The following is a 121,896-nucleotide window of genomic DNA, read 5'->3' on the forward strand; positions in this document are numbered from 1 at the left end:
CCAGGTTACAGTTATCTCTCAAAACCCCGACTGAAAGGGAGAGGTGGTGGTCTGGCTGTGGTTCAATACTACATTCAATACTACAACCATTGAATATATTGCTTTGAAGGTTGTTTCTTCCTCACCTTTACTGTTCCTGTTAGTTTCTCGCCCTCCCAAACCTGCTGCAAGTTTCTTGTCTGAACTTAATGAACTCCTCACAATCATCTCATCTCTTGGCTCTGCCATAATTGTGCTTGGTGACTTCAATATTCACGTTGATACTAAATGTTCTTTCACATCTGATTTCATTTCAGTTTTAGAGTGTTTTAACTCGATGCATCTCTTCAGTCTTCAGCCCTGTCTGACCTACATAAACCATCATCCCCTGAGAGCATGGTTTCCCTTTATAATGACAGTATCTCTTGTCCTTGGTTAACCCCTGAACTAAGGGTACTGAAGGCCATTGGTCGGTGTCTTGAGCACCTTTATAAAAAACTGGCCTTACTTACTTAAAAACACAAAGAAGTTACGAGGCCAGGAACTGAATCAGGACCATACTGGTAGATCAGAATTCTACACCTACCCTTTTTGGTTGAGGCAGGAAAAAAGAACAAAGGACACCAGGGGAAAACTGGTTTTCTCAGAAGTAGAGAGAAGTGTTAGTAACAAAGGCTACAAATAACTTTCCCAGCATAAACAAAACCAAAACTGAAGAGAAGGGCTCTTTGTTTTTTTCTCTTAGAGACAGAGCACAGAGAAGAGAACCTCAAGAGGAGACTGGAGCAACTTGAGATATGAGGGGGAGAGCAAAACATCCAGCCCTTTTACCCAAATTACCGTCTGCTTCTGCTGACTCAAAATGAGACAAAGACAAAGGCTTGATTGGCCCGGGGCGATACATGTCATCTCCCTCTGGCGGCTGGGAGCGCTGCAGCCGTGGAGCCAACACTTACAGGATTTAAAAGACTGAACAATACAATAAATGAACGATAGTATGTGAGACAAGCTTGGTGAGCCTAGTTTGCTGTTTTGGCACATCAAACGGTGTTACTCTTTTCATGTTAAGCATTTTAGAATATCATTTTTACCTTTCACAAAGAATTCTGTTAAGGATTAACTGGGACCCGGCAATATTTGGGAAAAATGTGGTTAATTTAGCCTGAATTTTCAGGTTAGCATAGTGGTTTATATAGATTAGTGAGTAACACCATCAATTGCACAGGGTTCGATTCCCTGCTTAGATATGCTCATCATGCTATACCAGTAAGAGTTCCTGGGCAGAAATCCTAATGTTAAATTTGTAAGATGAATAAATTATAAGCTGTTATAAGTTTCTTTGCATAAGACAGTCTGTCAAATGTCATGACATTTAGCTGAAGATGTCAGTCAAGTTGATTAAGTGGATTATTTTGTTTTCTAACTTTGCCGTAAATGGGATTTGCTGACCATTTCTATTTTCTAAGCACATACTAAGACAGAATATTTGGAGAAAAATTCTAGGTAACACTTTATTTGGATGGTCCACTGTAGATTCTTTGTAAATGTTCAGTATATCTTTATGTAACATTCAACTAAATATATATTTAATGCAACTGATTGTGAAGTTACAGGTTACTTGGATGGTCCACTATAGGTGCTCTGTAAATGCTTGGTTGGCCTTTAGATACTATTCAACTAAATACCCATTCAATTCAACTGAACTTCAAGTTTAGTGTTAAAGAATGTATTAAATCTAACCCTAACCCTAACCTCAACCTCAAAGTAAAACCTATACCTACTCCTAACCCTAACCATAGCCATAAAGTTATTGAAAATCAACTGAACATCACAAGAGAGTTTGTTAATGATTTAACTGTCTGTAGAGCATCTATAGGGGACCATCTAAATAAAGTGTGACCAAATTCTATATCACTGTGGCGTTAGTCAGATCTTGGTTGATACATAGCAGCTTCTAAGTTCTTGCTTAGATTTGGAAGGAGAACCACAGCAAACACTTGAAGATAACCATTTTAAATAGTCCTATACTAGAATTGGCCTGAAGTGTCCTGTACTAAAACTTTGCAACACAATCACTTATAGTTATCTGTTAATTGTTTCTCATGGCATCCAATTTCTTTTTAGTGACTCCACCCACTCCAAGCATCTCTCTCAGTCCTACCAACATCACATGGGGAGAGAAGGTTAACATCACCTGCTCTGTAGAAACCCAGTTCACAGGTGGATCCTTCACTCTGATACAGAGCTTTGGGTCATTTAGAGAGACCAAGAGTGGAACCTCTGTCACCTTCAGTTTACCAAAAGTGGACTTTGTTCATGAGGGGTCTTACTACTGCCAGTACCAGACCAGAGTGTCCAGTCGTTATTTCAGCTCTCCTCAGAGCAGCTCTGTTCACTTCTCTGTTATCTGTAAGACGCGTCTTATTTGGAGTTTCTGTATCTAAAAATCTTTGCTGGTATTTTGCACCTTTTTACACAGGATCTACTTGTCCAACAGTGAACTAACTGCTGCCCCAGATCTCTTTCAGAGCTTCATGGAGCTTTTACTGGTGGCTTCAAGGGTCAGAGGTGATCAGGGGCTACAGCTTCTCCATCACCTGCTTCACTCAAACATAGTCACCAGGAGGCTCTTTCCACCTAAAGTTCAGTGGATTCAATATCACCAAAACTCAGTCAGCTGTTAACCACTCAACCACCTTCTTCTTTCCAGAGGCAGATTTTGTCCACCAGGAAAACTCCAGCTGTGTTTATGAAGTAAATGTGTTTTCATGCACCTTTAACTCTCCTAACACTGAACTCTTAGTTGTCACTGTGAAAGGTACAGAATGACCACTGGTTATAGTCTGTACATTCATTCACATTATGTTTTCCCCTGTAGGATTTAGGAGTGTGCAATTCCTGACAGTGATTTCTCCCACATCACTGGGTCTCTTCACTGGTTCTGGAGTTGCAGCAGGACTGTTACTCATATTAGTGCAAATTATCATTTTCTTCATTAAGAGATGTAAAAAAAAAAAAAAAACAGCAGTTGATTACAAAGACAGATTGGACATATTATGAGGGCTTTTTTTTGTTTGTTTGTTTCAATGTTTCCATGCTCAGCTAGTGAAGGTGTATAGTAAGCATGAAAAAAATTATTCTAATTATTATGAAAAGTATGACATGAAATCTGATACTCCTGTTTGCTTTATCATGAGTATAAATAAAAATGGTTAATTTTTGAAGCAGAAATTTGCAGTTCCGGTATTTAATTTTGATTTGAAAAAATCTTACTGAAATTCAGAGCTCAAAATGCAAAAAGAATGCATTTTAAAAGAACTGCATGTGTCACTTTACGAGAAGAAACCCACACCAGCAGGATATGTGTTATTATATTTATCATTATTATTGTTATTATTATACGATGTACTTCATTAAGCATGTTCTGATTCTAAATTTGTCTGTCAATTAATTTTGACGTGATGATTTTTTCCTTCTCTCTTACTCAGTCACTTACTGACTTACTTCTTTGCTTATTTTCTGGTGTACTTTGAGCTGAATTTGGGTTTTAAAATTGTCATAATAATAATAATATTGCATAGTTTGAAAAATTCACTTGCTGTTTGAATTGTGTGAACATTTCAGAAAAACCAGACCAAAAGAAATTCTTGGATAAAATATTATTACATTGACCGCCATTAAAAGTCAAGAATCTTTTTTTCCTTCTCCTGTAAACTTACTATTTTGGAGAAAGAAAGTTTTCTGATTCTATTCTAATCACTAGAATAGAATACCATACATTAACCACATTTTATCTCTCCAAATATCAATGTGGCACTTCTGTAGATGTAGAATATATAGGCATAAGTACAAAGGAAATAACCCATCATGTGATCAGGTTTCACAGCTTCACAATGTTGTGTGGTGTCTTTGTTCCATGCAGTTCTGGGTGTGATGTTCTGAACCACATACAAGTTTGTACTATGGAGCCTGAGCAGGACTGAGGTGTCCATACAGGCATGAACACTATTGACTTTGACAATTCATAGATAAAAGTGTCTAACAGACTCATGATCCAAAGTCTGTTCACAAAAAGATTCAGTGTTGGTTTCCTAAACAATGAGTAAACAAATCCTGGACTAGATGGCATTCTAAACAGACGTTCTTCATTGAAAGGAATATGTAGTTCAGGACTAGGCTTAATCCCTCTCTGGGACCTATGGGGCACAAGCTTAATAAACTCTTCAGATCAAACACTAAGGCCGGCTTTACACGGTGAAGCTTTCAAATCATTTTAGTTGCTTGAAATCTACATAAGAAATTGCACTCAAGCTGCATAATGTGAAGCTCCATCCAAATCACTTGAAGCTCCATCACAGCAACTTCAACCATGTTCAGGAAACAAATTTCACAAAAATACCCTATCAAACGGGATCATGTTGAAAGTCATATTTTCAAATCATTGATGTCTCTGGATTAATGAACAGAAGATGGCTTAGTGGGGAGTTGAAAAGGAGAACCAATATCAAAAAGCCTATAAAAGGTACTTAAAAAGTCGTTTTCAAAGGCCCACACAACATATAACAAACATATAAATATTTGTGGCATGAGTGAGGACGATGATGACAGGCACGAGAGGCACAAAGGCAGGGAGCAAGTCCCAAACTTTGAGTTCGGGACTTGTTCCTTGCCTTCGTGCCTCTCATGGCTGGCATCTGCATTTTCCTCCTCCCACCTTCACTTGTGTCCCTCAGTGGAGCTCAGGCTAAATGCTCTGTCCCCCACTCACTCGCAGTTCTCCCCTGCCGTCCTTGCTCAGAGTTCCTGCTGGTGTTTGGCTGCAGGAAGGAACCCTGAGGACTTTTTTTTGGCCTTCAGCACTTCCTGGACTGGCTGACTGTGTGACACTACACTATAGTTGTTGGGGTCCCCCAGGCAAAGTAAGACCTTCCCATGCAGCTAAAGACTCTTTCCAGCCTAGCTAAGTGACTCTGTACTGTGGGTAGTCTCCCTGCCAGCTGTGGGAACTGAGCGTGTGTATTGTTTGTGATGATAAAGATAACGCTGTGGTTTGATGGATGCAGGCCGGTTTCCTCATATTGATGTGTACGCTGTCACTTTAAGTCTGGTAAATGACACAATTTTATGGCAAACACAGGTTTAATTTATCAAACTAGTAAATGAATATACTTGACTTTTTTAGTTTGATCTTTGGCCTTCTTTCCATCTTGAAAGGACAAGGACAAAGGAAACTGAAACCCACGCCTCTAACGCCTCAGCTAAACACAGTCATCAGTGCTTTAGAGTGAAGCTGGTGGAGGACGGTGGTCGTGCACACTTCAAATCAAATGGAGCTAAAGACCAGGATGCTGAGACCACCTCTCACTGTAATGCTTGGTAAATTTCAGTTTTAACTTTATTTCATATTTTTGTTTTATATTTATAATGTTAAATGATGACTTTGCTGGATAATGTATAGTTTTTTTTTTGGTTTGTTTGTTTGCTTGTTTGTTTGCAGGATTCCCATTTAAACAAATGTGCATTCGATACAAATTTTAAAGGTTTTGACTGCTGTGCAAAAGTCTTTGGCACCTAAACATGATGTTTGAACCCATTTATCTCAGAAATACATTTATTTTTGCTTTTTGCTTGTAAAAATCATACAAACCTTAATGCTGTAAAATGAACAAGAATTTCAGATTTTTAGAAAAGTAGTTGATATGTTATGAGCTAGTGCAAAGAACAAATTATGGTCACCTGGATGCCTATAGTCACATAGATTTATCAAATTCTATCAGGTGCTGATTTAAAATAATGAAGTATTGATTAGATAAAACAGGTATTAGATGATTATTACAAATAATCAGGAGAGGGCAGGGAAAAATGTAATTACCTAATTAATTACATTACATTACATTACATTACATTACATTACATTACATTTACATTTAGCAGACGCTTTTATCCAAAGTGACTTACAAATAATGAGATACATAGAACAAGCATAGTCAGGCCTTAAAGGAGGCCAAAGGGTAATAGCGGGGTAGAGAAGGGAAGGAGGGCAAGAAGGAGGTGAGGTTGGTAGTTACATAATTTGGTTGGTTAATACATAAAATCACTACTTACTTTACTGAATTAATATTTTCTGGATTTATTCTTGTATCCGTATGCATTTTCTGAGCAAATACATGATTACTGGACTAAACAGCTTTTTAAATAATTTCCTTGAATAATTTTGCATAGTACTGTAGACATGCTGTATTTTGAAAAATTGAGACAGTGAATATGAGTGAATAAGTGAGGTGGTAGCTCAGAATCTTGCATTGCATTAATAATCATATCTAATAGTGTTTTTCTGATATAATGACACTTCACCCTTTAATTAAAGTGAACACAAGGTTTGAATTTAGGGGGGCTTAGTTTAATTTTAGGCTGTATGATAACATGCACTGGGTAACACTAACCTATTTCATCATGTGATAACATATATATTTGCACAGGAAGCAACATATGACTATAATTTTACCTGTTTGTTTGGCAAAGTTAATAATAATTTGGATTTACTTCTTATGGGACCCACCAGCCTTGCCTGCTGATGACTACATTACTTTTACTACATAAAATATCTGTTTCAATTACTTGATAGAGAAAAGGTAGCTTTGTGTTCTTGTCTTAAAAGACTTAAAGTGTGTTTTTCTTTTCTTCTCTAATTTGAATTACACAGAGAACCACATTCAATCGTATGCAATAGTTTGAACACGCCAGTCAAATTCCAGGTTGTTGTTGATTCTCTAAGTGCAAAATAAATGAACACACTTCAACATGACATTTTGTGCACATTTAGTGCACAATTTCTGTTTATTTACTGAGTTTAATACATTAGAAAAAAAATTACATAAATGATGTCATAACTTTTACACAGGCCACATTTTGTTTTTTTTTTCATTCAGTGAATAAAAGTTTATTTTGTATGAAACTGTGCAGAAACTGTGTGTTTTCTGTAGAGGATGTGATTATTAACTTATTTAATTACTTATTTAATTATTTAAAATTATTTAATTAATTATTAACTTATTCAACACAACCTAAAATTTGGCCAGGAGTGTTCAAACATTTGCGTAACTGTAGTTACAAAATAACAAAATCTGAATTTGACAGCTCCAGCTGCTCTTTAAATTCTGTGCAAAATTCAGAGTGAACAGACAAAAACGGTACAGAATTTCTTGGAAAAACCTTGTTATATTGAACTTTATTAAAAGTTACAAATGTTTTTTCCTTTTCCTGTAAAGTTAGTATTTTGGAGGTTTTCTGATTTAATCCTGATATTTTTGATTCTATGACTACTCTAATCCTAACACTGACCTCATTTTATCCCTCAATCTAACAGTGGGGCACTCCTGTAGATGTAGAACATATAGTTAAATGGAAACAGGAAATAACTTGCTGTGGTCAGGGTTTACAGCTTCACAGTGTGGTTTGGTGCCTTTGTTCCATACAGCTCTGGGTGTGATGTTCTGAGCTGCCTACAAGTTCATGTTATTGAGCGTGAGCAGAACCCTTGAGGTGTCCATACGAGCATAAGAAATAATTCGAAAGATCTTCTATTAGCTCTTACATCTTAAAATTTGACATCTTTATACATTAAAACATTTGACAGACTCATGACTCGACATCTGTTTACAACAGGACTCACAGGGTTGGTGTCCTGAACAGCGATTAAACATTGTCCTAGACTGCACAGCATTCTGAATGGACGCTGAAAGGATTATGTAATCCAGGACTAGACTTAATCCCTATTTGGCAAATGGAACTATGGGGCACAAGCTTAAGATTCTCTCCAAACCAAACACTAAGGCTAGCTTTTCACTCTGAAACTTTAACTTTAGTTGCTTGAAATCTATTACACAAACTTGAGTTGCACTTGAGCTGCATAATGTAAAGCTTCATTCAATTCACTTGAAACTCACTTGAAAACAACACCCTTTCAAAATATTGTTAGTGCATTATGATATCACATCGAACAACATATTTCAAATCACTTATTAGTTTGGATGTGTAAGGGTCCAGCCTGCACCACCTGTTGTCAGCAGAGGGTGACGGCGCTGAGGAGCCACAGACTAATCAGGCTAACCTGACACGCCTGTGGCCTCCCCTACTTAAGACTGTGGCAAACGGCAGTGTTTGTCACACCTTTATAGAGGGATGACCGGTACAGTACTTAGTCCAAGAAAAGAAAAGAAAAGAAAAGAAAAGAAAAGAAAAGAAAAGAAAACTACCCCAAAACCAAAAAGAGAGAAAAAAGGGCTGAGAAGAGAGTAATTGCCCCCAAATTACTCACAAATGGAAATAAAAGAGAAAAGAATCCAAGCCATACAAAAGGTGTTTGCTCTAAGAGCAAACAAGTGAAGGGAAGCATAAAGCCTTTCCATCATAATCAATGTGGCAGTGTCTTTTGTGTTCTTAATATCTTTTCTTTCTCGGTTCTAACATGGCCTGTTTGAGCACACTGCTTTCCTTTGTTCTTTATTTTTTGCTACCTTTCCAACTAAAATATCAAATCTATGGTCCACAGATAACCATGACAGGCATACTATAACACAAAGAGTAGGGCAACTATACATTTAAACAAACAAAACCTTAGTATTTGATGATCATTTTTGATGATTTTTGGGTACAAGGACAGGATTGAATTAAAAACTAGGTCTGCCAACTTAAACAGCCACTAGTTTAAATTGAATTTAGAGGGCAACAGAAACCAAAATGACCAAGCTGAACAGTTTGGTGAATATATGAAGCTGAAGTTGTTTGTTCACCAGCAGCTTCTTATTCGAATTTTCTGTTCCACCTTAAATGGTGCAGCCGGCATCTAACTACTGCTTGCTTCACCTGCAGAAGCTGTTAAAATTGGTCAAACAGAGTACTCTGTGGTTTATTTTGTTTGTTTTGCTACCAAGAGGAAAATGGTCATTTCATCTGGTAGATTCCTCCACTAAGATGGAGTTTGAGTACTGAGGGCGCATTGATGCTATAGACATTTGCAGCTTATGGAGGTGAACTTGAACTCTAATGCCTCACTTGTTTTTCAATGAATTATTTATTTTTTTATTTTAAATAGAGAATTAGAAATTTTACAGCAAGGTACAGCTGTGAGTAATGACCAGAAGCATTTGTGTCAAGAGGACTGAAATTTCAGCGTGAAAAATTTACAAAAGAACAACTCTTATTTGTTTCCATGCTTTTTATTTTTGTTATAAAAATAATACAAAATAATACAAGGAATAAAACAATTCCACACATATTTACAATAGTCTGCAGTGGGGGGCTGCGTGTGTGTGAGTGGTATTTCTTTGTGTGGCTAGCATTTCAGCACTCACTCAGCAGTCTGTCCGCACTGTCAGAACATACCTGGCACTGCCAGGGTATGTCCCTGGTACATTTGCCACACGTGTACTTGTAGCAGTCGACACATATCACAGTCGCACAATTGTTCGTGCATCGATGGTTGACCTGACACTTCGCCCTTTTGCCAGGGCTGGGTGTAGAAGGTTGTTGCTGAAGCAGTTTCTCCTTGCGTGCCTTCTTCTCACTCACATGAGAGTCACCCAACTCTTTTAATGGCCATCTGCCATTACCACTGGCCATCTCCGTGTTCCTGCACGCACGCTGTACCCCCGCACCATTTGGTCCATTACATCCACCCCGCACTTTATGTTGTTGTATTGTGTGACTGTTTGGCTTCCTTTTGGTGGTATCCTCAGTCTCAACCACACTGTGCATGCTGCTGAGAATGTAGACGGCCTTCTTCCGTTTTGGTGCATACACTGTCAGTGTTGCACCAGTGGTTGAAAACACCTGAGTGGTGAATTCAGTGCAGTCCATCTGTTTAGCGGATGGAGGAATTTCCCGGCAACTCTTGTTGACTGTGCCGAGGATAGTGATTTTCCGGCTAAGCAGTCGTTGTGCAAGTGAGAGTGATGTAAAGAAATTGTCTGTGGTTACAGTTCTGCCCTTGTCCATGAATGGTTCCAACAGCCGGGCAGTCTCTCCCCGTTGGGACGACTGGGGTCCTTGCCAAGATATGGTAGGACATTACAGATGTACTTTGATTTCAAGTCGCAAGCCTCCCAAAACTTAATACTAAACTTGTCTGGTTTTGTTGCACTGTATTGCAGAAAACAGCAGTGAGTCTTTGACGGGAAAAGCTGTTCATCAATAGTGATGTGTCGACCAGGGTTGTAGGATGCGATGCAGTTGGTGACAAATGATCTCCACACATCAGAGATTGCAGCAAACTTATCGGTCTCTGCTCGCTCACTGCGTGTGAGCATGTCATCAAAGCGTAGGTGTTGCATGATGTCTTGGAAGCGGTTTCGGGCCATAGTGGCAATGATCCTTGGGTTTGCAAGGTTTGCTGACCAGCTGTCACGTAGTGATGCAACCTTGGTCACCCCCCTCAAGATAATGACTGAAATAAATGCCATTAGTTCTGGGAGATCCATGAACCAATCCACCTGCTCCGTGTGACGTGCATGTTGTGTCGTCCATTCTTGAATGCTACGAAGCATGTCAAGAGTGATAAAACAGAGGAAGCTCTGAAGGCGACTCTGGACACTAGCTCTTGGCTCTCCATCTGTAGGGTACGGTTCTACTGGGGTGAAATGGAGATGTTTCCCCACTTGTTCTTCACGCCACACTGTACCATCTTTTGCAGTCTCTGTCGGCTCACTCGCCAACCGAGCTCTCTTTTTTGGTAGAGGAGGAGTCTCCTCATCTGCAAGATAAATAATTAAAAATTAACATTTTGTTTTGGTTCTAAATAAAAAAGATAGTCAGAAAATGGAAATAGGTCATTTGAGAAATCTAACCTGAAGACAGCTCAGACTATGTCTTCTCCATCTCAGTCACAAGGGTTGGTGTTACTCAGGATCCGTTCCAATGACTGTTGAGTGGTGAACCTTCTCTGCATTTTGTTTCTTGTGAACAAAATATGTGAAGCAGTCACCTATTTATCCCCCACAGCACAAAAGGCTGCATGCAAATTTGCTAAGGTGTAATCTTATGCATGTCCCCTGCACAACAATGCAGCTGGGGGGTGGGCAGACACCCAGGAGCAACTTACATTCTTTTGCTTACACCCTTTTGCAAGAGGTTGAGGTGGATCAACACAATTAATTTGTTTTCTTTTTCTAAACTGTCATTTTGAACCCACTTCTTCCAAATCTTTTTTAAAAACTTTTGCATATTTCTTGAAACAGATTGTATGTTTTGCAAACTATATGTACATTTGGCAAAATGACCAGTGTAATGCAGCACGACATCACAGATCAGCAGCGAAAGGTCACATCTCTCCCATACACTTTATGTATGCTTCAAAACAAAATGTGTTTTATACAAATTGTCAGTTCCCTCAAAATGCCCAAAATGCCCAAAATGCCCAAAAAAAGTCTCTTGAGCTGTGTTTCACATGGTGTTTTGAGAATGTCACCTCGGTTTCAAGAAATGAGCCAAACCAATTGAAAAAAAAAGATCAACTTTAATTTAAATCAACCTAATGCACAGCTCCTTGTCGGGACTAAGAGCAATCTGGCCTCTGCCCCAAGTCCAGATGTATGTTATGTTACAACTAATTAGTTCTAAGTTAAGTTTTTGTTCTAAATTTATTCTGCTCTCTTATGTAAAGTCATAAAATTGAAAAGCATTCCGCAAAAGTAAAAGAAAAAACAAACTTCAGTCAATGAGTTTATCACGATTGGCTCCTCCCACTCCATGTGCATTTGTTTTCATTTTGTAACTCCACCCTTGATTGTGTTCACCTGTCCCTCATTGTCCCGTGTATTTAAGCCCTGCGTTTGCCCCTTGTGTTTGCTGGTCTTTGTTGGTTGTATCGGTCTTTGTCCTTGCCTTGTATGAGGTATTGGTCTATGTTTGTGTGCTTGAGTCTGTTTATAGTTTGTTTGTCATGTCTGAACCCCGATCTGTCCGTATCGGCTCTTTGACCCTGGACCGTTATGACCCTGATTTTGGATTTGCCCTCAATAAAAGTCGCTTACCTTACCTTATTTCCCACCTCTCCTAAGATATATTTTTTCATAATTTTCTTATACTTTCTGTATCAAGTCAATCTGACCTCCTCAAGGCCTTTAGTTGTGCACTTTCCTCATTAATTTGGCTCATGGACCAGGTTTTGCAAGTCCTTATTTAGTCTTCTCATTAACAGGTAGCTTGTTTTCCTATTTTGGCAGTGCAGGCAGTGTTTTTCAGGCCTCCTAAACTTTAATTAACCATGAACTTCCACACTTATCAGCTCATTTTTCATATATTACATGTCATGGTTACATGTGAAATATTATAAAACTACTTGTAAGGTAAGTCAGACTATCATCAAACTTGGTTAGCAGGTAAGATTAAGTATATCAAACTGATTAGTAAATAAGATTAATGTAATTACTCAATATTAAAAATGATGTAAATCATTAAAAATGAAATCAGATAAAGCTTAATTCAAAAGTCTTACTCAACTGATTACTACTGATTACTTAATCCAAAAAAGGTTCAAAGAATTAAGCTAAATTGGAAGGTAAAACGTATAAATCAATTACATTAGTACATTAGAGGGCATGAAGGCTCTGCAGTGGAAGCAACTGGAGGGTTCAGTGGCAGAAGCAAGAGATTCATTGGCAGTATAGGGTCTGGAGGCTCAGTGGCAGCTGTGTTAGGGTCTGAGAGGGTGACAGGTCCAGTGCTGCTGGAATGGCCACACCTCGAGGACCATAGCATTTGTCCTTCAGCTGCACAGGAGGTTAGCCTAGCAGGAAACTCTGATCAAAGGAAGGCTCATTTGTCTGCCATGAGGACCGTCATATCCTTCTCTTCAGACACCACTCATTTTTGGATAATTGCCTGAGCCTCGTGCACCCCCAACCCCCCCGGCAACAATTTTTTTCACCCTGGGGGGGTGTCCTTCTCAATCCAAGATGGTGGAGGGAGATGGAGGCTGAGAGTAAGAAGGCCTTCTTATCCCCACCAGAAAGCAAAGGATGAAGCTGGCAAAGCAGACAGAATCTTTCCTAAGCCTCATCTCATTATCCTTAGCAACCAGAACAAAAACATAAGTATATGGCTGCTACAACACAGGGGAAGAAATAGGCACAACAACCAAAAGTGTATTGGGGAAACTGTGACAGAGAGGCATAGAGCTAGACACAGTTGTAAAAATCATGCCTCAAATGCTCTTCAGAAAACCCTGGATCATTAATCCTTCTTTTGGAAAATCAAGTAAAGCACCAATTTAGCACAAATTTGAATATAGACAATTGTCCCTGCATAAGAACTGCTAAAACATAACCCTGAACAGCTGTGTGAGCTTTTGCCCACAGCATTTCTTTACTACACAGTAAATTGTGAATTTTAACTGCAAGTTAAACATAAAGCATCAGTAGATCATCTGTGGAACATTTAAGTAACTCATTTGTCTTTTCTAATCATAGGTGGAAATTTATGTTCTCTGTGCACAAAAACAGTCTATACTGTTTGCTCTGTTTGGTGTTTAGGCTGAGCGATTTGTACTAGTTTTAACAAAAAGGGAATGGTGTCAAAAATCCTTTTTAGCAAAATTTTATCCAAATAATAATCAAGATTTATTGACAAATTATTTTATAGTCCCAGTCTCTGTGGAGGACAGTTTCTGAAGGCATTGTTAAACATGTAAAATGTGAATATTTGAGACTTTTCTTACATCACTTATGTAACTGAAAAATGCACTGGATAAAATGGTGTTAAATGCCTCAGAAATGATCCTATGACAGCTTAATGTCATGTTACTATTCTCTATGACTTATTATCTCATCTGTTTGTTTATTTCAGTTGCCAGTTTTTTTGCTTCATTGTTGGCTGGTAAGTGTTCTTTTCACTCAATCAAAACAGTGGATGTTTTGATATACCAGTGTAGCATAACACTCTTAAAAATAAAGGTTCCTTAGTCATTCTTGGCTTAGATTTGCAGTTTTAGGCAAACCTCTTAATTGGTATAGGACCTTTTATACAATGTGAAGGGTCTTTAGTCCATTAAATGGGTCTTTAAAGGTGGTTCTTCAATGGCATCTATCCAAGCAACCTTTATGTTCAGGAGAGGTTATAGAATTGATGTTTCAGATATCTTTTGTAGAAATATGGGCTTTGTTAAATTAGGAAACATATCTATAAAACAGGTCAGAGGTATAATTCTTATGTTTGATAAAGCCTGTGTGCCTCTCTCTCAGGAACAGATTCTGTAAACATAAGACTTGTCAATGGTCATGACTTCTGCTCTGGTAGAGTGGAGGTCTATGTTGATGACCAGTGGGGAACAGTATGTGATGATGGCTGGGACTTGAATGATGCAGAGGTGGTGTGTAGACAGCTTGGATGTGGCAAAGCATTAAGAGCCCATAGCAGTGCCAGCTTCGGTAAGGGAAGTGGGCCCATACATTTGAATAATGTTGGTTGCTCTGGGAAAGAAAGCATCATCACAGAATGCCATCATGATGGATTTAAAAAACATAACTGTGGTCATGGTGAAGATGCTGGTGTTACTTGCACAGGTATGCTCATTTTAATATTATTTAATATCATGCTGTAACATTAACACTGCTGCTAAGGTGATCTCTATAAGCTCATGTAATTTAGTATTCCAAACAAATGAATATTTTGCACAATATCATTTATCTTTATGGCTTTACATTGAAAAAAAAAAGACACAGGATTTACAGGCCAAAACTGACATGAGAGATAATTGCTTATCTATGCTGAATAACTGAAAATGCCAAGAAATATAAGATAGAAGTTAACATGCACATGTTGACTACGTAATGATGTAAGGAAATTGGGTCTAGCAGAGCATTTTGTTGTTCTGATGAGGAACCTCTACATTGATCAGCAAGCAACAGTTACAACAGAAAGTAGGCAAACCATCTCATGTTGGCAATGGAGTAAAACAAGACTGCCCACTATCACCATATTTCTTTGACCTGTATGCTGAACAAACAACAACCTGTGATCAGTGATAAAGGACCAGAGGATGACCAACACAAACTGTGCAGCAACAGATGAGCTGTTGTCCACCTTCTTGTATTACACTCTGTCCATTGTATCAGCTACATGTACCACATAGGAGCACTTTTTGGTTCTACAATTACATACTATAGTCCATCTGTTTCTCTGTATACTTTGTTACCCTGTCCTTCAGTTGTAAGGACCCCCACAGAGCAGGTACTACTTGGGTGGTGGATAATTTTCAGCACTGCTGTGACACTGACATGGTGGTGGTGTGTTAGTGTGCGTTGCACTGGTGTGATTGGATCATACACAGCAGTGCATCTGGGGCTCTCACTGTCCACTCTATTAGGCATTCCGACCTTGTTGGTCCACCTTGTAGATGTAAATTTAGAGACGATAGCTCGTATGTTGCTGCACAGTATGATTCCTACAGGATGATTCACACAGAAACAGAATAAAAAATGTAAAAAAGGAATTGCAAGGTTTAGTGATTACATGCATATATTAGAAATGGCAACAAATGTTTATTATGTCTAGGCCATAAGGTTTTTTGCCAATTAATATCAATTATGGGGGGTTTCCTAATAATAAATAAATAATAAAAGCTAATAAACACTGTGGAATCTTTAAGTGTGATTATCTATTTTAAAAAGCTTAAAGGTTTTTCTATATCTCAATATTGTAAAGTAAAGGGAATCAGGCTGCTGAATGGCAAGAATCCCTGTTGTGGTAAAGTGGAGATCAATCGTAAAGACCAATGGGGAACAGTATGTGATGATGACTGGAACATGAATGATGCAGCAGTGGTGTGCAGAGAACTGGGTTGTGGCAAAGCAGTCAGTGCTCTTCACACCAGCCTTGAACAGGGACGTGGCTTGATACTTCTGAGGGATTTTAACTGTTTTGGAGGAGAAAGCGCCATTTCAGAATGCTTTTATAAGGAATCTGAATCCCATAATTGCAGTCATGGCAAATATGCTGGTGTTGTTTGCTCTGGTAAGGTTGCACTTTATAAAAGAATATTCTTATATGTTACAGAGTAATGGAAATTGCAAGTTATTTTTTTTAATTAATTTCTTTTCTAGGTGACCTGCAGAGCCCCATGTTGTTTCTTAACTCATCACAATTTGTTGGAGAGGCTGTTCAGTTCAGATGTATTGCACCCTTCCCAACTTGCATCCCTGTGGACTTCAAATTATACAGAAATGGAGAATCAATAAAAACCCAAACTGCTGAATTTTCAACAACATTTAATTTGACTGTGGATTCCTCGCATCAGGGCCAGTACAGCTGTGACTATTCATTCCAGGGAAACAGCTCTATCACGTCCTCCAAGAGTAACTCCGTTGACATTACTGTGGGTAAGTGCGCAGATAATGAATTCATTTTGAGTACTTTTTTCATTCTGCATAAACAAATAGGTGACAAATTAAAGGAAAAATTACAAGGTGTGATGTTTAACCACAACAAGCCATCAATGAAACTTGACAGATTCTACAAGTCTTTGGAACTGGTGTTTTGATGGTGGTGTAAAGTGCTGTCTAACACACCACTCCAGAGTGTTCCCTAGCTGTTCAATAGACCACAAAAGCCATAGCATATGGATCACATGATTTTCATTCTCATCAATCCTTTCAGTGACCCCTCATTACTTGTGGATGGGGACCTGATTGTCCTGGAAGAGACAACTCCCAACAAGATATGTTTCATCACAGGATAAAGGTGATCAGTCAGAATAATGTTTTATTGATTTGCAGCAGCGACCTGTCCAAGATGTGTGCACATGCTGCAGCAGAAATCCTTCTCTAAGCTGGACCCAACAGAGGACGGAATGTACAACTGTCCAGAAGTTCACCCCCAGGGTCGGGCACGGTTTTATGTGCCTCTTGTTTTGCATGTCCCAGTGCAACAGAGCAACAATTTGATTTTAAGGTATTATGGTTATGGGCGACTGCTTAAGGGGAGGTGCATCCCATTGCCTGGAGTGGGTGTCAGGCTTGGTGTTCATTGAGCCAGCTCAATAACAAAGGGCAAAATCAAAACCGCTGAAAAACAACACCCACCTAGCCTGGTGTGGATTAAGTCTTTTGGCCTGCAGAATATAGGCCAAATTCTTATGGCCTGCCTAGACCAAGAACAGGTGCCTGGCCCCCTCCAGCCAGTGCCTCCTTTCCTCCAGGGCTAACTTCACTGCCAGCAACTCACAATCCCAGACATCATAGTTGTGTTCAGTGGGAATGAGGCAGTGGGTATAGAATGCACAGGGATATAATTTGTGGTGGTCCTCCATATGCTCAGACACTACTGACCCTGCATCTATATCAGAGGCAGCAACTTTCACTACATTCTGTGATGGCCAGGGTCTTAACTGGGTCCATGCTTAGACAGTTCTTGAAGACTACAAACCTGAGGAAGTTAACTGACTAAGCATAGAAGATGGATTTGTCCAGCTTGAGCAAGAGCTGGAGTACCTGACATGAAGTATGCATTGACCTTCAGAGCAATGATAGATCAGAATTTCATCCAGGTAGAAAACCATGTAGTGATTCAATGAGGACCTCATTAATTTAACACTGGAAGACCATGGGTGTATTCATGAGCCCAAACAGCATCCTAATGATCAGATGGTTTAGTAAACATGGTCTTCCACCCATCTCTCTGGCATATCTAAATGAGGTTATAGGCACTGCGCAGGTCCAGTTTTGTGAAAACTGAGGCCCGCTACAGTGCCTCAAAAGCTGAGGTCATTAAAGGCAAGAGATAGCAGTCTTTGAGGACAATCTTGTTGAGATTCCTGTAGTACCCCATCCTTTTTCCCTTCAAAGAAAAACCCCATCCCAACTGGTGAACCCCAGTGCTAGGGCTTCACAGATGTACTCTTTTTAGATCTGTGCCTATTCCTTACTGAATGCTTCTGCTAGGATGTGATGTGCAGTGGGGACTTTAAAGAAATCAAAATTGAGTGAAGGTGTTCCCCACTGACTGTTGGGTGCTGTTGGATTTACAATGCATGAGTCTCCTACCTGCCATTTCCAAAAAAGTTGGGATGCTGTGCAAAATGTGAATAAAAACAAAATACAATGATTTGAAAACAATTTAAATCCTATATTTCTTTGAAAATAGCACAAAGACCATGCAAATGAGAGAATGATTTTTTGTTTTTCCAAAAATATGTGTATGTGGTCATGAATTTAATGACAAAACATTCCAAAATAGTTGGGATGTGGCAACATAAGTCTGGCAAATTTTTATTTTTTTTTGCATTACACAAAAGTAAGATGACTGGGTATAAAAAGAGCATTGCAGAGAGGCTGAGTCTTTCAGAAATAAAGATGGGGAGAAATTCAAGACTAGGTGAAAGACTGTGCATGCAAATAGTATAACAATTCAAGAATAACATTTCTCAGCATAAAATAGTAAAGAGCGTTTGCTTTCCATCATCTATGGTACATAATATCATTAAAAGATTCAGAGAAATCTCTGTATGCAAGGGACAGGGCATAAAACTAGTATTTGCTAGTATTTGATCTTTGGGCCCTGAGGCAGCACTGCAACAAAAACAGTTATGATTCTTTGGTCAAAATCACTGGATGGGCTCGGGAACATTTTTGAAAACCACTGTCTGTTAAAACAGTTCATCACTGTATCCACAAATATAAGTTAAAACTCTAAAATGCAAAGAAGAAATTATATATAAACAGGATCCAGCAACACTGTTGCTTTCTCTGGGCCCAAGCTTTAAAATGGACTGTTGTGAAGTGGAAAAGTGTCCTGTCACCCAACAAATCAATATTTGAATCCATCCTCCAGGCTAAAAAAAAAATTGTGATGTAGTACATCTATCTGGAAGCATCTGCACTCATTATGTTCAGGCTTTCCTTTCATTTGTCACCCATTTATATTTTGTTACTGTCAAGCAAAAACCTCTGTTTTGTTGTTTTTTACTGTTTTGTATAATTTGAAAACTTCAATTACCTTTTTCATGGTGTGAAAATTTGATACAGATTTTAAAAAAATGGGCTAACAGAAAAGGCCCAAAATTACTTGTTACAGTAACGTGTATATTTGTGCATATTTGTCACTTGTCAGTCCATTACTTGTGCTGATTTTTGTTGCTGTTGTAACTCAAGTGGATGCTCTCGATTTTTTTCTCTTGTCAAATCTCACATGCATCCTGCTGCCTCCACATATCTCAGGTAACAGAATGCTATGCTGCCAAAAGAAAAAGGAGGTTTCTGGATTAATTAAAGGAAGATACTGCCAGGCTACATAATACCAGTACATATCCGTGTTTCAACTCATCCTTTCTGCCTCACATTTGAAAATTGAAAAGCTTCATCCAAAGATGATGAATCCTTAGCAGGCAACATCCCTACTTTTAGGGGCAGAAGTCCTCACATGTCTTGCGATTAAACTGTGCTGTGGAAATGGATGCTAGCTTACCTTTGTTGAAGAGACAGTGCATCACCTTCCTATGTGCCTTCACTTGTCTACAACTTGCAGCAGAAGATGCTGCCACTCCAGTCTCTCTACACATAGATAAAGCCCCTCTGCTTGATTTTGAACATGGTGTCACTCCAGTGTTCCTGAACCCGAATGAAGCCCTGCTTGTGCCAGAGAACTTTGTTCTGCCCAGCTTGCCACTCAGTCATATGTCTGTGTTGTTGTTCTGTCTTTCTTTCCCTGTGATTGACCCACCTCTGGCTCTGGTTCTTGAAGTGGCACCAAGAGACCAAGATTGGAAGCTTTCTCACATTCAGCTTCCTTAAAGTAGAATTTGTTTTGAGAGGTCTTATTAGTGCCAGTACAGACTAGAGTTACCAGTCATTTCTTTTCAGTTCTCCAGAGGATTTCAGTTGTTTACTTGGTTTTAGATGAGACATTTCTGATTGACATTTATGTAGTTGAATCACAGCTGTAGTTAGCAAGTTTTATATAGGGTCCTCTTCTTCTCCAGTAAACCTGATGCAGCTCAGTATCTCCTTCAGAAGGTTCAACTCTTAGGATCAAGAGGTGACCAGGGGCTCCAGTTTCTCCAACATCTGCTCCACTCAACCACAGTATCCACTTAGTGTTCAGTGGTTCCAATATCACCAGAACTCAGTCAGGTGTTAAGCATTCAACCACCTAATTCTTTCGTGAGGCAGATTTTGTCCACCAGGTAAACTAAAGCTGTGTTTATGAAGTAATCATGCCTTCATGCACCTTTAACTCTCCAAACACTGAACTTTTGGTTGTTACTGTGAACAATACAGAAAAGATGTACTGGTTTTATTTGTTGATTTGTGGCCAAATGTTTGAAGTGTAAACATTCTGACAGTGATTTCTTTCACAGCATCACTGGCTCCCTTCATCAGTTCTGGAGTGGCAGCAGGACTGTTTCTCATACTGGTGGCAATCATCATTTTCTTTGTAAAAAGATGCAAAAGTAAAAAAACACAGATGATAGACTATGCAAACATGGATAGTGAAGGTGAGTACTTTATTTTTAAAATCCATTTGTGAGACCTTTGAAAATTAGGTTCTTCACTGTTGGCTGTTCATGTATCAACAATGTTTGATGTTGAAAAATGTGCTGCTGTAAAATCAGCTCAACCAATTACACACTTTATATTCTAGTGAGTGAATTTTAACACTGTTCTTTTTCAGGTGTTAAGACCACACACAATATTATTGGAGGGGAGAATGAGATGGATAACATTTATGAAAATGCAGACTTTCTTCAGAAAGAAGATTCACATGTCTCTGATGAGGACAACGACATTGTAGATATGGACACAGAAAAATTGGCAGTGAGCATTAATAATAAAGGTGAAAAGTTTTATGGAAATTCTCTAGAACAGTATTGAGAATTACACAATAATTTTGAATTAATAACAGATAAAATGCTTAATTTTACATTTTGAAGTACTCTTAAATTAAACTGAAGCTTTTTATTATTTTTACATTTTGGATAAAGTTACATTTTTAATATTTTATTAAAGGTATTTTGACACAAATATTCTGTAGGTGCCAAATACACCAACCCAAGGACCTCTGTGAGGAATGAGATGGATGATGAAGATGACTATGAAAAACCACAAACAATTTTTTCAGACAGAAAACATTCAGATGTGAACGATGACGACTACATCACTGTAGAAGCTGATGTGGAGAACATTTCAGTGCGCAGTAACTGTAAGTGTGAAAGTTTAAATAAATTTTGAGAGAAGAGTAAAGCAAAATAAACAATTTTAAAAATCCAGTTTGAGTCAATAGTAGGAAATTTAAACATTCTCTATATACACACACGCATATATTTAACAGAAAATTACACAAGAAAACTAGATACAATTTAAATTAATATTAATGTCATATGTTTCACAATTTAGTGTGTCACACTAAGTTTATTACAGTTTCCATTCTATTCAAGAGACTTATTTTGAGTTTCTCAAAGAAATCTGCAGACACACCTCCAAAGTTCAGTCTTAGAAGTTTGTTGTGTGATCCAGGTAGTCCCAAACACTTTCAGTGATTCTGAGGTGGTCCACTGTCCATTTTTCAGAGAATGCCAGCAGCTTCTTTGTTTGATATGTGTAGGTCTTGATTGTCTCAGCCATGAGTGTTAGGTTGTTATCTTGCAATAACATTATTTTTTTGTTTACTTCCAAGTTTTCCAGAGAGTAGTGAATAATGTATTCAAATTTGTTTGCACTTATCAGTAATCATGATGCCTTCAGTGAAAAACAATTAACCAGCTTGCACTGATCATGCTTTGCTGGTGGTTGTAGACATAGTGCAAAGACTATTACAACGCTTGTCCGTCATACACACTGCCTTCTGTTACGAATCTCCAGATCTCAAATTTAGACTTGTGAGTCTAAATTTGTAATTCCAAATTTAGACTCAGTTGAGATTAGAAGCAAAAAATAAAACCAAATTCAACCAACTTTTAAGACTGAACTTTGAAGGTGTGTCTGCAGATTCTGAGAAACTGAAAGTGAGTCTCCGGAAAACAATAGAAACTATAATAACGGTAAAGTGTGACACACTACATACTGAATGTAACATGTCAAACAGATTTAGACGATTGCAGATGTAAAAGACAAAGTAGGCTTTACTTATAGAATCACATTCTAAGGTCGTCATCAAAAAAGAGGCATGGGTCAGTTTGAGAAAGCATAAGAAAAACAAAATCACAGCCATAACACCAGGCTACCAGTCCAAAAAGAGAAAGGCAAAAATATAGTCAAAAATACAGCCAGAAGGTCAAAGTCCAAAACCAATAAACAGGCAAACAATCCAAAGGGCAGGGCAAAAAGGGAAAAGTCAAAGAACATTTCAAGCAAAGTTCATACACAAGAAACATCAACCAGAATAAACACTCAGTAGATCCATGTATCAGGTACAATACCTCACAACTTCCCTATTCTAAAGCCCGGGCTTATATACCGAACTAGGTTTGTCATATGATCAACAACACAGGTGACATATATTAGTATTCAGGAGAGCGAGAGCACTGATAGGAGCACAAAGTCATGTGAGGATACTCACCTGGACTCAACCTCCCAGAACTCTCCGGGAGGTTGAGTCCAGGTGAGTATCATTGTTGGCTGGAAGTCATGTGATCTTAACAAATGTAACACAACCAGACGGATCAGACATGTGCGGTTAAAATGGACTTTACTGGGGTCCAAGGAAGGCATAGTCAAAAAAACAGGCCAAGGTCAAAACCAGAGATCCAAGCAAACAGTCCAAAAGGACAAAGACAAACAGCAGAGTTCAAAAATACTGGAAGCAAGTTTGGTACCTAAACAGAATAAAACAAGAAATAACACTCAGTAGCTCTAAAAAAAAACTGCAATACCTCGTAAAGATCTAAGCTAAAAGCCCCCGCTTAAATATTAATTAAACAGGTCATTATAAAAATAAACAGGTGATACACTTCAATACTCAGGTGAGGAAGAACAGTGATTGGTCGGTGCTGGTCATGTGACTGTCAGGTGATCTTCCATAGGATTTTGAGAAATCGAGTCCTTAGCTAGAGCAGGCTCAGAGGGATGCATGACAACAAAAAATTTGGGATGCTGTGTGACACGTAAATAAAACCAGAATGCAATGATGGGTAAAACTTTAAACCTCTATTTTTAATTGAAAGTAGTACAGATAACATATCAAATGTTGAAACTGTTGAAATAAATCATTTTATTTTCTTTGAAAAGTATTTGCCCATTTTGCATTTGATGCCAGCAACACGTTCCAAAACATCTGCGACAGGTGCATGTTTACCACTGTGTTGCATCACCTTCTCTTTTAACACCCTATAAGCAATTCGAAACTGAGAAGACCAATTGCTGTAGTTTTGAAAGTGAAAAGTTTTTTGATTCTTGCTTGATACAGAATTTCAGATGCTCGACAGTTTGTCACATTTTTTGTTTCATAATGTGTCAAATATTTTCCGTAGGTTGAAACAGGCCAGTTTAGCACACAGTCTCTTTTACTAGCCATGCTGTTGTAAAAAATGCAGAATGTGGTTTGGCATTGTCTTGCTTAAATAAACAAGGCCTTCTCTGGAAAAGACGTCTGGATGGCAGCATATGTTGCTCTAAAACATGTATATATCGTTCAGCATTAATGCCTTCACAAATGTGCAAGTCACCCATGCCATGTGCACTAATGCACCCCTATACCATCATGGATGCTGGCTTATAAAATGTGTGCTGATAACAAGCCAGATAGTCCCTCTCCTCTTCTCTCTGGAGGACAGTGTCCATAATTGTCTGTAATTTCCAAAAAGAATTTCAAACGTCGATTCATCGGACCACAGAACACTTTTCCACTTTGTCTTAGTCCATCTCAAATTAGTTCAGGCCCAGAGAAGCTGGCAGTGTTTCTGGATCTTATTTATATATAGTTTCTTCTAGGAAACTATATATAGGAGAGTTGTCACTTAGATTTGTGGATGCAGAGATGAACTGTTTTCAGAGACAGTTGCTTTTGGAAGTGTTCTTGCGCCCATCCAGTGATTTCCACTTTTAATGCAGTGCCTCCTGAGGGCCCACAGATCAATGAGGAGTCAATATTGGGTTTTAATCTTGTATACAGTTTTTTTGTATATATTTGCCCTTGCATACACAGATTTCAGAGGATTCTCTGATTCTTTTGATATTATGTACCTTAAATTAAGAAATTAAGAAAACCCCTCCTCATCTTTACTTCCGAAAGAGTCAGCCTCTCTGAGATGCTGTTTTTATACCCAATCATGTTATTGACCTGTTGCCAATTAATCTATTTAGTAGTGAGATGTTCCAACAGGTGTTTTTTCGGCATTACACAACTTTACCAGTTTTTGCTGTCCATTCCAAGCTTTTTTGAAATGGGTTGCTGGCATCAAATTCAAAATGGGCTTATGAATGATTTGCACATCATTACATTCTTTTACAATTTACATTTTGAAAAGTGTTAACTTTTTTGGCAACAGGTTTGTATATTTATTAAGGCTTCTTTGTAATTTTCTTTGAAATTCCTTCTACTTTTTGTTCCCTAGGCTGAAAAATGGCTAATTTGACTGAAAATTAATTAGTTAAGTGTGGTCACTGACTTTTAGAAATGTTTCAAGTTTAAAAATTTACAGCAATCATATCTCATTAACAGATTACATTTTTCATATATCAGTAAATGTATACTGAAGCATTCATTCTCTAGGTCCTGAAAACACACATGAGACTGCCCACATGGAGATGGAGCTAGACGGTGAAGATGATTATAAAAATGTAAAAGCCACTGTTCACCAGAGAGGGGATTCAGATGAGTCAGATGAGGACTATGTCAACGTAGATCGTGGTGATGGCTGGGGGAACGTTGTCCCACTGTGATTTAGAATGTGAATTATTTCATGTTTTTATCTTGAAGCACCTTGACAGTAAAATGATTTGAAGACCATGAATCTGACTGGAGTACATTTATTCATTAAAACATTTTAAGCTAATGTTAAATGCATCAGAATACAAATAAATTGTCAAGAATTCCAATGCCAATCAAAATGATTTATCATGATAACTACACATAACTTGTTAAAATATAAAAATAATATGTAAGAAAAACAGCGATATTTTTTAATTAATATAAGTACAGATTAAACCATTTTTGCGGTGTTCCACTTTTTGCAGTATAGTTCACTGTTATATATGTATGCAATGCCAGTTCATGAGATAGTTATTTAATTTCTTTCAGATATTTTCTTTTTTTTGACCATCTCTTTCAAACACTGTGCACTGAAAAGGCTCACTGACTGACTCAGTGAAAATCAACAGTATCAACAATCATCTCATCCACATACTACATCATATATATGACATTCTGTATCCAATATAATATTGCTAATATCTATCACACAAACAGTGTTGGGGTAGTAGCTGCTGCTCCTGTCCTCCACTTCCCACTGCACCTTTCCTACATTGCAAAAAGGACTGAGCAAAGGGAAGATAAGAAATTGGGGAAGCTTTCAACATCATTAACATTAAATTTGATGTTTACTGTTGATGAACTGAGCCCATCACAACATTTCTCTTAAAAGCCCGTCCACGCTATTAGACACTCCCACCTTGAAATGCACAATCCAATAAGTTTTTCAGGTCTGGCAGCCATGTTTGCAATATTTTGAGAATGAATTAAAGCCCAAAATCCCAAAGTGACCACAGAATAATGCCCCCCCCCACCAACACCACCAACACCACCACCACCACCACTCCCCTGACCATTTGTTCTGTGTTAATGAGCACTGGTTATGTTTTTTTCTGTTCTTTTATACTGTGTGGAAAACCAATAAAAATATTGTGTAAAAATAGGTGGAAGCCCCTCCTGCTACGCAGGCACACAAGGTGAGCTTGACTGGCCTAAAACACTAGAACACAGTGTTTTACATTTTAGCCCATACTGTCTATATCATAATGCATACAGATATAATATTGTGCTGCTGATTTCTTGGTTCATACTGAACAAAATTTTATCAAAAACTCTAAACCGCCCCACCAGAAAAAAATTAGATATTTTGCTAAATTTTTCCATAACCTACTTTTTCAAACTTGGGATTTTCATTGAAACCTCACAAAACTGGGGTCACATTATCTGTAATAGGCTGAACCTGAATTAGGATCAAAAAATATTTTTGTGAACAACATGGTGGCCACATGCCAATCAATCCCTCTGGATTAGAGCATTGCTCATTGAAACAGAAGCGTAACTCATTAAGGCTTTGTCTGATTTTAATAATACTTAATAGGCTTGTGCATCAATAGTGGTGCTATAAAAGCTAAGTAGCTCTTTCTCAGCATCTTTTCATCTGATTAAGCTGAGATTTTGCACGCTACAGCTTTGTGCTTATTCTAAGTGAGTTTTAAAGTCCTGATAACTGGAAAACTGCAGCAGCCATAAGCAATCAGTTTACAGCAGGCAGTTCACAGGCTTAACACTAAACAATCATCATTGGTTTATACATAAATGGTATATGTATGTAGGGACTTTCAATTAACTGATAAAATTTCACAGTATTGGCCACTGGGGGCACTACTCACTTTTCCAACAATCAAATCGGGTATACCTCATACATCATTTCACTTGAGGACATGAAATCGGACTCAAATAATTCACTTTAATGAGCATAAAAAATCTGCATTCATGAATGTTTTCATAAAACGTATTGTGTTGTTATTTTTTTTTGTTGTAATGTTACATTACATTACATTTAGCAGACACTTTTATCCAAAGCGACTTACAAATAATGTGGTACATAGAACAAACATAGTCAGGCCTTAAAGGAGGCCAAAAGGTAATAGCTGGGTAGAGAAGGGAAGGAGGGCAAGAAGGAGATGAGGTTGGTAGTGGTTAGATTGCAAGAGGCGATTAGAGTAAGTGCTCCCTGAAGAGCTCTGTCTTCAGGAGTTTCTTAAAAATAGCGAGGGACGCCCCTGCTCTGACAGTGGAAGGTAGCTTGTTCCACCAATGGGGAATCAAGTATGAGAACACTCTCGATTGCTTTGTGTGACTGTTTGGCAAAGCTAAGCGACGTTCATTGGAGGATCGCAGCGGCCGGGTGGTGCTGTAAGCCTTTAGGAGCGAGTGCAGGTAGGAAGGAGTCTGCTCTGTTAACACCTTGTAGGCAATCGTAAGAGTTTTAAATTTGATACGAGCAGTAACCGGTAACCAGTGGAGCTCAATGAGCAGTGGGGTGACATGCGCCCGTTTTGGTTGGTTAATGTGTCTGATAGTACAGTAGGAAACTACTTATTAAGTCTTTAAAACAGGGTGTAAACAATTACTACTCTCTCAAAAATAAAGGTAGTAAACTGTCTCTGGGTCAGTGCCCCTCTTGTCACTGGGGTGGTTCCCTCAAGGGTCCATCTCAGGACCTTCAGTCAGGGATCATAACTGAACCATAATCCACTGAAATTATTTTTTCTAAGCTGTACTGACTCCACACACCCCATCTCGTGAGGTGATGTGTTAGTGTATGTTGCGCTGGTACGAGTGGATCAGACACAGCGGAGAGCACTCGGGGAGCAGTTGGGGGTTAGATGCCTTGCCCCAGGACACTCAAGTCATATACTTTCGGCTCAAGGGCTCAAATCACCAACCTTCCAGTCACAGGGCTGGTTCCCTAACCTCTGGCCCACGACTGTCCCAAACATGGATCACCCCGGAATGGACTATATACTACTACTAGTGTCTGATTTGTGTATATTTGTCTGGGTCAGGGGGCTGGAGTTTGTTTTGTCCCAGGAGGGGAAGGGGGGCCCATTGTTGTACATTTTATGAAAGCTGTATATGCAGCACACACAGTACAGCACCATAAATAAGTAGTGCTTATCCATCAAAGTGAGTGGCTCTGCTTGCTGAGACAAGCCAAAGCCAGTGACCAGAGGAAAAGACCAGGAATGAACACCTGAGATTAAAAGAGTTTTCTTGCACCTTTAACAGCTGAAAAGCTGAGCTCTGTATTGACTCACCTGTGTGTCTTTACTACATACATCATGGTCCAACATTTCTGCACACAGTACAGCTGTGAGCAAATGAGCTATTGCTGTGGAGAATTTCACACCAATGCTTAGAAAAAAGTTGTTTTCACTTGAGGATTGTGCAACTGAGGAAAAGTGTCACTTGATACTTGCCTTTTACAAAAACGGTATTAAAAAAAAAGGAACAGAAACTGCACATTTTGTCTCTCATTTCGGTAATACACGGTGGTCAGCATCTCCATAATAAAGCTATTTAAAGACTGCAGCATCACAGCATTTATAATAAAAATGAACCAACACCCAAAGACTAGGATGATGGGACAGTAACCCCATATACACCTGCTCACTTTATGTGACTAGTATCTATATTGTATCCTGATCAAATTTTAGCCTCATAATTTTACACTTGGTAGTCAGATGTGACTGTTTAGTCTGACTTAATCTGATTGCTGTGTGGAATGGAATATGCAAATTCGCTCATTATGCCGCAACCGATTACAAAGAGTTTATTTATTTAGCCTCTTTATCTGCAGTTTGTTTTGCACAGCAGTGTCTGTCCATATCGCTATTAAACATTTCATTTCATCTCGTCCCCAACCATCAGTATCATCCTGATACTCAAGAGACATGAAATGACCAGGTGTAAACGGGATGTATGTCACATCACAATGCTTGGTAAATCTTCATTAATTAAGTGATATTGATAGCTTTAACCTAGGCCTTGCTCAGACTGCCAGCCCAAATCCGATTTTTTGTATATCCAGATTGATTTTTGATAGGCTAGACTGGGCGTGTTGGCTTGACCTGTACAGATATAAGATTATTTTGGGATATTACCCTCAACATTTTTTAAATTAACATGTAAAATGTGAAGTTAATACTGTTTTTTACATGTCAACTGCTGTTTTTATTCTCAAGCCATGTGCTCTGGCTTTCTTTCTCTATCATGCTTGTGCAGTCTATCTCTCTCGCTCTCTCTCTCCACTTTCTCTCTCAACCAGTCAGCACTCAATAACAGTAATACTAATCAATCAGTGCTCAGTAGCAGTAATGCTAACCAATCAGCACTCAGTAGCAGTAATGCCATTCAATTAGCACTCAGTAGCAGTAATGCTAACCAATCAGCACTCAGTAGCAGTAATGCTAACCAATCAGCGCTCAGTAGCAGTACTGCCTACCAATCAGCACATAGTTGCAGTAATGCTAACTTTTCAGCAAAAAGTAGCAATACTAACTATTCAGCACTCAGTACCAGTAATAGTCACTAATCAGCAGTCTGTAGCAGTAATGCTAAACAATCAGTACTCAGAGCCCAGTTAACATGGTGGACTCTTGTTGGAGGCCAGTTGTTTTTGATTTTGAGGGCCAAATGTGCCTAAAGATGTTTGCAGAGAAAAAGGAACTTGAAAGACGTGAGTTTGGTGTATGTTTTTGTTCGTTAATGCATAAATGAAAAGTTTAATGTTGCACCCATGTGGCTTGTCTGTGTGTGTTTCTGGCCTCTATAGACTCTCAGCCAGAGTGGCTTGGCTCCTTCCCAGGCCACCACCACAGAATATAACCAGTAAACTAAAAGTACACATATATACTTACTTTTAGTTCACAGTGTAAACAAAATACAACTTCAAAAAAAAAAAAGGCATGAAACTCTCACTGGGGCAGTAGCCCTTTTCTCTTTGGGGTGGTACCCTCAAAGGTACATCTCAGTATCTTTAGTCAGGGAACATAACTGTACCGTAATCCACTAAATGATATTTTCTACGTTGTACTGACTCCACACACCCCGTCTCCTCTATAGGCTTTTTATTTTATTGTTCTGTTTTAAAACATTAGTTTATGAAAAGATGCGTAAATGTACTATTCCAGTGGGAGAAACTTACATAAGGTACACAATTGTACCTGTAAGTACCTTTATTTCTAACAGTGTTGTGAACTAGTTGTGTGCTGAAGAATTACTCTTCCTACACATAAAATATACCTAAAAGTTTACTTTTATAAACTAAAAAATTGGCCAATTTAGTGAAATAGCACACTTACAAGTATACTACTAGTAAATTGATGTTAATACTTTTTATATAAATTATGCTTAGGAAATGTACATGAATTTTACTTAAGTTTACTTAATAAAAGGAATTTTAAGTACATTTTTCTTGTAAGGTCAAAAAGTGAGACAGCTCCTGGGGCTGGTATGGTATTACTGTAGGTTTGTGCCAAACTTTTCAGATGTCCCCAGCCCACTGATAAAAGGGAGCACCAGATGTAGTCCAGTGAAGGGAGCAGTGCCATTAGGCTTTTAATCACATTAGGCAGTTCCCTGTGGGCACTCGCAGCTGCATCCACCTAATTTTCCTCTCCCTTTTGCCATGCGGACCCAGAGGAAAAAACCAGGACTGAATACCGCATTTAACAGCTGAGAAGCTGAGCTCTGCATTTGCTCACCTGCCCTGTTGTGTCTTTACCATACACAATCAGGGTTCTAGAGGGTTCTACACTTAGAGCTGTGAGCAAATGAGCTATTGATGTGGAGTATTTCACCCACATGCGTGAGGATTGTGCAACTAAGGCAAACTTTCACTTTTACGCATTTGGCTTTTACTGAAATAGTTTTAGAAAAGGAACAAAAACTGCCTCTCGTTTCAGTAAAACACGATTGTCAGCACCTTGGTAATAAAACTATTTAAAAACTGCAGCAGCGCAGCATTTATAATAAAAATAAACAAGGAGCCAAAGACCAGGATGATGAGATTTTGTCTCACTATAATGCTCAGTAAACCTTCATTAATGAACTTATTTATTTAGTGTCAATATTTCACTTTATTCTTGCTCAGACAATCAGCCTAAATCCAATATTTGGCATATCCAGATTGATTTTTGACAGCAAAAAGGCAACCAATACAACCAATTATCATTCAGTAGCAGTAATGCTAACCAGTCAATGCTCAGTAACAGTAATGCCAACCAGTGAACACTCAGTAGCAGTAATGCCAACCAATCAGTGCTTAGTAGGAGTAATGCCAACCAATCAGCACTCAGTAGCAGTAATGCCAATTAATCAGCACTCAGTAGCAGTAATGCCATTCAATTAGCACTCAGTAGCAGTAATGCCAACCAGTCAGCACTCAGTTGCAGTAATGCCATTCAATTAGCACTCAGTAGCAGTAATGCCAACCAATCAGCACTTAGTAGCAGTAATGCCATTCAATTAGCACTCAGTAGCAGTAATGCCAACCAATCAGCACTTAGGAGCAGTAATGCCATTCAGTTAGCACAGTAGCAGTAATGCCATTCAATTAGCACTCAATAGCAGTAGGGCTAAACAATCAGCACTCAGTAGCAGTAATGCTGACCAATCAGCGCTCAGTAGCAGTGGTGCTAAACAATCAGCACTTATTAACAATAATGCCAACCAATCAATATTCAATAACAGTAATGCTAACCAATCAGCGCTAAACAATTAATTAACACAGTAATCCAACAAACATGCACACATGGGCAAGCCATGGGCAGTGTGGACAGGGGCTAGCCCGCACAAAACCAAAACTGAGCCACTGTGGATTTGCCCAAATTGAGCCAGCACCACTTCATACTCTGAGGATTCAGTATGGCTTTATGTGGGCAGCCTGTACATTGGAATTTCCACTCAAATCCTATGCTGGGCCATGTTGGCCCAGCGCCTTTCTTCTTTTGTAGGCCCAGTGTTTTGGTCTTCTGTGGGCAGCCAGCACTTTGACATGCCCACACAAATCACTCTATTTTCCACTTACAGTCCTATTTACTTATTTTTCCTTCTTTCCTTTTTCATTATACTTTGTAAATTAGTTTACTAAATCATTTTAATCTAGCACAGTGTCAACAACATTTTCTAAAAAATATTTTATATTAGGCCTAGTCGTACCTAGTGGTACATTTTCCAAAATAAATGTCTGTCTGCATTTAAATGCTGTTTGGGGATATTTGTAAAACTTTTATGCATGAGAATAATCTGGGTGGTCCAATGGTGGACCATTTTTTAGGGCTATTTTGCCTTAGATAACTCCCCATGACTGGATTCAAATTCATTAAAATACATTTTGGACCAAAACATGCCTTAGACATGAACTCATAACCATTTCATGTAGTAACTTTCTGTGAGGGAGCTCTTAGAGGTGGATGTCTGGTTCCTATCACCACCAATGTGAACAATTTTGACTCTGTAAGTTTGTCTAGAACAGTTTATCTCTCACCCTGATTGCAGAATGTTTTATAAGGTGTTAAACGCAGCATAGCCTGCATGCAGTCAAACTAAATATCATAGACATATAAAATGCAAGAAATGCTTCAGAAATGCAGCACCTTTCTTATCAATCTACATTGAGTACCACACAAAGAAACCATGCTTTTTCTATCAACTCTAACAATCTTCATGGACACAGCTCAGTGTGGTACGAGCTCGCTTTGCTCTTAAAATCAGAAATTAAGATTCATCTAAATGTAGTACTTCCTATTTACTCAAGTTTATACAGTTTTATTTTGTTATTAATTATATTTATACTGAGTCACAAATCCCCGCAACCCTGAGGGAGAAGCGGCTTAGAAAACGGATGGATGGATGGATGAGTCACAGATGTTTGTTTCTTGTGCAGAGTTTGGTAAAGGAGAGACCATTTCCAGTGAAGCTGTGGAAGAGAAACACTACAGGAGGAAAAGAAACACTTCAGAGGGGAAAAGATGTCCCAATATAAAAGACCAGCCCTTGATACCAGAGGTGTTCACAGCTTTGAGAGGTACAGAGGTTATTATAACATATAGCTGAGATATTCAACTAAAATTTGTGAAGGTTCAATTACATCAGATTTCTTGGCTTCAAAGGTCCTGATAAACAAACAAAATGTAAAAATAGTAAAGACTATTCTTAATCTGCATTTCATGCGCTTGTGCTGTCAGAATAGACGAGCACACTTGTGGATCCTGTTAAGTTTTCGGTTTATTTGACTCAGAACTGAATTTAGGCTTGAGGCTGTTGCAGGGATTTCATCCTGCTTTACACCATTTAAAATCAGAGTAACGCAGGGAGTCTTGTGGTTTATTGCTCTAATGTGCCAAGACAAAAGTCCTGTGGACATTATCAGTTATTATAAAGTGCATCATAACGTCTGCCCAATCAGTTGTGACCTTTTACTCGTATTACTTTTGGTTACATCTTTTGATTCGATCTTAAATATGTCAGTGAAACTATTGGTTTTCTGACCTGCTGTGTGCCCTGTACCTTGTTTTTGGAGGCAGATACAGAAAATAACTTTTACCACAGTGATATGCCCAGTGGTTCTATGGCCACAGTGAACAAGGATGATAGAGGGCACCCTTGTCTCGTGTCTCACTGTTGGTGGATGTACAGAGGCTACTGGGATGGCATATAACAATTTAATCAAAGAAACAAAATTAGAAGGGAAACCAGACTTTTCAAGAGTGAGGAAGAAATAAGGCCATTCTTTGCTACTTTGCTAGGAGCTGACTTGACACGGTCTACCTTGCACTGCTACTGAATGTTTTAAAGCCATACAGCGTATCTGGGTTGATTCAGGACAGTAAACATTAAAAGAACTTCACAAGAAAAATGTAATAATGTTGAGGTCTTTGTGACTCGAGTCCCGACTCGTCATATGGCTCACCTTTGTCACAACTCTCTAACAGTAGAATGATTGCTGCACATTTATAACAGTTATTTTTTAATACACCTCACAGTTCACAACAAGTTGACAGGTCCAGAAATCAAGGGCAGCTGATGTATCTCAAGATTAAATGCTAAAGGTGGATTTTTCTAGGATTCCGTATCCTGTAAATCCAGCAGCTTGCAAGCTAACTCACTTTAACAGTTCTTAGTATGATTTAGTAATATTGTTTTACAGCCTATGAATAATTTTGTGTTGAAATAATGAAATAGCCAGATCTATTTAAAGCTATTTCATGTCGTGTTAGGTTAGTCTACAGGCTGCTGTAATTTTAGCCCATCACTGTTAATAGGCTTTTAGGCTGGACTGCAGTAAATGATCCTTTTTCTATATACAACTTTGAAGTAACACAATCACTGTTTTGCAGGAGAAGACGTTCCATGAATGAAAAGTTAAAGTATGCCATTAGAAGTTGGATTTGCTGTAAAACTATAAGTTTTAAATCTAAAAAATAAGTGAACTTTGTGTTGACCTTTAGCTTCTATTATCTTAATGAATTGTCTATATTAAATGACCTATCACTATAGATTTTATAGCCCTAATAAAAACACATGATGAATTAAGACACTCTTATCAACAATCACCGGTAGTCACCAGTCACAGTTACCAGTCAGTGTTTTTTGCCATGTTTTATTTTTATGTTGCTCATGTGACCAAGAAACAACCACTTGGAAAGGAGATGACCAACCACAGACTGTAGCTAATGTGTCTGTGTGAAATGAATAGTTATTGCATTAAGTCTCATAAACTGCATAATTAGCACTGGTGAAAACCTTGTATCTCCATTTTTGACGTTTTTCAGTTTTTGACATAATTTGAAAATCCCTGTTATCCTTTGTACTGTGTGTAAATTTCACGATTGAATGGACCAAAAGAAACAGCCCAAAAAGACTGAAAAAAGATTTTTTTCCTTCTGTTGTAAAATGATCATTTTGGAGATACGAGGTTTTCTTCAGACAACAGCGATACGCGATTCAGCTGAAGTACTGTTCTAATCTACTGTGTCCATTAAAAATTAAAAGTACATTGTGGGAAACTTCATTCACCCCAGAATCACTCTGCATTTTTGTATTCTGCCACAGAGAGAAGTTGCTAGCGGTAGAGCTTTAAAAACATAAAATGCATTTTGGTCACATCAACTCACAAAAGTACACACACTATTACAGGAAACACTTTCTGGAGTTGAATTTAAAGGACTAATTAATGAAAGTTTGCAGTTCTAGTTGAGGTAATAACTGAGTTTTGGCTTGTACAAAATATGGAAAAACTGCAAAAGGGGAACAGAAACTCAGACTCTATAACCTCATAAAATGCGGTCATCAGCTCTTCAGAGTGAAACGAGTTAAGAGTGAGGACAGCAGCAGTGCACACTATGGTTCAAATCAAACAGAACAAGTGGATCAGGGTCAAGATGCTGAGACCTCATCTCATTTTAACACTCGGTAAATTATACATTTTATCATTTTATGTTTGCAGTAGCAATATTGACAGCATTAAATATTTTCCATGCTGTGTCAGTAGTTTTATTGTAAAGAAGAGTTTTATTTCATTTTTATAACAAATTCCTTTTTAAGAGAATGACTGTACCGTTAATACACTTTAAGATACTGAAACTGAAAATATACATTATAATTTCCAAACTACAGAATTTGTATTGAGACATTCAAAATCCGTGTTTTCGGTAATATAAAACCAATTTGCTTGCAGAAAAATTGTGAAATTGGAATTCTAAGATTCTACCTGCATTCACTGCAATTTTGAAATATTGATAGAGTCACGTTGCCTTAACTATAATAATATCTTTGAGTAGACTGCATATTCAAACAAATGTGATTGAGATTGAGATCAGTTATATTTGAAAAATGAATAGAAAAAGATAAAGGTACAATTTAAAACGTTAAATGTTTTTAATGTCTGAATGAACTACATATCCCACAAAGCACTAGGAATGGTTTCAACCAATCACTTTCATCCTTTTTCAGCCATCTTTTGCATGTTTTTTTGTAGTGTTTTTGTTTTTGTGTGGATATGACTGGTTTTAATTATTATATATATAGTAGAACGTAAGAACACATAGTGTTTGCGTTTTATCATTGTGGTTGAAATAATTTGTTTATTTTACCTTTGCTATAAGATTCCTTAGAAGTCTTGGTAAATCTCACTAGGAAAAAACAATTTTTGTTTAATTTTGAGAATTATATTAATCCTTACACGTTTCTTATTATTTTACCTAACAAAGTGGCCCAAAACAGATATAATTACTGACAGAGAACTTGAAGGGTAGAGAAAGTTTGCCCCGGGTGGAGGGGTTTAAGTATTTTGGCGTCTTGTTCACAAGTGATGGGAGGAGGAATGGTGAGATCGGCCACAGGCTGGGACAGTCGGCAGTAGTAATTGGGTCACTGTACTGCACTGCAGTAGTGAAGAGGGAGCTGAGCCACAAGGCAAAGCTCTCTGTTTACTGGTTGGTCTACATCCTAAGCCTCACCTACGGTCATGAGCTGTGGATAATGACAGAAAGAATGAGTTTGTGGATACAAGCATCAGAAATGAGCTCTCTTCGCACAGTGATGGCTACACTCTACTGACAGGGTGAGGACCTCGGTCACCCGGGAGGAGCTCAGAGTAGAGCTGCTATGCACTCACATTGAGAGGAGCCAGTTGAGTTGGTTCAGGCATGTGATTAAGATGCTTCCTGGCTGCCAGGTTTACCAGGCATGGCCTACTGAGACAAGACCCCGAGGTCGTCCTAGGACCCGCTGGAGGAACTCTCCAAGTTGGCTTGGGAGCAGCTTGGGGCCCCCCAGCATGAGCTGGAAAAAGATGCGGGATCAGGGTTATCAGGGATTCTCTGCTTTCCCTGCAGCTTCCGTGAACCTAGCTGGGCCAAGTGGTTAAAGATGATGATGATGGTGATGATTATGATGATGATTTAATACTGAGAAGTTTTTAAAGGTTTTAGATTTCTGTGCAGCTCATTGACAGATTGAAGTTTCCCATTACTCCTTTTTATTATTTTTCTTTCTTCATCTTAGTCACTCTTCAGACTTCATGCAGAGATCTGCTGAGTGGTTTGAGCACCACTCAAATGTGGTGTAGTGTATTTTAGCAGTTTAATTTGTCGCAGTACTTTTGCTTAAACAATAACAATTTATGTACTAAACAATATACGACACACAGCTTTTCCTCAACAGTTAAGCCTGTGATCAGCATGCCAGTGAATTTTATGGAATGTGAAGCTCCAGTTGGGGTTAAAAGATGTAACTCGGATGCTTAAATGTGAGATTCCCTCCCATAAAGTATGGAGGTTTGGAAGCCCAAAATAAATGAGAAAAGTTTCATCAGTTTTCTGTGAATTTGGTACCTAAAATGCTTTTTTACTTCAAAAACCGACTTTGAATTAGTAAAAACTGTCAAAGCAAATTTGTTTTTCATCATCTTGTTTTTCAATGTCTGCGCATTTCAACTATCTGATTTTAACCCAGTCATGTCTTCTTTTGGGTGCGAATGGCTATGCCACTATACTTTATTCTTGAACGAGCAGGTTTAGGTTTTTAGGGTTTCTGTGTTTTTCTCCTTGTCTTTGTAATTTACATGCCAGCTGTGTGGTTTTAACGCGGTTATGCCATTTTCATTGAGTGGAAGTTGTGGTTGTAGTGAGTAGACACATGCTTTATAGTGAATGGTGCTGCAGTTTTGGTTTCTGTTTATATGAATCCAGCTTTCTGACTGTTTGCTATTGTTTATCACCATAGAGCTGAAGCGCTGGCTTAGGTAGAGTTTAGATTGCTGAGATAAAATTATGGTGCACACATCTGGCAATTGCATCTACATGTGAAAATGTGGTTGGCCCAGCCACTTTTTCACATGCCTACCCAAAATGTATTTCTGCCTATGCCACTGATTTAGACTCCATAGGCTTGAATCACAGAAAGGTTTTCTGCAAACTGTAATATTATTTTGAAGTTGTTTTACTGAAATATGGTGTTTAATGAAGGGTAATGTGATTAAATAGGTCAAATTCAAGCATGAGGATAAGTTAAAAACAGCGAGAGTGCCCCCTTGTGTGTGTTTCGAGACATAAACAATCAACTTTTTATAACATTCTTCAAACTCCAAACAAAATCCAAAGCAGATTTATTTCTACTTTTTATAAACTTCACAGTCTAAACAGTATTTCATGTTGGTTGCAAAAACTAATAAAACTATTCATGTATATTGCTGTAAAACCACATTGTAATTATCTCACTGACTATATCACATAAATGCATTTTTTAAAAATGAATGAATGAATTTTTTTTTTACTTTTTTAGTTTACTTCTTTATTATTTATCCATCATTTTTATCCTTCCAAGTTTTTTATTAGTATTATTTTTTATTGTCAATATTTCTTTTATTTCATTAATGTATATTTTCATTTATTTTATTCGTATCTGATGTGCTACTTGGGCTACTGTAATGTAATTTTAATGGTTTATTGATTTGATGGTTTCTTGGCACTTTCTTATTATAACATTGTACTATTATGATTATTATTTTATTATAATATTTCATTTATTTATACTATCAAAGTTCTCAATCTTGGATTTCTGTATTGTTCGGCTGCACTGTAAATGAGAATCTCCCTCAATGAATTCCACGTTTAAATAAAGGTTGATTGATCAATTAATCGTTCCCACGAATCTCAGAAATACCCAAAAGCTGACACATGCGCTCACATGAGAAGTTTGAAATGGTTAGAGCAGGTCATATTTTTTCTACCTTACATTATTTTTTTCATGCTTTAATGAATTTCATCATTAAACAAAAACACTCATATTTCCTTTATTTTCACTGTCACTCAAGATGGGAGAAATCACTGAATCATCATTTAATATTTCAGCCCTTCCACACAATTTAAATTTGAGGTATATGAAAAATGCACTGAAAATGTTTTATTGAAATATTGAACCTGTCATGGAAATGTATGACAACTGAATGAGCAGTTTCTGTCTCATTGAACAGCTCTAACTGTTAATTTAACAAAAAATCTCTTCTTTTTTCCAGTAACCAGTATTTTCAGTGCTTCAATGTTGTCTGGTAAGTTTCCTGTTCACTGAATAAGGGGGTTCAGTATGAATTACATGCTGTAGAGGACTCTTTACTGAAAGCACTGTGCCTGAAGAAATGTGTTTCGTGTCAAAATAGAGCATGCAGATGTTTTACATCTATAAAAACTTGTGACAATCCCTTTTAAAAAGCCCTGGTTTTATAAATCTGGTCATTATTCTTTTTTCTTATTCTATTTGTGACAGATGGCTTGAATATAAAACTCGTCAATGGATTTGACAGGTGTTCTGGTAGAGTGGAGGTCTATTTTTATTCTTATCATTTATTCGGCCGGTGGGGAACAGTGTGTGATGATAACTGGGACATCAACGATGCAGCGGTGGTGTGCAGAGAGATGGGATGTGGCAGAGCAACCAGCGCACCTCACAGTGCCCACTTTGGTCGGGGAAGTGGCCAAATACTTCTGGATAATGTTGGTTGTTCTGGAAGTGAAAGCTCCATCACAAGTTGCTCTCATAATGGATATTACAAACATGACTGTAATCATGGTGAAGATGCTAGTGTTATCTGCTCAGGTAAGGAAAAATACATTTTTGGATAATATTTTTGGTAATATTGATGTTGATGCTGCACTGACACCCTCCTCTGGTTTAAAACACTTAGGACATACAATCTACGGACAGAAAGTATTGAGACACCCCTCCTAATTTTTGTGCTCAGGTGTTTCAGCCTATTGCTAACATGGATAAAATTAAGCAAGGTACTGTCATATGCTTTAAACATGGTACTGTCATAGGATGCTACCCCTGCCTCAAGTCAGTTTGTGAGATTTCTGTCCTGCTAGATCTGCCCCTGTCAACTGTAAGTGTGATTATTGTTAAATGGAAGGGTCCACGAGCAACAATACCTCAGCCAGAAAGCGATAGATGACGCAAACTCACAGAGTGGGGCTGTCGAGTGCTGAAGCACACAGTGTCTATCCTCGGTTGAATTATCACTAGAGTTCCTAATTGCCTATGGAAGCAACATCAGTAAAAGAACTGCAGGTAAGGAGATTTATGCAATGGACTTCCATGGCCAAGCAGCTGCACACAAGCCTAAGATCAAAATGCCCAATACTAAGCGTCATATGCAGTGGTATAAAGCGCCACTACTGGAGTCTGGAGCTGTGGAAATGTGTTCTTTGGAGTGATGAATCACACTTCTCTATCTGTCTGTCTGATGGACGAATGCCAGGAGAATGTTACCTGCCTGACTGCATCGTGCCAGCTGTAAAGTTTGGTGGAGAAGGGATAATGATATGGGGTTGTTTTTCAGCGGTTGGCCTAGAACTGAAGCGGTTGGTTCCAGTGAAGGGAAATGTTTCAGAAGAACAAGACATTTTGAACAATTGTATCCTTTCAACTTTGTGGGAACAGTTTGGGGAAGAACCTTTTCTGTTCCAGCATGACTGAGCCCCAGTGCACAAAGCAGGTCCATAAAGGCCTGGCTGGGTGAGTTTGGCGTGGAAGAACTTGACTGGCCCTCACAGAGCCCTGACCTCAAACCCATCAACACCTTTGTGATGAACTAGAACGGAGATTGTGAGCCAGACCCTCTCATCCAACATCATGTCTGACTTTGTGTAGTGTAACCCTGGATTTACTTAAAATGGATTTGCAAACATACATTTACTCCTCGATCTCACTTTACAGACAGTACTACAGCATCAGAGACTTTTTTCAGCCAGTTCTGTGAAAGTGAAAATTAATTTCTGATTGTACATTAGATAAATGGAAGGGCTACCAGACGAATATATCACAGTAATGAAAATCAAAACTGGATAAGTTGCTGTTGTTACACATGACTTTAGTAGCAGAAATGTACTATAGTGGTATTAGTTAATTAACACTAATTATTAATAACTTCAATTTACTATTAGTTAATTGAAGACTATAAATGTAATGTTTTATGTCTATGGAGGTTGACATCTATAATAGTAATAGAGTAATCCATTAATTTGACTCTTAATCGTGCTTGTAGTTTAATGTAAACTTCTTCCTATCACAGATCACAGAAAGACGTGAGCGTACTGTGGTTAGAGTCAGCACTGATTTTTTTTTTTGTATCATATAAGAGCATGTTTGGCTTTAGTCTGTACAGATCATTTCCAATAATATTACTAAATCAACTAAAACATTTTTAAACTGTGATTGCGGTTACAAAAAAGTAACTTATCTGCTCAGATAGTTTTCCAATTAATTTACTCTTTTACTATTCTTTGAGTCATTTAATTATTTCCTTTATTAATACTTTTACTCAAATCAGTTGTCACTACAGTATCAGTACTGTTACTTAAGTAGGAATTTTTTAGTTCTCTTTAAACCACTGGTAAAAATAAGACCAATAATAATGCTAATAAATAATAAAATGAATAATAATTAAAGAAATATGAAAGAGGCTTTGATGCAAGCTAAATACAAGTTTGTATCATACTTCTCAGCTTGAAGCAAAGTCTTGTGTCTGCAGAAATACGTTGCATGTCAAGTTAGGATCTGCTAAAAGTAATACTTTTTTATGTTTGTAAAAATCGTATTGCAGTCCCTTTTAAAAAGTTAATGTCTGATAAAACTGTTTGTTATTCTTTAATTGTGACAGGCTTAAGACTCGTTAATGGATTTGACCCGTGTTCTGGTAGAGTGGAGGTCTCTTATAACGGCCAGTGGGGAACAGTGTGTGACGATTACTGGGACATCAATGATGCGGAGGTGGTGTGCAGAGAGATGGGATGTCTCAGAGCGGTCAGCGCCACTCACAGTGCCCACTTTGGTCAAGGAAGTGGCCCAATACTTCTGGATCATGTTGGTTGTTCTGGAAGTGAAAGTATCCTCACAAGTTGCTATCACAGGGGATTTGGCACACACAGCTGCAGTCATGGTGAAGATGCTGGTGTTATCTGCTCAGGTAAGAAAAAAACTTTTTCAATCCATAACCATGTAATATTGATATTGCTGCTGCACTGACCACTCTAATCAAATAACATTAAGTGGTCAGTAAACATACAAATCATGTAGTGCGATAATGCCTCACAGTTTCCTTAGTTTACCTTTGTTTCAATCAGGGCCGTAATTTGCATGGACCCCCTTTTTCTTTCACTTTCGTTGCTTGTGAATGCACTAACACTTAAATATGACTGTACGAGGACTGTAACAGCACTTGAGTTGGGAGGAGTAGATGTGATTTAATGCTGCTGAAGCTTGTTAGGATATACAGTAAGAGGTGAGTTCACTGTAGGTCAGTGCAGTTACGCCACTTATCTCGCCACTCACACTTGGTTACAGGAGAACAGATCGCCGGTCACTCCACTCAAACAGGGAATGTATAACTCCGTGTTTCAGATGTTGCTAAAGTATATTTGGTGACTCATTTTACTCGTCGCCCCTTTCTCTCTAATCATGTCGAAAAACTCAGAAGTGCACCCTCTTATGACGACAGCAGAGTAGTGTCACTTTCCTTGCAGTAGAAAACGCCACCAGGGTTGTCGCTACAATGTGGAAGTGTGAGAATGGTGTATTATATAAAACATTTATCAAACATTTCTCATTGTTCTATGAAGGAAAATTATATTGTGATAATTATTGCTCTCACTTTATCGCCCAGCCCTGCGTGTAAATAGTTGTACTTATTAGTTAAAGGTGTGGAGGTCCAGGTGAGTGCTGTTCTATGCTGGGCTGTGGGGTAGTTGGTGTATTGTTGGTGTCTACTCTACAGTGGGTTCTGTGTTCAATAATAGAGCATTTGCTTAAAGCGCTATTTTTCCTGTGTCTCCGTCTTGCCAATAATAATAATATATGGCTTTCATGAAAGATAAATCCAGGGGCTTATCATACGTCTCAGTTTACATTAAAGTCTGTCATGTGTCTGCAGAAATCAGGACTTTTTTTTTTTTACATTGAGGCAATTTGTTTTTAAAAAGCTCATGTCTGATAAAACTGTCCATTATTCTTTCATTGTGACAGGCTTAAGACTCGTTAATGGATTTGACCCGTGTTCTGGTAGAGTGGAGGTCTTTTATAATGGCCAGTGGGGAACGGTGTGTGATGATAACTGGGACATCAATGATGCGGAGGTGGTGTGCAGAGAGATGAGATGTGGCAGAGCGGTCAGCGCCCCTCACAGTGCCCACTTTGGTCAGGGAAGTGATCCAATACTTCTGGATAATGTTGGATGTTCTGGAAGTGAAAGTATCCTCATAGGTTGCTCTCACAGGGGATTTGGCATACACGGCTGCAGTCATGGTGAAGATGCTGGTGTTATCTGCTCAGGTAAGAAAAAAAACTCTTTTTCATTTCATAACCATGTAATATTGATATTGCAGCTGCACTGACCACTCTAATCAATTAACATTAAGTGGTCAGTACACATACAAAGCATGTACTGCTGACATCAGAAGAACAAGAAAAACTGACAGTCCAGTTTGTGCTAAAACTGAGCTACTCTGTGTTAAAACACTAGAGAAGTACACTGGAATGGCATTTCATACACAAGCACTAATGAGTACTTTACATTAATCTTTCCAGATTAGGACATTTTCTTAAATAATTTGTTTTCCCCTTTTACTTTTAAGATAATTCAGTGATTTGAAATCTAATAAATGTGTCACAATTATATATGATAGTAAGATTAATATGTAATATGAGGAGCTAGATTATCCAAATGAAACCATATGCAAGCAATTTATGGTTAAGATAAATAACAGAAAAGACTTAACAGCACAGCATTTTCTTTATAGTTCTTCACATGTGGGACTCTGTTATGATGACCAAAACTGTTTTTGCACATTTACTCAGGTGTGTTTAAAATGGCCACTTCCCTCAACCTCATCCATCCAGCTGCTGAAATAAGAAAATAGTCAATAGAAACAGAAGATTTTGAGCTCTGCTTGTTGTGTCACTTTTCAGGAGACAATCAATTAAAAATATGTGGGTAAAACTGAACTGGAAATTGCACACAGGAATGCACAACATGAAAGACCCAAGCTCTTTTTTTGTGGTTTGGTTGCATTTTGGTGTTAGGTACTTAATTTGCACTGTGTTGGTTGTTTGATTTGTTACTTTTATGATGTATAACTAGTAACATTACCAACATAGGAGAAACTGACTGAAGACTTAATGAACCAGTCTTTCTGGGAACTCTCACCAAAGCTCAGCAGAAATAATGAAGAGTAATAATAATAATAATAATAATAATAATAATAGTAATAATCATCATGTAAGTAGAGCTGGGCAATATGGCCAAAAATGTTATCACGATAAAATCCATGTCGTTTGATATCGATACATATCATAATAAATGTCAAATCATTGTTTCTTTTAAGTTTGAAGGCTGATTTTTGCTCTTCAGTCATCGATTGCTGTTTTAAACTATGCTTTATGGTCAATACATGACAAACACTCACCAAACAGTGGAACATTTCACAAATCTGTCTTGGGAGAAAGTTTCTGATTAGCAGTTTTGATCAGCTGAAAAAGCATGGCTGCAATTTTTGCAAGCAATTTTTGCAATAGTCATTAAGAAAGAAAACAGATTATTTTTAGCTTTCTGGTGACGAATGCTTGGCTGCCCCGTTACAAATCATACGTCTCAGTTTACATTAAAGTCTGTCATGTGTTTTGTTTTTTTTTTACATTGAGGCAATTCGTTTTTAAAAAGCTCATGTTTGATAAAACTGTCCATTATTCTTTCATTGTGACAGGCGTAAGACTCGTTAATGGGTTTGACGCATGTTCTGGTAGGGTGGAGGTCTATTATAATGGCCAGTGGGGAACGGTGTGTGATAACAACTGGGACATCAATGACGCAGCGGTGGTGTGCAGAGAGATGAGATGTGGCAGAGCGGTCAGCGCCCCTCACAGTGCCCACTTCGGTCAGGGAAGTGATCCAATACTTCTGGATAATGTTGGATGTTCTGGGAGTGAAAGCACCCTGAAAAGTTGCTCTCACAGGGGATTTGGCACACACAGCTGTAATCATGGTAAAGATGCTGGTGTTATCTGCTCAGGTAAGAAAAAACTCTTTTTCTATTGATACCATGTAATATTGATATTGCAGCTGCACTGACCACTCTAATCAAATAACATTAAGTGTTCTGTAAACATGCAAAACATATACTGCTGAAATTAGAAGGGCACCAAAGCTTTCAGACCTGTATCTTCTAACACTGAACTGTGCTGTGTTAAAACACTAGAGAAGTGAACTGGAATATCATTTCAGTGCTTCAAACATTAGTTCTTTCAGAAAGAAAGAGTGAAGGGAAACATTTTTTTAATCCTTGATAGGATTTGACTAGTTGAAAGATAACAATTCAGTAGAAATTAAAAGGTCCTTGGCATAAGCCCTGTTGCATGGTCCAGGTCTTGGAGCATTGATCCTGATCTTGGAGCACTGATCGCTGATCCTTCCAGATAAAGCCTACCCTCAAAGAATAAGCAAAAATGAACCAAGATGCCCACCAGAGAAGGCTTTAACTGGAACTGGAAGTAGTCTGGAAATAAACATAAGGGATCTTATTAATTAGACTGATTCAAAACATCAGCACAGCACCTGTCATAGAGTGGTTGGTTGAAGGATGATAACAGAGGCTGGAACTGAGACCAAGTGTATAAATTGATGCTGTACAGAGTGTCTGGTACTACCGTAATCTTGGGGCCTGAGACTTATTTTTGTTCCGTTAATGCGAAGCTCGTGGAGTTTGTGCCCATCGAGCACCCTTCAGTGTGAAGAGTGATTGGCATTCGAATTAGATTGAGCCTCGGCTCGTTACATTCACTCAGCAGACATGGCCATGGACCCACTGCATTCACTTCATTGTCTAGGGACCTGAACTCTTATGAAAATGTATGTGTGGTCATTTTCTCGAAAAGAGAAAGTCGATTATCCAGTGAATGTCCAATATAAAATCAACTTTACTGCAGCTGTTTAGTTTCAACAGTCCTACAGTTTGACCAGACACATAATCAAAATAGCTAAGCGCTAATCACAACAGCTACTGATTAATATCTCACCAGCTACATCCACAAACTAAACCACATCAGTAAAAGTAAAACTTTCTCACAAACAACTAACAAAAAAGTATACAGGCTCTAACAACAGTTAAGTATAAGATACTTCATTCACACCAACAGCAGCAGACCTCAACTGTTTCTCACAGTTTCTACAGAACGCACGTCATGCAGAAGGAGCTGGAGTTGAAATGCATTCGTCTCCGATGCCGTCTTTTATACAACTAACAATAAATAAAGACTAATATATATATATATATATATATATATATATATATATATATATATATATATATATATATATATAATCATAATGGAGCCATGGGGAGACTAACAGCAGGCAGGGCAGAAACGGTGGAGGCAGAGGGGACTGGAGTGGCCAGAGCCGAGGGTCAGGGAAACAGAGGCATGAACTGGCAGAGCAGAAAGTTGAAACATGAACTTTTTAAAGACAGCTGTAGGCCTGCGATTAATCAGGAGTAATGAATGAGTGACATACAGTAGCATTAGAGTATTCCTGGCAGAACTTTTGCTAAAGCTTCCATTTCTCTTCACCCAGCCAAGTCTTACTTACTGGGTCATGAAGGAGGTTGATGTATTTGAAATTGAAACTGAAATTGAACATCTCCTTGCAAGAACCTTTGTAAACATGCAGGTAAACATTAAAAAGTATTCATGTGGAAGGTCAGCCCTTTTCACCAAACTGAAATCTTTCAACAGAAGCATAAGAACTAATGGAGACTTATTACAGTAAACTCTGCAGCCTAGGACACATTCTTATATAATCTGTTTTTCCCATTTTTTTCCTATGTTTTAGTGATTTGAAATATAACAAAGGGATATGATAATTACTTCTAAAGATAATTATTTATAAAGTCAAAATTGCACAAAAAGCAGAGAGACCTGTGACCAGCCACCCAGTTTAATTAGCATTAAAAAACCATAGCTTCAGGTTCACCTCTATTATCATACACATCATAGAGCAAACTGTAGCAACGCAAGTGCTACTATAAAAGCTAACATGTTTCTTTCAGGTTCACACACTGTCTTGAGTTTGAGCTAAATGGAAGGGAATGGAGAACGATGTCCACCTAATCATGATGCGCATGTAGGCCCAGCGTGTCTGTGACATGTGTTATGACAAAAAGTTAAACCACTCTTTACAAATGAAACTGATGGATATGTTTGCATGTGAGAATATGGGATGACTGAGGAGTCAAAACAAAATCTGTAGGCTCTAAAATTTGTTTTTGTAAGGGGGAGCGAGGAGGCGGACGCATACGCGGAGATAAGCGAGATTTATTACGGGCAAATCCAGGGTCGTAGTCAGAACAGTCCAGGGTCAATGAGCCGACACGGACAGATCGAGGGTAAGACATGACGAAAACAACCAGAACCAACACAAACAAAGACCAGGTACAACGATACAACGATACAACGATACAATGATACAAAGATACAAAGACTGGCAAACGGAAGGGGCAAACACAGGGCTTAAATACACGGAACAATGAGGGGCAGGTGATAACAATCAGGGGCGGAGGTACAAGACCAAAACATGAGCACATGGACAGGACTGGGAGGAGCCAACCGTGACAGAACCCCCCCCCAAAGGCACGCACACCGGGCGTGCCACACAGAACAAAACAACCCAACAAAAAAGCGAAACCCAGAGAAAGACAAAACTAAACTAAACAGGCACAGACACCGAAGCTAGAGCAGAGGCAGAAACGGGCACAGAGGCAGAAACGGGCACAGAGGCAGGAACAGAACCACAAGAGGCAGGAACAGAACCACAAGAGGCAGGAACAGAACCACAAGGCACAGGAACAGACACAGACGGAGACACACCAGGCACAGGAACAGACACAGACGGAGACACACCAGACACAGGAACAGACGGAGACACACCAGACACAGGAACAGACGGAGACACACCAGACACAGGAACAGACGGAGACACACCAGACACAGGAACAGACGAAACAGAACGAGGACAAAAAACGGAGGGAGGACGAGGAGGCACAACACAAAACGACGCCGAACGAGAGACGACCGGAGACACAGGACGAGGAAAACAAGAACGAACAACAGACCACGCAAAAGACAGGGGAACAGGCACCAGGACAGACACAGGAACGAAAACGGGCACGGAAACAGAAACAGGAACAGAAACAAAAGGAGACACAGGAACGGGAACCACAACGGGAAAGGGAACTGAGACAGACACAACAGTAGGGAAAAGGACAAAACCAGGTACAGAACAAGGCAGAAACAAAGGAACGGAAACAGACACAGAAGGCACAGAAGGACCACGGGGAACAGGGACAGAAACGGGATTCCCAGGGGGAACAGACACAGACGAGGGCGGGATGGGTGGGAACAAAGGGGATGTAACGTCCACGGAGGCAGGCGGGCCTGCTACGACGTCCACGGAGGCAGGCGGGCCTGCTACGACGTCCACGGAGGCAGGCGGGCCTGCTACGACGTCCACGGAGGCAGGCGCGGGGCCTGCTGCGACGTCCACGGAGGCAGGCGCGGGGCCTGCTGCGACGTCCACGGCGACTGGCGGCGGGTCCGGAGGCGCGGCGACTGGCGGCGGGTCCGGAGGCGCGGCGACTGGCGGCGGGTCCGGAGGCGCGGCGACTGGCGGCGGGTCCGGAGGCGCAGGCGTGCCGCGGGGTGCGGCCACGGGATCAGAAGTGCCGCGGGGTGCGGCCACGGGATCAGAAGTGCCGCGGGGTGCGGCCACGGGATCAGGCGTGCCGCGGGGTGCGGCCACGGGATCAGGCGTGCCGCGGGGTGCGGCCACGGGATCAGAAGTGCCGCGGGGTGCGGCCACGGGATCAGAAGTGCCGCGGGGTGCGGCCACGGGATCAGAAGTGCCGCGGGGTGCGGCCACGGGATCAGAAGCGCCGCGGGGTGCGGCCACGGGATCAGAAGCGCCGCGGGGTGCGGCCACGGGATCAGAAGCGCCGCGGGGTGCGGCCACGGGATCAGAAGCGCCGCGGGGTGCGGCCACGGGATCAGAAGTGCCGCGGGGTGCGGCCACGGGATCAAGCCTTCGGGCTGGGGACCTCTGCTCCAACCTGGAGGAACACACAGATACTGGACCCACTCGGCCGTTCCCAAAGCTCACTCGAGCGATTGGCAGCTCGCAGTGACGCTTGCGAACGAGCCGAGTACCAAAAAACGGGTCATCTGAATGCTCCTTCTGTCTGACACCGTCTTGCACAGCAGGTCGCTCCTCCCTGCAGTGGCGCTCAAGACGGGCAGACCCAAGGTGCTTACCTGAGCTCTCGCCTCCCGGACACAAGGCGGGAAGGTCCTCCGCTTTCTTGCGGGACCGACGAGACGCTCGTGTTCCCTCAGCGCCAGGGGATTTGCTGTCTCCGGCTTGGTGGCGTTGGGACACGGCGAACTCGGGCTGCTTTGAAACAGCCGGAGTTTCGTCCCAACGGAACAACCACATGCCGGAGTCTCGCTTACCTGCTGCGTCCTGTGGTGGCCAGTCTTTCTGTAAGGGGGAGCGAGGAGGCGGACGCATACGCGGAGATAAGCGAGATTTATTACGGGCAAATCCAGGGTCGTAGTCAGAACAGTCCAGGGTCAATGAGCCGACACGGACAGATCGAGGGTAAGACATGACGAAAACAACCAGAACCAACACAAACAAAGACCAGGTACAACGATACAACGATACAACGATACAACGATACAATGATACAAAGATACAAAGACTGGCAAACGGAAGGGGCAAACACAGGGCTTAAATACACGGAACAATGAGGGGCAGGTGATAACAATCAGGGGCGGAGGTACAAGACCAAAACATGAGCACATGGACAGGACTGGGAGGAGCCAACCGTGACAGTTTTACTTATTATTGATTTACTTATTCCATTTAAGTTTCACTTTGGCTTGCTAATAATATTTAAATATAAAGTTAATATTTAGATAATTTCTGTATTTTCTTTGTTTTGGAACAGCAGTCTTATGTTAAAATAGTGCTCAGTGGCTACTGTTAAAATTCAGTATCATGGTATTTTCAAATATATCACAGTATCATGGTATCAGATGATATTAAAGTTTAATATTAACAAAGCTAACCCCTTAAAATTCAAGGCTTATTAATACTAAAGCTTATTATGCAGAGACTTCAATGTAAACTGATTGAGCTATTCTTAGGTTGTAGCGGTATGTAAAAACTGTAGCCCTGATGGTGAGCCCTGGTCATTTAAAGCGTAGATGGACTCGTGGTTCCTGATTTTCTTTATTTTTATGAGTTATACAGAAATGAATTAAATGTAAACCATAAATCATCACTAAAATAGGAATTCGTATGTCAGTATTGAATAGTATGCCGGTATAGGTGATTGGCATGGAAATTTAATCTTATGTCACAGAATAGTAATTTAATTGCACTGTCTAAAAAGTGTTCAAATATTAAGTAAATAAATTTAAAGCTCTGCTCATCATGTCACTTTTCAGGAGACAACCAATCAAAAAAGTGTGGGTAAAACTGCACTGGCTGGCACATAACAGGACTGTACTACACAACAGACTCAGGCTTCTTTTTTGTAGTTTGGTTGTAAACTGGCATCAATTATTTAAATAATACTATATTGATTGATTTATACATATAGCTTTATAATGTATATCTAGTAAGATTACTGGCACAGGGAAAATCACTGAAGACTTAATGAACCAGCCTTTCTGGTAATGATCACAAACCCTCTGCAGAAATTATGAGTAGTTATGATAGTAATAATAAAATACAACCAACCCCATTTCCAAAAAAGTTGGGATGCTGTGCAAAATGTAAATAAAATGCAATGTGAAAATCACTTCAACCCTACATTTCATTGTAAACAGTATAAAGACAACATATCAAATGTTTAGACTGAGAAACTTTATTGTTTTCGGAAAAATATTTGCAACAACACATTTCAAAAAAGTTGGGACGATGACAACAAAAGGCTGGTAAAGTTGTGGAATGCAAAACAAAACACCTGGTGGTTCATTGTCAACAGCTCAGTAACATGTAGAGAGGTGGAGTCTTTATAACTTTTGCTTTTCATGATCTACTATACATAATATCATTAGAAGTCTCTGTATGCAAGGGACAAGGCAAAAAACAGTATTTACTGGCTGCGATCTTTGGGCCGTCAGGCAGCACTACATTATTAACAGCCATGATTCTGTAGTGGAAATCACTGCATGGGCTCAGAAACACATCTGAAGACCACTGTCTGTGAAAACTCTAACTCTACCACTTTCTCTGGGCCCAAGCTCATTTAAAATGGACTGAGGGAAGTGGAAAAGTGTCCTGTGGTCCGACGAATCAACATTTGAAATTGTTTTGGGGAATTATGGACAACTTGTGATCAGTGCACACTTCAAAAGCCAGTATTCATGATGATACAGGGGACATTATTGCACATGGCATAGGTGACATGCACATCTGTGAAGGAACCATTAATGCTGAATGATATATATGCTTTGGCAACATATGCTGCCATCCAGATGACATCTTTTTCAGGGAGGGTCTTGCTTATTTCAGCAAGAAAATAAAAAAAACATTCTGCATGTATTACAGCAGCATTGCTGTGCATTAAGAGTCTGGGTGCTAAACTGACCTGCCTGCAGTTCAGACTTATCACCACTGAACACATTTGGTTAATTAAGAAATGAAAAGTACAACAAAGGAGACCCTGAACTGATGAGTAGCTGAAATCCTATATCAAACAAAAATGAGAAATTTTTTCACTTTCAAAACTACAACAGTGCCTCCTCCGTTCTTAAATGCTTACAGAGTGTTGTTAAAAGAGGAGCTGATGAAACATAGTTTTTTGGAACTTATTGTTGGCTTCCATTTCATTATGGGAATATTTTTTTTCAAAATGCAATAAAAAATTCAACATTTCAACATTTGATATGTTGTGTTTGTAGTATTTTCCTTTAAAAATATCGTTTACATGATTTGCATATATTTGTATCCTATTTTAATTTACATTCTGCACAACATCTCCACTTTCTTGGAACTTCTTATTGTACTTCTCAGATTGGATCAAAGCCTGCCTCTTGTCTGCAGAAGTGCATTGAATGTTAAATTAGGATTTGCAGGAGCTAAGACTTTTTTGTGTGTGTGTGTGTGTGTGTGTGTGTGTGTGTGTATTAAAGTGCGTACCAGTCCCTTTTGAAAGTCCATGTCTGATAAAACATGTCTATTCTTTCATTGTGACAGGCTTAAGACTCGTTAATGGAAATGACCCATGTTCTGGTAGAGTGGAGGTCTATAATAATGGCCAGTGGGGAACAGTGTGTGATAATAACTGGGACATCAATGACGCAGAGGTGGTGTGCAGAGAGATGAAATGTGGCAGCGCGGTCAGCGCCACTCACAGTGCCCACTTTGGTCAGGGAAGTGATCCAATACTTCTGGATAATGTTGGTTGTTCTCGGAGTGAAAGCACCCTGAAAAGTTGCTCTCACAGGGGATTTGGCACACACAGCTGTAATCATGGTAAAGATGCTGGTGTTATCTGCTCAGGTAAGAAAAAACTTTTTAAATTCATAACCATGTAATATTGATATTTCTGTTGCACTGACCACTCTAATCAAATAACATTGTGTTCAGTAAACATGCAAAACATATACTGCTGAAATTAGAAGGGCACCAAAGCTTTCAGACCTGTATCTTCTAAGACTGAACTTTGCTGTGTTAAAACACTAGAGAAGTGCACTGGAATGGCATTTTAAACACAAGCATAAAATTAAGACTTTGCATTAATCTCTCAAGACCTAGAAATATTTTTTATGATCTATTTTCTCCTTTTACTTTTAAGATATTTGAATAATTTAAAATATAACAAAGAGATAACATAAGTACATATAATGACATATAGATTAAACACACTGTAACATGTGGAGCTACATTATCCAAATAAAATTTTAAACAGGAAATTCAAGTTCATGAATAGATTCAAGTTAAAGAATTATTTCAGTTTAAAGGGCCTGTAATGCAGTAAAATAAATAACAGGAAGACTTTTTGAACAGCACAGCATTTTCTTTATAGTCTTTTACTTATAGGGCTATATTAATATGACCAAAATGAAATAAAAAATAGTAATAGTCAATAGAAAAAGAAAATTTTGAGCTCAGCTCATCGTCACTTTTTAGGAGAAAATCAAAAAGTGTGGGTAAACCTGAACTGGTGGTACATATAGGACTGTATTACATGACAGACCCTCTCCATGGATCACCACTTTATCGTGGTGGAGGGGTTTGCGTGCTTGATTGACCCTAGGAGCTATGTTGTCTGGAGCATAAACTCCTGGTAGGGTCTCCCAAGGCAAATTGGTCCTAGGTGACAGGTCAGACAAAGTGTGATCTAAAAATACTCTTATGAAAATAAAAAAAAACAGCCCGAAGGAGTTACATGAGTCCATTCCATCAACCCACCACCAACAGGAGAGGCAGTGGTAGGGGTTCGGTGCTTTGTGGATCGGACAGTGGCCGAAGGCGTAGGCCTTGGTGTTCTGATCCTCGGTTGCTGAAACTGGCTTTTGGAACTTGGAATGTTACCTCACTGGCGGGGAAGGAGCCTGAGTTGGTGCATGAGGTTGAGAGATACCAGCTAGATATAGTCGGGCTCACCTCAACACACAGCTTGGGCTCTGGGTCCAATCTCCTTGAGAGGGGCTGGACTTTATTTCTTTCTGGAGTTGCCCATGGTGAGAGGTGGTGGGCAGGTGTAGGCTTTCTCATAGCCCCTCAACTTGGTGCCTGTATGTTAGGGTTTTCTCCGGTGGATGAGAGAGTAGCTTCCCTACATCTTCGGGTTGGGGAACGGGTCCTGACTGTTGTCTATGCTTACGCACCGGACAGCAGTTCAGAGTACCCAGCCTTCTTAGAGTCCTTGGGAAGGGTGCTTGAAAGTGCTCCTCCTGGAGACTCTATTGTCCTACTGGGGGACTTCAATGCTCATGTGGGCAATGACAATGAGACCTGGAGGTGTGTGATTGGGAGGAATGGCCTTTCTGATCTGAACCTGAGTCATGTTCAGTTTTTGGACTTCTGTGCAAACCACAGTTTTTCCATCACAAACACCATGTTCGAACACAAGGATGTCCATAAGTGCACATGGTACCAGGACAGCCTAGGCCGCAGTTCAATGATTGACTTTGTAGTGGTATCATCGGACTTGTGGCCATGTGTTTTGGACACTCGGGTAAAGAGAGGAGCTGAGCTGTCAACTGATCACCACCTGGTGGTGAGTTGGATCAGATGGTGGGGGAAGATACCGGTCGGACCAGGCAAGCCCAAACGTATAGTGAGGGTTCACTGGGAACGTCTGGCAGAAGAACCTGTCAGATTGATCTTTAACTCACACGTCCGTCAGAACTTTGACCAGATATCGGGGGAGGTAAGGGACATTGACTCAGAATGGGCCATGTTCCGCTCCTCCATTGTTGAAGTGGCTGACTATAGCTGTGGTCGCAAGGTAGTTGGTACCTGTCGGGGCGGTAATCCTCGAACTCGGTGGTGGACATCCCAGGTGAGAGACGCCATCAAGCTGAAGAACGAGTCCTACCAGGCATGGTTGGTCTGTGGGAGACCAGAGGCAGCTGGCAGGTATCAACAGGCCAAGCAATCTGCGGCTCCAGTTGTCGCCAAGGCAAAAACCTGGATGTGGGAGGAGTTTGGTGAGACCTTGAAAAGTGACTTGAAGTCTGCTCCAAAAAGATTCTGGCAAACCGTCAGGCGACTCAGAAGGGGTAAGCAGTGTGCCACTAGCACTGTAAATAGTGGAGATGGTGAGCTGTTGACTTCGACTGGAGATGTCATTGGGTGGTGGAAGGAATACTTTGAGGACCTTCTCAATCCCACCGACACATTCTCCAGTGAGGAGGCAGAGTCTGGGGACATGGGAATAGGCTTGTCCATTACTGAGGCCAAAGTCGCTAAGGTAGTTAAAAAGCTCCTTGGTGGCAAGGCGCCAGGGGTGGATACGATCTGTCCAGAGTTCCTCAAAGCTCTGGATGTTGTGGGGCTGGCTTAGGTGACATGCCTTTTCAACATTGCTTGGACATCGGGGGCAGTGCCACTGGATTGGCAGACTGGGGTGGTGGTGCCTCTTTTTAAAAAGGGGGACCAGAGGGTGTGTTCCAACTACAGGGGAATTACACTCCTCAGCCTCCCTGATAAGGTCTATGCAAGGGTACTGGAGAAGAGAGACTGGCTTATAGTCGAACCTCGGATTCAGGAGGAGCAGTGCAGGTTCGTCCGGGTCGTGGAACACTGGACTAACTCTCTGCCCTCTCCAGGATTCTGGAGGGTTCATGGGAGTTTGCCCAACCAGTCCACATGTACTTTGTGGATTTGGAGAAGGCATTCGACTGTGTTCCCCGGGGTATTCTGTGGGAGGTGCTTCGGGAGTACAGGGTACATGGCTCTTTGCTACGAGCCATTCAGGCCCTGTACAAACAAAGCAGGTGTTTGGTTTGCATGGCCGGCAGTAAGTCAGACTCGTTCCTAGTGAGAGTTCGACTCCATCAGGGCTGCCCTTTGTCACCGATTCTATTTTTAATTTTCATGGATAGAATTTCTAGGCACAGTCAGGGGATGGAAGGTGTCCGGTTTGGTGATCTCAAGGTCACATCGCTGCTGTTTGCAGATGATGTGGTCCTATTAGGGACATCAGGTCGTGAACTTCAGCTTTCGCTGGATCGGTTTGCAGCCGAGTGTGAAGCGGCCGGGATGAGAATCAGTACCTCTAAATCTGAGGCCATGATAGAAAAGGGTGGAGAGCCCTCTCTGGGTCGGGGATAAGCTCTTGCCTCAAGTGGAGGGGTTTAAGTATCTCAGGGTCTTGTTCACGAGTGATGGTAAAAGGGAGCGGTAGATTGACAGGTGGATTGGTGCTGGGTCAGCAGTGATGCGGGCTCTTTACCGGTCTGTTATGTTAAAGAAAGAGCTGAGCCATAAGGCAAGGCTCTCGATTTACTGTTCGATCTATGTTCCCACCTTCACCTGTGGTTATGAGCTTTGGGTAATGACCGAAAGAATGAGATCACAAATACAATCGGCCAAAATGAGTTTCCTCCACAGGGTGTCTGGACTCTCCCTTAGAGATAGGGTGAGAAGTTCGCTCATCCAGGAGGGACTCAGAGTAGAGCCGCTGCTTCTCCACGTCGAGAGGAGCCAGCTGAGGTGGTTCGGGTATCTGATTAAGATGCCTCCTGGATGCCTCCTTTGGGAGGTGTCACAGGCAAGTCCAACCGTGAGGAGACCCCTCAGGCTTCTTTTTTTGTAGTTTGGTTGTATTCTGGCATGAGTTATTTAAATAATACTATATTGATTGATTTATACATTAGCTTTATAATGTATACCTAGTAAGATTACTGGCACAGGGAAAATGACGGAAGGCTTAATGAACCAGCCTTTCTGGTAATGATCACAAACTCTCTGCAGAAATTATGAGTAGTTATGATAGTAATAATAAAGTACAACCAACCCCATTTCCAAAAAAAGTTCGGATACTGTGCAGAATGTAGATAAAAACAAAATGCAATGATGTGAAAATCACTTCAACCCTACATTTCATTGTAAATAGAATAAAGACAACATATCAAATGTTTAGACTGAGAAACTTTATTGTTTTCGGAAAAATATTTGCCCATTTTGAAATTGATGGCAACAACACATTCCAAAAAGTTGGGTCAATGACAACAAAAGGCTGATAAAGTTGTATAATGCAAAACAAAACATCTGGTGGTTGATTGTAAACAGGTCAGTAACATGTTATAAAAAAGAGCATCTCAGAGAGGTGGAGTCTTTCAGAAGTTAAGATGAGGACGGGTTCACCACTCTATGATTAACTGCACAGGCAATAATTCAAGAATGCTTCTCAACATAAAAGTTTTTTATACTTTTTTTTATAACTTAACAGCTTGTAGCTGCATCCACAAATGTAAGTTAAAACTCTAAAACACTACCACTTTCTCTGGGCCCAAGCTTATTTAAAATGGACCAAGGGAAGTGGAAAAGTGTCCTGTGGTCTGAAAAATCAACATTTGAAACTGTTTTGGGGAATTATGGACAATGTGTCCTCCGAGCTAAAGACAACTCAACTTGTGATCAGTGCACACTTCAAACGCCAGTATTCATGATGATACAGGGGACATTATTGCACATGGCATGGGTGACATGTACATCTGTGAAGGCACCATTAATGCTGAATGATATATATGCTTTGGCAACATATGCTGCCACCCAGCTGACATCTTTTTCAGGGAAGGTCTTGCTTATTTCAGCAAGAAAATAAAAAAAACATTCTGCATGTATTACAGCAGCATTGCTGAGTATTAAGAGTCTCGGTGCTAAACTGACCTGCCTGCAGTTCAAACTTGTCACCACTACACATTTGGCGCATTAAGAAATGAAAAGTACAACAAAGGAGACCCTGAAGTGATGAGTAGCTGAAATCCTATATCAAACAAAAACGAGAACTTATTTCACTTTCAAAACTACAACAGTGCCTCCTCCGTTCTTAAATGCTTACAGAGTGTTGTTAAAAGAGGAGCTGATGAAATACAGTTTTTTGGAACTTATTGTTGGCTTCCATTTCATTACGGGAATATATTTTTCAAAATACAATAAACAATTCAACATTTCAACATTTGATATGTTGTGTTTGTAGTATTTTCCTTTAAAAATATCGTTTACATGATTTGCATATATTTGTATCCTATTCTTATTTACATTCTGTACAACATCTCCACTTTCTTGGAACTTCTTATTGTACTTCTCAGATTGGATCAAAGCCTGCCTCTTGTCTGCAGAAGTGCATTGAATGTTAAATTAGGATTTGCAGGAGCTAAGACTTTTGTGTGTGTGTGTGTGTGTGTGTGTGTGTGTATTAAAGTGCGTACCAGTCCCTTTTGAAAGTCCATGTCTGATAAAACATGTCTATTCTTTCATTGTGACAGGCTTAAGACTCGTTAATGGAAATGACCCATGTTCTGGTAGAGTGGAGGTCTATAATAACGGCCAGTGGGGAACAGTGTGTGATAATAACTGGGACATCAATGACGCAGAGGTGGTGTGCAGAGAGATGAAATGTGGCAGAGCGGTCAGCGCCACTCACAGTGCCCACTTTGGTCAGGGAAGTGATCCAATACTTCTGGATAATGTTGATTGTTCTGGGAGTGAAAGCACCCTGAAAAGTTGCTCTCACAGGGGATTTGGCACACACAGCTGTAATCATGGTAAAGATGCTGGTGTTATCTGCTCAGGTAAGAAAAAACTTTTTAAATTCATAACCATGCAGTACTCATATTGCTGCTGCACTGACCACTCTAATAAATTAACATTAAGTGGTCAATAAACATAAAAAGCATATAGTGCTAAAATCAGAACACCAAAGCCTACAGTCCTGTTTCTGTTAATACTAAGCTACCCTGTGTTAAAACACTAGAGAAGTGCATTGGAATCACATTTTAAACACAAGCACAAATTAAGACTTTGCATTAATCTCTCAAGACCTAGAAATCTTTTTTTTTATGATCTGTTTTCTCCTTTTACTTTTAAGATATTTGATTAATTTAAAATATAACAAAGAGATAACATAAGTACATATAATGACATATAGTTTAAACACACTGTAACATGTGGAGCTACATTATCCAAATAAAATTTTAAACAGGAAATTCAAGTTCATGAATAGATTCAAGTTAAAGAATTATTTCAGTTTAAAGGGCCTGTAATGCAGTAAAATATATAACAGGAAGACTTTTTGAACAGCACAGTATTTTCTTTATAGTCTATATTAATATGACCAAAATGAAATAAAAAATAGTCAATAGAAAAAGAAAATTTTGAGCTCAGCTCATCGTCACTTTTTAGGAGACAATTAAAAAGTGTGGGTAAACCTGAACTGGTGGTACATATAGGACTGTATTACATGACAGACTCCAGTTTTTTTGGGGTTTGGTTGCATTTTGGTGCTTAAATTGTTACTTAATTTGCACTATGTTGGTTGTTTTATTTGTTACTTTTATGACGTATAGCTAATAACATTACCAAGAAAATGACTAAAGACTTAATGAACTGGTCTGTCTGGTAACTCTCACCAAAGCTCTGCAGACATAAAGAAGAGTAATAATAATAATAATAATAATGTTCATTGTATAAACAGTTGTGCTTATTAGTTAAAGACATGGATATACATTTATGTGATGTGCTGTGGGTGCAGTGTTGGTGTCTACTGTCATGTAGTTATGTAGTTAGAAGTGACCTGCCTGCTCCCCCCACCATTCAGTTAGTGCTGGCTGGTGGTTTCTCCACTGCTGTCGTATTCAATAAAAGAGCATTTGCTTAAAGCTCTGTTTCCCTTGTCTCCGTCTTGCCAATAATGACAATGAAAGAAATTAATTAGGCTTTCATGCTTGTTGTACATCTCAGCTTGAAACAAACCCTGCCTAACGTGTCTGATAAAACTGTTTATTATGCTTTAATTATAACAGGCTTAAGACTCGTTAATGGAAATGACACATGTTCTGGTAGAGTGGAGGTCTATTATAACGGTCAGTGGGGAACAGTGTGTGATCATAACTGGGACATCAATAATGCGGAGGTGGTGTGCAGAGAGATGAGATGTGGCAGAGCAACCAATGCCACTCACAGTGCCCACTTTGGTCAGGGAAGTGGCCAGATAGTTCTGGATAATGTTGGATGTTCTGGAAATGAAAACTCTCTCTTTAATTGCTCTCATAATGGACTTTACAAACACAATTGCAGTCATGGTGAAGATGCTGGTGTTATCTGCTCAGGTAAGGAAAACCTACTTTTCAATTCATAACCATGTATTATTCATATTGCTGCTGCACTTACCCCTCTAATCAATTAACATTAAGCGGCAAACATATAAAGCATATAATACTGAAATCAAAAGGGCAACAAAGCTTTCAGTCCTGTTTGTGCTACAAATGAGCTGCTCTGAGAAATATGCTGGAATGCCATTTTAGTGCTTTAAACATTAGTTCTCTTAACTCAGCCAAATCTTACTCACTGTATTCTGCCTTCACTATGTGTTTGCGTACACAGTTACGCAGACATGCTAAACACTCTTCAGACACATTTTAGCATTTTTAATTGAAGCGGTGTAAAACTGGGAAAACAGAAAAAAGCAATTGTGGCTTTCAAATCCAGTAATCAGTAGCAGTGCATAAATAAATGCATAAATCAGATATATAACAAGGATTATTACAACTGAAGTGGGTATGAGGTTGCTACAACCTACTACATTCCAGTTGAGACCCATATAAACACCAGAACAGGGAAGCTAGCTTTGACCAACTAGCATGACTTCACCAACTAAATACTGTTCTAAAATGAAACATCCACGAAAGACAGAACATAAACAGTGTGCAAATATGTTCACTAAATATGTTACTTATAGATAATGCCTGAAAAAAGACAAGAAAGAGTGGATGTTAACTGATGCTTACATGATTCCCCATGTGCTGCTCTAAACAGTGACTCAGAGCTCTAAAGGAAGTGCACCACTAGAGGACGCTAAAGCCCAAGCTAAGCATGAGTCAGAATACTCCCTCACATCTTTTACGATGCCACACTGTCATAACAAATGTGGCATGCATGTCATTTATTCATATCTTCAGACAGCAGAAGGACGACTTCAGAGACAGGCTTCAAGAAAAGTTTGTTTGTTGTGCCACCCCTGCTGATCTTGACTTCAACTTTCCTCACCTTCTTATCATCACTGGGAAAAAATTTCATGACCAAATCAACTGGCCAGTTATGTCTCTTAGCTTGATTGTCCTTCAGCAGGACATCATAGACAAACTCTGCACTTGCCGCCTCTGACGTCTGAAGAGATCACTGTTGTCAAAGTGGCCTGGTGGTACAGGGAGTGTGCCATCCTTTTGGGTAAGGAGCATGGCTGGAGTGAGAATGAATGGCTGATCAGGATCTGTAGACACTGAGGAGAGTGGTCTAGATTTAACTATAGCAGTGATCTCAGCAATGAAAGTCACCAGAAAAGAATGTGACGTGCTCTACCGATCATTCATTCCCAGCTGCCACCCATATGTGAAGAATGTGGAGGGTTAAAGATCCACAAGCATCCCTGATCTGTCAGATAGCTCTCAACTTCCTTGTTATTCCAACCCTTAGCTGTGATTTGGAGTTCCGTGCAGGCTCCAACAAAACTGGTTCCACAGTCAGATCTTAATTGCATTGCTGCTCCTTGGATGGCAAAGTAACGTCTGAGAGCATTAATGAAACTGGATGCATCCATTGTTTCAACAACCTCGATGTGGATGGCTTGTGTATTCATACATATGAAAATGATGGCCCAGCATTTTCTGTTCACATAGCATCCGCGTGTTCTCCTGGAAACAATAGACCAAGGGCCAAATATATCCAGCCCTACATTTGTGAAAGGAGTTTCTGTGCTTTGCATTGCCTTGCCTTACATTACTGATGACTTGTTTTCCACCACCAATCCAAAATCCAGCTGTTCTTATGGCTCCCTCAGTGAAATGCTGGCCTTGATGGTGTGCTTGTTGGTGGTAACGTTTGATCAGCAATTTGGTCACATGGTGTCTGCCTGGAATTATCACTGGGGGCATTTCGTCTTGTGTGAACTGTGATCTGCACAGTCTTCCTCCAACTCTTAATCCTTGTGAATTAACAAAGGGGCAGAGTTTAGCAATTGGACTGTTTCCGAATAAGGTTTCCCTTTCTGATGCATTCAATCTCATCTGCAAAACCTTTTTGAACTGTGCATTTAGTATTTGCTTTTGCTTGGTCAAATTGCTCTTTGAGGAGGGACTTGCTGCACACACGTCAGCCATGGCAGGAGCTGATCTTGGCTGCTTTCTGTGAAGGACTGTGAAGCTGACTGTCTGACATTCGTGTAGCCTTTACTGTGACTGCCAGACATATCTCTGTGTCTGATGTGGGATCAACAAGAGGGAAAGTAGCCTGGTCTAATGTACTCTGTCGTACTTCACTAAGAAAAGCAGGACCAGTGAACCATGAAGAAAGTGCAAGCTGGCTTGGAGAAAGTGCTCTTATGGCGTGGGCACCTGGATGATTTCCGCAATCTCCACTGCAAGCACAGCCACACAAATTTCAAGTCTTGGTATAGTTAGTTCAGGTTTGGGAGCTAGCTTGGCTTTGCCAAAGATGAATCCCACATGGTTTTTTCCCTCAGTATCAGTGACTTTAAGATACACAGCAGCTCCAATAGCTTTGTTTGATGCATCACAGAAGATGCACTTTCTTCCTTCTGAGTTGCAGAGACTGGTAGTGTTGTGTAGAGCCTAGGAATTTTCAACCCTCTTTGAGAGATTTGGTACACTGTTGCCATTCTGCATACTTCTCTGTAGGTACTGGTGCATCCCATTCATGGCTTTGCTGCACCTGTCAATGTCCAAGGTCGCTTCATCCTAAGAGAGCTCACAGCACATTACAGCCATCCTGCCCGTCTTCTTTAGTGATTTTATAACTTCAGATTTGGTCTCATTAAGAAGTGATTTCAGCCTCATTAATTAATCAAACATTGAGAGGCATTTTACAAGAAACTGTTCCAGTTGTGAGTAAAAGTTTTCTGGAAGAGAAGGGAGGAAAGCGGCTGTAGCTAAAGCTTAAAGCAGAGCAAAGTAAATCTGCGCTCTCGTTTATATTTTTTAGCCTATACTAGGACATTAACACACACTGAGACATATTGGGCATTACATGTTGTGGCTCTCAAGATGGTTTGACTTTGTTGAAAGGACAAAATGTCTCTTCTAAACATTTGGGTTGTGACTCCTGATCTAACCTGGCTTTAATGCAGAGGGAGCTAGTCGGATTTCTCACTCATCCATCTGTGTTTTTGTTATCTGCCACCACAGACTGCCTGGGTGGTGCACTTCCACACTTCCATGTTCCGCCTTTTACCTTCCATCAACATTACTTCATAAATTAAATATTTATAGAATAGATTTTTTGACATATGAATCGATTCAGAATCGCTCACGCCCGCATTGCGATGCATCTAAGAATGTTTTTTTTTCTGCACCCCTAATTACTATAATAATAATAATGTAGCGTCCATGGGAGCCATGGGAGGCATGGTGATGTGGAACCACAAGGCTTGTGTTACAGTGCAATAAGTGAAAGACTCAATTGTGTAAGTAGTTGTGCTTATTAGTTAAAGACATACAGAGATGCGTTTGTGTTATTCTGTGCTGGGCTGTGGGGTAGTCGGTGCAGTGTTGGTGTCTACTGTCATGCAGAGTTATGTGGCAGTTATGTGGCAAGTGACCTGCCTGCTATCCTCACCGTTCAGGTTTCACTGTTTCTCTACTGGTACCTTGTTCAATAAAAGAGCATTTGCTTAAAGCTCTGTTTCCCACGTATCTGTTTTGCTAATAATAAAAATGAAGGAAATGGAAGGAAAAATAGGTTTCGGTCTATTTTTTCATTAATAGAAATGTGGCAATTCCTTTGTTTAATGATACTGTTCATCATTTTTTTCATTGTGACAGGCTTAAGACTTGTTAATGGAAGCGACCAGTGTTCTGGTAGAGTGGAGATCTCTTATAACAGCCAATGGGGAACAGTGTGTGATAATAACTGGGACATCAATGATGCGGAGGTGGTGTGCAGAGAGATGAAATGTGGCAGAGCAGTCAGCGCCACTCACAGTGCCCACTTTGGTCACGGAAGTGATCCAATACTTCTGGATAATATTGCTTGTTCTGGAAATGAAAGCTCTCTCTCTAATTGCTCTCATGATGGATTTTACATGCATAACTGCAGTCATGGTGAAGATGCTGGTGTTGTCTGCTCAGGTAAGGAAAAACTCATTTTCAGTTCATAAACATGCAATACTGCTGCTGCACTGACTACTTTAATCAATTCAGTGAACAGTAAACAATTTGCAGTTTAAGTTTTTTAATGCATCAGTTGTTTGTATGAGTCGAGATGGGGTTTGCCGCTTTCTAAGTAGCTGTTCTCCCACTGGCTAGTGGACATCATTAAGGTATTATATGAGGCTGCCAGCCATTCACTGCCTTGTAATAAGTCTTACTGCCTGTAAATCTAATTACTCTTACTGGGCATGCCAGCTAGCCCTGCTGGAATATTTCTCTTATTTGTAATTTATAAGTTATATTTTACTTATATACTTTTTTATATAAGTTTTATTTGTTATGCATATATTAATGTATTTATAATTAGAATTATAGTAGTTATAACTATCATTTGTAATGATTTATAAATGTCATTGAAATCCCTATGCATTTTTGTAAGCTGTTATCTACCTAACACAGCTGTGTTCGTAGGGAAGACAGTGGTCACATTGCTCAGGTTTTCTAAAACATATTTTAGGTAATAACAGGGAAGAACACCGGAATGATGACAAAAAGCTCTTCTGAAACTTCACTCGCTTTGTCTAAGAAAATGTGTTTCTGTAAGGAAGATTCTCCAGACTGATTGGAATCCATGATACCCGTTTACTCAAACCACACAAAAACCAACATCAGAGCCAGAAACTGTCCAAAAGTAAAAAAAAACAGAAATGATCACAACACAGAAGAAGTACCAAGGGAAGATCAAAAAGCAGGGTCCAAGAGTTCAGAAAAGGTTATAGGTAATCCAGTATCAGCAGTCAAGATGAAACAAGGTTTGGTATGCAGACAAAACTGGCAATACTTCACAGTGAGCCAGTATACAGAAGATCCTTATATAGGAAGGTAAACGAGGTGCAGGTGAGAAGGGACAGATTTTAATTTGGAAATAAGTTAAAGAACGATATTCTCTTGAATAATATAGAAGCTCCTCTTTGTTTTGAGTTATATGTCGATGAAAATATTTGATTTGGATTGAGGCCATTTTAATTTGTCATGGTCTGTTGGAGTAAGGTGAGTCTTGCAAGAGGCATACATCAGCTTGCAGTTTAATTAGGTGATTATTGGATTTTGTTCTCTTAGCCTGTGAACCAGCTCCTCGTACATTCCAGGTTACAAATTTGATTACTGACATTGATTAACATCGATACAGAGTTCAATGTAACTATATATGTTTACATGCATTATCCATTACATGTGAGAGTTTATTCTCAATTGATCTGTAGTGAGTGGTTAATTTTAAGCTTATGTGGTTTGGAGCAATTGTTAGACCTGATTTAGTTAGAATTTGGTCGAGAGCATGAAGGGAAGGAATGCGAGAGAGGTGGAAAAGGGATATCTAAAGTGCATTTGTGCTCATTTGGTGCTTGAATGTAAAGACACTCAATGATTTCTCTTTTTCAACAGCCTGAGTCTCATTATTTTAGAATAACCACAGTGTTATTATTGCTATTATTGCGAATGTTAACAGGAACATTGACTTTGTCAGCCGGACATGTTAGGAGTGCTGGATCATTGTTTTAAACTTTCATTTCTTCCATACAATCCCAAGCGAGCAGAGCAACAACACACAAGAGAGATATTATGAGGTCTGCACAGCTGGGTTTTTCTTCAGAATCATGTTGGCGGGAGAGAGCGTCTGCCTTGCCATTCCTAGATCCAGACCTATATGTTAAAGTAAAATTGAAGCGTGTAAAAAAACAGTGCCCAGAAATGATACCACAGGCTTATGAAACTCACACTTTTCCAATTTCACATACAGACGGTTCCCTAAGGAGACACTGTCGCACCATCTTGACATGATTGACGTGTTCAATGAGCAAGGAGAGTAAACAAGAATGTCGTCAATATAGACCATTACCCACTTGTTGAGCATGTCTCCAAACACATAATTTATGAAAGATTGGAACACAGCTGGGGCATTTGGCAGGCAGTACAGGACCACTTGATACTCATAATGGCCAGTTGTAGTACTAAAAGCCATTTTCCATTCATCACCTGGCTTTATGTGTATCAAATTGTATGCACTACAGAGGTCCAACTTAGCGAATACAGTGGCTTTTCTGAGCTGTTCAATGGCAGACGGGACTAAAGGTAAGGGATAGTGGTATTTCACTATTATTGCATTGAGTACTAGATAGTCTATACATGGTGTCAATACTCCATCCTTTTTTCTACAAAGAAGAAACCTGAGGGGTAGAAGGGCGAATGTAGCCTAATTTCAGAGTTTCCTCTACATATTATTCCATGGCTAGAGTCTCTGGAACAGACAGGAGGTAAATACAACTCTTAGGGGCTATGGGATCAGGAAGATGGTCAATGGCACAGACAGTGTCTCTGTGGGGTTGAAGGGAAGCAGTCTTGGGTTTACTGAAAAGTGAGGAGAACTCTGTGTATTCAACAGGAAGTGGCACTTTAATTGCTGTATTGGGACTTTCAACAGAAGTCATTAAACATGGAAAGGTCATGCAGTGGGAAAAGCAGAAGGGACTCCATTTCTCTAATCCTCTGTTGGACCAGGGTATTGTGGGGTTGTGAGTAGATAGCCAGGGGAACCCAAATGAATTTGCGACTTTCATTGGGAGAATACATAGTCTCACTCACCAGTTTGGGATTCTTGAGAGTGGGACAGTCACCTTTGTGATCAAACATGCAATTATATGCAAAGGTTTTGGCACTCCTGGCCAAATTACCTATGTTGTTGCTTTTTGAAGTCATTCCACTGTTACTATATTAGCTTTTTTGTACACTTGTATGTTAATCAAGTTTAAGGTAACTGCATTTACATTTGCAGAAAAAATATTTTGAAATATTTTCCTGCAGGGGTTGTGTTTTTCCTTCTTATATGATCAATTGCATAATATTAGGCCTCTAAATGGAAGCGTACCTCTCTGACTGTTCACTAGTAATGACATAATACAGCTATAGATGTACTGGCTCAGTACATCAATGGCTTTTTGGGATATCATCAGTGTCTTCCACTAAAAGTAGTTGTTTCTTATCTGACATTGCATAGCATACTGGTTAGCAAAAAGCACACTGGCTAATGAGGTTGGCTATAAATAATTGTTATGGTATTACAGTTGCATGCTGGCCTTCATGTACCTATGTTTTCAGATAGCAATGTAATGTTGTAGCTATTATTTATTTTCTTCTGCAATGTTTTAACATCATTAACAGAGAGAGACTGATTAAGATTTTTTGTTTTTATAAAATGAATCAGGCCCTAATGAGATCAGGCTGGTAAATGGTAAGAGTCATTGTTGTGGTAGAGTGGAGATCCAGCACAATGGCCAGTGGGGAACAATATGTGATGATGACTGGGACATGGATGATGCAGAGGTGGTGTGCAGACAGATGGGATGTGGCAGAGCGGTCAGCGCACTGAACGGAGCCCACTTTGGTCGGGGAGGTGAACCAACGTGGTTGGATGATGTTGGGTGTAGAGGAACTGAGAGATACTTAAGTCAGTGTTCACACAGAGGATTTGGAAAGGAGAACTGTGGACATAATGAAGACGCTGGAGTTGTGTGCTCAGGTAAGTTTTGTATAGTTTTTATAGCAGTTTATTGTTTAAATGCATTTACAACACCATTAATAATATTTCTTTAACAGATGACATGCAGAGTCCTGTGCCTACCCTGATCTCATCTCGCTCTGCTGTAACTGCTGGGGAGGCTGTTCAGTTCAGATGTATCAAACCAATCCCAACCTGTAGCTCTGCTGATTTCCATTTGTACAGAAATGGAACATTAGTTAAAACTCAGTCTTCAACATCTGAATCTTCAACATTTAATTTGACTGTGGATTTCTCAAATCAGGGCCAGTACAGCTGTGACTATTCATACCAGGGAAACAGCTCAGTCACATCACCTAGAAGCAACTCTACTGACCTTACTCTGGGTAAGTCCGCAAATTATTATTTTTTTATACAACAGTTAATTCCAGCCACACAAGCTGATTGGTTTCGCCATCACTTTTTTTTTTTATTAACACTGTATCGTTCCACTGTGACGCCATTGCTAAGCGATGTCTTTGACAGCTTTTGGAGTGTCTGAAGCCATTTGAACATTTTACTTCTTACTTTGCTACAAACAGAAAATGTATACTTTAAAGATTACATTTAACCCACAGCTGATTTGGTCAGACTCTGAAGATGAGACTACAATAAATTCCCAAACTGTCATCACCCCTGAGCAGCTTCTCAGTTGGCAGCTGTGCCAGAAGAACATCTAAACAACCTGGAATTAGCCAGAAATGAACCCAATACCACTTACCAAACAAAATGTAAGATGCTTTACAGACTGGCTGGAACAACATTAATATTGGTCTAGCAAAAAGTGACAAAACTGAGCTAAACTTGATATTGCTCAGTCAGATTTGGTCAGATCTTGAAGATGCCTTCAGCTCGTGCCTGCGCCCAAATCACAGCCATGATGTTATTTAAGTTGTCTGTTTTTCATCTGATACTCACTAAAATACTATAGATTTTTCCCTTACCATTCATAGCTTGTTTTGACAAGTTCTACAAGCTTTCCTGCTCTAACACTAATTCAGTACAAACTCAGCTTAATATTATTACTTCCATGCATCAAAATATACAAATTAATGTGGCATCAGAGTAAAAGAAGAAGGCATGGGAAACACAGCGCTTTAAACAAGTGCACTTTTATTAAACCAACAGTAGGAGAAAGCCACTACTCAGGACTGACGAAAGGCTGAGAAGCAGGGAGACACACAAACCCCTCAGCAACAGTGATGCTTCCTTGGCCATTCTCCACTTTCTCCACTTTCATTTTTGCTCACTTTCTGAGCAAAAGTGTTCCCTTGAAAGCGCTCCCTCTGCTTTCTCTGCCACACACTGCACTGCAGACGCCAGGATGGCTGCTACTTGTGTATGTTGGAGCTCTGACACTCACACTTGATCCACTAAAACATCTTGCAAAGCCACCTCTGGTATCCAGCTGCGCTTTGTCACACTGGCCTGTTGTCAGACCCCACCCCACCAGACTGCAGGGGAATAGCAAACTCAGTGGGAAATGGCTGAAAAGACGGATGAAGGACAACAACATACTAGCCACACTAGCTCTGGCCTTACTGCCAGGCCTACTCCTCGTCAAGAAATACTTGCACCCGTTGTTGTCCTTCATCCGGGCTCTGTTGATGAGCCTTGTCGCACCACCTTGACTGCTGTCACCTGCTGCCTGTCTTCACTCCTTTCTCAGTCCTCAAACTTACTCAGTCTTTTCAGCCATTTCCCACTGAGTTTGCTATTCCGCTGCAGTCTGGTGGGGTGATCCCACTTCTGGCAACACTGTGGCAGTGGCATAGAAAACAACGCAGGAAACATAACACTTCAAACAAGTGCTCTTTTATTAACACAGAAGCAGGAAAAAAATCACTGCTCAGCGCTGCTGAATGGCCGAGAACCAGAGTAGGTCACCAAGCACTACATACCTCTACATGATGGTAGACACACAAACTCCCCAGTCAACCCCACAGTTCAGCATAGAATAACACATCCAAAACTGCAACCCTGTCATGTTCAAACAGCAGCAACTATGTACATGTTAAAAGTCTCACTGGTGCACAGCCTGTGCATACCTGTGATGCTCCACACTTGCTGCTCTGCTTGGCCTTACCTCTGACATGTCCATGGCTGTTCAAGCTAGTAGTGAAAAGCTACATTATTTTTTTTAATGCTGGAAACATTTTCTGAACTTGGAACGTTACCTCACTGGCGGGGAAGGAGCCTGAGTTGGTGCGCAAGGTTGAGAGATACCGGCTAGATATAGTCAGGCTCACCTCAACACACAGCTTGGGCTCTGGGTCCAATCTCCTTGAGAGGGGCTGGACTTTATTCTTTTCTGGAGTTGCCCATGGTGAGAGGCGGCGGGCAGGTGTGGGCTTTCTCATAGCCCCTCGACTCGGTGCCTGTATGTTGGGGTTTTCTCTGGTGGACGAGAGGGTAGCTTCCCTATGCCTTCGGGTTGGGGAACGGGTCCTGACTGCTGTCTGTGCTTATGCACCGAATAGCAGTTCAGAGTACCTAGCCTTCTTAGAGTCCTTGGAAAGGGTGCTTGAAAGTGCTCCTCCTGGAGACTCTATTGTCCTACTGGGGGACTTTACCGCTCACGTGGGCAATGACAGTGAGACATGGAGGGGTGTGATTGGGAGGAATGGCCTCTCTGATCTGAACCCGAGTGGTGTTCAGTTTTTGGACTTCTGTGCAAACCACAGTTTGTCCATCACGAACACCATGTTTGAACACAAGGATGTCCATAAGTGCACATGGCACCAGGACACCCTAGGCCGCAATTCAATGATTCACTTTGTAGTCGTGTCATCGGACTTGCGGCCATGTGTTTTGGACACTCGGGTAAAGAGAGGAGCTGAGCTGTCAACTGATCACCACCTGGTGGTGAGTTGGTTCAGGTGGTGGGGGAAGATGCCGGTCAGACCAGGCAAGCCCAAACGTATAGTGAGGGTTTGCTGGGAACGTCTGGCAGAAGAACCTGTCAGATTGATCTTCAACTCACACCTCCGTCAGAACTTTGACCAGATATCGGGGGAGGCAGGGGACATAGACTCAGAATGGGCCATGTTCCGTTCCTCCATTGTTGAAGCGGCTGACTGTAGCTGTGGCTGTAAGGTAGTTGGTGCCTGTCGGGGCGGTAATCCTCGAACCCGGTGGTGGACACCCCAGGTGAGAGATGCCGTCAAGCTGAAGAAGGAGTCCTACCGGGCATGGTTGGCCTGTGGGACACCAGAGGCAGCTGGCAGGTATCGACAGGCCAAGCGATCTGCGGCTTCAGTCGTCGCCAAGGCAAAAACCCGTGTATGGGAGGAGTTTGGTGAGGCCTTGGAAAGTGACTTTAAGTCGGCCCCGAAAAGATTCTGGCAAACTGTCACGCGACTCAGAAGGGGAAAGCAGTGTGCCACTAGCACTGTATATAGTGGAGATGGTGTGCTGCTGACTTTGACTGAAGACGTCATTGGGCGGTGGAAGGAATACTTTGAGGACCTTCTCAGTCCCACCGACACGTTCTCCAGTGAGGAGGCAGAGTCTGGGGACATGGGAATAGGCTTGTCCATTACTGAGGCCGAAGTCGCTAAGGTAGTTAAGAAGCTCCTTGGTGGCAAGGCTCCAGGGGTGGATGAGATCTGCCCTGAGTTCCTCAAGGCTCTGGAGGGGACCGGAGGGTGTGTTCCAACTACAGGGGAATCACACTCCTCAGCCTCCCTGGTAAGGTCTATGCAGGGGTACTGGAGAAGAGAGTCCAGCTTGTAGTCGAACCTCGGATTCAGGAGGAGCAGTGCGGGTTCCGTCCTGGTCGTGGAACACTGGACCAACTCTTCACCCTCTCCAGGATTCTGGAGGGTTCATGGGAGTTTGCCCAACCAGTCCACATGTGCTTTGTGGATCTGGAGAAGGCATTCGACTCTGTTCCCTGGTGTTACAACCCCATAGTAAAGCCTAGGGGAAAAGGGGCCAGTAACATATGGTTTCGATGTGATGTGACACGAACCGGGAAGGACCAAGACACAACACGTTCAGCGTCTTGCGTGCTGTTTATTTCACACTGCACCGGGGACAAGTGAGTGAAATCCTCCCCTCAAACCAACAGCCACCAATATTTACAATATGTACAATATTTATATTTCAAAATAAACACTAAATGGACTTCTGGACCCGGACGGCGCCAAATGAAAGAAATAATCAAAACCAACGAAAAATAAAGCTACCCTAGTTCGTTGCCTATTGAAAAACAAAACACTGACTGCACTAGTCCCTCCAACACAAAACCGAAATACACGGGTTGGCGCCCGCCCCTTACCTAGGGTGTCTATACATAGGGCCGCTACGTGACGTAATATGTATGAGCGCGCCCCTCTACCCTGTCCAGAACCCCAAGAAAACACAGCAGCAGCAGCGAGAGAGAGAGAGAGAGAGTTATAATACAAAAAAAACAGACTATCAGTGCCAGGAACTTAAGCTTGCACTAGGCCACATCAATAACCCGACACACAACACAGTCCCGTGAACACGGAACAGCTTAGACTCCAGGGGTAACGCCAAAAAAACCTCGAGCTTCGCCGGACATCTTATAAATTCCAAGTCCCTCCTCCAGGTCCTGAATTCTGGATGATGATTGGCCGCAGTGGGGGACGGGTCCTCTGACGATGATTGACACTGCAGCCAACCTGTAGAGATAAGGAACAAACGAGGGAGGGGACATACCAGCGAGCAAGCATGAAAAGGGAGAGGGACTAGTAAAGAGAAAGAAAATAACACCAGCCAGAAAAGCCCCCCCCTTTTCAGGCCCAACACGTAACACGCCCACCCCAAAGAGCCAACCTGTTGGCGACAAAAACAAACAAAACAAAAAAACAATAAACCCGGAAACAGTTACACCCTAGACAGAGCATCAGCAATTACATTGTCAGCTCCTTTCTTATATCTAACATCCAGGTTATAGTCCTGTATAATCAGAAACCATCTCATCAGCCGACGGTTTTGGTTGTACATCCGAGACAAAAACACAAGGGGATTATGATCAGTGAATGTTACCACAGGCAAAGAACTTGAACCTACATAGACCTCAAAATATTGTAATGCTAACACTAATGCTAGTGCTTCTTTCACAATGGTGGAGTACCCAAGTTGATGTTTGTTGAATTTTCGAGAAAAATAACAGACAGGGTGATCCACCCCCTTTTCATCCTCCTGGAGTAGCACAGCTCCAGCCCCAACCCCACTCGCATCCACCTCCAATTTAAAAGGCTTGGCAAAATCAGGGGCTCCAAGCACAGGAGCAGAACACAACAAGGCTTTAATATTGTTGAAAGCCCCTTGGCATACAGGTGACCAACTGAAAGAGGATGAGGGACTCAACAAAGCAGTCAGGGGTTCAGCCACAGTAGAAAAATTTCTACAAAAACTGCGGTAATAGCCAACCATCCCTAAAAAGCGTCGTAACTCACGTCTCGTTTCAGGAGGGGGGAACAGAATAATGGCTGTAATTTTCTCCTCTAGAGGTCGGACTTGTCCATGACCAATCTGTTTACCCAGGTAGGTTATAGTAGCCTGAGCAAATTCACATTTAGCTAGATTCAGTGTTAGAGTGGCCTCTGCCAACCGCTTAAAGACTGTTTCCAGTGAATCCAAGTGGCTTCTCCAGTCCATGGACCATACGACTACGTCATCTAAGTAAGCAGTACAGTTGGGAACATCAGCAAAAACAGTATTTACCAACCTCTGAAAAGTAGCAGGTGCATTTTTGAGGCCAAATGGCATAACAGAGTATTGTAGAAACATGTCAGGAGTAACAAAAGCTGATAACTCAGAAGCTCTAGCAGTTAACGGAACTTGCCAATATCCTTTTAGCAGGTCCAATTTAGTCACAAAATGAGCAGAACCAACATTATCAACACAGTCGTCAATCCGCGGCAAAGGAAATGAGTCTGAGACTGTTACGGCATTTAGTTTCCTGTAATCTGTACATAACCTAAACGTGCCATCAGGTTTTGGCACTAGCAAACAAGGTGAGCTCCAGGGACTACAACTGGGTACAGCTAATTTATGCTCCAACAAATATTCCACTTCTTTATGCATTATTTCCCGCTTTGTAGCGTTAACCCGATAAGCATGTTGCTTTATTGGATGATCAGTTTTCACTTGAATATCATGGTGAAGAACACTGGTTTGTTTAGGTACATCACAAAACAGAGATGGATACTGGGTAATCAAGGCTATAAGGTCTTCTTGTTGGGGACGTGGCAAGTGTCCTACCAAAGTTGAGTCAGGGGAATCTAGCTTGGACAGTAGTTCTGAATTTGGCAGCCTAGCTTCTAATCGGGCAGTAGAACGGAACTCTAACCCGTCATTCTCATCAAGTAATCTGTTATAGGCTGATACAGACACTAAAGCTGTAGCCACAGGGCTGTGTGCTACCTCGGGATCAATGCCTTTCCCTGGAGAGGTCTCCCGCTCATAGTACGGTTTTAACATGTTTATATGACAGACTCGGGACTTACGTCTACGATCAGGAGTGCTGACAACATAATCAACCTCGCTCAGTTTTTCTTTGATAACATATGGGCCAGTAAACCTGGAAGACATAGTGGAGCCAGGGACAGGTAGAAGTACCAAGACTTTGTCTCCGACAGTGAACTCACGGACTACAGTTTTTTTATCATATGAACGCTTCATTTTTGTCTGTGATTTGCAAAGCATATCTTTGGCCAGGATACAAGCCCGGTGCCAGCGCTCACGAAAGGAACTGACATAATCTAAAACATTCATGTGTACGTTGGGTAGGTCAACTTCAAAAGACTCCTTAAGTACCTTCATTGGCTCACGTACTGAATGTCCAAAAACCAATTCGGCTGGACTAAACTGCAAAGACTCCTGCTTAGCTTCTCGGGCAGCAAATAAAACTAACGGCACCCCCTCATCCCAGTCCTTCTCGCTGTCGAAACAATACTTCCGCAACATTGACTTTAAGGACTGATGAAATCGCTCTAGCGCTCCCTGTGACTCAGGATGGTAAGGGCTGGACATTTCATGTTTAACTTTCAATAACTGCATAACCTGAGCAAAAAGTTTAGAAGTGAAGTTGGATCCTTGATCTGTTTTTTATTACTCTTGGAAGGCCAAAGGTAGTGAAGAATTTAATTAGAGCCTTTACAACGGTCTGAGCTGTGATTCTGCGCAATGGTACTGCCTCTGGAAACCGTGTGGCAGCACACATGATAGTCAACAGGAACTGGTTACCATTTTTTGTTTTAGGTAGTGGGCCAACACAATCAATTAAAACTCTTTCAAATGGTTCACTCATCACAGGGATAGGGTGCAAGGGAGCAGGAGGGATGATTTGGTTTGGTTTGCCCACCATCTGACAGGTTTTGCATGACCGACAGTAACTAACTACATCCTTGCGCAAAGCAGGCCAAAAGAAATGTTTTAAGACACGTGAGTACGTCTTGGTGATTCCTAAATGTCCTGACCAAGGATGGTCGTGAGCTACACTCAATACTAAAGTCCGAAACACAGAAGGAACGACAATCTGGTGAACTGCGTCTTGTACGGCTGCTTGAGGGGCCCATTTGCGCATTAATATGTCATTGTCTAAAAAGAAAGCTACCTGCTTTTTCTCAATATCCTCACGGTCACACACAGAAAGAAAGCATTTAGCCAAACTGCCATCAAGTTTTTGAGCTGAAATGAGTTCTTTTCGAGTAACACCGGTTGGGGATGAAGGTGACATCTCTACTACATCCTTTGTAGTAGTGGCTGGTGGGGGAGAAACGAACGGTTCATTGCGAGCTAAGAAAGAGTCAGAAAGGTCGACTACATCCGCCGTGCGTTTAGCCTGGGCCCTTGTAACTGCACAGGCGGGGAAGACATCTGAAAACCTTTCCCTCAGCTCATCTGTGAAAGTATGAGTGCTGGGCGTGCTGGAAACCACTAAAGGTGGAACAACCCTTTCGCCAGCTAGATCATTACCGAGAATAAAGTCCACACCCTTAACAGGTAACTCCTGCCTAACCCCAACTCGTACAGTACCGGTTACTAGGTCAGAACGTAAGTGAACATCATGTAGGGGCACTTGAACGTAACTCATTTCTAAACCCTGGCAAAGAGCATATGAACCAGTAAAGGATTCAGCGGACAACGGCAAAACATCTTCACGAATGAACAACTGCGCAGCCCCAGTGTCACGTTGTATGACAATGGGTTGGCCACATTCATCCGTGTGAGACTCGGACACGGTACCAGTAAAGATAAAAGGCCGGTAACATTCATCAGGGGATACGGCCGCTTCTGGAGAAACTGCCTTCACAAACCCCACCCCTTTTGGCTGTGATCTTTTCTCCTGGCGCTCCTGTTTACGTTTTAGGGCATAACACTCGCTAGCTATGTGTCCTGGTTTGTGGCAGTAATAACACTCCACCGAGGCCAAGTTACGGTTTGGTGATCGGGTTTTGCGAGGCTGGCTGGTCTTAAGACTTGTGTCATTTGTATTCCATGAGCTCGGCTTCAAAACGAAACTACTTTTGTGCGTTAAAACAAATTCATCAGCGAGTACTGCAGCCTGAGACAGAGTGGTTACTTTGCATTCATTTAAATACACAGCAAGGCGATCGGGCAGGCAGTTTTTAAAATCCTCGAGCAGCATAAGTTCTCTTAACGACTCCTGGTCTGTCACTTTGCTAGCCATAACCCATTTATCAAACAAAACACACTTCTCCCGTGCAAATTCGACATAGGACTGAACAGCTGCTTTTCGAAAACCTCTAAATTTCTGACGGTAAGCTTCAGGTACAAGTTCATAAGCACGTAGGATGGCTGCTTTTACTACGTCATAATCCATGCTGTCAGTTAGTGAGAGAGAAGAACATACCTCTTGTGCCTTTCCCATGAGCATGCATTGGAGAAGCAGTGTCCAATACTCTTTAGGCCACTTCAGTGATATAGCGATACGCTCAAAGATACTGAAATAAGTATCGACTTCAGCTTCTCTGAAAGGAGGCACGAGAGCTATGTGCCCCCCCCTTTTCAGGCCCAACACGTAACACCTGGGGTATTCTGTGGGAGGTGCTTCGGGAGTACAGGGTACATGGCTCTTTGCTACGAGCCATTCAGGCCCTGTACAAACAAAGCAGGAGTTTGGTTCGCATGGCCGGCAGTAAGTCAGACTCGTTCCCAGTGAGAGTTGGACTCCGTCAGGGCTGCCCTTTGTCACCGATTTTATTCATCATTTTTATGGATAGAATTTCTAGGCGCAGTCAGGGGATGGAGGGTGTCCAGTTTGGTGACCTCAGGGTCACATCACTGCTGTTTGCAGATGATGTGGTCCTATTGGGGACATCAGGCCGCGAACTTCAGCTTTCGCTGGATCGGTTTGCAGCTGAGTGTGAAGCGGCCGGGATGAGAATCAGTACCTCCAAATCCGAGACCATGGTTCTCAGGCGGAAAAGGGTGGAGAGCCCTCTCTGGGTCGGGGATAGGCTCTTGCCTCAAGTGGAGGAGTTCAAATATCTCGGGGTCTTGTTCACGAGTGATGGTACAAGGGAGCGGGAGATTGACAGGCGGATTGGTGCTGGGTCAGCAGTGATGCGGGCTCTATACCAGTCTGTTGTGGTAAAGAAAGAGCTGAGCCATAAGGCAAGGCTCTCGATTTACCGGTCGATCTACGTTCCCACCATCACCTATGGTCATGAGCTTTGGGTAATGACCGAAAGAATAAGATTGCGAATACAAGCGGCTGAAATGAGTTTCCTCCGTAGGGTGTCTGGACTCTCCCTTAGAGATAGGGTGAGAAGTTCGATCATCCGGGAGGGACTCGGAGTAGAGCCGCTGCTTCTTCACATCGAGAGGAGTCAGCTGAGGTGGTTCGGGCATCTGGTTAGGATGCCTCCTGGACGCTTCCCTCGGGAGGTGTCACAGGCAAGTCCACCTGGGAGGAGACCCCGGGGAAGACCCAGGACACGCTGGCGTGACTATATCGCCCAGCTGGCCTGGGAGCGCCTCGGAATCCCCCTTGGAGAGCTAGTGGAAGTGGCTGGGGAAAGGGAGGTCTGGGCCTCATTGCTTAGGATGCTGCCCCCGCGACCCGAACCCCGGAGAAGTGGAAAATGATGATTGGATGGATGGATGGAAACATTTTCTGATAAGGACATTTCACAGCTTCTCATTTAAATGTTCTTGTTCCACCTTAAATAATGCAGCAGTTACGTTCTGGCACCTGAGGCATTATAATAACTACAGCCAATTAATGTGGAGTAAGAAAATTTGAACAATAGGATGATGAAAAACGAAGACGACTTCAGCTTCGTCTAGAGTTGAAAGGCATGAAAATCGATGAGGAAGTTCTGTTTCTGTTTGACATTGATGTTTCACAGAAACATTGTGTGGAATTGGGAAAACTGAACAAAAAGCTGGTGAATAAGAAGCTGACCTAAGTCTCATTAAGCAATCAAAATATCCTACCTAGAGTTTGATTTATGGATCTGTCTATGAATACATGTTATGGTAGGACATTTCAGTAAGGTAGCACAGCTTGTCAGAACTTTACTTACGTGTAGCTTAGTGACATCAAATTGATGCATAGTAGCATTAGTTGCATGTAACAGTATTAGTCTCATGACTAAGGATCCAGTAGTATTTCCTACTAGGAATGGCAGCATATTCAGGTTGCACAGGTGTGTCTTTCTAGTCCGACACAGAAGAAAATGCTTGAGTCTATGGGCAAATGCCCTTTATTGAACAGGGCAACCTCTCCCTACATGGTAAAGAATTTGTTTAAGCCAGTAACTATGTTTTACAGTTTTATACAACTATTTACATCACAGAATTTTACAGTTTTATACATCGTATTCAATTCTGGGAGCATATTTACAGTACAAGCACATTATATTGTACCAAACACCTTATTAATATTATTATTGTGACAGTATTGTAGTAATACCTCAAATATACTGCACCATCGGCCTTAACATAATTCTAGGTGCCAAAAGTTCTGTCTGAAGCAGCAAAGAGCCATAATCTTCACTGCAAATTATTTTAATTTTTCAATATTGAATGTTACAGATCTGCTGATCTGGACTGCTGGGGGTGCTTTGGTAGCTGTCAGCGCAGTCGCTGGTGTGACAGGCTTGCTAGTGCATACAGGACTTGAGGGTTTTGCTGATTTCTCCCATTCAGGGCTCCTCAGTAAGGTGTTTGCTCCTGTTTGTGGCTGACTAGGATGTTCTGCTTCTCTCTGGTCCTCTGGCTCTGTCATTGCAAGGTCTCCTGCTGGGTAGTTGTCTCCTCCTTGTTAGTCAGGTGCTTCTGCTGCCCCTCTTACATGTAGCAGGTGATCTATGTGGACAACACATTGTCTCACTCCATCGAACATTAGGCATGTGAGAGGTCCAAAACGCTGCAATACTTTTGCTTTTGCCCACTTCTCTTCCCCTCATGAAAACGTTGGACCAGGATGTAGTTTCTCTCAGCTAGATGTCTCACTGTGATTCCAGAATGGTCATACTAAAATGTTGCTGCTTGTTCTCCACAACTCTGGAAAGATCTGGTTCCAGAAGACTGAATTTAGTTTTCAGTTGAAAATATGCAGCTGGTGCACAGCCAATAACACTGCGTGGGGTACTCCTGTATATTTGTAGGAAGTTTGCCAGCCTGTATTGCAGTCTTATGGCAGTCTTTTGCCCATCCTCACTCAGGACTTGCCTCCACATGTCTGATTTCACTGCTTGCACTGACCTTTTGGCAGTTAATTGGATGCAGGGTGGTAAGTGGGCACTAAAATCTGTTTGACCATTACTCCGCAGGAAATTTTTGAACTCCAGTTGTTCAAATTATGGGACATTATCAACAAAATCTCTTCTGGAAGTCCATAAGCAGCAAAGATATTCTGCAACACTGCAGGACCTAGGATGGCCAGGAGCAGTTTGTGATTCATGATGGGAGTGAATTTACATCTGTATCTATCTATCTATCTAGCTCTATATATACACTGCTCAAAGAAATAAAGGGAACACTCAAATAAAACATCTTAGATCTGAATGAATGACATATTCTCATTGAATACTTTGTTCTGTACAAAGTTGAATGTGCTGACAACAAAATCACACAAAAATCATCAATGGAAATCAAATTTATTAACCAATGGAGGCCTGGATTTGGAGTCACACACAAAAGTAAAGTGGAAAAATACATTACAGGCTGATCCAACTTTGATGTAATGTCCTTAAAACAAGTCAAAATGAGGCTCAGTATTGTGTATGGCCTCCATGTGCCTGGATGACCTCCCTACAATGCCTGGGCATGCTCCTGATGAGGTGGTGGATGGTCTCCTGAGGGATCTCCTCCCAGACCTGGACTAAAGCATCCGCAAACTCCTGGACAGTCTGTGGTGCAACGTGGTGTTGGTGGATGGAGCGAGACATGATGTCCCAGGTGTGCTCAATCAGATTCAGGTCAGGAACGGCCACATGAGGTCTAGCATTGTCCTGCATTAGGAGGAACCCAGGGCCAACCGCACCAGCAAATGGTCTCACAAGGGGTCTGAGGATCTCATCTCGGTACCTAATGGCAGTCAGGCTACCTCTGGCGAGCGCATGGAGGGCTGTGCAGCCCTCCAAAGAAATGCAACCCCACACCATTACTGACCCACTGCCAAACCGGTCATGCTGAAGGATGTTGCAGGCAGCAGATCACTCTCCACGGCGTCATCAGACTCTGTCACGTGTCACATGTGCTCAGTGTGAACCTGCTTTCATCTGTGAAGAGCACAGGGCACCAGTGGCGAATTTGCCAATCCTGGTGTTCTCTGGCAAATGCCAAACGTCCTGCACGGTGTTGGGCTGTGAGTACAACCCCCATCTGTGGACGTCGGGCCCTCAGACCATCCTCATGGAGTCGGTTTCTAACCGTTTGTGCAGACACATGCACATTTGTGGCTTGCTGGACGTCATTTTGCAGGGCTCTGACAGTGCTCCTCCTGTTCCTCCTTGCACAAAGGCAGAAGTAGCAGTCCTGCTGCTGGGTTGTTGCCCTCCTACGGCCTCCTGGTCTACTGGCCTGTCTCCTGGTAGCACTTCCAGCCTCTGGACACTACGCTGACATACACAGCAAACTTTCTTGCCACAGCTCGCATTGATGTGCCATCCTGGATGAGCTGCACCACCTGAGCCACTTGTGTGGGTTGAAGAGTCCATCTCATGCTACCACGAGTGTGAAAGCACCACCAACATTCCAAAGTAACCAAAACATCAGCCAGAAAGCATAGGTACTGAGAAGTGGTCTGTGGTCCCCACCTGCAGAACCACTACTTTATTGAGTGTGTCTTGCTAATTGCCAATAATTTCCACCTGTTTTCTATTCCATTTGCACAACAGCTGTGAAATTGATTGCCAATCAGTGTTGCTTCCTAAGTGGACAGTTTGATTTCACAGAAGTTTGATTTACTTGGAGTTATATTGTGTTGTTTAAGTGTTGCCTTTATTTTTTTGAGCAGTGCATAGATATATATATATACATCCATTATCTTCCGCTTTTCCGGGGTTCGGGTCACTGGGGCAGCATCCTAAGCAATGAGGCCCAGACCTCCCTTTCCCCAGCCACTTCCACTAGCTCTCCAAGGGGGATTCCGAGGTGCTCCCAGGCCAGCTGGGCAATATAGTCATGCCAGCGTGTCTTGGGTCTTCCCCAGGGTCTCCTCCCAGGTGGACTTGCCTGTGACACCTCCCGACGGAGGCGTCCAGGAGACATCCTAACCAGATGCCCAAACCACCTCAGCTGGCTCCTCTCGATGTGAAGAAGCAGCGGCTCTACTCCGAGTCCCTCCCGGATGACCGAACTTCTCACCCTATCTCTAAGGGAGAGTCCACACAACATGCAGAGGAAACTTTCAGCCGCTTGTATTCGCGATCTTGTTCTTTCGGTCATTACCCAAAGCTCATGACCATAGGTGAGGGTGGGAACGTACATCGACCGGTAAATCGAGAGCGTTGCTTTATGGCTCAGCTCTTTCTTTACCACAACAGACCGGTAAAGAGCCCGCATCACTGCTGAACCAGCACTAATCCGCCTGTCAGTCTCCCACTCCCTTGTACCTTCACTTGTGAACAAGACCCCGAGATACTTAAACTCCTCCACTTTAGGCAAGAGCTTATGCCCGATTCTCATCCCGGCTGCTTCACACTCGGCTGTAAACTGATCCAGCAAAAGCTGAAGTTTGCGGCCTGATGTCCCCAATAGGACCACATCATCTGCAAACAGGAGCGATGTGACCCTGAGGTCACCAAACCGCACACCCTCCATCCCCTGACTGCGCGTAGAAATTCTATCCATAAAAATTATGAATAGAATTGGTGACAATTCCAACTCTCACTGAGAACGAGTCTGACTTACTGCCGGCTATGCGAACCAAACTCCAGCTTTGTTTGTACAGGGCCTGAATGGCTTGTAGCAAAGAGCCATGTACCCCATACTCCCAAAGCACCTCCCACAGAATACCCCAGGGAACACAGTCAAATGCCTTCTCCAGATCCACAAAGCACATGTGGACTGGTTGGCCAAACTCCCTTGAACCCTCCAGAATCCTGTTCCATGACCAGGGTGGAAGCCGCACTGCTCCTCCTGGATCCGAGGTTCCGAAGTCAGCAGCACACCATCTCCACTATATACAGTGCTAGTGGCACACTGCTTTCCCCTTCTGAGTCAGGGTTTGCCAGAATCTTTTCGGAGCCGACTTAGTCACTTTTCAAGGTCTCACCAAACTCCTCCAACACCCAGGTTTTTGCCTTGGCGACGACTGAAGCCGCAGATCGCTTGGCCTGTCGATACCTGCCAGCTGCCTCTGGTGTCCCACAGGCCAACCATGCCCGGTAGGACTCCTTCTTCAGCTTGACGGCATCTCTCACCTGGGGTGTCCACCACCGGGTTCGAGGATTACCGCCCCGACAGGCACCAACTACCTTACAGCCACAGCTACAGTCAGCCGCTTCAACAATTGAGCAGCGGAACATGGCCCATTATGAGTCAATGTCCCCCACCTCCCCCGATATCTGGTCAAAGTTCTGACGGAGGTGTGAGTTGAAGATCAATCTGACAGGTTCTTCTGCCAGACGTTCCCAGCAAACCCTCACTATACGTTTGGGCTTGCCTGGTCTGACCGGCAGCTTCCCCCGCCACCTGATCCAACTCACCACCAGGTGGTGATCAGTTGACAGCTCAGCTCCTCTCTTTACCCGAGTGTCCAAAACACATGGCCGCAAGTCCGATGACACGACTACAAAGTGAATCATTGAACTGCGGTCTAGGGTGTCCTGGTGCCATGTGCACTTATGGACATCCTTGTGTTCAAACATGGTGTTCGTGATGGACAAACTGTGGTTTGCACAGAAGTCCAAAAACTGAACACCACTCGGGTTCAGATCAGAGAGGCCATTCTTCCCAATCACACCCCTCTAGATCTCACTGTCATTGCCCACGTGAGCGTTAAAATCCCCCAGTAGGACAATAGAGTCTCCAGGAGGAGCACTTTCAAGCACCCTTCCCAAGCACTCTAAGAAGGCTGGGTATTCTGAACTGCTGTTCAGTGCATAAGCACAGACAGCAGTCAGGACCCGTTCCCCAACCCGAAGGCGTAGGGAAGCTACCCTCTCGTCCACCGGAGAAAACCCCAACATACAGGCACCGAGTCGAGGGGCTATGAGAAAGCCCACACCTGCCTGCCGCCTTTCAGCATGTGCAACTCCACAAAAGAATAAAGTCCAGCCCCTCTCAAAGAGATTGGACCCAGAGCCCAAGCTGTATGTTGAGGTGAGCCCAACTATTTCTAGCCGGTATCTCTCACACGCCCAACTCAGGCTCCTTCCCCGCCAGTGAGGTAACATTCCAAGTTCCAAAAGCCAGTTTCAGCAACCGAGGGTCAGAACGCCAAGGCCCACGCCTTCGGACACAGCCCGATCCACAAAGCACCGAACCCCTACTACTGCCCCTCCCATTGGTGGTGGGTCGATGGGAGGGGGGACTCATGTAACTCCTTCGGGCTGGGCCCGGCCGGGCACCATGATTAAATGCCCGGCCACCAGATGCTCGCTGGCGAGCCCCTCTCCCAGGCCTGGCTCCAGGGTGGGGCCCCGGTAACCCTGTTCCGGGCAGGGTACACAAGTCCCGTTTTCGTCTTTTCATAGGGTTTATTATGGATCACACTTTGTATGGATCACACTTTGGTCCTGTCACCTAGGACCAGTTTGCCATGGGAGACCCTACCAGGAGTTTTTGCTCCAGACAACATAAATCCTAGGATTATACAAGCATGCAAACCCCTCCACCACGATAAGGTGGTGATCCATGGAGAGGTGTGTGTATATATATAAATATATATATATATATATATATAGCCAAAGAATCACTATAGAGACAAATACCAACATACAACATGTCTTTCTTACAAAATGATAATGAAGAAGGTGCTGAGCTTCTCTCTAGTACGTTTTTATTTATTTGGTACATTTATTAGTTACACCAGGAATGAGCTTAACATAGGACAGTTCACTCTCGATAGTTAGAAAGTTTTCATGAACCCAGTGTTTTTTGGAGATCCTTGTTGGAGGAACAACATCTCTCTGGGGGAAACAATGGCGACACAGACAGGAGAACCATGGATGTAAAGCTCCAACAGTAAGGTTTTTGAAATGTGCTCCTGTTGATTCATCCAGCAATCTCTGCTACGTGCCCAATAAAAAGGACGGATTTCTCCCCAACCAGACGAACAAGAACCATGAATCCATTCCCGACAGCAGATTATGCTGGGCTTTTATCTACACTGACCAGATGGTGTAACAGAGCTATTGAGTTGGAGTAGAGATGTCTGTGCTGAATAAAACCTGCAGCCCAAACTTAGAGACATTTTTCATGTACTGCAAACCATTTTATTTACCACGTGAGTTTTCCTAGTCAATCATTCTAGTCAATGTTTACATCCCACCCAATGTGTGAAAGACATGCTGCAAACCCTGGGCAACCAGATAAGTGACAGGGAACAAAAGTTGACAGACCCACTTTGTAATCATTTGGGATTTAAGAGCAAAATTAATCTACAAACTACCAAAGCCAGGGTTCCTACACATTCTTACAACTCTTTTGCTTAAAGTCCTTAAAAAAGGAAACTTAGGATACATAAGTTCATTAATTTTATTAATGTTAAACTTTGAATTGATAAGAGCATGATACTGTGCTATGTTTGAAAACTACCTTGATGACTTTCATCAGTGTTCCTCTGTCTGCGTTTGGTTTTTCTGTTTTTGTGTGTTTTTTTGTAAAGTAATGTACCATGTTCTTTTGTGTTGTTGTCAGTGCTTGTTGTAATTCATTTTTGTTAAATAAAATACATTTGCATCTACATCAAGCCTCTTCATTGCCCCAGCATTACGGTATTTCATTTTGCATTAAATAATTTCATATAATTTGGATGAAGTGACCAAATTTTTTCTTATTCAATTTTTTTCCAGTGTCTCTACCCACTCCAAGCATCTCTCTGAGTCCCAACAAAGAGGTCACATGGGGAGAAAATGTTAACATCACCTGCTCTGTAGAAACACAGTTCACAGGTGGAACCCTCTCTCTGATAAAGCGCTCTGGGTCATTTCGAGACACCAAGAATGGAACCTCCATCACGTTCAGTTTACCAAAAGTGGACTTGGTTCATGAGGGGTCTTACTACTGCCAGTACCAGACCAGAGTGTCCAGTCATGATTTCAGTTCTCCACAGAGCAGTTCAGTTAATATCTCTCTAATAGGTAAGACTAATTCTGTTTGCGGTTTTGGTCCTCAAATCTTGGCTGACATTTTGAGGATATTGTTTTTGTCCTGTGCTTGATAATGGCTGTTAAGTGTTTCTCAATTATTGAACACTGTCCTTGAGATCAGATTTAAATCACTTGATCTTGCTAGGGTTATAATAGCAGTAGGGAAGGCTGAGAATCCTAGATGACCCTGTCCCCCACACCTTACTCCAACTCATTCTGAGGGAGCCCGACCCACTCCCATGCCAACTTGGAGATATAATCTCTTCAGCGGGACTTAGGAATACGTCCAGGTCTCATTCCAGTTGGCAATGCCTGGTAAATCTCCAACAGGAGGTGGCCAGGGGGCATCCTCTTACAGCCCGGTACAGCGACTGCATTACTGCTTCCCATCATTCGTGAACAATACCCAGAGATACTTAAACTCCTCCACCTGGGGCAGGACTTCTTAGTGAAGTAGGCAAGCCATCCTTTACCATCCCCCAAAAAAATACATTTTAGCATAAAATTAATAATGATTAAAAAATATATACAGTATACAATTATATCCATATAGCTACATCTGTCATTCAGTTTCCACTGAGAGACTACACATGAAATTTACCACCTGTCCATCCCCTAAACCTTTGGCTTATAAGAATGACACACTATCATAGAAAACATGAAAGTATTTATATTTGTGCTTTCCCAAGTCTTGCTGATTTTCTGATAATTTTTATTGATAAGTGGGAGTTGGTAGTTCTTTTCCAAGCTCTAATGCCAGTGGGCACTTTTTCGTTCTTTTGTTACAGAGAGTTGCCAGTTTATTTGGTAGTTTGTTGGGACATTTTTTTGCTTTCAGAACAGCATAAATTAATCTGGATGCATTGGGGTACATTGTACAACATTGTCATTTACCATTTAGATGTTCCCAAATTGTACAATAAGAAAACATTCTCCATGCCATCACAATGCCGACACTAACCTATACCAGTGACACATACAAGATTGCTCCATGATGCCTGCTGAAAAGTTGGTCTGTCAAAAAAGCCTATTCTATGTTTTTGCTTTGGACTTGCCAGTATTGTTCGATTTTTTTGCCCTCTAACAATGATTGTAACCTGGCACAGGTAATGGCTAAGTGGTGTGGGGAAGATTCCCAGCTCCTTAGCACATTACCATTTTTGAGACAGATATAAATACTAAGCGAGTGTAAACACAAATATAATAAAAGTACATTTCTCTTCATGACAGCCAATTGTGAAGATGAGCTCTTTTCAGGCCAGTCGGCACACCAGTATTCATAAATCCCTCATAATATTTCCCATCTGCAAAAAGATTCAGAAATTGGCTCTTTATGTGAGCAGACACAAGAGAGGGAGTTTTCAGTACCTACGAGTGCAATCCAAATCAGTGGAATCCAAATCAGTTAAACCACAATGGCTTGAATCTCTAAGACTGCTCTTATCTTAACTTAGGACAAAATTAAACAGCATTATGAAATAAAAGGAAGCAGCTGCATGTTTCTGCCAGGAGACAAAATTATTTTCTTAAAAACACATACAGGACTTTATTTAAAGAGCTTGTGTTGAGACATTGCATTGTAACTCCTGCCATACTTTATAATATATATGGCATATGAATATTCTAGACTAGAATAGGGTACCTCCTTACTGTGTTTTGGGGCTTTTACATAGAGCACATTATATTTGTGACACTATTATATTCCCGTTGGAATGAATAAACTGGTGTCACTCTTAATGTTAGTGAAGATCAAATACATTTCCTGCTGCTCCAGGCAACTAGCTAACTACCACACTCTATGAAATATAAATAAAAGCAAACTATAAAATGTCAGCAGCTGATGGAAACTAGCTATCTATATATTGTTTTAAGTTATTTTCATCACTCCATACGTACATGCCTGTGCAAATACTAAGCCCAAAATGGCCTTTTTCATAGTCTTAACAATAAATCATTAGTCAGTAAATAAAACAAATAGACAAATGTGTTTTGGAAAGCTTTTCTCCCTGATGTTGAATGTTGAATACTTGTGGGTGCACTTGCAGACAACCTTTTACAGAAAGAAGAATCAATATTTTTCTGCTCAGCGTTATTGACTTCAAACAGTTGAAAAAATTGCCAAGCTAGTTTTTCATGTGATACGAAATATTCTTTATAGGATTTACATCTGGACTTAGAATAGGCCAAAACTAACAGTAAAAACTATTACTATTTTGGGCTCAGCCCATTTTGTATAAATAAAGAAATTAAGCCCCACTGTTGCTAAAAATCTGAAATGGAAAAGAACCACTGGTACTTAATAACCATTTCGAATGGAAATTAAATAAATGAAAGGGTTGGCTCTGATTTTGCAGTGTTGTAGGTCTAGACACGTGACTTTAAACTTTACATTATCGTAAATTAACCACTAGAAAGCTGCGGGTTGTGTTTCTCCAGCTCTAAGGGTTAGTAGGCATTTTATAATTTCTTGTTTCCAGGTATTTTCTGATTAGTTTTTGACATCATGAGCTACTGCACTAGAATTCATCATACCTGTAGTATATTTAGTCTGTTATGTGATATGGAGTAAGTGTACATTTTTTTTCCAGTAATTCTACCCACTCCAAGGATATCTCTCCATCCTGCCAAAGAGGTGACATGGGGAGAGAAGGTTAACATCACCTGCTCTGTAGAAACCCAGTTCACAGGTGGATCCTTCACTCTGATACAGAACTCTGCGTCATTTAGAGAGACCAAGAGTGGAACCTCTGTCACCTTCAGTTTACCAAAAGTGGACTTTGTTCATGAGGGCTCTTACTACTGCCAGTACCAGACCAGAGTGTCCAGTCGTGATTTTGGTTCTCCACAGAGCAGTTCAGTTAATATCTCTGTTGTAGGTAAGAAACATTCTCTTCAGAGATTTTGCTCTCAGTTCTTGCCTGTTTTGCAGTTGTTTTAATGTTTTCATTCTGCGCATGATAATGACCGTTGAGCATGCTGCTCTTATTTGCACTAATGCAACAATATACATGACATGTATATACAAAAAAGTTGTAAGTAAAATGAGGTGAGAGAAATTTATAACAAAAAAATTTTCCCAGCTCCATCTTTTTAAGGTAAAATGGCATATCATGTGTGTATTTCATGTACCTTACAATCTAAAATACTTTTTCAGAGCTTCCAAAGAACAGCAGTGAAAGAATATGGACAAAATTTGGTTAAAAGTAGGTGAAGATATTTGGTTAAAGGTGCATTTGTTTGATTTGTTTTGATTTGTTTTTGTTTTGTTTTTTTTCAAAAAAGTAGTTTTAAGTACTGTTTAACCATTGTTGAAGTTGCATATCATCATTTCTTGGTAGTATATATATTGAAACTAAGTAACATGTTGTTTTGAAAAAAATGGCCATTTTGATATTTTGTGATGTCACATTTACATATATTTGATTCCTGCTGAAGTGATATCGAGTACTTGATTAATTAACTTGATTAAGTACGAGTAATCTTGATTAATGCTTTCAGTGTTGGCTAAGCTCTCACTATTCTCAATTTAGCTCTAAAACTTCCTGGAATTATGTGCTACTTTTTTTTAGTTTAGTCCATAATACTTGAATATAGGAAAAACAGAGATCTTTACTTTGTGTGTTCCATGTGATTATTAACTAGTTAGCAATTCAATCTGCCAAATGCTGAAATTTAAATAAACAGGTCAGACTATGTATTCTATTCTAAATTGAAATGCTGTAACATTTTTCCTCCAGCATATTTTTCAATGGCCTTTCTTTTTCAGTCACTCACACTTGTTAGATGTTATCTTGTGAGTGAAGTTGGACGCTAGTTAGCGTGCTCATGGCAATGTGGCATGAAATATTGGAGTTTGAATGAGGTGTGATAGTGGGTGTCAGACAAATCAGAAATTCCATTTCTGTTATGCGCCATATTCAAGATGGCGCCGTGTGAGGGGCAGCCTGCTGCAGCAGCTCCAGCTCACTTTTGAGCTTGTGTCTAACTTTCTGTAGTTTCTCCTTTTTCTTTTGAAGTGTTTATACTTTTGGGGTGTTGGCCAAGGTTTTTTGCACTATGGACATCAAACTTGTACAGTTTGCCCTGGTCCTCGCTTTACTTGTTTTCTGTTTATGACCACATCTGGAGATTCCAAATGAAGCCCTATTGTTTGCAGTAGGAATCAACTATTAACACTAGGCAAAACAGCGGTGCTGCCAGATGAGAGATGCGATATCCCCCTGCGAGCTGAAGAAGAAGAAGATACAGGAGGGTCATAATGAAGCTTTGCATCGTGCCAGGAGGAGATGTTATAGACATGTTCTTCCCTCAATCATCATGAGAAATTTAAGATCTCTTCCCAATAAGATGGACGAGCTGACAGCACTGAGCCAATATCAGAGGGAGTACTGTGAGTGAAGTGTAATGCTGTTCACAGAGTCATGGCTAACTATACTAACTACAGACACAGTCATCACTCTGGACAGCTTCCAGCTAATATGGGCAGACAGGACATCAGAGAGCAGTAAGAGGAAAGGAGGAGGGCTGGTAGTATTTGTGAATAATAGATTGTGTAACTCTAGGCACATCACTATTAAGGAGCATGCCTGCTGTAAGGACATTGAACTGTTAGCCATTACCATAAGGCCATTCTACCTACCTAGTGAATTCTCGTATGTTATCATGATAGCTGCGTATGTTCCCCCATCTGCTAATGCTGATGTTGCCTCTGCACACAGCTGTGAGCAAGCTGTAGACACAGTATCCACAGGCCCTTATTCTGACCTCTAGGGTCTTTAACCAGGTTTTTCCATCCTCCAACTTGATGAACTTGCACAGTATGTAACGTCACACCAGAGAATAAAATACTGCATCTGTTTTATGGCAACACGAAGGGGGCTTATAATTAATCACCCCTCCCTCCCCTTAGAAGGTCGGATCATAATTTGGTTCATCTTCTTTCTATGTACAAAAGACTTGTACATAGGGAACCAGCTGTCACCTGCACAGTGAAGAAATGGGCTGGGGAGACTGAATAGGTTTTGAAAGACTGGTTTAATAAAACGATATGGGAAGAACAGTGTGAAACTTCTGCATGGAGAGCACTGTACCCACCAAGACTGTTCTGTGTTTCTCCAACAACAAATTGTGGATGAACCCTGAAATAAAGGTTCTCCTGAAAGAGAAAAAGAGGGTCTTTAGATAAGGTGACAAGGAGGAGCTGAGAGCTGTGCAGAGGGAACTGAGAAGAAAAATCCATCTTCTTCCTGTAGCTGGGTTTTCAGATGAAGGAACACATGGAGGAAAACAACATCAGTGGGGTCTGGAAAAGCCTTAAAACAGTCTTCGGCCACAAGAAACCTGACCCTCTGGCTGTAGGATACCAAAAGTGGATAAACAATATCAATCTGTTTTTCAATAGATTTGATCACTCACCTACCCTTACACAGTTACCCCTTAGAACAGCCCAAGTGAGAAAGGAGCTCAGAAAGATCAAAGTGAGGTAAGTTGCAGGCCCGGGTGGCATCAGCACCAGTCTCCTTAAGCCATGTGCAGATCAGCTGTGTGGAATAGTTGAGCACATGTTCAGCATGAGCCAGAGGCTTAGGAGGGTACCACTACTGTGGAAAACATTTTGTGTACTACCAGTGCCAAAGACACAGCAACCAAAGGATCTCAGCATATACAGGCCAGTGGCACTGATGTCACATCTGATGAAGATGCTAGAGAGTTTGATCCTTGCCCATCTCCGCCCTCTGGTGAGCTCATCTATGGACTCACTTCAGCGCACCTATCAACCTCGTGCTTGAGTGGATGACGCAATCATCTATCTCCTACACAGTTCTTCCTCACCTGGAGAAGCCTGGGAGCACTGTGAGAATCTTGTGCTTTGATTTCTCCCATGATTTTCACACTACACCACCTAGTCTTCTGAGGAGCAAGCTGCAGAATACAGGGGTGGTTCACCACCTTTCAAATTGGATTCTGGACTACCTCATCAACTAACAACAGTATGTAAGGGCACAGGACTGTGTGTCTGATATGGTGGTCAGTACCTCAGGGGTCCTGCGAAAAACAGTCCTGGCAACATTCCTCTTCACCCTGTACACTGCAGACTTCATGTGCAGAGCACTATCGCAGGTCCATCCTTCCTGCTGCTGCTGTACAACCAGTACTGCTCCAAGTAGAACCCTCCTCCACCTCCACAATAATCCGTGTACAATAAATAAAAAACATATTTAAATACTTGTAAAATATTTCTATATTGCAAAGATTTTTTGCTTCTTGTTTTTAATGGTGTTTTCTCATTTGTCTTTTTATATCATAAGGAATTCAGCGGGTCTGACCATGCATTCCATTGTACCTTTAATCTGTTTACATTAACTGAACAAATTTTTCTCTTACCCCTTTTTTCAGTAACTCTGCCCACTCCAAGCATCTCTCTCAGTCCCACCAAAGAAGTCACATGGGGAGGGAAGGTTAACATCGTCTGCTCTGTAAAAACCCAGTTCACAGGTGGATCCTTCTCTCTGATAAAGAATTCTGGGTCATTTAGAGAGACCAAGAGTGGAACCTCTGTCACCTTCACCTTACCAAAAGTGGACTTTGTTCATGCGGGGTCTTACTACTGCCAGTACCAGACCAGAGTGTCCAGTCATGGTTTCAGTTCTCCAAAGAGCAGTTCTGTTCAGTTCTCTGTTGTAGGTAAGAAACATTTTCTTTACAGTTTCTGCTCTCAGGTCTTGCCTATTTTGCAGTTGTTTTAATGTTTTCATCCTGAGTTTGATAATGACTGTTGGGAATGTTACTCCTGATGCCACTAATGCAACAACATTCATGAGATTTATAAAAAAAAAAAAAAGTTCAGTTCAAAGTAAAGGAAGTTTATAAAAAATAATATATTTTTCCAGCTCCCTCCTTTCAAGATAAAATGGCATATTGTGTGTTTATTACATCTACCTTATCTTAATTTTCAGTACTTCCAAAGAACAGCAAAAAATAAGTGTGAAAAAAATATGGTTAAAACTAGTTCTAGATATTTGGTTTAAAGAGCAAACATCATAGAAAAACAAAGTTCCGTGATTTTTTAAACAAACATTTTAAGTACTATATAAGCATTAAGTTACATAATGTCATTTCTCTGTAGTCCATATATTGAAACTGAGTTAAACGCCATTTCAAAAGAAATGTTTTTGTGATGTCGCATTTACATATATATCCACCCATTGTTGAAGTGATCTGGAGTAATTAGGCCTTGATAAATACTTATGGAGTTAGCTAAGCTATCTCCATTCTTCATTTAGCTCTAGAGCTCATCTGAAAAAACATGAAACTAAATATAAGAGAAAAGACATTTAAGCTTTTTGTGTGATCCTTGTTCCTGAAATTTAAATCAACAGGTCAGACTTCTGTTCTAAATTGAAATGCTGTTACATAATTCAAATTTTCCCTTAGCATGTCTCTCAATGATCTTTCTTTTTTAGTAACTCTACCTGCTCCAAGCATCTCTCTCAGTCCCACTAAAGAGGTCACATGGGGAGAGAAGGTTCACATTACCTGCTCTGTAGAAACCCAGTTCACAGGTGGATCCTTCACTCTGATACAGAACTCTGGGTCATTTAGAGAGACCAAGAGTGGAACCTCTGTCACCTTCAGTTTACCAAAAGTGGACTTTGTTCATGAGGGGTCTTACTACTGCCAGTACCAGACCAGAGTGTCCAGCCGTGATTTCAGCTCTCCACATAGTAAATCTGTTCAGTTCTCTGTTGTAGGTAAGACTGATTATGATTGCAGTTTTGTTCCACAGATGTTGGCAGTCATTTTAAAGAGGATTTGATGTTTTTATCCTGTGCTTTATAAAGGCTGTCAAAAGTGTTTCTCACTAATTAAACACTACCATTGATCTTCACAACAACCAGGTTTTAATATGAAATAAATAAAACACTTTAGTATAAGATGAATAATGACTTCTTTAAACATCTACTGCATACAAATACATCCATACAACTGTATCTGTCACTCACTTTCCATATAAATGTGTGTGTGTGTGTGTGTGTGTGTGTGTGTGTGTGTGTGTGTGTGTGTGTTTGTGTGCCTTAAACTGGTGCCAGTCTTAATACCAGTGCAGATCAAATATGTTTCCTGCTGCTACAGAAAACCAGTCAGCCAACTATCACACTCCCGTTTATGAAATATACATAAAAGCAACCAAGAAAATGCCAGCAATCCATGTAACCTAGCTACCTATGTATTGTATTGATTTGTTATGTTCACTACATATGTAAACACCTGTGCAGAAACATGGTCTAAACCCAAAATGGCCTCTTTATAGTCTTAACAACAAACCATAAATCAAATGGGTTTGGCATAGCTTATCTTTTTGATTTCATGAAATGTGTGTAAACATGCAAAAAGCTTTTTCAGAAAGAAGAATCAGTAGTCTTTCTCTCAGTATTGATAGCTTCAAAAAAGTTGAAAAACATTGACAAGCTAGCTTTTGTGCAATATATTACCAAATATTCTGTATAGGGTTTAAATCTGGACTCTGATCAGGCAAAAACCATCAGTATTTTGGGATTGGCAGACTTTTGTATTGCAGTGTACATACTTGTAGGCAAATTATCAAAATTAAGAAATTAAATTCCACTGTTGCTTCAGATGTGACACCATAGAATAGTCATTTGTAATGGCCGTTTGGACTAGTGTGTGCAAGATACATCTTCTAGATGCACTGGGATGCATCATCAGTAATGTATGCCCTCTTGATCCCTCACAGATCGAATGGCCCTCCTCTTTGACACTCCCGTAATGCCCAGTTAGTTGAGGACTTTACAGAGTGAGCGTCCTGCAAAGCCACTGTAACCCACCTCTATAGGCTTGTAGTAGGTCTTCCAGCCTCTGTCCTTGCACTTTTCCACCAGCTCCTTGTACTTGGCGCATTTCCTCTTGTTGGCTTCCTCAATACGCTTTTCCCAGAGCATTCTGAGCTCCAGCATGATTTGTTGTTTTTGTCTAGTTGTTTTGTCACTTGAGAGGTGATGTTCATGTCTGGCCGAAATGCTTGCACAGGTTGACTTGCAGCTGCCAGTCAGAGGCTGTGTAGAGGAGGCCTGTCCTTGTTTTTGGCTGTGGCAAGGTTTCTCTCCAGCTCTGATGAAGCAGATCGACTTCCTTGGGGTGTGGTGGTGTCTGCTAGAACTAATGGCAGTGGCTATACTCTCAGCAACCACCTTAAGCACCTGGTCATAGTGCCAACGATACCGGCCTTCTCTCAGGTCCTTTGGGCAGCTGCTGAGGAAATGTTCTAGGGTTCCTCTACCAGAGCACAGGGTGGAGGAAGGTGTCTCACTCTTACCCAAAACTTGAAGGTTTGCTGGGCTTGGTAGGGTATCGTAGACAGCTTGCACAAGGAACCAGATGAGATGGCAGTCTCCCTGCATGATGTTTGACCAGGTAACCTTACACTGCAGTGTACTCTCCCATTCGTCCATGCTCCCTGCTGCCTGAGCCTCACTATTCTACTCATGCACTCTTCCTCCATGCTTGCTTGGACCTTGTCCTGGAAAAGGTGGTGCCTGTCCTTACCCTGGGCCATGCTCACTTGTGTCTTTTGGAAGTAACCCAAGCTCGCTCTGAGAGTAGCCATGGTTCCCATCAGTACCTTTTGTCTTGGCGTGACTCTGCCACATCCACTGCTTTCGCTGTCCTGCATTTCCTCCCTGTTCTCAACTCAGTGCCAGCTGATGACATCTTCTGGTCCCTGGGGTCCCTGTATTGTAGGGCTTCTCTCTTTCGTGCCACCATGAACTCTTCAGTGAGGCTGCTGAATGGGAGCTGCAAGGTGTTAGAGGACCCATACAGAAATTTAATGAATAAAAGGCTTTGCTTTGGATTTTGCACAGTAGTGTAGATCTAGATATGTCTTATAAACTTTTCATCATCCTGAATGAAACACTAGAAAGCTACAGGTGATGTTTCTCCAGCTCTGATAGTTTATGGGCATTTTACATTTTTTATTTCCAAGAGTATTTTCTCATTTGTCTTTTTACATCACAAGTAGCTCCACTGGAATTCAGCAGGTCAGCCATTTGTTCTGTTGTACCTTTAATCTGTTGTATAATTTACATTAACTGAACAAATTTTCTCATGTCCATTTTTTCAGTGACTCTACCTGCTCCAAGCATCTCTCTCAGTCGCACCAAAGAAGTCACATGGGGAGAGAAGGTTAACATCACCTGCTCTGTAGAAACCCAGTTCACAGGTGGATCCTTCACTCTGATACAGAACTCTGGGTCATTTAGAGAGACCAAGAGTGGAACCTCCGTCACCTTTACTTTACCAAAAGTGGACTTTGTTCATGAGGGGTCTTACTACTGCCAGTACCAGACCAGAGTGTCCAGTCGTGATTTCAGTTCTCCACACAGCAATTCAGTTAATATCTCTGTTAAATGTAAGACTGATTATGATTGTAGTTTTCATTCTCAGATGGTGGCAGTCATTTTAAAGAGGTTTTTATGTCTTTATCCTGTGCTCCATAATGTCTGTCAGAAGTGTTTTTCACTAATAAAACACTGTCCTTGTGATCTCCACAACAACCAGATTTCTATATAAAATGAATAAAACACTTTAAGATGAAATAAATAATAATTTCTACAATATGCAACATCTGCAATATACAACTATAATCAATACAAATGGATCTGTCACTTACTTTCCGCCAGGAGACTATATGTGGAATTCACCACCATCATCATCCACACCTTTGGCTTTGAAGAACAAACTGACTATTTATTGCAGTGTTTTGGGATTTTATATGGAGTAGATGACATTTGTGACACTGTTGTGTTCCTGTGTGCCTTAAACTGATGCCAGTCTTAATGCCAGTGCAGATCATTTCCTACTGCTCCAGAAAACCAGCTAGCCAACTATCACACTCCCGTTTATGAAATATAAATAAAAGCAACCAAGAAAATGCCAGCAATCCATGCAACCTAGCTATCTATGTATTGTATTGATTTATTTTGTTCACTACATATGTAAACACCTGTGCAGAAACATGGTCTAAACCCAAAATGGCCTCTTTATAGTCTTAACAACAAACCATAAATCAAATGGGTTTGGCATAGCTTATCTTTTTGATTTCATGAAATGTGTGTAAACGTGCAAAAAGCTTTTTCAGAAAGAAGAATCAGTAGTCTTTCTCTCAGTATTGATGGCTTCAAAAAAGTTGAAAAACATTGCCAAGCTAGCTTTTGTGCAATATATTACCAAATATTCTGTATAGGGTTTAAATCTGGACTCTGATCAGGCAAAAACCATCAGTATTTTGGGATTGGCAGATTTTTGTATTGCAGTGTACATACTTGTAGGCAAATTATCAAAATTAAGAAATTAAATTCCACTGTTGTTTCAGATGTGACACCGTAAAATAGTCACTTGTACTGGTCATTTGGACTAGACATTAAATTAATTAAAGGCTTTGATCTGGATTTTGCACAGTATTGTCAATCTAGGTATGTCTTTCAATCTTTGCATCATCCTAAATGAAACATTACCAAGTTACAGGTTATGTTTCCCCAGCTCTGATGGTTAGAGATAGTTTCTTATTATAATTATATTTTCTGATTTGTCATCACAAGTTGCTATGCTGGAATTGAACAGGTCAGAAGTGCTGTACAAATTAATCTGTTATGTAATTTGGATTAAATTAACTAATTTTGTCATATCCATTTTTCAGTGACTCTACCTGCTCCACGCATCTCTCTCAGTCCCACCAGAGAAGTCACATGGGGAGAGAAGGTTGACATCACCTGCTCTGTAGAAACCCAGTTCACAGGTGGATCATTAACTCTGATACAGAACTCTGGGTCATTTAGAGAGACCAAGAGTGGAACCTCTGTCACCTTCAGTTTACCAAAAGTGGACTTTGTTCATAAGGGGTCTTACTACTGCCAGTACCAGACCAGAGTGTCCAGTCATGATTTCAGTTCTCCACGCAGCAGTTCAGTTAATATCTCTGTTAAAGGTAAGACTGATTATGATTGTAGTTTTTGTCCTCAGATGTTTACTGTCATTTTAAAGAGGTTTTGATGTCTTTATCCTGTGCTCCAGGATGTCTGTCAGAAGTGTTTCTCACTAATAAAACACTATCCTTGAGAACCCCACAGCAACCAGGTTTCAATAAAAAATTACTAAAACACTTTAGGATGAGATAATCACTTCTTAAACATCTATGGCATACATATGTACAATACAGCTGTATCTGTCACTCATTTTATGCCAGGAGACTATACAGTATATATATATATATCATCTTTAAATGGAGTTCATTATATTTGTGGCACTGTTGTGTTCTTATTGGAGTACACCTTAAACTGGTGTTAGTCTTAATGCCAGTGCAGATCGAATATGTTTCCTGTTGCTCCAGACAACCAACCACCACACTCTAGCAACCAAGAAACCTAGCTTTCTATGTATTGTTTTAATTAATTTTTTTGATCATGCCGTATGTGTACAGTCCTGTGCAAAAACATAAGCTAAGCTCAAAATGGGCATTTAATAGTCTTCAGAATAGATCATTAGTCAGTAAATTAAATAAATTAAATAAGTTAGTTTGGACTAACTTTTCTCTTTGATTTTAAATGTTTAAGTCTTCTGGGTAAATTTCCAGACAGAATTTTACAGAAAGATGAGTCAATATTGTTCCACTTAGTGGTGATGGCTTCAAAGATTTGAAAAACATTGAAAAGCTACTTTGTGTTTCATGTGATACCAAATACTCTCTGTAGGGTTTAAATCTGGACTCTAATCACGCCAGAACCAGCAATAAAAATCATCAGTATTTTGGGCTCAGCTCATTTTTACATGTGCGTGTATATACTTGTAGGCAAATTGTCAAAATGAAAAGTTCCGCCGTTGCTTCAGATATGACACTGAAAATGAATCACTTGTAATCAAATAAAAGGCTTTACTCTGGATTTTGCACAATATTATACATCTAAATATGTGTTTTCAATTTTGCATCTTCCTAATTGAAGTACTAGAAAGCTGCATGTGATGCTCTGGTGGTTAGTGGGCATTTTAAACTTTCTTATTTTAATTATATTTTCTCATTTGTCTTTTTACATCACAAGTTGCTACACTGGAATTCAGCAGGTCAGACATGTGTTCCATTGGACAATTAATCTGTTACGTAATCTTAATTAATAGAATACATTTTCTCATACCCCTTTTTTCAGTGGCTCTACCCACTCCAAGCATCTCTCTTAGTCCCACCAAAGAGGTCACATGGGGAGAGAAGGTTAACATCACCTGCTTTGTAGAAACCCAGTTCACAGGTGGATCCTTCACTCTGATACAGAACTCTGGGTCATTTAGAGAGACCAAGAGTGGAACCTCTGTCACCTTCACCTTACCAAAAGTGAACTTTGTTCATGAGGGGTCTTACTACTGCCAGTACCAGACCAGAGTGTCCAGTCGTGACTTCAGTTCTCCACACAGCAGTTCAGTTAATATCTCTGTTGTGGGTAAGAGACATTCTCTATAGAGTTTTTGCTCTCAGTTCTGGCCTATTTTGCAGTTGTTTTAATGTTTGTGTTCTGTTCCTGATAATGACTGTTGAGCATTTTTCTTTTGATGCCACTAAAGCAACAACATCTATGAGATCTATGTAAAAAAAGTTCAGTTCAAAGTTAAACAAAATGTAACACAAAAGAAATTCTTCCAGCTCCCTCTTTTTAAAGCAAAATGGCATATCATGTGTTTATTACATTAGAGCTTCCGAAGAACAACAGAGAATTATTGTGGAAAAAATATGGTTTAAAGTAGTTCTACATATTTGGTTTAAAAGGCAAATATTATGAGGAAAAAAGTTCCTTGTTTTTTTTTAAATAAAGTAGTTTTAAATACTGTGTAAGCATTAAGCTGCATAACTTCATTTTTCCATAGTCCATATATCGAAACTGAGTTAAATGACCTTTTGAAATTCTGCTTTTGTGATGTCATATTTACATCTATCCACTCAAGGTTGAAATGATATGGAATGCCTGGGCCTTGATAAATACTTCCAGAGTTTGGAAGCTCAGTGGAAGCTCGCTGGAATTTTGTGCTCATATTTTGAGTTTAGTTCATGGCACTCAATACAAGAAAGAATAGATCTTTACTTTTTTTGTGTTTCTTGAGATTTTTCACTAGTTAGTAAAGCAATCTGTACAAATGCTGAAATTTAAATGAACAGTGAGACTATGTACTCTGTTCTACGTTGAAATGCTGTTGTATCATTTGTATTTACTTGTTTTCCCCCAGCATATTTCTCAATCATCTTTCTTTTTCAGTGACTCTACCTGCTCCAAGCATCTCTTTCAGTCCCACCAAAGAGGTCACATGGGGAGAGAAGGTTAACATCACCTGCTCTGTAGAAACCCAGTTCACAGGTGGATCCTTCACTCTGATACAGAACTCTGGGTCATTTAGAGAGACCAAGAATGGAACCTCTGTCACCTTCATCTTACCAAAAGTGGACTTTGTTCATGAGGGGTCTTACTACTGCCAGTACCAGACCAGAGTGTCCAGTAGTGACTTCAGTTCTCCACACAGCAGTTCAGTTAATATCTCTGTTGTAGGTAAGACAGATTCTGATTGCAGTCTTTGTCCTCAATTCTTGGCTGACATTTTAAAGAGGTTTGATGTTTTTTTTTTCCCCAGTTGAGTGTTTCTCGGTAATTGAACACTGCCCTTGTGATCTCCACATGAACCAGGTTTAAATCTAAAGTAAAAATGTTAGTATGAGATGAATAATGAATTCTTTAAACATCTATGGTGTACAGATATTATCAATACAACTGTAGCTGTCACTCAGTTTCCGCTAGGGGACTATATATGAAATCCACCACCCGTCCGTCATCACCTACACCTTGTACAGCTCATAAAAATGGCAAACTGTCATACAAATATATGTATTTTCTTTGTGCTTTGCCCAGTGTTGCTGATTTTCAGAACATTTTTGAGGGTTGTTAGTTCCTTTCCAGGCTCTAATGCCTATTGGGCACTTTTTCATTCTTATCTTACAGCGAATGCCAGTTTATTTGGTAGTTTGTAACAGCCTTAATTAATCTGGACATGGATTCACATTTAAATACTCAGCTAGTGTAACGAGACATCAAAAGTAAAGAGAAATTGCTTTTTGTGGCAGTCAATTCTGAGGATGAGCTCTCTTTAGGCCAGTCAGGGGTGAACCAGTATTTATAAGTCCCTCATAATATTTCCGATATGCAAAAATATTCTGAAATTGGCTCTTTATGTGAGCAGCCACAAGAGAGTTTTCAGTAAATACAAGTGCAGCAAAGCCAAGGAAATATGTTTTTCAGGCAGAAAGGACAAGTGTGGTCTTGAGGCACTCTTTCAAAGGAGGCACAAAGCTCTATCATGAATTAGCTGAATTTTTAGCCCAATTTTTTCTGGCTAAACTTGACAAGAGAAGTGACTGATGATCCTGCTTATTGTGTCAACAAGGAACCAGCAGGGGTCCCCCTAATGTTCTCTTAGAGGCATTCTCCATTGAGGGTGTGTCATGTGATCAGCTTAGCATGTCCCCTCTTGAAAAGAGCAATGCAGAGAAGCGCTTTTAATGCATCATGGAATCCAAATTGATCAGGATACAGACAATGGCTTGATTAAGACTGCTTTTATCTTTTCAAGGTAAAATTAAATGGCCTTGTAAAATGGAAGGAAGCAGCTGCGTTTTTGGCTAGGAGACAGTCATTTTCTTAATAACCAGTACAGGGTTTTATTTATAGAGCTTGTGTTGAAAGATTGCATTTTAACTCCTTCCATACTTTATTATATGGCATGTGAATATTCCAGACTGGAACACTGTACCTCCTTACAGTGTTTTGGGGCTTTTATATAGAGCACATTATATTTATGAGACTAGTGTGTTCCTATTGGAGTGTGCCTTAAAGTGGCATCAGTTCTAATGCCAGTGCAACTAGCTAGCTAACTACAACACTCCCATTCATAGAATATATCTAAAACAAAATGCCTGCAATTCATGCAACCTGGCTATCTATATACTGTAGTAATTTATTTTTTATCACTCCTGTGCAAGAAATGTCTAAGCCCAAAATGGCCTTTCATAGTCTTAAAAACAATTAGTCAATAAATGAAACAAATAGATAAGACTAAGTTAGTTTGGGATAGATGTGCTGTTTGATTTAAAACGTTGAATTCTTGTGGGTAAAGTTGCAAATACGCATCGATGGCTTCAGCAACTTGAATAACATTTCTGAGCTAGTTTGTTTCATGTGATACCACATGAGAGTCCAGATTCAAACCTCAGATTTTTTTTATTATTGTGGGCTTGGACCATTTTTTCAGAAATATAAAAATAAAGAAATTAGGCGCCACTGTTGCTACACATCTAATATTGTAAAAGAGTAACTTATACTTGAAGGTCATTTTGACTACATATTAAATAAATAGGCTTTGTTCTGGATTTCGCACAGTGGTGTAGATCTAAATATGTCTTTTAAACTCCTAAATGAAACACTAGAAAGTTGCAGGTGATTTTTTTTTTATCTCTAATGGTTCATAGACATTTTGCAGTCACTTGTTTTTAATGCCATTTTTTATTTGTGTTTTTACATCATGAGCAACTTCACTGGAATTCAGCAGGCCAGACCATGTGTTCCATTGTACCTTTAATATGTTATATAATTTGAATAAACTGAACAAATTTTCTCATACCCCCTTTTTTTAGTGACTCTACCTGCTCCAAGCATCTCTCTCAGTCCCAGGAATGAAGTCACATGGGGAGAGAAGGTTAACATCACCTGCTCTGTAGAAACCCAGTTCACAGGTGGATCCTTCACTCTGATACAGAACTCTGGGTCATTTAGAGAGACCAAGAGTGGAAGCTCTGTCACCTTCAGTTTACCAAAAGTGGACTTTGTTCATGAGGGGTCTTACTACTGCCAGTACCAGACCAGAGTGTCCAGTCGTGACTTCAGTTCTCCACACAGCAGTTCAGTTAATATCTCTGTTGTGGGTAAGAGACATTCTCTAGTTTTTGCTCTCAGTTCTTGCCTATTTTGCAGTTGTTTTAATGTTTGTGTTCTGTTCCTGATAATGACTGTTGAGCATTTTTCTTTTGATGCCACTAAAGCAACAACATCCATGACATATACATAAAAAAAAGTTCAGTTCAAAGTTAAACAAAATGTAACACAAAAGAAATTCTTCCAGCTCCCTCTTTTTAAAGCAAAATGGCATATCATGTGTTTATTACATCTACCTTACAATCTTTATTTTCAGAGCTTCCAAAGAACAACGGAGAATTACTGTGGAAAAAAATATGGTTTAAAATATCCATCCATCCATCCATCAATTTTCTAAGCCGCTACTCCATCAGGGTCGCGGTAGTTTAAAAGGCAATTATTATGAAGAAAAAAAGTTCCTTGATATTTTAAAAAATAAAGTAGTTTTAAATACTGTGTAAGCGTTAAGCTGCATAACATCATTTCTCCATAGTCCATATATCGAAACTGAGTTAAATGACCATTTGAAATTCTGCTTTTGTGATGTCATATTAACATCTATCCACTCATTGTTGAACTGATATGGAATACCTGGGCCTTGATAAATACTTCCAGATTTTGGAAGCACGCTGGAATTTTGTGCTCATATTTTGAGTTTAATTCATGGCACTCAATACAAGAAAGAATAGATCTTTACTTTTTTGTGTTTCTTGAGATTTTTCACTAGTTATTACAGCAATCTGTACAAATGCTGAAATTTAAATGAACAGTGAGACTATGTACTCTGTTCTAAGTTGAAATGCTGTTGTATCATTTGTATTTACTTGTTTTTCCCCCAGCATATTTCTCAATCATCTTTCTTTTTCAGTGGCTCTACCTGCTCCAAGTATCTCTCTCAGTCCCACCAAAGAGGTCACATGGGGAGAGAAGGTTAACATCACCTGCTCTGTAGAAACCCAGTTCATAGGTGGATCCTTCACTCTGATACAGAACTCTGGGTCATTTAGAGAGACCAAGAGTGGAACCTCTGTCACCTTCAGTTTACCAAAAGTGGACTTTGTTCATGAGGGGTCTTACTACTGCCAGTACCAGACCAGTGTGTCCAGTCGTGACTTCAGTTCTCCACACAGCAGTTCAGTTAATATCTCTGTTGTAGGTAAGAGACATTCTCTAGTTTTTGCTCTCAGTTCTTGCCTATTTTGCAGTTGTTTTAATATTTTTGTTCTGTTCCTCATAATGAATGTTGAGCATTTTTCATTTGATGCCAAAAAGATTGCTAAAGGCTCTATCGCCAGGTTGAAAAGCAAGGGGGATAGCGGGCATCCCTGGTGTGTCCCACGGTATAAAGGAAAAGGTGGTGAGTTCATACTGTTAGTATGGATGGAAGCAGTTGGGGCAGTGTATAACAGACGGATCCAACGCATAAAGTTAGAGTCAAAACCAAATTTATTTAAAATGAAGAACAGGTAACCCCTTTTCACCCAATCAAAAGCTTTTTCAGCGTCAAGGGACACTACAATTTCAGCAGAGTTGGAGTTCTCCTTTTTGGAGTGCTCCTTTTGTGTCTTGTATCATGGCCTAGCCATGTCCACGGCCAGAGTCTCGTTAACTTTGGGGTAATTTAGTGCATCAAGACAGCGGTGTAACTTTAAGGGGTTGAAGGGCTGTTCTGACTTGTAGAGGTTGGAATAATAATCAAAAAAGACTCTGTTAATTTCAGATGGCTCTGAGGTTATTTTGCCCAAAGGTAACTTAATCTTAGAAATCAACCTGGGGGCATAGGCCTCACGGACCTGGTGTGCAAGCAACTTCCCCGCTTTATCTCCCTATTCAAAGAATAATTGTTTATGGAATGCCTGCAATTCATGCAACCTGGCTATCTATATACTGTAGTAATTTATTTTTTATCACTCCTGTGCAAGAAATGTCTAAGCCCAAAATGGCCTTTCATAGTCTTAAAAACAATTAGTCAATAAATGAAACAAATAGATAAGAGTAAGTTAGTTTGGGATAGATGTGCTGTTTGATTTAAAACGTTGAATTCTTGTGGGTAAAGTTGCAAATACGCATCGATGGCTTCAGCAACTTGAATAACATTTCTGAGCTAGTTTGTTTCATGTGATACCACATGAGAGTCCAGATTCAAACCTCAGATTTTTTTTATTATTGTGGGCTTGGACCATTTTTTCAGAAATATAAAAATAAAGAAATTAGGCGCCACTGTTGCTACACATCTAATATTGTAAAAGAGTAACTTATACTTGAAGGTCATTTTGACTACATATTAAATAAATAGGCTTTGTTCTGGATTTCGCACAGTGGTGTAGATCTAAATATGTCTTTTAAACTCCTAAATGAAACACTAGAAAGTTGCAGGTGATTTTTTTTTTTATCTCTAATGGTTCATAGACATTTTGCAGTCACTTGTTTTTAATGCCATTTTTTATTTGTGTTTTTACATCATGAGCAACTTCACTGGAATTCAGCAGGCCAGACCATGTGTTCCATTGTACCTTTAATATGTTATATAATTTGAATAAACTGAACAAATTTTCTCATACCCCTTTTTTTAGTGACTCTACCTGCTCCAAGCATCTCTCTCAGTCCCAGGAATGAAGTCACATGGGGAGAGAAGGTTAACATCACCTGCTCTGTAGAAACCCAGTTCACAGGTGGATCCTTCACTCTGATACAGAACTCTGGGTCATTTAGAGAGACCAAGAGTGGAATCTCCGTCACCTTCAGTTTACCAAAAGTGGACTTTGTTCATGAGGGGTCTTACTACTGCCAGTACCAGACCAGAGTGTCCAGTCGTGATTTCAGTTCTCCACACAGCAGCTCTGTTCACCTCTTTATCATAGGTAAGACTAATCTTTTGTGCAGCACACCCTGTGCTTGTTAATTGCTGCTCATGTTTTTCCTGCTTCCAGCAATGAAACACTGTAAATAAATACTAAATAGCTTTTATGTAAGAAAAGAGACAATGCTGTCCTGTACAAGAGTCTAACTGGACAGTGAGCATAAAACACTAATAGTAGAATAAATACTAATAAGATTAATACAGTAAATAGTGATTTATATGTGTTAGCTGAACTATTTCCAAACCTCCGCACAATGAAGGCCAGTGTTTGTGTGGATGTCTGTGTGTACATTATTTGCCACATCTGAATCCAGCAGGTCAGATCATGTTTTCCATTGTGCATTTTCATGTTATAATACAGTTTAAATTAACGGAACAAATATTCTAATAACCAAATAATGCCTTTTACAGTAAATCTACCTGCTCCAAGCATCTCTTTCAGTCCCAGGAACGAGGTCACATGGGGACAGAAGGTTAACATCACCTGTTCTGTAGAAACCCAGTTCTCAGGTGGATCCTTCACTCTGATACAGAACTCTGGGTCATTTAGAGAGACCAAGAGTGGAACCTCTGTCACCTTCAGTTTACCAGAAGTGGACTTTGTTCATGAGGGCTCTTACTACTGCCAGTACCAGGCCAGAAATTCCAGTCATGGTCTCAATTCTCCACAGAGCAGCTTTGCTAACATCTCTGTAAAAGGTAAGACTGATTCTGTATGCATTTTTTGCCCTCAGTTCTTGGCTGGTATTTTAAAGAGGTTCTGATGTATTTATCCTATGCTTGATACTGACTGTTAAGTGTTTCTCATTATTTGTTCTCATGAATTGAACACTGTTTGATCAGGCATTATCAGCACTGCAGTAACACTGATGTGCTGGTGTGAGTGGATCAGACACAGCAGTGCTGCTGGAGGTTTTAAAAACTGTGTCCATTCACTGTCCACTCTATTAGACACTCCTACCTTGTCGGTCCACCTTCTAGTTGTAAAGTCAGAGACTGTAGCTCATCTGCTGCTGCACAGTTTGTGTTGGTCATCCTCTAGTCCTTCATCAGTGGTTACAGGACGCTGCCCACAGGACGCTGTTTACTGGATATTTTTGGTTGGTGGACTATTATCAGTCCAGCAGTGACACAGAGGTGATCCACTTGCTCTTGCACAACACCCATTAACACACCACCACCATGTTAGTGTTACTGCAGTGCTGAGAATGATCCACCCACCAAATAGTACCTGCTCTGTGAGGGTCCATGGGGGTCCTGACCACTGAAGAACAGGGTAAAAGGGGGCTAACAAAGTATCAGAGAAACAGATGGACTACAGTCTGTAACTGTAGAGCTACACAAAACAGGCATAAGCTCCAGTTTGTGTGTGTGTGTGTGCGTGCATGTGTGTGTGTAATATATATATATATATATATATATATATATATATATATATATAAAATATCGCTGTTGTTGGAAGAAAACCTCATATCTCCATTTTTGAACGTTTTTCGGTTTTTGACATAATCTGAAAACACCTGTTGCCCTTTATATTGTACATAAATTTCATGATGTATGGACCAAAATAAATTACCTACAATGACATGGAAAAAAAATCTGGTTCCATTCACGTACATTAAAAGTAAAGTATGTTTTTTCCTTCTCCTGTAAAGTCAGTGGAACCAGATCTTTTTCCGGGCAGTTTCGGGTTCATTTGGGTCCATTCATCGTTAAGTTTAGACACAATGTGAAGGACAACAGGCATTTTCAAATTATGTTAAAAGCTGAAAAACAACAATGTAGATATGATGTTTTGTTCCGACAACAGCAACATAACACTAGGATGACACTGGCAGTAGAGGGTCACACTGATGAGCTCAGTGACTTTAAACATGGCACTGTCATAGGATGCCACTGTTCAGCATAAGTGCAGTTCATGTGAAATGGAAGTGTCCAAGAGCCACAACAGATTAACCACGAACCTGTAGACCACACAAACTCACAGAGTGGGGCTGCTTTCTGCACTGTTCCATAAATAGTGCAGCCGTTATATGCTAACACACAACCAGACATCTGAATGTATGACATTTACGCCCAATCCCATTTCACCCCTCGCCCATACCACTTAGCCCTTAGCCCTCTATTTTGTGCGTTCACATGTAGGGGTAGCCACAAATGTAAGAATTTTCTCCGTTAAAAGTTACCATAATCATTGTATTATCCTAGTTTAATGTCATTACAATGTATTATTGGTCATTTTCTTTGTAACAAGCATAAAAAAATCGCTAATAGCATGCTAATGTCTTGGTAGCTAGCTAGCTAACCTCCCCTTACCACCTGAAATAGTCTAGCAGTTCTGACGCCTAAAGTCCCAGAATGTAACTGCTGCACTATTTAAGATTGAATGGGAAAATCAGAACAAGAAGCTGGAGAATATCTGACCTTAGCTTCATATCACCAAAGAAATGTCTTATACACCCTCTTTGAAGACATGATTACCTAAATGTAGCTAATGTAATTCCTCTGCTATCACTGAAGGCAGGGTCACCTACAGAGCACCGCTAGTAGCATTTAATGAAGTAATGTTTTGGGTTTTTTTGTTTTTTTTATATATATATAATTTAAGGGTCCCATTTCGTAGGGCAAGATTTCACCTATTACCTCTTGTGCCTCAGTTCCAAGGGGTTAGGCTGACGCTCAAAAACAAGGGGTAGGGGTAAAAAGAAGAAATGGGATTGGGCCTTAAAGTGGAATGAACTTTAAGAATAAGAAGCTAACTTCAGCTTCATCTAATCTCTATGCACTATATGAGTTACAGTCAGTAAACTGGGACTGTACGACTTGAGGAGGGGGCTACTGGTTTAACCCTTGAATTACTGCATATACACACTTCGTAACATCTGAAATTTGTGTTCTTGTGCTTGTTTGAGTTTGAAAGTAAAATTTGATTAATTGCTCAGCCCTACAAAGAGTTCACATGGAGAGAGAAGATTGACATCACTTCCTCTACAGAAAGCCAGTTTGTAGGTGGATTCTACTTTCTGATAAAGAAGATTTTTTTAGAGATATTTATAGAGACCAAGAACAGTCACTGTCAGTACTGCTGAAGTGGATTTAGTGCATGAAGGTTATTGTTGTCAAATTTTCACTGTATGACTGTGCTATGAAATCTGTATTAAAAGTGTCTTTTTCATTTCCAGTGAACTTGTTTGAGCCCCAAATCTCCCTCGGATCACTTGATGGATGGTTCTTCTGGTGGCCTCAAGGACTAGAGGTGACCAGGGGCCACAGCTTCTCCATCATCTGCTCCACCAAACCACAATATCCAGGAGGCTCCTTCCACTTGGAGTTCAATGGATCCAACATCACCAGAACTCAGTCAGCTGTTAACCACTCAACCTCCTTCTTCTTTCCCGAGGCAGATTTTATCCACCAGGGAAACTACAGCTGTGTTTATGAAGTCACTGTGTCTTCACACACATTTAGCTCTCCTACCACTGAACTTTTGGCTGTCACTGTGAAAGGTACAGTAACACACAGCAGTCTTTGTTTGCTCATATGTTCCATTTAAAGACAGAAAATCTTAATGGTGATTTCTCTCACAGCATCACTGGCTCCCTTCATCGGTTCTGGAGTGGCAGCAGGACTGTTACTCATATTATTGCTAACTGGCATTTTCTTCATGAAGAGATGTAAAAAACAAAAAGAACAGCTGGCTGTGAAGACTGATTATGGACGCTGTGAGTAATTTCTCGTCAGTCTGTATCTATACCTGCAATTATTAAAATATAAAAGGCCTGTTTATTGCTTCTTTTTTTATTCTTCATTTCTAGTCTGAGCATAATGGCAGTATGTCCCAATTAAAATGTAGCATGCTCATCAAATGCTTTTTGTACCTTTAACACCAAAGTTGTATATACAGTGGTGCATGAAAATAAAGAACTCTCAGGCATTATTTGGATTTCTGAGAGGTGATACAGTGATGTGGTTCAGCTCAGTTCAGACAGCAGGAGATCAGTAGCATCTCTGCAGTGAGGAGACTCGTTGTAGAGCCGTATGTCAGTGGGTAAGAAAGATCTCACACAGAGCTCTTTAACACAGCACAGCTGTAACCATCTGACACTAAACGAGCTTCTCTGTTTATCCAGTGTAGCATGCAGAGAGTGTGAAGTGGTGTCCAATATGGCTAACAGCTTGTTAAGCATCCTTTGTTCTGCCACAACTACTGGAGAATTCAGCTTGACTCCTACAACAGAGCCAGCCGTCCTAATAAGCTTGTTTATTTTGTTCAGAGCACTTTTGTTAATGCTGCTTCCCCAGCACACAACGGCATACAATAAATCACTCACTACAACAGACTGGTGGAATGACCATAGGAACTTTGCGCACATACCAAAACACCTTAAGCTCCATCTTCTTATTTTTCTTACTCTTATCAATTATTTGTACACTACACTGGGATAACAATGTGGCTAGATAGTGAAAACTGGCAAGTGTTTTGTCTATGTGCCATAATCATGACAGTCAAAATGCTACAAATGTTGAGAAGCTAAATAATGCTAACATTAGCTAAGTAATTTAAATTAACTTGCTGTCAACATTTCTCACTGTACACCTGCTCATCCTCCTTAAGCTTCATGCCTTGGTTTTCAGCACTTCTTGCCAATGCTGTCCATCTTCACATAATTCACATATGAGAATTGCTGTTAGCACTGTCTGTTAGCCAGCACCACATTTACTTAACGACTTAAAATTTAATTAATTTTATATCTCGATGTTAGCTTCCTATTAGAATTTCCATTCCACCGTAAATAGAGCAGCAGTTACATGCCAGCTCCTGAACAGGCATCTGAATGTGTTATGCCATTTGAGGTGGAAATAACTATACAAAGCTAACTTCATCTTCATCTAATCTCTATCTGCTGTTGAAGTTACAATTAGAAAGCCATGGCTGAACCTGTTTAATTACTACATAGACACAACTGAATGTGACATTTACAGTTTGTTGAGTGCTCTTGTGCTTTTATGCATGTATTTATATATTAGCTCACAGTAAGCAGCCCAAAACACCACCAGCCCACCATGAATTTTCCCGACTCCAATTACAAACCATTGCTCTCAGGTATATACGCTTAAATTCAACACAATTGTTACCCCTCACAGGAGTGGTCATCAAACTAAAATTCTCTCCAAGCTATATAATGGGAGACCATAAAGAACAGCCCAGCATAACATGTAAGGACCTTCAAGCCTCTTTTACACTGACTCATATTAGTATTCATGAGTCCACCTTCAGGTAAACTCTGAACAAGAATAGTTAGTATTTAATGACTGCATGGTGAAAGCCACTACTATCCAGGAGGAACATTTCTGCCTGCTAAAAGCTTCCTGAAGACCACCTGGATGAACCAGAAGACTACTGAAATATTATATTTACAGATATGACAAAAACAAAAACTTAATGGCTTTAATGAGAAGTGTTTGGTAAAGACTGAACACTGCATTCCAGCATAAGAACTTCATCTTTATCCTAACTGTGAAACATGGTGGTGGCAGTATTATGTTTTGGGGCTGTTTTACTGCTATTGGATGAGGACAGAGTGATATCATTTGATAGAGCTATGATCTCTAGTTTATAAAAATACATTATACAGGAAAAATGTTATTTTGTGAACATAATCTCAATAGAAGAGGGTGATTTTGGGTGCCGTATCTCTGGTTTCAAGATTAGCTATTAAATGTTATCTCCAGTTATGTGAAGACATGAAGACAAAAATATATGCCATTGGAGATGGGGCTTATAGCTCTATAATACTGTAAGGATTGAAGTTGGTTATCTTTATTTTCAACGAATTACAGCTCTCTAAATTCTCTTGGCCCTTTGGATCAGGTGAGCATCTCAGCAAGACAGCCAAGGTCGGATACAAATTTGCAAGATTTTGTGGTCCATATCCAAAGGTGTGGTGCTCATGCAAGAAAGCTGATCAAATTTAAGGTCACATTTATGTAGAAATGTGAAGAGTTCTAAAGGGTTCACAACATTTCAACACCACTGTAAACTATAACACTTCATTATCATACTAACATTTAACCTAACATCGTTCTGTAGGTATGGATAACGTATATGGGATCAACACCAACGTGAATGATGATCATGAACATGACGTTTACATGAATACAGAAACCGCTTTCAGCCAGATGGAGGAAAAGGATGATGGCGACTGCAATAATGTTGATGCTAATACACAAAAATAGAAAAAGGGCACTTATTCAGATTGTTCAGAAAAGCAGAGTTAAAGGGTGGCATCAGGAAAGTGAAAGAACTCTTAGAAACAATGATTGTTGTTTATCCGGGGTCACTCATTTTACTTTGTCATATCTCTGCTGTGAGTATTTCAGCATTTTCTTACCTACACCTATAAGTTTCTTTCTCCATGTCTATAAATTGGTTTATTTGTTTCTCTGGAGAGCTGGAACAACTATTGTCAGTTCATTTTAAAGCCTTTTTCATGATTTTCTTCTACATACAGCTTTTGTGGTATTTTTACTCTGACATCTTACAGAAAGTATTATATTGGTCTTTTATGTTATAAAAAATAAAGACTTTTCTGCTATTTTCTTCTGTTGGATTTGAGTTTATACATCAGCTCCTTGTGTTCTTCTCCCTTATATAAAGTGACTGATTGGGGTTGCATAAATGCACACCAGATAACATGGCATAACGGAGAATCTGTGAGAAAAAAATGTTTAATTTGAATAAACAGCATAAATAACTCTTGGAAAGAAGATCAACAAGTTAATATGTCAGAGGCATGAAAGAATATATGGGGCGTTTCAAAAAGATTCATCCAATTTCAAAGCACCATATTTTTACAATCCAATTGAAAGGGGGGAGGTCATAGAGTTTCTGACTGTCACTGGAAGATCCCTTCAGTCTGCAAGGTGATGCAACCCCTGAGCAGAAAGTGTTCTGCATTCTGCATTCGTCATTGGTTCCACAGCGCTGGATGATCTCCGAAATCGCACCAAAAGAGCTGCGAGTGCAGCAACACCCGACATGCTCAATCAAGTATGGGATGAATTTTAGTACGGTGTTGATGTTGTCCGTGCAGCTGGAGGATGTCATATTGAGCACTTATACAAATTACATAATAAACTTTACACTCATTTAAAACATTATAATAATAATAATAATAATAATAATAATAATTTTATTTCATGGCGCCTTTCAAAAACCCAAGGTCACCTTACAAAACAGGAAAAAGCAACAATAATAATAAATGTGAATCAACAATCATTTGAATACGTCAAAATAAAACAACACTAAAAGAGTCAAGGTAAAACAACAAACCAGTTTAAAGAGAATATGCTTGCTTAAACAGGTATGTTTTCAATAGAGATTTAAAAGAGCGAAGAGAGTCTGCATTCCTAATAACTGGGGGGAGGGAATTCCATACAGTGCATCCGGAAAGTATTCACAGCGCTTCACTTTTTCCACATTTTGTTATGTTACAGCCTTATTCCAAATTGAATTAAATTAATCTTTTTCCTCTAAATTCTACACAAAATACCCCATTGTGACCATGTGAAAAACGTTTTCTCGAGAGTTTTGAAAATTTATTAAAATTAAAAAACAAAGAAATCATATTTACATAAGTATTCACAGCCTTTGCTTAATACTTTGTAGAACCACCTTTGGCAGCAACTACAGCCTCAAGTCTTTTTGAATATGATGCCACAAGCTTGGCACACCTATCTTTAGGCAGTTTTGCCCATTCTTCTTTGCAGTACCTCTGAAGCTCCATCAGGTTGGATGGGAGACGTCTGTGCACAGCCATTTTCAGATCTCTCCAGAGATGTTCAATCGGATTCAAGTCTGGGCTCTGGCTGGGCCACTCCAGGACATTCACAGAGTGGTCCTGAAGCCACTGCTTTGAGATCTTGGCTGTGTGCTTCGGATCGTTGTCCTGCTGAAAAATGAACCGTCGCCCCAGTCTGAGGTCAAGAGCGCTCTGGAGCAGGTTTTTATCCAGGATGTCTCTGTACATTGCGGCATTCATCTTTCCCTCTATCCTGACTAGTCTGCCAGTTCCTGCTGCTGAGAAACATCCCCATAGCATGATGCTGCCACCACCATGCTTGACTGTAGGGATGGTATTGGCCTCGTGATGAGCAGTGCCTGGTTTCCTCCAAACATGACGCCTGGCATTCACACCAAAGAGTTCAATCTTTGTCTCATCAGACCAGAGAATTTTGTTTCTCATGGTCTGAGAGTCCTTCAGGTGCCTTTTTGCAAATTCCAGACGGGCTGCCTTGTGCCTTTTACTAAGGAGTGGCTTTCGCCTGGCCACTCTGCCATACAGGCCTGATTGGTGGATTGCTGCAGAGATGGTTGTCCTTCTGCAAGGTTCTCCTCTCTCCACGGAGGAACGCTGGAGCTCTGACAGAGTGATCATTGGGTTCTTGGTCACCTCCCTGACCAAGGCCCTTCTCCCCCGATCGCTCAATTTAGACGGCCGGCCAGCTCTAGGAAGAGTCCTGGTGGTTCCGAACTTCTTCCATTTACGAATGATGGAGGCCACTGTGCTCATTGGGACCTTCAACGCAGCAGTAATTTTTCTGTATCCTTCCCCAGATTTGTGCCTCGAGACAATTTTGTCTCGGAGGTCTACAGACAATTCCTTTGACTTCATGCTTGGTGTTTGCGCTCTGACATGCAGTCAACTGTGGGACCTTATATAGACAGGTGTGTGCCTTTCCAAATCATGTCCAATCAACCACAGGTGGACTCCATTTAAGCTGTAGAAACATCTCAAGGATGATCAGTGGAAACAGGATGCACCTGAGCTCAATTTTGAGCTTCATGGCAAAGGCTGTGAATACTTATGTAAATATGATTTCTTTGTTTTTTAATTTTAATACATTTTCAAAACTCTCGAGAAAACGTTTTTCACATGGTCACAATGGGGTATTTTGTGTAGAATTTAGAGGAAAAAGATTAATTTAATTCAATTTGGAATAAGGCTGTAACAAAACAAAATGTGGAAAAAGTGAAGCGCTGTGAATACTTTCCGGATGCACTGTAGCTGAGGGGCACAGCGACTAAAGGCTCTGTTGCCCATAGTAACAAGGCGGGCAGAAGGAACAAAAAGATGAGTGGAGGATGAGGATCTGAGGGAACGGGACGGAGTAGAGATGTGTAACAGTTCAGACAGGTAAGGAGGAGCAAGGTTATGAATGGATTTGAATGTGAGAGTTAAAATTTTTAAATTAATTCTAGCTTCAATGGGTAACCAGTGGAGCTGTTGCAGAACCGGGGTGATGTGTTTTCTGGGTGGAGTACAAGTAATGACCCAGGCAGCAGAGTTCTGGAGAAGTTTCAGTTTGTGAGTCTTATTCGGGAGACCAAACAGAAGAGAGTTGCAGTAATCTAACTTGGATGTGATAAGGCTATGGACAAGGACAGCAGCAGCATGAGGAGTAAGAAAGGGACGAAGTCGGTTAATGTTACGCAAGTGAAAGTAGGCAGAACGGGTGATAGAATTAATATGAGATGAAAAAAAGCGTACTATCAAGTATGACACCCAGACTCTTTACCTGAGGGGAAGGATATACATGAGAATTATCAATAATAAAGGGAAAATTCGGAGATTTGGTTAAAGTGGAAGGAGTGCCAACAAGTAAAACCTCTGTTTTCTTACTATTGAGTTTAAGAAAATTAAAGGAAAACCATGACTGAATTTCCATCAAACAGTCCGAAATGGAGGAAGGTGGTAGAGATGAAGTAAGTTTAGAGGAAATGTAGAGCTGGGTGTCATCAGCATAACAATGAATATATATTGATATATTTGCGAAATATGTAGCCAAGGGGGAGCAAATAAATAAAAAATAAAAGGGGCCCTAGTACGGAACCCTGGGGCACACCAGCAGCAACAGGAAACAAACTAGAGGAATGAGATGTAAACTGAAGAAACTGAGTGCGGCCAGAAAGATATGAACTAAACCATGCAAGCGGAGTTTGACTAATACCGATGGATGCTAATCTGTTCAGAAGGATATCATGAGAAATAGTATCAAATGCCGCGGTGAGATCAAGGAGGATGAGAATAGTGAGAAAACCAGAATCAGCTGCCATCAAAAGGTCATTGGTGATCCTTAACAAAGCTGTTTCAGTACTGTGGTGGGGGCAGAAACCAGATTGGAATTGTTCATAGAGATTATGTGTACTGAGGTATGAGTGGAGCTGGGAAGCAACGACTTTCTCCAGAATTTTTGCAAGAAAAGGAAGATTAGATATTGGGCGAAGATTATCGAAGTTGTTAGGATCTAATCCAGGCTTTTTTAGAATTGGAGTGACGGAAGCTGTTTTCCAGTTCCATTATTAAGGGAAGAGCAAATGATAGTGGTAATGAGAGGAGCCAAGGTAGGTAGACAAGCTTTAACCAACTTTGTGGGAAGAGGGTCAAGCTGGCAGGTGGATGAGTTTGATTTATGAATAATATTTATTACATCAGATAAAGACGGAAGAGTGAAAGTTGAAAAGGAATGACAGACGGACAACGAGGAGAACAGGGAATCAGCTTCAGTATAGAGAGCTCTTACAGAGCTAAGTTGTTGGTGGATATTACAGATTTTATCAAAAAAGAAAGACAGGAGAGAATTGCAAAAATCAGGAGAGTGCATGTGAGAGGGAAATGGGTCAGGAGGCTTAGTTAAACTGGCAAACAGAGAAAACAGAGACTTGGAGTGACCTTCATTAGAGCTAACTAAACCAGAATAATATGCAGATTTTGCTGAGACAATACAGTCCTTATAATATAAAATATGGTTGTCATACATTTCTCTATGTATTGTAAGTCCAGTTTTTCTAAACAGACGTTCCAGTTGGCGTCCTTTGGCTTTGAGAAGCTGCAGGTTAGAAGTAAACCATGGAGCTGAGCAAGCAAATGAAACAGATCTGTGTTTGAGTGGAGCAAATGCATTTAGAAGGTTTTGAAGATTGACATTATAGTGGGAAATGAGTTCATAAAGAGTTGACAGACTGTGAACAAATGGAAGGTCAGCTATAGCAGAGGAGAAAATGACAGGATCAATATCATTAATTTTCCTAAATGTAATGACATGAGGTACACAGATTTTCGAGGCTATTATTATTAACATTAAAAGAAATGAGCTTATGATCAGAAAGGGAAAACAGATCGGCTTTACAGTGAGTAGGGGTGACACCAGAACAACAAACCAAATCCAGAATATGACCTTTAGAATGTGTCGGAAAAATTGCTGTATTGTTGCAAACAAAAACTATCCAAGCAGGAGGTGAAGTCTCTGGAGAGAAGGTTATTGCCATTGTCCATGTGGATATTAAAATCACCAACAATAATCATATTGGGAGAGAGAACAGAGAGATGCGTGAGAAGAGCAGCAAAGTCATATAAGAAATCCTTGTTAGGTTTAGGTGGTCGATAAACAGTACATAAAATAGTAGGAGCAGATCCAGGGAGATGTACTGCAATGTATTCAAATGAGTGGAAGAGTGGAGCAGAGACAGGGAGGACTTTCCAGTGCTTTCGGTGAATTATCGCGAGACCTCTGCCCCTAACCGAATTGCGGGGGTGACAAATGTAAACAAACTCGGATGGAGTTGACTCGTTAAGAGAAACAAAGTCGTTGGGATGTTGCCATGTTTCAGACAGACAAAGAAAGTACAACTTACAGTCGCGAAGGACATCCTGGATGAGATGACCCTTACCAGTAAGAGAGCGGACGTTTAAAAGACCGAAGTTCACGTTGGTACTGCGATGCTTGATGGAAGAGTTAGCCGACCATGCCAGGTGGGCTAATACATCGCGGTTGACACCCCGGTCAGTATTGCGGGGAGGACGACAAGTTCTAGACCAGAAGGATTGTATAGAGTCACTGTCACTGGTAGTGAAGTTTAGCCGTGACCCACGGTGAATGTATTTGCGACGGGGATTGAAAGCGATGTCCGGATGGAGGTGAAGCGCCACAAGTGGAGGGCCAGACATGTGGAACCGGAGTCGAAGAAGCTCTGCAGCAGTGTACTGAAGGAGGGCCATCACCGGGTGATAAACAACGGATAAAACAGCCCAGGTGAGCACCAACCAGACACACACTCTCTGGATCCACATCGTAATCCCGCCGACGTCAACAGTACAAAAACTCTACACAAACTTAGGAAGTCACAGCAAAGAGCAACCGGTGAGCAGCGGCAGCCAGACACGCCAGCGTTCACTCAACCGGAAGTATCACACTTTGATATGAACATTTACAGTTTACTGCATTGATCTGTAATGATTTACAAGTGAAATAAATCATTTTGAAATCAGATTAAACTCTGAATCAACCTGTATGTATAGATGCTCAGACAAGAACCATCAATAGCCAGCTAAAGCTACTATAATACAACTGGATTATGAGGACATACATCATTTAATACGTTTAATGTTCCTGATTTATGCATGAAATGTTCACTCTTAAAAGGTACACTGTTACATTGCATGTGGGGTAGCAATGTAGTCTGGAGGTTCTGAAAAGAAGTGTCTCAATCTATTTTCCACATGGGGTCTAAAGATCTACCTCTGAATCCCAAATTTTTTATTTTGGGTATTTTCCCTGACAGTCTTTTATTGGAAGTAGCTCTCGTAAGGAAATTGACATACATATTCTAGGAGGCAAAACACCAGATGGCTTTATTATGGAAAAGATCCATTATGCAATGGATAAAGAATATGTCCGTTTGTTTGTTGATGGAAAAAGTAACATATTAATATATTTATTAAAAGGCAAACAGTCTACGTTTAAAAAGGTATGGAGTCCCTTTCTGTCCTATTTATCACACGTAGACATTGACAACTTGTTGTAAGAAGACGACGTTTCATAAATTAATCTTTATTTCTCCCTTGACTTGTAATTTTTTGCAAGAAGGTCATATGTGTCTCTTTTCACAGGTCTGATGCTGCCTAAGGGCCTCTTTTTGCTAATTGCCAATAATCTAGGCCCACTATCAAAATGCTCTGCTATGGAATTGCTCATTTTCATTCATTAATTTAGCAAAATCAGTGGAGTTCCCCTTTAAACCAGTTAATTCAAACTCCTTACACCTCTGACCATCATCATCAGAGGCTTATTGATTTTTTTACTTACTGAAACACAGCAGGTCAGAGTTGTTTACTACAGAGTTAAAATAGCAGTGGTTAAGAATATAATTCACCTATTACACCGTGAGCACTAACACAGTGGCTGTGGTGACAGCGCAACTTTAACTGTTAGAAACGCTTTACTTTCACAAATTTACATACTATGACCTCTTCTTCTGGAAAGTAAGCCAGTGATCAATCCAACGACTGTAATATCACCAGCAACCTATAATCAACATTATAGGTTTTGTAATAATAATAATAATAATAATAATAATAATATAAATTAATAATATAAAAATATTATTATTAATAGTTTTGCAAAGCTGAAATGTCAGGAACCTTGAAACAGTTGAATATGCTTTGTGACACAGGCCTCAGGTGTCCGTTATGTATCCTTGAAATGGTGAACGCACACTATACGAGGTCTTCCCACACATTTACTGCATAGATAAAAGAGAATTCCTAGCACCCTACTCTCTCCAGTTTACTATGGCAAACACTTGATTAGGCCATTAAATCTCATCAGAGGAAGTAGTACTAAGCCAGGGCTGGTGCTAAACTAAATATCACATAGTAGGTCCTAAAACAACATCTCCTGCACCCAAATAGTGCATTTTAAGATAAGATATGATAAGATAATCCTTTATTAGTCCCACAGCGTGGAAATTCACAATTACGTCTTAAAGCGACCTTTTTAGGATTAAGCCTAGTACTTCTAGAGGAAAATGAGAAGTCAGCCCAACTTAAACTCATAAAGTAACTGATTTCAGTGCTTTTTTTTCAGATAACTGAACTGAAGGATACTGCAGGTCACTAAGTTCATATTTCTTAGTAGAGGGGAAAGCTCTTCCAGCTCGCATTTGTAGGTCTGCATCTCAGTTACTCACAAACTGGGCCCTTTTAATCACACAGTCCCATCAGACATCTCTCCTCTTGGGCAGCTGGGGGACCTCTGGGGTTCAAACTCACAATTGCATGATGTTGGGATGAAGACAGTTTCACCACATGTAGCCATGCTACTTTTCAACAGAACATCAAATTTTATCTAGGCAGAAATACAAAATGTAAAGAACCTTTGACTGAACTAGTTGGATCATGAGTTTTTGAGTTGGATGAACTGTGATGTCCTCAAGAACAACAAGGAAAGCTATGTAATCAGTTAACTTATAATTTGTTACTGAAGTTGAGCTGACTGAGCAAAATTCCCTACTAGACAAATGCAAAATTTAGGGGTAGAAGCCAGAGTTTCCTAACTGACACAGTGCACTATGTAGGGAGCCATTTAAGATTCAGACTTGGATTGGTGGTCTGCTTCAAATCAAATGACTCTAAATAAATAAATCTTTAGTTTTCAGAAGCAGCTTCAAACAAAGTTGTAGTTCTGTTTCTGAATATCATTTAGTAAGAACATGAATCAGAAGTGTTTTGTTATTTAGTGACAAATTAATTTAGTGAGTAAATCAATTAAGGGTCCAGGACAGCATCTGTGTCTAGACTTGGGCCGCGGTCTGCCTATTAGTGACCTCTGGCTTATAGCATTAAAAGCATTTATCTGTCCACTTTTGATACTACTTACCCATCTGTGGTTAACCACAATTACATCCGGTCAGGCCTACTATAGTACCTTCTCTATGTTCTGATGACAGATGAAGATGACTGACCCACGGTGGCTTGGTTGTAATCTATCTTGTATGTTATCTGTATATGCGGTGGTTGCTTGCTTAAAGATTTGGCTGTTGAGCCTGGTGGTCAGTTTACATGTCTTTAACTCAGGAAATCTGTGTTGAAAACCTGATACAGAGATGTGAGGACATCTCATTGTATTGTTAAAGGTGCACCGTACATCTGTCAACATTTATTGCTACTATAGTCAGTAGTTCATTCACTGGAGGGACAAGCACCACTGCATTGTGTCCTGCATAGTATTCATCCAATTACTTTGTATTTTAGTAATACACATTACTTGTTTATTATTTAGTATATTTTATTCTATTATTTATCTTTGCTTTCTTTTTATATATCTGTAAATAATATATGGTAATATGTTGCTACTGTTCACTTTGCTGCTGTTCTCTTTACTGTGCGTTGTACTGCTGCAATAGAAGAATTTCCCTCTGGGATTAATAAAGCTATCTATCCATCTATCTATCTATCTATGGTGGCACTATAAGGCGCATGATGCTAAAGTATATAAGTAATGTTAATGGAGATGTCAATGGGGTTTGGATTGTGTGTAAATGTGAAAATGTGCAGCTGTAACAAACTGTCAAAGATGAACATCCTCAGGTCTCATGAACTTAGTGTCACACTGAATCATGTGCCTTAACCTCAGTAGATGCCTTTGGGTTGCTGTATACATGGTTTTAACTACGCATACAGGCACTTACATTTTGGCTACACAAGCAACACTTCAAATACTCGCTCACGTAGCTGTTGTTTGTCTACCCCCTCTTTGGCAGTTAAGAGCTGGTCAATCCCCAAATGGCACTCCAACTTTTGACGAGCGTATTTATCACTGTGCAGCACCCCAAAATGCCATATAGATGTGGCTAGTTACGAACAAGCTCTATCAGCCTCTATTCTACCATAGTCGCCATTGTTTATGGTTTGTTCAATGTGCTACTGGTATTGTTAATACAAATATAAATATTTCAATTGAATTGACATCATGAACACAAAAAGGAAGTGCTATGTTGACATTGTGAACTTGGAAAAATGTATTTAAAAAGAAGAAACGTTCCCTGCACTGTAGTCACCTTGAGTCTGGGTCACAGTCAGTCTTCCCACATTCATTCTTACTTTCACTCTGCAAAACTTTTGCATCAGCCATTTTCAGTTCTTCTTTACAGGCAATCTGACTTCAAAGTGAGTTCACAAGTGAGTGATAGTTATTAACAGACATGGCATGTTAGTAACTTTTTCCCCTAAACTACTTGGTCTCTGTTGAATGTATTTTGTCTTCTCTGTTGCTGTGTAGTGCTGCACTGTCCCGATAGCCTGTCTGGTTAATGAACTGCTTAATTCAGTTCACTGTCATTATAATTGTCAATTTCTTTCTTTCTTTCTTTATATATATATATTTTTTTTTTCTCATTTTTATTCTTCTATCTATCTTTTTTATTTCATTTTCTATCTATCTATCTACCTATCTACCTATCTACCTATCTATCTATCTATCTATCTATCTACAGTGGGTTGCAAAAGTATTCAGCCCCCTTGAACTTTTCAACCTTTTGCCACATTTCAGGCTTCAAACATAAAGATATGAAATTGACATTTTTTGTGAAGAGTCAACAACAAGTGGGACACAATCGTGAAGTGGAACGAAATTTGTTGGATATTTTAAACTTTTTTTAGAAATAAAAAACTGAAAAGTGGGGCGTGCAATATTATTCAGCCCCCTTGCTTTAATACTTTGTAGCGCCACCTTTTGCTGTGATTACAGCTGCAAGTGGCTTGGGGTACGTCTCTGTCAGTCTTGCACATCGAGAGACTGAAATTTTTGCCCATTCTTCCTTGCAAAACAGCTCGAGCTCAGTGAAGTTGGATGGAGAGCGTTTGTGAACAGCAGTTTTCAGCTCTTTCCACAGATTCTCGATTGGATTCAGGTCTGGACTTTGACTTGGCCATTCTAACACCTGGATACGTTTATTTGTGAACCATTCCATTGTAGATGTTGCTTTATGTTTTGGATCATTGTCTTGTTGGAAGATAAATCTCCGTCCCAGTCTCAGGTCTTTTGCAGACTCCAACAGGTTTTCTTCCAGAATGGTCCTGTATTTGGCTCCATCCATCTTCCCATCAATATTAACCATCTTCCCTGTCCCTGCTGAAGAAAAGCAGGCCCAAACCA

At 40.5% G+C, this 121,896-nt stretch overlaps 2 protein-coding genes across 8 annotated transcripts; both read left to right on the plus strand.

Moving 5' to 3' along the window:
- Positions 1–15,684: 15,684 nt before the first annotated feature.
- Positions 15,685–16,713, plus strand: LOC119261564 (deleted in malignant brain tumors 1 protein-like). The gene is made up of 3 exons (XM_037544569.1): positions 15,685–15,987; positions 16,077–16,352; positions 16,630–16,713. The coding sequence occupies exons 1-3, from the start codon at positions 15,780–15,782 to the stop codon at positions 16,659–16,661; spliced, it is 516 nt and encodes a 171-aa protein (XP_037400466.1). The 5' UTR covers positions 15,685–15,779; the 3' UTR covers positions 16,662–16,713.
- Positions 16,714–35,038: 18,325 nt separating this feature from the next.
- LOC108412143 lies at positions 35,039–111,497 on the plus strand. 7 transcript variants are annotated; one of them, XM_037544561.1, is made up of 27 exons: positions 35,039–35,133; positions 38,738–38,770; positions 38,986–39,315; positions 41,378–41,683; positions 42,739–43,044; positions 44,475–44,780; positions 52,028–52,333; positions 57,775–58,080; positions 59,311–59,616; positions 63,343–63,648; positions 66,929–67,243; positions 67,321–67,608; positions 84,733–85,020; positions 87,618–87,905; positions 91,426–91,713; positions 92,493–92,780; positions 95,171–95,458; positions 96,746–97,033; positions 98,247–98,534; positions 99,342–99,629; positions 101,765–102,052; positions 102,910–103,197; positions 104,615–104,902; positions 105,313–105,600; positions 108,084–108,407; positions 108,489–108,623; positions 110,993–111,497. In XM_037544561.1, the coding sequence occupies exons 1-27, from the start codon at positions 35,064–35,066 to the stop codon at positions 111,136–111,138; spliced, it is 7,239 nt and encodes a 2,412-aa protein (XP_037400458.1). In that variant the 5' UTR covers positions 35,039–35,063; the 3' UTR covers positions 111,139–111,497. The 7 variants fall into 7 exon arrangements, with proteins under 7 accessions (XP_037400458.1, XP_037400460.1, XP_017539547.2 ...); XM_037544563.1 differs by having other exon boundaries at positions 95,171–95,269; XM_037544562.1 differs by lacking the exon at positions 35,039–35,133 and adding an exon at positions 36,226–36,283.
- Positions 111,498–121,896: the final 10,399 nt, after the last annotated feature.

The sequence above is a fragment of the Pygocentrus nattereri genome, chromosome 14 (assembly GCF_015220715.1).
Source record: "Pygocentrus nattereri isolate fPygNat1 chromosome 14, fPygNat1.pri, whole genome shotgun sequence".
Classification (NCBI taxonomy): Eukaryota; Metazoa; Chordata; class Actinopteri; order Characiformes; family Serrasalmidae; genus Pygocentrus; species Pygocentrus nattereri.

Coding starts and splice junctions, on each gene's coding strand:
- LOC108412143 (XM_037544561.1), top strand. CDS start 35,064: ATGGTTCAAATCAAACAGAACAAGTGGATCAGGGTCAAGATGCTGAGA. Junction 41,684..42,738: donor TGCTGGTGTTATCTGCTCAG/GTAAGAAAAAAA, acceptor TCATTGTGACAG/GCTTAAGACTCGTTAATGGA. Junction 92,781..95,170: donor TGTTCAGTTCTCTGTTGTAG/GTAAGACTGATT, acceptor CCATTTTTTCAG/TGACTCTACCTGCTCCAAGC.
- LOC119261564 (XM_037544569.1), top strand. CDS start 15,780: ATGAATGATGCAGCAGTGGTGTGCAGAGAACTGGGTTGTGGCAAAGCA. Junction 15,988..16,076: donor TGCTGGTGTTGTTTGCTCTG/GTAAGGTTGCAC, acceptor TTTCTTTTCTAG/GTGACCTGCAGAGCCCCATG. Junction 16,353..16,629: donor CTCCGTTGACATTACTGTGG/GTAAGTGCGCAG, acceptor CAATCCTTTCAG/TGACCCCTCATTACTTGTGG.